This window comes from Callithrix jacchus, chromosome 17 (genome assembly GCF_049354715.1).
Source record: "Callithrix jacchus isolate 240 chromosome 17, calJac240_pri, whole genome shotgun sequence".
In the NCBI taxonomy this organism is placed as follows: domain Eukaryota; kingdom Metazoa; phylum Chordata; class Mammalia; order Primates; family Cebidae; genus Callithrix; species Callithrix jacchus.
Window position 1 is genome coordinate 46215426 of NC_133518.1, and position 144179 is coordinate 46359604.

Genomic DNA, 144179 nt, shown 5'->3' on the forward strand with positions numbered 1-144179 from the left:
ACCATCACTACCATCCATCTCTGGAACTTTTTCTTTTTTTTTTTGAGGTGGAGTTTTGCTCTTGTTACCCAGGCTGGAGTGCAATGGTTCGATCTCGGCTTACCGCAACCTCCGCCTCCTGGGTTCAGGCAATTCTCCTGCCTCAGCCTCCTGAGTAGCTGGGATTACAGGCACGCACCACTGTGCCCAGCTAATTTTTTGTATTTTTAGTAGAGACGGGGTTTCACCATGTTGACCAGGATGGTCTCGATCTCTTGACCTCATGATCCACCCGCCTCAGCCTCCCAAAATGCTGGGATTACAGGCGTGAGCCACCGTGCCCGGCCTCTGGAACTTTTTCATCATTCCCAACCTGAGATTCTGTACTCATGAATCAATAACTATTCATTTCCCCTCCTCCACCCACTGGTAACCACCATTCTACTTTCTGCCTCTGTGAATGGACTATTCTAGGTACAAGTGGAATTGTACATTTCTAGGTATAAGTGGAATAATACAATACTTGTCCTTTTGTGTCTGGCTTATTTCATTTAGTATAATGTTTTTGCCTTGATCTGCATGTTTGTATCTCTGCAAAATGGGGGTGAAATCCTGACCCCCAAGGTGATGGTATTGGGAGGTGGGGCCTTTGGGAGATAGTTAGGTCATGAAGGTAGAGTCCTCATAATTGGGATTAGTGCCCTTATGAAAGAAACCCCAGAGAGGCAGCTAGCCCCTTCTACTAAGTGAGGGCGCAGTGACATGATGACAGTTTATCAACTAGGAAATGGGCCCTCACCAGGCACTGAATCTGCCAATGTCTTGAGTTTGGATTTCCCAGCCCCCAGAACTGTGAGAAAAAAACTTCTATTGTTTATATGCTATGCACTCAATGGTATTTTGTTATAGCAGCCTGAATAGACTAAGGCAGTTTTCAAGGTTCATTCATATATCAGGATTTCCTTCCCTTTTAAAGTTAATATTACAGCGTATGCATATACCATATTTTGTTTATCCGTTTGTCTGTTTATAAACATTTGAATTGTTTCCACTTTTTGGCTATTGTGAATAATGCTATTATGAACATGAGTATATGGATATTTTTTTGAATCCCTGCTTTCAGTTCTTGGGGTATATACCCAGAAATGGAATTGCTGGATCTTTTGGCAATTCCGTGTTTAATTTTTTGAGGAACTACCCTTCTGTTTCCACACTAACAGTAGCATTTTAACATTCCCACCAGCAATGCACAGGAGTTCCAGTTTCTCTGCATGTCCTTGCCAACGCTTGTTCCTATACACATTTGCTTTGGCTGCCTCAAAACGTAGAGCTTGGCAGATTGAGACACTGGTGGGAAGAAAGCCTTTGAAATGGATAAAAAGGAAAGCCGGAGGGAAGGTGAAGAGTTGGGGGGTGGGGGAGAGAGAGAGACACGGAGATGGAGACTTCCCACAAAACAGAATCTCAGCAAAACAACTACTGGCTATGGGAAGAGATCAGGGACTAACATTAGTCCTGAGTTTCCCAGTTGGCATCCCCCGGGCAAACCAGCACGTTGGGAGGGTGGGGGGTTGTGGGTGGGGGCTACGGAGGGAAGGTGGCTGCCATCTGTCTGACCAGACCTGGGGCACACCCAAAAAACTCTCCTAGCTTGGGGTTCGGTCAGGAAGAAACCAGGACGGTCCCTTTAGTTTAGGAGGGGTGGGTAGGGCTAGCTGCCGGGGTGGCTGCGGCCGCCCCTGCACAGCAGGCCAGCGATTGCAGCGGAGGCAGGGTGTGGAGAGACCGGAGCAAGTCCAGCCTCTCAGCAAGGCCAGGAAACCACTCACTTGGATCCTGGATTTTGCTAACGGATTAAACGTGGCATTCCCTCCTTCTCCCTCAGTTGCAGACCTAAAAATAGCTCATCCCAGAGGGGCCGGGAGAGGCTCCGCCTCTTCTTGAAGTGGGGCGGGGCGGCTGTAGTAGGAGCGGGAGGCGCCGGGGACCCCAGCCGCGAGCTGCCAGCGCACTGAGGCGCTCTCTGCCCCGCAGGTTGGCGGCACTGGGGTGGGCCGGGCAGGCTTCGCGTCCGCCGCAGGGAGCGCCTGGGCTGCCTGGGGCTGGGGATGCATCCCGGGGCCGGCGGGCGGTAAGCATTCCGGGAACCGTCTCTGGGCTGTCTGGGGCGGTGGAGCAAGTCTGGAAGCAGGACGCGGGGCGAGGAGGGGAGCCGGTACCTCGAGACGTCTTCCCGCCGTCCCCGGCTCCAGGCGACCCCGTGGTGAGCTGGCCGCGCGGATAAACTATGTTAGGAATTCGTCCCGGGAGCTGGGCGGGTGGGTAGCGTGGGTAGCGTGGCTGCAGTCGGAGCGGTCAGGGTTGCGGGCTGTTAAACATTAGTGGCTGCGGACGCCCTGCCAGGGTGCAGCTGTGCGCGGGAGGAGCCGGCTGCGTGCGTCTGCGCTGCCCAGGGCGCGCCCTTCCGGCCCCGGCGCCGCCCTGCACCCGGGACCCTTCGGCCTGCTCCGAAACGCCGCCCTACGGGAGGGAAGGACCCGCGCGCGGGGGCGATGAAGGCGGGAGCAGGAATGACTGATGCCCCAAGACTCGGCTTCACTGGGAAGAAGGCCTTGGGTTTTTACTTTTTGAAAAAAGAAAAGTGATTGGGGAGGGTTTGGTGATCGGAGTGCCACAGGTAAAGGAGCATCTTTCTTTTAGTAATGAAGTGATTTAAAAACAAACATATTGACTTTTTTCGTTCCCCCTCTTCCTCTCCTGGGCTGGACTTCAGCAGGAGGAGGCAGACGTGGTATTTTCATCCTGAGGTGGCTGCGAATAAAGTTCACAGAAGACCTGGTCAGTGCAGGGCAGAGGTCCAGGAGGGGGCCTGGGCAGGGCCTAGTTCACGGAGCACATCTTAGGGGCCCAGGGCCTAGGCCGCCCTGCCTGGTCTCCTGGAATTCGATTTCTAACAGGACTTTGGAGAGAGGCCTGGGAAGTATGGGTGTTCTGACTTGGCCTCTCACACCCTCATCTGCAGACAGGGTGGGTGATCTCTCCGTTCTCAGCCGCAGCCCCTAACACCTCTCCCTACCCCTCCCGGATGTGAGGACTGGCCAGTGAGAACAACCCTGCTTAGGGAAGGCTGATCCTCCAGTCCAGTGGCTAAGGGGCGTTTTGTCATCTCGGTTAGCACCAAGGGTCTGGAGACATCTTCATCTGGAAATATTTTTTGATAGTATCTAACTTGATAAAATGGCCTCAAGAGATTGTATGCTTCAGGTTGGGAACAGAAACCTGAATTCATGTGGGCACCATAACTGTGGGTTGTGCCACGGAGCTGATATTTGATCAAAAGATTTGTTGCTCAACTCAAATTGATGGGGACAGGGAAGGGCTGCGCTGAGCCTTCGTGTGGACTCCCTGCAGAGATGGTCAGTCCTGGCCAGCCTGGCTAGGCACTCGTAGTGTCTCCTGTCCCTAGGTCTGGCACCTCTAGTAGTTGTGGCGGAGTCACTGAAGGTGAACTCTTTCCTTCATGGCAAAGAAGATGCTAATATGTTCTAAACCAGTTTTCTTTTACATGTGTTTGTTTTACAATTCTGCATCTGGGAAGATAGGTCATGCCAGCACTGCTTTCTCTTCTCTAAAGCACTCCCAAGGGACATCAGTCAAATACCTACCCCTATTTTTATTTTAAAGAAAATCCTTTTGTGGCAAAAACTTAATAGGCGTTTGATAAAATCATGGCCACTTAAAAATATCTCCTTAAAATTGCTGGGAATAGGAGGCCAGCTGTAAAGAGAGCCCTGTGCCTTGTGGAGGGGACCTCTGTCTTGTTGCTTGAAGGTTCTAGGAGTGGGTGCAGCCCTCATGAGGGTCAGGCAGGAGTGGAAAGGGAACTTTTTTTTTTTTTAAATAACAGAATCTGACAATAAGTTTAGGGTATGCAGTGGAAGTACTCCAGGAGATCCCCCAGGTCCCCGTCATCTCCATTGAGGTCTCTGGAGCTCCCTTGTGTACTGTGTGTGCATAGCCTGTTTGCAAACTGTGCAAAGGTTTCCTTGGCAGCCACAACAATAAGCATTAATGACACGCCTGAGCTCCCTCAGCGGGCACTGCTGAAGTTAGCTGAAGCCAGGGCAGGTTTGTCAATGATTGCCTGGCAGCCACCTTGGAAACTTGGCTGCCTCAAGTCCTCCTCTTGACTGCATTCTTGAGGAAGCAGAAGAGACAATGAGGTGGCAGTGTTTATCGTTGTCTAGCTGTCAGTTTATGTTAAAAAAATGAGGTGTTTGGCCAATTTTGAGGAAGTTATCTTTGACAGATTATTGATGAGCAGGTTTTAGAAGAACCATAAAGTCTCCAGGGACTGTTTCGCAGTGGGATGGCTGCCTTGTGAGGTGGTGAACAACCTGTCACTGGAGTGTGCAAAGCAAGGGTAGTAGATGGGTTTTCTATATGCTAGATGGGTGCGGGATTGTCCCAGGCAGAAACCAACTCTTAACAATGAAGCGACTTTGAATGTTAGCACAAATACTCTTTTGGTTTAATTCATAATATCGGTCTAGGATTGGGAAATTTTCCAAGACCCTGTCAATATATTTAAAGGTGATTAAACAGCTTCAGTTTTCTTAATGATAGTGAATCTTTTTTTGTTGTTGTTTTTTTGAGACAAAGTCTCACTCTGTCACCCAGGCTGGAGTGCAATGGCGTGATCTCAGCTCTTTGCAACCTCTGCCTCCCGGGTTGAAGCGATTCTCCTGCCTCAGCCTCCTGAGTAGCTGGGACTACAGGTGTGTGCCACCATGCCCAGCTGATTTTTGTATTTTTAGTAGAGATGGGGTTTCACCATGTTAGCCAGGCTGATTTTGAGCTCCTGACCTCAGGCGATCCATCTGCCACAGCCTCCCAAAGCACTGGGACTATAGGCGTGAGCCACGGTGCCCGGCCAACAGCAAGACATTTCTACCTTGTGTTTCTATTCCCAGATGTAGAAAAAGCAGTCTGCTCACAATTCAGTCTGGAGAAAGCACGATGTCCTTGCCCCTGGGGTGTATGTTTCCAGGTAACGTGCAACACTCTCATTTGGCTCTTTGTTCTGCCTATCCCAATCAGGATGAAAGCTGTGGAGCTGAGTCAGGTTCAGACAAGCCCTGCTGAAATACACGGAGAATTTAGAATCTGCAGCACTAACCCTGTCGTGATTTGCTGTAATCTCTGTCAGTGCTTACACTTTGGTCAAGAAAACTCAGGTATTGTAATTTCCATAATGGGAAATAATTTGTATATCATCATTATCATTATCATACCTATTAAGAGTTTAGCATAATTCAAAAGCTCTGGAGTCTGATAGAACTTGGTTTGAATCTTGACTTCATTATTTAGTAGCTGAGTGAGCAGGGCCCTTAGCTTCTCTGAGCCCCAGTTTCTACATCTGTGAGATGAGACAAACCATAGCCATCTACAAGGCTTTATGAGTTTAGAATTAGTACTTTTAAAGGCTGGCACAGTGCTTGGCATATAGATGTTTGATAAATGTTAACTTTTATACTATCATCATGTCATTATAATCATCTTCAAGTTCCCACAATTCTGCTCCATCTTTTTTTTTTTTTTGAGATGGAATTTTGCTCTTGTTGCCCAGGCTAGAGTGCAGTGGTGTAGTCTGGGCTCATGGCTCACTGCAACCTCCACCTCTTAGGTTCAAGCTGTTCTCCTGCTTCAGCCTTCCAAGTAGCTGGGATTATAGGCACCTGCTGCCATGCCCAGGTAATTTCTGTATTTTTAGTAGAGATGGGTTTCACCATGTTGGCCAGGCTGGCCTTGAACTCCTGACCTCAGGTGATCTGTCTGCCTCAGCCTCTTTAAGTGCTGACATTACAGGTGTGAGCTACCCCACCAGGCCCTGCTCCATTTTATAATGCCAGAGCTCTAGGAAATCTAGTAATTGGACCCTGAGGGTTCTAGAAAAAGACATGAGTTATATTTTTGAGGCACATCAAAACCTTATGAACTCAGACTCCTAATTCTGTGTGGCTGGGAGTGGGGCTGTCACCCTCTGTGTTTATGGAGTATGTGCAGAGTGTAAGTATGAAGGTTTCAGGGCTGTTCAGGATGCAAGCTCCAACACCAACGCAATATCTTGACAGTCAGCGTGGGCACTGCGACTTCTCACCAGTATGCCTGAGTCCACCTGCAAGGGCTCTTGCACTCTAAGCTCTTATTAGTAGCCCATGGGATTAATTGCCAGATGCAGAGGGTCAACAAATCAAGCATTTACTAAGTCTGAATGGCATTTCCCTCCAATGAGGGATCCCTAACTCAGCTTTTACTCTTTATCCTAACTCTTGGTGGTTGATAGCCCCATTTCTTCAAGACCCCAAGAATATAGAATTTTAAGTCAGATATTTTGAGATTTCAACAATTTTGCTCAGTTTAGTAGCAATCTGGGTGCCAGGCAACGGGCTAGGGGCTGGGATACAGCAGATATGAATAAGCCATGGTCTCAGCCCCTGTAAAGTTCATAGCTAGGGGAGTGGGAGAGGAAGGAGACAGAAGTGTCCTGGGTTCCCAGAGGACCCTTTCCCAGCTCTTATCTTGATACTTACCACTCTGGCGGAGTAATTTCTGTGTATTTTTCTGTCTTTCTGGAAAAGAAAAACAACTTTGGAGCCAGATACTATCACTTACTAGTTGTGTGATTGTGGGAAAATCATTTCCCCTGGTTCTTTCCTCTCTCTGTTTCCTCTCTTTGTTCACTCTCTGTTTCTTCGTCTGTATAGTAGATTGTTCTGAGAATTAAATGAGATAATACGTGTAAAGCCTTAGCACTGTGTGTGGAAAATAATAGAATTCCAGAAATGTGAACTATTTTTATTAACAATGGCAGGGATAGTTGCCCAGGTCATCATTGATCCCGAGTGCTAGTCATGATGCCTGGCACTTAGTAGGGCCTCGGGAATCATTTGTTGATGGGATGGAGATATGAATGTTGCAGAGCCACCCTAACAGGCCAAAGTATGTGCTGTCCTCTAGAAGGCCAGGAGAGGGGCAGGGAATTTTGACTGTGAGCCTAGCAGGGATATATGATGGTAATCATTAATTAATTAATTAATTAATTTTTAATTTTACTTTAAGTTCTGGGGTATGTGTGCAGAACGTGCAGGTTTGTTATATAGGTATACATGTGCCATGGTGGTTTGCTACACCTATCAACCCATCATTTAGGTTTTAAGCCCCGCATGCATTAAATATTTGTCCTAAAGCTCTCCCTTCCCTTGTTCCCCAACCCCCGACAGGCCTCAGTGTGTGATGTTCCCCTCCTGGTGTCCGTGTATTCTCATTGTTCAACTCCCACTTATGAGTGAGAACATGCGGTGTTTGGTTTTCTGTTGCTGTGTTAGTTTGCCGAGAATGACGGTTTCCAGCTTCATCCATGTCCCTGCAAAGGACATGAACTCATCCTTTTTTTTTTTTGAGACAGAGTTTCGCTCTTGTTACCCAGACTGGAGTGCAATGGCACGATCTCGGCTCACCGCAACCTCTGCCTCCTGGGTTCAGGCAATTCTCCTGCCTCAGCCTCCTGAGTAGCTGGGATTACAGGCACGCGCCACCATGCCCAGCTAATATTTTGTATTTTTAGTAGAGACAGGGTTTCACCACGTTGACCAGGATGGTCTCGATCTCTTGAACTCGTGATCCACCCGCCTCGGCCTCCCAAAGTGCTGGGATTACAGGCTTGAGCCACTGCGCCCAGTGACCTCATCCTTTTTAATGGCTGCATAGTATTCCATGGTGTATATGTGCCACATTTTCTTTATCCAGTCTGTCACTGATGGGCATTTGGGTTGGTTCCCAGTCTTTGCTGTTGTAAATAGTGCTGCAGTAAACATATATGTGTATATGTCTTTATAGTAGAATGATTTATAATCCTTTAGGCATATATCCAGTAATGGGATTGCTAGGTCAAATGGTATTTCTGGTTCGAGATCCTTGAGGAGTTGCCACACTGTCTTCCACAATGGTTGAACTAATTTACACTCCCATATGGTGGTAATCATTTATAAGCAGGGCCTTGAAAAATGCACTGACCTTTAGTTGGAGCAGAAGGAGGTGGCAAAGGGCCATCTATACCAAGAGGCAGTATGGAATAGAGGATAGGAGGCCAGACTGGAGCCAGGCTGCCTCAGTGTGAATCTTGCCTCTGGACCTTGGGCAAGCGTCTTTATTTCTCTGTGGCTTAGATGATAATAGTACTTCCTCAAGGGCTTGTCCTGAGAAATATATAAGTGATTCTTTGTAAAGCATTTAAAAACAGTGCCTATGAACACTGGTTAAATAAACAACCCAGAGGTATTAAAGTGTGGAAGGCAAGTAATATGGAAAATGGGAGATGCAGCTAGAAAGGTAGGTTTGGAAACAGTTAATCAAAGTCTTTGAATATCACTCAGTGTATTTGGAATTAGCCAATAAGGAACATAAAATCCATTCCCCTATGGCTGGAGCTCAATAGTGGTTTCCCACTTTAAACGGGGCCTGCACTCTTAGTTTAGCCACAATTTCTAATGTTCAGTAAGTAGCCCAATACTCCACAGATTAGTGGTTCTAAGTCAGTACGTCTGGGGATCTGTATTTCTAACAAATTCCCAGGTGATGTTGATGATGCTGCTGGTCCACAGACCACACTTTGGGAACTACTGCCTTATTGTATCTTGGACACTAAGACGGGGAATGAGTTGCCATTTATCATCAAGCATGCACTGCGTTTTTTTTCATACCTGCTACATTTTGTGCATTAATGTTACTTTTCTGGCCCTAATGGAACTTGGGTTTACAGTTCCTGGCATAACCAGTATGGAAGGGTTGGATATGATATCACAAGAGACTGGAGGGGCTAGAGAGAAAGAGATTTGGGAATGACTGAGGCTCAGCCTAGGCTGAGCCTGTGGTAGCTGAAGCTGTTAGCTCATTCCTAGGGATAGTGTGCAGGGAGAAATGGGGTGCAGGTGGACAGCAGAGTATCAAGCGGGCACTGGCACATCCTGTCATAAAAGAAAGGGGAAAGAATAGTCACTGTTTAAGGAAGAGGATTCAAAGAGGTAGGAGGAGAGATGAGAGAGAGAGTGGCTGATGGAGAGTTATTGACTTACTATAGAGGGAGGACTGTTGGCAAACATCTGAGGCCAAGCTTAAATAGTTAAACAGTAAAGTTCTCAGGTGAGCTCACTTGAGAGCTGGGACATCAGGAAGCAGGTGTCCTGTTACCCTTGCCCACGGCATGCCTGGTAACCTGCTGTTGCTCCGAGGCAGAGCTTGTTGTGAGCAATTGTCTCTGAGGCTCTGGTGGTGCATTTGCAGCTTTGGAGCTAAGCATGGTGAGTATCATGTCGCCCAACTCCTTTTTTTTCCCCATAACATGGCACATTAGGTAGAAATGTGCTAGTCTTCTCATGGCCATGGTGGGGTTGCTTATGTCTGGCTGGTTTTCTTTTTGGAGTACTTGTTGGGCAAGGGTATCTGAGAAAGGGAAGGATGGAGCTGAAACTGAAAAGGTGGGCCAGTGGCATCCTGTAGGCAATCTCAAGACCAGGCTAAGAGGTTTGCATTTGGTACAGTGGGAATAGGGAGCCCTGCTGAACTCCAGCGTGGGGAGCAGCTGTGTGGTTAATATAGTCTCATAGCCCAGGACCTGATCTTAGAGTGGGCCCACATGGGCATACTATAAATGAGGAGAAGTGAGTAAATGGAAGAAGTGGAAGTTTAAGGGATAAAGGGTGGTCTTCTGTTCAAAGCAAAATTTAGGAGGAATAGCCTCAAGAATCAATGTTGAGTGGTTCAGAGTCCATAAGCTTTGGTGGCAGATGAACTTACAATTACCCTTCAAACCTGGTTTCCTGTTTTTGTCCATTTTGTATTGCTGCAACAGAATAACACAGACTGGGTAATTTAAAAAAAAAAAGAAATTAATTTCTCACAGTTCTGGAAGCTTGAAGTCCAATATCAATGTGCTGGCACTGGGCAAGGGTTTTCTTGCTGTTTCATCTCTTGGTGGAGAGCAGAAGGTCAAGAAAGCACAAGAGCAAGGGGGAAGGGGACGGAATTCCTCCATTCCGCAGGAACCTACTCCTGTGATAACTAACCCACCCCTATAATAATGACATTCATCCATTCATGAGGGTAGAGTCTTCATGACTTAATTACCTCTTAAAGGTCCCACCTCTCAACACTGCTGCATTGGGGATGAAGTTTTCAACATATGACCTATGGGGGATGCCACTGAACCACTCCAGAAGCCAGTTTCCTTATTTGTAAAAGGAGAATAATAATACCTGTTTGTGGGTTTGTATTCGGAGTTTGTAGCTAGCACAGAAGGCGGCACTCCCTGCAGACTTGACAATGTTATCACTGAGCACCTTCCCCTCGCATTTTCTCCAAGTCTTATGGCACCCTGTGAGGTAGGCAGGGCTGGCCTGTCACTACCTTTCACAGAAGAAGACAGTGGCTCATTGGGGTCAGGGACTGTTCCTGGAGGCCTTTCTCTCTCTCTCTTTCTCTCTCTCTCTCTTTTTTTTTTTTTTGCCAACCTGCCATTTTTTAAGGCCTTCTTCCTTCATGAAGCTGATGACTTCTCTGACTTTTTATTGCACTTAAAAGTCTGAATCATGCAATCTGGATATAACTTGATTAAATAGGGTAACATGTACCTCTTCTTGCCTTAGTCAGATTCTCACTTCAGCAAGAGCTGAAATTCTATTTTTTCTTTTGAAAAATAATAAAAGTGATAGAAGATGATAAGAACTTTGAATAGTACAGAGAGGTGGAAAGTGAAAAATAAAAGTCCTCTAATCTCCATTTTCACTTCCCAGAGGTAGCCATTGCTTTTTTGTTGTTGTTGTTGAGATGGAGTATTGCTCTGTTGCCCAGGCTGGAGTGCAGTGGCACCATCTTTGCTCACCACAACCTCCGCTTCCTGGGTTCAAGCAATTCTCCTGCCTCAGCCTCCTGACTAGCTGGGATTACAGGCGAGTGCCACCATGCCCAGCTAATTTTTGTATTTTTAGTAGAGACAGGCTTTCCCCATGTTGGTCAGGCTGGTCTCAAACTCCTGAGCTTGTGATCTGCCTGTCTCGCCTCCCAAAGTGCTGGGATTATAGGCGGGAGCCACTGCACCTGGCTGGTAGCCATTGCTAATAGCTTCTTGTTTATCTTTCCAGAAACAGTCTATGCTTATGAAATATACCTAAGTAAATCATATATATGAATCATAAAGAGCATATTTTATTCATTATAAAACAAATTATAACAAATATGAGTCTTTCGTGTGTGTGTGTGTGTGTGTGTGTGTGTGTGTGTATATATATGTATGTTGACTCTCCTTATCTGTGGGTTCTACATCTATAGATTGAACAAACTGCAGATCAAAAATATTTGAAAAGAAAAGGATAGTTTCTTCTGTACTGAACATGTACAGACTTTTTTGTTGTCATTATTCCTAAATAATTACATAAAACAGCTATTTTTAAAGCATTTACATTGTATTGGGTATTATAAATAATCTGGAAATGATTTCAGATGTATGGGAGAATATGCATAGGTTATATGCAAATACTTCACCATTTTATAAAAGCAATTTGAGCATCTGTAGATTTTGGTATCTGAGGAGGGTCCTGGATACTGAGGGAAGACTGAATATGTATATATGATTATCATCACTGGTCTGTGAAGGCCTATCCACCTGTCTATTTGACCATCACTACCCACACACCATCTGTCTATTCATTTATCCTCATTCCACACTCCCATTTCCCTCCCTCCTCTTGTAGACAACTATCCTAAATGATGTATATCTTTCATTTTTGTGAGTTATTAAATATGATTATATTAATATGTCATTAAAACAGAAATAGAGGTATAAATGCCTACTTTGTTTACATATATATCTACATATGTATTTTGGAGATTATAATTTCATATCAGTACATGTAAATCTGCCTTATACCAATCAATAACTGCATATTTCATTGCATAGAGATACATTGTACTTTGCTTTCTTCTACCTTTTCTTGTATTTTGCTTTTATAAAGGATACTACAATGACAGTTTTTTCACAAGTACCTTTGTATATATGAGTGTGTAGCATAAATTGTAATTCTTACTAGTGGAATATTCAAAATTCCTGTTGATACTGTCAAGTTACTCTTCAGAGAGAACAGTTCGTATGTTCACCAAGAGTTTGGAGAGTACAAACTGAGTCTTGGCAAACAAACTGGAGCTCTTTTTGCTTAACTGTTAAGTTAAAAAAAAAAGCCCATCAGGGATTCAGCATCATGTGGCAGAGACTCCATGGCTCTCTTAAGCCCCTTCTAACAGAGGTGGACATCACGTCACTGATATTCCAGGAGAGAGAACTTAGTCCTGTGATCACATGTTATTGCTGGAGAAGCTGGGAAAGGTAATCCACTCATGTTCCACTAGAATCCTGTGGTTACAGGAGAAAGAGAGGACAGGGTAGACATTAGGTAGCTTGGTCACTCACATCAAGTTGTACTTTATCCTGAGATAAAAATAGGGTTGTGGAAGGACCCATTTCTAAATTGGACAGCCACCTGCTAACAAAGGCCTTTGCCAGGCACTCCTGCAGTGGAGGTGGGCTTTGCAGAGGGGGCTCACTGAGGACCTACTATGTGCCAGGAACTAGGCTGGGTACTTCACCTGCCTCATTCCTCACCACAGGCCTGCACAGTGGGCCTCATGTTCCTTCTTAGACATAGGAGGCTTAAACATGTGCAGGGACTTGTCCAAGGCAGAGCATTTGAATCCACATCTGTGTGATTGCAAAGCCTACCTTTTCTTTCCACAGCTCTGGCCATGACAGCACACACCATGCATGCTGAAGCTACTGCACAATCACCTGACTTTGCCCCACTTAGTGGCTTGCTGGCCAGATATACAGTTTGTGCAGCCACACACACCTTACCTAACTTGTACTCTCTTCTCATTTTCCAGGCCTTCTATCAGCTACTTGGCCTGCTGCCGTGGCCTTGGTGCCACCTTTCTCCAGTGGTCAGCTCAGGGATTCCCCTGCCCATGCAGTCCCCAGCTGCCACTGCTGAGGGCCTAAGCGGCCCCCTCTTTGGGGCTTACACGTTTCCCACCTTCAAGTTCCAGCCTCGCCGTGATAGCATGGACTGGAGGCGCATTAGCACTCTGGATGTAGACCGCGTGGCCCGGGAGCTGGATGTGGCCACTCTGCAGGAGAACATTGCTGGCATCACCTTCTGCAACTTGGAGCAGGAGGTATGCAGCCGCTGTGGGCAGCCTGTGGACCCAGCACTGCTCAAGATGCTGCGCCTGGCGCAGCTCATCATCGAGTACCTGCTGCACTGCCAGGACTGCCTGAGTGCCAGCATTGCCCAGCTGGAGGCACGGCTGCAGACCAGCCTGGGCCAGCAGCAGCGCAGTCAGCAGGAGCTGGGCCGCCAGGCTGATGAGCTCAAGGGTGTGCGGGAGGAGAGCCGCCGGCGTCGCAAGATGATCAGCACCCTGCAGCAGCTGCTAATGCAGACAGGCACCCACAGCTACCACATGGTAAGGAATCTCTACTGGGCGGGGATAGTGGGAGGGCTGTGCGCCCCAGCCTCTGAGTAATTGGGGCAGCACTGCTGGTGGGGGTGCACAAGGCTGCTGGGGGCCATTCTCTGAGTGGTTAGGAGCAGATTTCAGGGATGCTGCTCTTGGCCAGAGAGCTTGGGGGTGTCTCAGGTTCTACTGTGTGTGTGTGTGTAGACTGTACAAGTGTGGGAGGTGTGTGTATGAAGTGTTTATGTGTTTATGGAGAGGGTGCATATATATTCATGAATGTATGGAGAGAGCGTGTGTTTGTAAATGGTGTGAATATGTGTGTGTGTGTTTAATGTGTGTGTATGAATACTTGAAGGGTATCTGTGTATACTGGGTGTGTAGTGTGTAATGTGTGCTTATACTATTTTATTATAAAGGATGCAACTCTGGAGCATGTATAAAAAGGTGTATTTATAGTGTTTGTGTGTGAATGAATGAAGGGCACATGTGTGTAAGAGTGTGTGTTTGTACTTATGGAGAGTGTGGGTAAGGATGTGTTTGTAAAAGAAGGATGTGTATGTGTCTGAGGGTGTATTCATGGAGGGTGTGAGGGCATGCATATATATGTATGATGGAGGATTTGTGTGAGTATGTAGAGGAGTGTTTTGTGTAAAGGTGTGTGTGAGGGGTGTGTGTATGTGTATGTGTTGAATTTATGTGTGACAAGGGATTGGTGGAGCCAGGCCAATTCTGGAATGCTGAATGTGTCTCCATGGAAGTATGGACGTTTGCCCTTTAATAAAAATTGTCATGATGGCTAGTCCTGTGCCAGGCTCTGTGGATGTGGGCACAAATCATGCTGGTTCAGGCTTTTAAGACATTCATAGTTTGTAGATGGGTGGGTTACCTATTTCTGCTCGTAACACTTCTGACACCAAATGTGTGTTTTTTTTCCCCTCACACCAACCAATTCTCCAGTGCCAACTGGGTGCCCTGCAATTCAATTCTGACATTATCTAATGGAGTTAGCATCAGATTCCATGAGTTAAGGGATCAGTCCCACAAGACTGGCCCCACTTCAGATACTTGAGCCTCCTATACTTCTGACTAACTGGCTACAAATTGGGGGTTTCCACAATTCCATCCTGAGGTTCAATAATTTGCTAGAATGGCTCACAGAACTCAGGAAGAAGACACTGTATTACCAGTTTATGATAAAGGGTAGAAGTCAGAATAATCAAATGGAAGAGATGCACTTGGGGATAAGAGTACAAGGTATGGGAGAAGGGACTTCCCTGCCCTTTCTGTGTGTGCCACCTCCTAGCACCTCAGTATTTACCAATCTGGAAACTCTTTAAATCCCATCTTTTAGGGATTTTATGAAGACTCCACCAAGCATGTGTAATTGATTAAATCATTGGCCCTTGCTTATTAGTCCAGCCCTTCTTGCTTCCCTGGAAGCTGGACGGTGGGGCTGAAAGTTCCAACTCTCTACCCATGCCTAGGTCTTTCTGTTGACCAACCCCCCATCCTGGGAGGATTACCTGAGCCCTGCATCCTCATCGTAATGTTAGCTGATGAGCAAAAACAAAACAAAACAGGATGGGGGTTGGTTACCAGAAAGTCATTGGTGGGTGAGACAGAAGGTGTCAGCCACCAGTTATTTCATTAGCATACATTCAAAACACACTGTCTTCGTAAGTTTAGTGTTGCTACAAAGGAATACCCGAGGCTGGATAAGTTATAAAGAAAAGAGGTTATTTAACTCACAGTTCTGCTGGCTGGAAGGTTCAAGACTGGGCATCTAGTGAGGACCTCAGGCTGCTTTTGCTCCTGGTTAAAGGTGAAGGGGACCTGGCCTGTGCTGATCTCACGGCAAGAGAGGAAGTAAGGGGAGAGGGTGGTGCCAGGCTCTTTGTAACAACCAGCTCTGATCAACTTATGAGAATGAGAACTCCCTCACCCCCAAGGGAGGGCATTAATCTATATTTGAGGGATCTGCCCCCATGATCCAAATACTTCCCACTCTCTCAACACTGCTGCACTAGAGATTAAATTTCAACATGAGGTTTGGAAGGGACAAACAAACTATAGCAGATCGCAAGGATCTCAGAAGCTTTTGTGTTATCAACTGGGGACTGAGACTAAATATTATTACAAAAGATGCTTGATTACCCTTATCACTCTGAAGATTGTAAGTCATGGGTGTCCAATCTTTTGGCTTCCCTGGACCACAATGGAAGAACTGTCTTCAGCCACACATAAAATACGGTAACATTAGTGATAGCTGATGAGCTTAAAAAAAATTCCTAAAAAAATCTCAATGCTTTAGGAAAGTTTACAAATTTGTGTATTCAAAGCTGTTCTGGGCCATTTGTGGCCCATGGGCTGCAGGTTGGACAAGGTTGTTGTAAGTGTTTTAGGAGCTCCCTGCCATTCTTTCTTTTTTTTTTTTTTTTTGAGACGGGATCTCTGTCACCGAGGCTGCTGTGTGATCATGGCTCACCACACTCTTAACCTCCCAAGCTCAGGTGATCCTTCCACTTCAGCCTTCTGAGTAGTTAGGACTACAGACACCACCACATTTGGCTAATTTTTTGTGTTTTTTGTAGAGACAGGGTTTCTCTAAGTTGCCCAGTCTGGTCTCGAACTTCTGGGCTCAAGTGATCTGCCCACCTCAGTCTCCCAAAGTTCTAGGATTGTAGGTGTGAGCCACTGTGCCCAGCCTACATTCTTATTACATCACAATATCACAGTAGGACAGAAGGAATCATTTTGATATATTATTAATTTATAACAAACTGATATAATTGATATGATATTTATGATTAAAAGGGTCAGAACCCTTTTTAGTATTAAGTCCTATTGACACACCTGGTTCCTAGGAAGGCTGGGACATAGAGTGTTTATTCTCATTGACCACAGGACTATTACCAAGGAAGAAAGGGAAAGTGGGTATTGGGGGACAACTGGCAATTCCTGTCACAATTGTCTGCAAAGATAGCAAATAATCTGCCTATAACTGATTAACTAGCAAGGCAGCCTCCAAAGCTGTGTTGAGAAGAATCCTGAAATTTTACAGTGAGAAGACAGTATGATAGATTGGTCATGTCTGAAATGTCTTAGGCGAGGGATGTGGAAGTGCAGGTACTGTTTATTTGCTAACCTTTGCCTCGGTGATTCTCCACCCTTGGGTGGAACCTAGACATTGGCATTTTAAAACAATTTTTTATTATAAAAGATTTCAAACATATGCAATAGTAGAGAGAATAGTGTAATGAACCCTAGGCACTAACAGTTATCAACCTATAGCCAGTGTTATTGCACCTGTCCCTCTGCCTACTTTCCCCCACTTCTGGATTATTTTGAAGCATATTAGTAATATGATTTTATTTGTAATATTTCAATATCTCTATTTGTATCTCTAAAAGGGAAAGACTCTGACTTTTAAACATAGACAGACACCATCATCACACTCTGAAAAAGCAACAGAAATTCCTGAGCATCATCAAATATCTAGTCAGTGTTCACAGTTTCCCGGGGCAGTGGAAGTATTTTAAAGCTCCCCAGGTGATTCTAGTGGGCAGCATGGGCTGACATCATTCCCTTGCTCAGTAAATTAAATTCTTTATTTCTGAAGCAGCTCACGGGTCCCAAGGGGATGGGGGCTTTGATATAGGGAAAATCCAAGGCTGACTCAGTTGACCTAATCCAGTTCCCCATTCCTTCCTCTCTGTATAGTGCCACCTGTGTGACAAGACATTCATGAATGCCACCTTTCTCCGGGGCCACATCCAGCGTAGGCATGCAGGACTGGACTCAGAAGGTGAGTCCAGACAGCAGCCTGGGCCCCTTCAGGGACTGTGGAAGGGCCTGGGGCTGGTATTAAGTGGGTGACAACTACCTATACCACCCAAAACTGCTCTCAGAATCTCACTTTCCAATTGGGGATGGGATGATCCCACCATCCACCACCCGGAGAGTCCACATGGGTTGGAAGGGTTTCTCACCCCATGTGTAAAGAAGGGCTGGGAGTCAGACAGGTAGATGTCACTCTTAGCTTTTTCTGTATTTATTGTGTGACTTTGGTCAATGCTTTCCCCTCTGTGTCTCAGTGGCCTTCACTGTAAGTGGCACAGTCAGATGAAGTGACTTTGAAGGGCTCTTACCTTCCAGCCTTCTGCAAATCTGCAATTCTCTGATGCCAGCCATGAATAAGCTTAAATGGGGCGAATGGGCAGTCAGACCAGTTCTTTGACTTTTCTACATACCTGAGCTTATCATGACTTAATCACTTTAATTTTACAAACTCCAAAATGAGGAGCAAGGCTGTATGTTTTCCCCACAAAGAGATTTGCATATTTTACATTCACTTTTTTTTTTTTTTGAGACAGTGTCTCACTCTTTCACTCAGGCTCAAGTGTAGCGGCTTGATCTTGGCTCCACTGCAGCCTCCACTTCCTGGGCTCAAGCAATCCCCCTACTTCAGCCTCCTGAGTAGCTGGGACTACAGGCACATACCACCATGCCTGGCTAATTTTAAAAATTTTTCCTAGAGATGAGGTCTCACTATGTTGGCCAGGCCAGTCTCCAGGGCTCAAGTGATCTACCTGCTTCGGCCTCCCAAAGTGCTAGGATTACAGGCATGAGCCACTGCACTCAACCTATATTCACTTTTCGAGGTTCAGTAAGAAGTATCTGTTAAAACCTAAAATAAATATAAATATAAAAATGCCATTAAGTAAAATTTTTTCTCCTATTTTTTGTCATTCAAATTCCCTTTTCATAGAACAGATTGAGTTTTAAAACAGTACCACTTACCTGATTATTATGCATTTAGTGCATATCTAATTCTTCTTAGTTCTGCATTGGAGGATAAGGATAAATAAATTTTCTACACCTTAAATTTTTTTTGGAATAAAAATATGTCTCTGACTTAGAAAATTTAAATACAGGAAAGTAGAAAAGAGAATATAAAAACCATGGACAATATCACCAGCAGTTAATATTTTGGTGTATTCTCTGTAGACATATATAATAAAATAGTGTGCACTTTGACTACTGCTTATTTTCATTTAAGAATATGTCGCATTTTCCAGTGTCATTAAATTACCTTTGAAAATGTGATTTTTAATGCCTGAATAGTATTTCATCAAGTGGTTTTCATAATTTATTTCACAATTTCTTCCTGTTGAATATATGCTTACCCCAACATTTCTTTATTATAAATCACATGATGGTTGATATTCTTCCATGTAGATCTTTGCGTGTATCTCTTATTTCCTTAATGTAAAGTGCTGTAAGGAGAGAGAAATGTGTTCTTAAGGTCACTTTTGCTATATCATGGCCTCTTTACTTGCAGGCAGCTGACTTCCCAGATGCCCAGGTCTCCTATTCCACAGTCACCTCAAATCATGTCATTAAGGCAAATTAATTTCTACTGCAACTAAAAATTGCTTGTTTGTAAAATGTCCACCCTGAGAGAAAAGTCACATCCCTTTTCAAAGAAAAGGCTTAGAACTTTAATAACAGTACTATTTATCTAGTAATCACTAAGTATGCTTTAAGAAGTTAAAAGATGTTCAAGAAAAATTGGCTTCTTTTTTGACTCTTAGCCCTTGCTTTATCATCAATATGTGGTTTAGTTAGGATGTTTCTATAATTCATCCTGAATCCTTTTCTTCACTTAAATAATTTAAAGTATGCACTTAAAAGTAGCTTTGGTTCTTTATAATACATGCTGCTTTTTTTTTTTCATTTGAAATTTAAACTATACACTTATTGAAAAAAGTGAACTTAAAACTACAATGATTTTTATTACTTTAAAATTATCTCTGATTACTGTCAGGATATATGGATATGTTTTTGTACTGATAATTGGTGTACACACTATTTGGTATTCTGCTTCTGTTACTGTAGTAATTTTAAATTTCTATTTCCATGCATCAGTACTGTCAAAATACTTATTTTAAGTGACAGTATAATAATAATTCACATTTTTTGAGCTGTCGTGCCAGGCACTATGCTAAGCACTTTGCATTCTCACATTTCATCCTCACAGCAGCCCTCTGAGTTAGGTGCTATTGTTATCTCTATTTTTGAGTTTGGGGAAACAGAGGGACAGGGAGGTTACGTTCTTTGTCCAAAGTCAGTGTACTAAGTAGCAAAGCTGGTTTCAGGCCGAGGTGTGGCTGATTGACGAGGTGAGAAACTACACTCCCTTGATTTTTGGACTTAAACTGGTCACCCTGTCTTTGCATGGACCCCACAGGAAAACAGAAGAAGCAAGAACAGCCAGTGGAAGAGGTGTTAGAAGAGCTACGGGCCAAGCTAAAGTGGACCCAAGGGGAGCTGGAAGCCCAGAGGGAGGCGGAGAGGCAGCGGCAGCTCCAGGTGGGCAGGGAGAAAAAACTACAGGGAGATGTGGGGCATCCCAGGAGGCCCCTGATGCACATGAATCCCACAGGGCAAAATTTCCATCTGGTTTCCCAGAGCTGGGAATCAGAGCTGGGACAGATAATGCCTTCTTGGACACAGCAAATGATTTTAGGTAGTCTGGAAAGGAAAATTGAATTTTTTTTTGCCAGACTTTTATGGACGAAAGTAGAGCAGAGAGATGCAGTTTCCTGCATTAGTCAGCAGCCTCTGAGGATGTTTGAACCTGAAGTTTAGCTTTGTACACAACACTGTTAGTTAACTTTTTGAGGACAAAGACTGGGTTTGATTCTGAAAGCTCCAGAACCCAGCCCAGATAAAATGCTCAGTAAATGTTTGTAGAATGAAAATATGTGAAGCTGCCCTGCTCATTCCTTCATTATTCATTCCCTCAGCATGCATTTATTGAGCACCAGCTGCATAGTTGGTATTGTGACCAATACAGGCATACCTCATTTTTTGTGTGTTTCACATTGTATTGTTTGCACATTGAAGGTTTGTGACAACCCTGTGTTGAGCAAATTTATCAGCATCATTTTCCAACAGCATGTGCTCACTTCATGTGTCTGTGTCACATTTTGGTAATTCTCACAATATTTCAAACTTCTTGATTATTATTATATCTGTTATGGGGATCTGTGATCAGTGATCTTTGATGTTACTATTGTAATTGTTTTGGGGTGCTACAAACTGTCCATATAAGATAGCAAACTTAATCAAACATCTCTTACTTTAAATCAAAAGGTAGGGCTGGGTGTGGTGGCTCATGCCTGTAATCCCAGCACTTTGGGAGACTGCAGTGGGTGGTTCATGAGGTCAGGAGTTTGAGACTAGCCTGGCCAACATGATGAAACCCCATCTCTACTAAAAATACGAAAATTAGCTGAGTGTGGTGGCATACACCTGTAATCCCAGCTACTCGGGAGGCTGAGGCAGGAGAATTGTTTGAACCCGGGAGGCGGAGGTTGCAGCAAGCCGAGATCATGCCATTGCACTCCATCCTGGATGACAGGGCAAGACTCTGTCTCAAAAAAAAAAAAAAAAAAAAAAATTGAAAGGTAGAAATAATTAAGTTTAGTGATGAAGGCATGTTGAGAGCTGAGATGGGCTGAGAGGTAGTCCTCTTGTGCCAAATAGCCAGGTTATAAATACAGAGTTAAGAATTTCAAAGTTGTGCCTTGAAAGAAATTCAAAGCACTACTCCACTGAATGCACAAATGACAAGAAAGTGAAACAGCCTTATTACTGAGATGGAGAAGTTTTAATGGTCTGTATAGAATATCAAATCAGTCAAAAAATTCCCTTGAGACAAAGCCTAATCCAGAGCAAGGTCCTAACTCTATTCATTTCTATGAAGGCTGAGAGAAGCAAAGAAGCTGCAGAAGAAAAGTTGGAAGCTAATAGGGGTTGGCTCATAGGTTTAAGGAAAGAAACCATCTCCATAACAATGAAAGTGCAAGGTAAAGCAGCAAGTGCTAATGTAGAAGCTGTAGCAAGTTATCTAGAAGATCTAACTAAGATATTTGATCAAGGTGACTATACTAAACAGATTTTCAGTGTAGGAAAAACAACCTTCTATTGGAAGAAGCCATCTAGAACTTTTGTAGTTAGAGATAAGTCAATGCCTGGCTTCACAAGTTCAAAGAACAGGATAATTCTCTTGTTAGGGTCTAATACAGCTGGTGACTTTAAGTTGAAGCCAATGTTTATTTGCCAGTGTGAAAATTCTAAGCCCCTTGAGAGTTATGCTAGCTCTCTCTACCTGTGCTCTAACAATGGAACAAGAAAGTCTGGATGACAACACAGCTGTTTGCAGCATGGTTTACTGAATATTTTAAGCCCACTGTTGAGATCTACTGCTAACAAAAAGATTCCTTTCAGAATAATTGCTGCTCATTGACAATGTTCCTGGTTATCTAAGAGCTCTGATGGAGATGTACAAGATTTGTATTGTTTTCAAGCCTGCTAACACAATATCCATTCTGAAGCCCATAAATCAAGGAGTAATTTTGACTTCCAAGTCTTATTATTTGAGAAATACATCTTATAAGGTTATAGCTGTCATAGACAGTGATTCTGAGCAAAGTAAATTGAAAACCTTTTGGAAAGGATTTGCCATTCTGGATGCTATTAAAAAAATGTGTGATTCTTTGGGGGAGGTCAAAATAGTAACATTAACAGGAGTTTGGGTGAAATTGATTCAAGCCATTGTGGATGACTTTGAGGGATTCAAGACCTCAGTGGAGGAAGTAACTGCAAATGTGGTAGAAATAGCAAGAGAACTAGACTTAGAAGTGGAGCCTGAGGATGAGACTGAATTGCTGTGACTTCATGATAAAACTTTAATAGTTGAAGAGTTGTTTTTTATGGATAAGCAAATAAAATAGTTCTTTTTTCCCCCAAATCTCTGTTATTGGGGGGAATGGGCCTCTTGGGGGTCCTCACTGCACAGCTTGTTCATTGGCACTGCTTCCCAAGTCCTGGGGCTGCATCACATTGGGCAGCTTGGGTGGGCTGTAGAACAGCTCGATGCACAGGGCCCCAAAGGTGTCATCCACCCGGAAGGCCAGCCCTGCTGTGGCTGGGGCCTGTGGCCATGCTGTTTGGCTGGTGAAGTCACATTCACCCAGTGTCTTGCCATCATCCAAGAGTTGGTCATCTTTGTATAGCGCTGCTCTTCGGGCAGCCACTTGAGGATGCCCTCGACGTTGCGCTTCAGCTTGAACATCCTGCTGGATTCCTTGGCGTCTGTGAAGATGGTGGTCTTATGGCGCCAGATCACGAGGAAAACGTCCTGGGGCTGGTGGGCCAGTGTGAGGGTGAAGCCCAGGCCCCCTGTGTGGCCCAGTTGCTCCCCACTGCCCCCCAGATAGTTTCTTGAGATGGAATCTACTACTGTTGAAGATGCTGTGAACATTGTTGAAATAATAAGAAAGGATTTAAAATATTACATAAACTTAGTTGAGAAAGCAGCAGGAAAGTTTAAGAGAATTGACTCTGATTTTGAAAGAAATTCTACTGTGTGTCAAATGCTACCAAACAGCATCTCATGCTATGGAGAGATCTTTCATGAAAGGAGGAACCAATTGATGTGGCAAACTTCATTGGTGTCTTTTTTTTTTTTTTGACAGAGTCTTGCTCTGTCATCCAGGCTGGAGTGCAGTGGCATGATCTCAGCTCACTGCAACCTTCGCCTACTGGGTTCAAGTGATTCTCCTGCCTCAGCCTCCCTAGTAACTGGAATTACAGGCACGTGCCAGTCACCTGACTAATTTTTTGTAGTTTTAGTAGACAGGGGTTTTGCTCTGTTGGCCATGTTGGTCTTGAACTCCTGACTTTAAGTGATCCACCCGCCTCTGCCTCCTAAAGTGTTGGGATTACAGGTGTGAGCCACCATGCCTGGCCTGTTGTTGTCTTAAGAAATTGCCACAGCACCCCAACCCTGATCAGTCAGCAGCCATCAATATCAAGGCAAGACCCAGCACCGGCAAAAAGATTATGACTCACTAAGGGATCACACGGTTGTTGGCATTTTTTAGCGATATTTAAAAAAAATTGTATTATCATTATTTTTTATTTTCTATAAGTTATTGGGGTACAGGTGGTATTTGGTCACATGAGTAAGTTCTTTAGTGGTGACTTGTGAGATTGTGGTGTACGCATCACTGAACAGTATACACTGCACCGTATTTGTTATCTTTTCCCCCTCACGCCCCTCCCACTCTTCCCCTCAAGTCCCCAAAGTCCTCAAAGTCTATCATTCTTTTGCCTTTGCATCCTCATAGCTTAGCTCCCACATATCAGTGAGAACATACGATGTTTGGTTTTCTGTTCCTGAGTTATTCCACTTAAAATAATAGTCTCTAATCTCATCCAGATCCCTGCAAATGAGCAAATGTTGTTAATTTATTTCTTTTTATGGCTAAGTAGTATTCCATCGTGTGTGTCTATCTATCTATCTATCATCTATCTATCTATCTATCTATCTATCTATCATCTATACACCACAGTTTCTTTATCTACATGGGCATTTGGATTGGTTCCACGATTTTGCACTTGTCAATTGTGCTCCTATAAACATGTGTGCAGGTATCTTTTCCAACAATGACTTTTCCTCTGGGTAGATACCCAGTAGTGGGATTGGTAGATCAAATGGTAGTTCTAGTTTTAGTTCTTTACGGAATCTCCATACTGTTTTCCATAGTGGCTGTACTAGTTTACATTCCCACCAGCAGTGTAGAAGTGTTCCCTGATCACCTCATCCACACTAACATCTACTGTGTTTCGATTTTTTGATTATGGCCATTCTTGCATGTGTAAGGTGGTATCGCATTGTAGTTTCGATTTGCATTTCCCTGATCATTAGTGATCTTGAGCAGTTTTTCATACATAGTTGGCCATTTGTATATCCCTTTTGAGAATGGTCTATTCATGTCCTTAGCCTGCTTTTTGATGGGATTGTTTGTTTTTTTCTTACTGATTTGTTCGAGTTCGTTGTAGATTCTGGATATTGGTCCTTTGTCAGATGAATAGATTGTGAAGATTTTCTCCCACTCTATGGGTTGTCTGTTTATTCTGCTGACTGTTCCTTTTGCTGTGCAAAGGCTCTTTAGTTTCATTAGGTCCTAGCTATTTCTCTTTGTTTTTAAGCAATAAAGTAGTTTTAAGTTATGTACATTGTTTTTATACATAAACCTATGGAACACTTAATAGGTTACAGTCTAGTGTAAACATAACATTTATATACACTGAAGAACAAAAATATTTATATGACATTCTTGCTTTATTGTGATACTTGCTTTGTTATGGTACTCACTTTATTGTGGTGGTCTGGAACTGAACCTGTAATATCTCAGATGTATGCCTGCATAGAGAAAAAGGAACAAGTCCCTATCCTCAGTGGACTTTACAGTTCAGGTAAGACTGGCTTAGACTGGTCCTTCCAGCTCCAAACTATAGGAACTATGGGATGAATGTTCTTTGGGTCTCCATAGTGACTTGCACAGATAAGGAGGCCTAAGCAGATTCTTAGTAAATATTTGTTGTAATGTGGAATTAATCATCTTATTGTTCTTGCTCTTCTTTGTAGGAAGCAGAGATCATTCATCAGAGAGAAATAGAAGCTAAGAAAGAATTTGATGAATGGAAACAACAAGAGTGGACCAAACTTTACGGGGAAATAGACAAACTAAAAAAAATATTTTGGGATGAATTTAAAAATGTCGCCAACCAGAACTCTTCACTAGAAGAGGTACCCAATAGAAAAGGCTTTTGAAAGTTCCTTTGTTGGATATCTGCTTATTCTCAAAATTTATTTCTTTGTTTGTACTAGTTTTATTTCACTGCTGCTGGAAGCTAAAATACTGTGAGGCCAGTTATCAGAGGCCTGATATTAAAGACCCAGATATCAGGCCTGGGATTCAATCACTGCTCTGTCACATACTGATTGTGAGACCTTGAATGAATTAGTTAACCTCCTCATCCCTCAGTTTTATTTCTATAAGATTGGCTGCCGAAAGGGTTAAATTAGTACATAAACAGTATGTAACATAATCTGGCATATAGTAATATATCAGTAGTATATCCGGTATATAGTAATATCTCTAGATATTATCCTTATTTTTGCAAAGGGCTTTCATCACTGGACAAGAAATGGGGTGAAATTTAAATGAATGCATTTTTCTTCCAACAAATATTCCCTGAATCCTGGTTACATGCCAGACACTCTGTTGAGGTCTTCAGAGATCACGCATAATACCTAACATTTATGGACTGTGTTTGCTATTTTCCAGCTCCTGTGCAGTATACTTTATATACACTAACTTTTAATCTTCTTAGCAATCAACCATACCATTCTCAAAATAGTTGCATCACTAGTTTATTACTTTTATATATATATATATATATATTTTTTTTATTGCACGTTAGGTTCTGGGGTACATGTGCAGAACATGCAGGATTGTTTCATAGGTACATACATGGCAGTGTGGTTTGCTGCCTCCATCCCCCCATCACCAATATCTGGCATTTCTCCCCATGTTATCCCTCCCCAACCTCCCTTCCTGCCACGGTCCCTCCCCTGTTCCCCCCCAACAGACCCCTATTACTTTCTTTTTAAAAGTTTTTTTAAAAGCTATTTGCTGATGTTAGGAAGGCCAATGAAAACTAAATATATGTATATATATATATATTTTTTTTTAATTTATTTTTATTATTTTTCTTTTGCTTCCCCCCCCCGAAAACTATATATATTTTGAAAATATTTTTTTCCTCAAAACTTTTCCCCTGATACAGAAGTATGGAACTTACTTTGGCTAAGTTACCAGACTAAAGAGAGAACTTTAGGTTAGACCTAGGGTAAATTGAAATGCCAAAGGAGTTTCTAGCTAAATCAAAATACCATGAGGATTTGTAATGCCAAGAAAGTCAGCTCTGTGGTGTGTCATAAGCTGCATCAGAACTTGGGAATTGTGCATACATCTGATCAAACTTCAAGGCGTTTAGAAATGGTTAATGTTTGGAACCAGTATTGCTTAGCAATAGTTAAGAAATGTTAGCAAGAATGATACCAAGTTAAACTTAGGTGTTTGCCATTCTTTAAAGCCTTAATAGGGCTTATGAGTTTTGTTGTTGTTGTTGTTGTTGTTGTTGTTGAGATGGAGTCTTGCTCTGTCACCGAGGCTGGAGTGCAGTGGTATGATCTTGGCTCACTGTAACCTCCACCTCCCAGATGGGTTCAACTGATTCTCCTGCCTCAGCCTCTGGAGTAACTGGGACTACAGGCGCATGCTACCATGCCCAGCTAGTTTTTTGTATTTTTAGTAGAGACAGGGTTTTACCATGTTGGCCAGGCTGGTCTCAATCTCCTGACCTCAGGTGATCTGCCTGCCTCAGCCTCCCAAAGTGCTGGGATTACAGGTGTGAACCACCATGCCCGGCAGGGCTTATGAGTTTTATACAGTCATACAGATGGAAATATGTTGCTTTTGTTACTTCAACAGTCATATATTTTAAGAAATAATCATACGTGGGTGGAAAGGCATCCTCTCTTTGATCCAGTTTTCTGTGCCTTTTCCTTCAGGCACACACTGCTAGCCCAGGAATCAACAGGTGTTGATGACTCTACTCCAAGTTGTACAAATTCCTTTCTGGAGACAGCCAGGATGTTTTATAGGGAGAGAGGGAGGAGTCCTCAGGGAGTGGCCTGGGGTACCTGAGATCCTCCCACAGGCTCTAAGAGTCTGATTCTCATCAGTTTATTCCAGACTGAGGAAGAAATGGGGCAGCAGTCGGAAGATCTTGGGATTTTGAGTATACTAGAATTTAAGTGAAAAGGAAACTACACTCTTTAATTTATTCTTCCATGCAACTTGCTTTTTCTGTGCTAGGGCTGATCCCCCAGGAGAGCCTTCATGAAGGGGGCTGATTTGTATGAATATTTGTTGGTGTGTAAGTATCCAGTGAGAATGAATTGGGAGGATGAGTTGGGTAAGGCATGCACCCTGACACTGTCTGTATAACAGACAACATCATGATTAGATCTTCATCTGAATAAAACTATGCCCTGGCCTTTTCAGAAACTGCGGGCGCTGCAGTCCCACAGTGTGATGGAATCCAACCTGGGATCACTGCGAAATGAGGAGTCTGAGGAGTGGCTCCATCAGGCACGGGAGCTTCAGGCCCTGAGAGAGAAGACAGAAATTCAGGTGACCTGATGCTCCATGCCCTTCTTCTCACAGGAAGCCAAGAGCTATCTTAATTTCCAATATATTCTTTCATTTGTATTCTATGAATGTAGAGAAGTTGAAGGACATCAAAGTTCTATATTTTTAGATCTTCTGCCGATACATGGGAATAGGGTTTGCAGGTGAGGCTGGTGGTATGTGTGCAATGTTAGATTTGCCTAAGATCTTTTGAAAAATACATACAGCTCTGTCTCTTATTTGATACCTTTGCCCCATTCTGATTGCAACTCAGTTGAAAACAACTCTTAGAAAGTGTGACAGTCTCTTGGATTGGAAGATATTTGGGATACATTCAGTGTTGTGACGATAGTTGTTTAGCAGCCAGCTCTCTGGAACTAAAAAGCTTTAATTTGTAGCATTTGCCAATTTCCATGGTGTAAATATTTCCACCGTGGCCAATTTCATGCTATGTGTGAGGTCACCAAATGGAGCTGGGAGGACTTGTGCACAGTCTGCTTTCACAGGTTGGTAGGAGGTGGCTCTGGCCGACCCTGGATGAATTTTACTGCAGTCTGCTTGTAAAATGATCTATATCACTGATAATTCCATGGCAAAGAAGGGGAATCAGTATAGTTGTTAAATCATGTTGTGCTTCTCTTTCTGCTCTCCAAGATTCTTGGGGAAAAAAAAAAACCATGAAGTCTAGCTAACAATCAGCAGAATTGCTGATTGATGTTTTACAGGTTTCATGTTATAAAGAAGCCATTCTTGGGAACGATCCATGATGGCTGATCGCTAACATCTCAGGATTGCAGCTCCCAGTGAAAGCACAGAGAACAAGAGGATGCCACACTTTCAGACAAATTTTGGTCGCTCACGGAGCAGAAGATTCCCAGTGGAGGAGCGCATGGGTCGCCAGTGCGACTCTTGTGGCCAGCGCAGCAGTTTTGCCGGCACCTTGGTGAGGCAGCTCTTGGTGCAGAGTAAACGGGACTGGTTCCCCTTCTGACTGAGGTTTGGAGCTCCGGGAAGGCAGAGTAGCCTATTACAGACTCAAGAAGGAAGCCAGACTGGAGATTCCCGGGCAGAAAAGCACCGTTAGTCTTAACGCCACTGTTTTGGCCAGTGCAGTGGGTTGCTCGTATTTTGGCCCTGGGAATTAACAACTTGGAAGTCCACTCAGAGACCTAATTTGAAAGTTGGTAATTACAAAGATGACAGATGGATAAATTTACAATGATGGGAAGAAACCAGCTTAAAAAGGCTGAGAATACTCAAAATCAGAATGCCTCTCCACATTTCCTCATTAACAAGGGAACAAGGGTTGATGGAGAATGAGCGCATCCCATTAACAAAATCAGGCTTCAGAAGATGGATAATAAGAAACTTCTGTGAGTTAAAAGAACATGTTGTAGCCCAATGTAAAGAAACTAAGAACTTTGAAAAAAGGTTTGATGAAATCCTAATGAGAATAGACAACTTAGAGAGGAATATAAGTGAATTAATGGAAATGAAGAATACAATACAGGAACTCCGAGAAGTATGCACAGGTTTAAACACTCGAATTGTTCAAGCAGAAGAAAGGATATCAGAGGTTGAAGTCCAACTTAATGAAATAAAATGAGAAGACAAGATTAGAGAAAAAAGGATAAAAAGGAATGAGCAAAGTCTCCAAGAAATGTGGGACTATGTGAAAAGACCAAATTTACGTTTGATAGGTGTACCTGAATGTGACGGAGATAATGAATCCAAGCTGGAAAATATTCTTCAGGATATTATTCAGGAAAATTTTCCTAAACTAGCAAAGCAGGACAAGATTCAACCCCAGGTAATACAGAGAACACCACAAAGATATTCCTCAAGAAGAGCAACCCCAAGGCACATAATCGTTAGATTCACCAGGGTTGAAATGAAGGAGAAAAATACTAAGGGCAGCCAGAGAGAAAGGTCAGGTTACCCGCAAAGGGAAGCCTATCAGACTCACAGCAGATCTTTCAGCAGAAACTCTACAAGCCAGAAGAGAGTGGGGCCCGATATTCAACATCCTTAAAGAACAGAACTTTCAGTCCAGAATTTCATATCCAGCCAAACTAAGCTTCACAACTGAAGGAAAAATAAAATCTTTTATGAACAAGCAAGTACTCAGAGATTTTATTACCACCAGGCCTGCTTTACAAGAGCTTCTGAAAGAAGCATTACACATAGAAAGAAACAACCAGTATTAGCCTTTCTAAAAATATACCAAAAAGTAAAGAGCATCAACATAAAGAAGAATTTACATCAACAAATGGATAAAACAGCCAGTTAACATCAAATGGCAGTAATCCTAAATTTAAATCAACTAAATCCCCCAATCAAAAGACACAACCAAAACCCAACGGTATGCTACATCCAGACCTGTTTCACATGCAAGGATACACAAAGACTCAAAACAAAGGGATGGAGAAAGATTTACCAACCAAATGGAGAGCAAAAATAAACAAATAAATAAAAAGCAGTTGCAATTCTCGTAGCTGATAAAATAGATTTTAAAGCAACAAAGATACAGTGGTAAAAGGATCAATGCAACAACAAGAGCTAATGATCCTAACACCCAGATACATAGAGACTTAGACTCAATGAGGCAGAAAATTAATAAGGATATCAAGGACTTGAACTCAGATCCGGAACAAGTAAACTTAATAAATATTTATAGAGCTCTCCACTTTAAATACACAAAATATACATTCTTGTCAATACCACGTCACACCTACTCATAGGTTTAAATGAAATATTGATTGGCCATTATTAATACCCATTTTTTTAAGAATAAAGCAACATTTCCATTCCCTTCCTCTTCTTCTTCTTTATTCCTCTCCTTCACTCCTTTTTTTTCTTTCCTTCTCTCAAAAAAAGAAAAAAAGAAATCAACTTGTAGACCTCTAGATCCAGGTCGGCAATGTCTCTCTCATTGCCTGATTTCCTTCCTTCCCTTCTGTCCCTCCCTCCCTCCCTTCCTTCCTCCCTCCCTCCCTTCCTCCTTTCCTCCCTTCCTGCCTTCCTCCCTTCCTCCCTTCCTAAAACAAAACAAAACAAAAAAAATAAAGAAGCCATTCTTTTCCCAAGAGTTTTGTTCACATTCTTTCCCTGTTTTTCTATTAATTGACAAATTTGTGAGTTTGTTTAATGTATAGAAATTAACTCAGCCCTTTGTTTTTCTATTTGTGGTTATTTTCCCCAGTATTCTGTTGGTCTTTCAATTTTGTTGATTCTGGCTTGGCCATACAACAATGAATTATGTTTATGTAGTAAAAATTATCCAATTATTAATCTTTCTTTACGGTCTTCCTCACTCTGAGATTGAAAAAGACAACATTCCTGTGGTTTTTTTTTAGTCCTTTTATGGCCTTATTTTTTGTGTTAAATCTTTGACCCACCTAGAATTTATTTTGGTTTAAGATGTGAAATAAGGATCCAGCTTCCTATTTTCTTCCAGGCAGGTAGCCATTTGTTCCAACGCCATAAGTCAATAATCCATCTCCTTCCCCTTAGTTTCCGTTTATTTCCATCTTTAGTCTGGATTTTCTATTCTATTTCACTACTCTGTCTGCTTACCCATGAGCCAGTACTTTTAACTTCCTATAGCTTTATAACATGTTTTAATACCTGTAAGGGCCCAATTGATAAGCTTTTAATCTTTTTCAGAAAATGGAGTGGAAGAGAAAAATGAAGGAACTGCACGAAGAGCATGTGGCTGAGAAGAGAGAGGTAGTTCTTGTTGGGTGATCTCAGGGAGTTTAGTTTCCTGTGACCTCTCAGAATTCAGTATTCTCCACCCCCGACTCACCCACCATCTCCACTATCTCACCTGGAACTGGATGGCAGATACTCTGCTGCAGATATTGCTCCTGGTTACCATTCCCATCAGGACACAGAAGAGGTTAGCTGCCCATCCAGCAGCTTCCCTGGCCAGGAGCAGGGGCCTCCAGGCCTTCTTCTCTGAACTGAACATATCCTTTATCCTGTGGTCTTCTTTGCAGTGACCCCTTTAGGCCCTCCAGGGAGGGTTGTGCCATAAGCCCCAGATGAATCACCTGGTGGTTTCATGTTTTGGCTCTTCTTTGAAACTTTCCCACCCAGGAGAGAACCAGTGGGCCTCAGTGATAGTTCAGTGGGAGTCCAAAGGGAGTCCTTACTCAAATACTGAGAACGGCAAACAGGGAGCAGTGGGCTTCAGGGCAGAGCGAACAGCTTCTGTAAAAATGCCCTGAGCAGGAGGCAAGTTGAGGAGAAAGCTGGTTCATAAGAGCCCCAGAATTCTGCATGCAAAAAGCTTAGAAGATGAAAAGGCTTAGATCAGTCTGGCCTGTGGTAGACATTCCTCACTCCGGTATAGGGACACATGCTATGGTTTTATTTTATCTGAAGCATTTTCAAATGGGAAATACATTCACATTTGTTCCCAAAACAGGAGAAATAGATTAAGATATATTGAGTAGAGTCTAATTCCCACCTGTAACCATCTACCTGTCCCCAACACCCACTGCTCAGGTGACTTTTATGGCTTTCTTTTGTGTTCTTCTGAAGTTTCTTTATGCAAATATTAATAAATATTTTCATTTTATCTCTGCTCTTACATCAGAAGTAGCATGTTAAATCGTTTTCTTCACCTCTTGTTTTCACCTAAAAGCATCCATTTGATGATTTTCGAATGGTCTTAATTTACCTGACTGTTCCTCAGTGGGTGGCTACATCTCACAGACAGCCCTTTCTCTCCTGGTCTTAAAGGCCTGCATTCTATTCTTACTTCTCCTCAGGCACAGCACAAAAATGTCCCCAGACTGGACGGTACTCTTGTTAGAAAGCCTGTCCTGGTCTCCAAATCCTTTACTGTGCTTGAAGTGAAACCCTTGCCCAGCACATGCCTACAGGTGCTGGCCCTGCGGACACGGGGCACTCAGATGTCCCTGCAGACATTTCAGTGACCGGCCATCCTGTGCCCGCCAGCTACAGGAGGAGAACCAGAGGCTCCAGGCCTCCCTGTCTCAGGATCAGAAGAAGGCAGCTGCCCAGTCCCAGCGCCAGATCAGCGCCCTCCGTGCCCAGCTGCAGGAACAAGCTAGGATCATTGCCTCCCAGGAGGAGATGGTAGGTCTGTCCCTCCTTTCAGCCAGGCCTTGGTGTCCTTGGGCCTCTATCCTGTGAGGATCTCCTTGGATTCTTCTCGGCTCATCAATGCTAGTCTTACTACTCAGCCTTCTTAAGGAGAGAGAAAAGTCCTCTGGCATGAAGGACACAAAATGATAAGGCTGTAACTTCCTCCTTCCAGGCTGAAGATGTGCCACCTCCTTAGGGGCTGCTGGCAGAAGGGGCCACTCTAACAGCAGAGACCATATAAAATGCTCAGTGCCTCACTTATGCTTTGCTTATTACCTCATTTAAGCTTCACTACTATACTTCAAGGTAGGCATCCCCTTCTCCCCATCTTCATTTGACAGATGATGAAATACGCTGGAGAAGGCAAGTCCCTCGCTCAAGTCCTCATGGGGCACTCTGTGATGAGAGTCAACCCTAGCCAGGCAGGAAGAACACAAAGATTGTGTTCTTTGCACAGTGTTCTCAGGCATAATTCCTTAGCCAGTACCTTTTCATAAATGAACAGCATCTGATGAGGTTAGAGATAAAGCGGTGTGATGAAAAGGCACTCACTTAGCGCCTTTTCTCCTCAAGCTGGCCCCTGTGACTCTTTACCTCTTGCTGACAATTCTCTGTCCAGTCCAGGCTTAGCTCTCCCTCCTGAGCCCCAGGTCTGTGGAAAATCTGCGTCTTCCTCTGCTGCCATCCACTTCATGGACTAGGCTCCACACAGCTACCCTGGGCTGAGCACCCACTGTTACTGTCTAGTCCCTGCCTCTTGTTCCTGCACCTGTTGCTATTTGTGCTTCTCTATACTCCCAGCCACATTCCCCCCCAGGCAGCATATCTACCCCACTCGCTTGCTACTTTTCACTGTTACCCCGCCACCTCAAATGCTCAGCTCTGCACTGAGCTCTAGTCTGGAGGTTTCCTAAGGAGGAAACCACAGCAGAGTTTCCACCGTGTTCCCTGCTGGCTGCAATGTCCTGTATGCTACTCAGAACTCTTGTTTGCAAATGATTCAGTTAGGAATCTAATGGCTAAAGATAACAGAATAGGCTAATAGGGACTTATTTTTATTATAACAGCAAGAGAGGTGACAGTTGCTAGCCTTGGTTAGCAGCAGAAGTGTGCCATTTTGAACACAGCCTGTGGTTTTTGTTTTTTTTTTTTTTGACCATCTTCAGTGTGATGACTTTTATTTCCTGCTTCACTTTCATAGTTGCAAGCAGGCTACTGTAGTGCCAGTCCTACAACCATATTTGGTGGAGGAGGTTGATGAAAAGGCCCCTTCCCAAGACTTCTCTTTATCTATATTACTGGGCAAAGCTGTGTCACATGGGCAGCAACAGCTGCAAAGAAGACTGGGAAAGTAAATACTTAGTTTTGCAGTCTGGAGTAGAGGTAGGCAAAGGAGACAACAGTGGAGAATGGACACTGGATGTCAGTATGTACCACTGCAGGTAATAAAAAGCGACCTAAGCTTAAGCAAGAGAGGGAGTTTGCCATAAGGGTAGGTGGTGCATATCATAGAGCTCATGCCAGGGGAGCAGCTGAGTCTGGGAATAAACTGAAACCAGAGACATGGAAGTGGTCATCAGTTTTCCTCTTCTGTGTGTCTCTGTTCCTTTCTCTATAACTGCTTTATTTTTTTTTTCTTTTACCCTGAAGATCAGCTTCTGCTTCTTATCTGTTTCATGTGGTGAAACAAACAAATATACAAACCAAGAAAACCGTTAACAGCTGGCTGCCAGCAGCTCTTGACTTCATTCATTGTCAGTCCAGAGCTCTCTGCTCAAACCTGGATGTTGGCTGCGGCTGTGGTGTGAAGTCTCATTGTTCACCTGTGGCTGTCCTGCCTGCAGCCATGAAGGAGGAAGGAAGAGGAACTTCTTGGAGCAGGGTGGTTGAATAGACAGTTCAGTGCATGTCTACATCTGGCCTCCTGTCCGGGGTCATGTCTGACTCCTTCCTCCCAGGGGTGCTCTGTTCAGAGGCTCACACTGTGGGAGGGGAGCCTCTCCCTTGCCCTGGCTGTTTACCATGAATTATACCAATAGGAACGACTGTGTGCATGTCCCACTCTGTTCCTATGGGACTACTGCCCTTGAGCTATAATTATTTGAAGAGGGGACATTCTTGCTTCCCCATCTTGGAAAATGGAGCATGCTGCCATTCTCTTTCTCACATGGACCCCAGAGATGTGTCAGGGGGCTAGAATGGTGCATCTGAGCTCCTTCCAGTTCCCAGTGGGAGGCATGGAATCAGTAGCCATTCCTTCCTCAATGTGCTAGGCAGACACACTGCTCCAAGCAGAGTTCTCACAACGTTCTCTGCTGGTTGTAACCTCCTCTGTTCCACCTCTTTGCAGATCCAGACCTTGTCCCTCAGGAAGGTGGAGGGTAAGTCTACACAGGGCGGTTTATAGCAGTCTTGGCTGTTGTCTCTGGCTTTTCTCCCTCCTTTTCCCTCTCTCCCAATCAATTCACAGGTAAGGATTGGTGACAGCAGCCTGTGGACATGTGTCAGGCTTCTGGGACACACAGGCTGCAGGTAGCATTTGTGCTGAAGGCTTTCCATGCATCTGGCAGGGCTTCTTGCCTGGCTTGCCCCTGTCTGTAGAGGGATGGAGGCAGTGGGGAGAAGGGTGATTACAGGTGGAGTGGGGTTTCACGAGCAAGCTTTTCTAATGTACCATGCCTGCAGTGAATGAGGAAAATTAGGATTCAGGGTTGCCGGCAACCTTTACCTTGTTCCCAATGTTCAGCAAGTTGACCCCAAACTTATGTGAATGTGTCCTGTTTGGATATATGGCCTCCTCTTGGGTACTGTGGTGTGGAGATGCGTGTGTCTGTGTGTAATGGGGTGTAGGTGCTGGCATCTAAAGTTAGACGGTAACCCACAGGGGACTGCTCCTGTTTAGAGGACCTTGGACAGCCCTTGTGACGCTTGGCCCTTCATCCGCCAACCCCAGCTCCCCTGTCCTATGGCTTAAGCTACACTTCTACCTTTTATTGCAAACTCACATTTTCTCCTATCCCTCGCCTTCCCAGCCATGCAGCCAGTTCAAAGACACCTGACCTCTGTGGCCCTGAACCTCCTGAGGGATGGAGGCAGAACAGAGCCCTTAATAACAGCTGTGTGCCACACCTTTCCCTGGCCACTTCAGATTCATCATCTCATTACATTGGCTTACTATTGAATGTGGGGTGGATATTACTTTCCTCATTTTCTAGGTGGGGAAACTGAGGCCGAGAGGGGTTCAAGGACTTGCCATCTCTTGCACAGATAGCGAGGGGCAGAGATGGTGGTTGGACTCTGATCTTTCTGCCCTCCATGTCTGCTCCATCCCGCCTCTCCCCAGTCAAGACGAGCTGACTGGAGGGTTTTCTTTTTCTGGCTTATAACCAGCTAGAGTCCTGTACTTTTCTCCTAGTCAGGGATGGGGTCCAGGGCACTGGTGCCACTAACCATTCTTTCTCTCTTCAGGGATCCACGAGGTGCCAAAGGCTGCGGACACAGAGGAGGACTCTCCAGAGGAAGGTGAGAACTGACTTTCTTTCCTGGATATCCAGTGCAGAAACAGATTTGCTGCCCTCCTCCTTGTTTAGTTTGTCTCTACTTAACTGTATCTGGACACCTGAAGCTGGAGTGGAGGGAACTAAGGACCTAAGGACATGAAATTATATATATATATATATATTTTTTTTTTTTTGATATGGAGTTTTGCTCTTGGTGCCCAGCATGAAGTGCAATGGCATGATCTCAGCTCACTGCAACTTCTGCCTCTCTGGTTCAAGTGATTCTTCTGCCTCAGCCTCTCAAGTAGCTGAGATTACAGGCCCCCGCCACCATGCCTGGCTAATTTTTGTATTTTTAGTAGAGATGGGGTTTACCATGTTGGCCAGGCTGGTCTTGAACTCCTGTCCTCAGGTGATCCCACTTGCCTCAGCCTCCCAAAGTGCTGGGATTACAGGCATGAGCCACCACAGCCAGCCTGAAATAATACTTCTTAACACCTTCTGTGTGCCAGGTATATGACATGCAGGTACTAACATACAATCTTCTGGGCTTGGTGATGGGGAAGCCCAGGTGCAGAGAGGGTCATTAGCTTGTCCAAAGCCACAAAGCTAGCAAGTAGTGGAGTGACTTCTGATTCACAGCCCATACCACTGACTCTCACTTAAGCCTATGCAGAGCAGTGGAAGATGCTGAGTTGGCTTAAAATGGCCTTTGGTGTTTTCCTCTGTGTTGTGAGTTTCCTGCAGACAGGTCCCACAGGGTGTAACTAATGTGTAGGAATCCACCTCAGCTCCTTTCAGAGCACTGGGTACCTGCTGTTTTTATTCACCCTATTCCATGACTGACTCTGATTCGCAGACCTCTCAACCAGATGCAGCCAAGGGAGGCAAAAGAAAAGTGAAAAAAAAAAATAGAGATGCTCCCTGGCTGCAAGGAGCTCTTAGGATTGTCAGGGAGAGGAAGGACAATTGAGTGAGTGGTGACTGGAAAACTGCTGATCAGGGCCTGTCTGAGCAAGGCAATGATATGACAATTTCAAAGTTTCCCAGCAGACACACCCAGACAAATTGTAATTGTCCCATCAAAGAGCTCATTGTGGGATGTTTTATTTTTTAATGTAAAGTTTTTCTTTATTTTCAAGATGGTAATCTATGCACTTTAGAAAACAAAAGGAATGGTATAAAAGGGTGTGCAATAAGAAATAGGCCTCCCTTCTGCCCAGCTATCCAGTTTTCTCTTCAGAAGTTTTATTGTTAATGGTTTCTCACGTATCCTTCAATTCTACGTGGGAATATGTGCAAATGTAAGCACATGTGTGTACCCATTCTTCTCCTTTTTCCCAAATGGGAACACACTATACACATTGTTCTGCAGTTAGTTATATTGTTAACAACTTATTTGGGAAATGGTTTCATACCCCTTTAGAGAGAACTGCTTCATTATTTTTTTAGGGCTTTGCAGCCTTCTGTTAGATAGATGAACTAAAATTTATTTAACCAGTTAGTCCTCTACTACCTCCCTCTACCCTCCCAGGGCATTTAATCTTGGGGTATAGTTAAAATTAGAATTGCATATCACTTTTGAGGAAGGTATCTGTTGAGTAACACAAGATCCTCAGGTAGGATGAATCACATCTTCAAACAGTGGATGCAGGATACTAGAGAGGAGGAGTCTGAGGTTGATGAGTCACGGGCCGTGCACCTGTTGCTACAGTGGAGGTTTTACTTGCTTATCATAGTGTGTGTATTTGTCTACCTCTTCCCATCCCAGACTGGCAGGCAACAGCATCACTTGGGAATTTGTTAGAAATGCAAAGTTGTAATTCTCAGGCCCTATCCTGGACAAACTGAAGCGGAAACTCTGGGGGTAGGACACAGCAGTCTGTTTTCACACTCTCTCCAGGGCATTCTGATTCTTGCTCAAGTTTGAGAACCACTGTGAGACCAGTGGCTGTCTACAACTGGCTAAACATTAAGAATCACCTATCAAACTTGAACTGTCTGGAGAACCACTTCACACCCCCACGTTACCTAAAGCAGAACATGGAGTGGGTGGGTTCCAGGCATCAGCAGCATTTAAAGCTCCCCAGGTGATTCCAATGTGTAGACAAGGTTGAGGATCATGTCCAGGTGCAAACTTTATTGAGCAGAATCACACAGGGTCAGGGGTGAATGAGTGGCAGGGGAGGGATTATTATAACCCAGATTTCTGGGTCCCACCTGTAGAATTTTTGATTCAGTAGGTTTAGAGTGGGAGCTGAGAATCTGCGTCTCACAAGTTAACAGGTGATGCTGCTGCTTTTGCTCACAGTTAAGGAGCATTGTCCTACAATCACTGTGTCTCAGGCTTTGCTGTTGATTAAAATATCTAGAGAATTTAAAACATAAATATCAAGTGTTGGGGCCCACCTTGAGAGATTCTGATGGCATCAGCCTGAGGTGATTCCAACACGCAGCCAGCAGTGAGATTCACCACCCTTGATTGTGAGTGAGGTCCTTGGGGAATGAGAGATGGGCTTCTGTGTCCTTACCATCCAGCCTCAGCCTTATTACACTCATGCTACTTGTTCAGTTAATGTCTACTGAGTGAGTCAAAGGGCTTGGTCCAGCTCTTACCGCAGAGGCCCCCACATGGAACTTGAAGAAAACTCTGGGAGGCCTTCCTTGACTCGCCTTGGACTGCTCCTTTGTAGCACTTACCACATTTAATTGTTAATTGCTTATTTTGCTAACCTCAGATCAGTATTTCTTAAAGTATAGCCTGTGGCTCACCTCCATCAGAATCATCTCATCATGTTAAAATGCAGATTCTAGGGCCCTTCCCCAGACTTATGGAATCAGACTCTTTGGAGAGGTGAGGGACTATTAATTTTTAACCCATGCCCTGGTGATTCTGATATATGCTGAAGTTAGAGGGAGAATACCCAATCTAGTAAACTTGAGGGAGCAGTGATTTGTCTTTTTGGTTCACCAATTTATCACCTGGACCAGAATTGAGCCTGGCATGGAAATGAGATGAGAGCATCAAGTGGAGCTAGAATTAGGCTGGAACCCATTGCAGAGGGCCTGGAATCTGAGATTAGAAGGGAGCCCAAAGAAGCTTTCAGGGCTCAAGTGCAAGCCCCAAGTCCTGAGTTAACCTGTGGTAGGACTGACTGAGCTCAGGTTTTAGAGATCCAGACTGGCAGGGGATGAGAATGCTGAAGGTGTGTGGAGGGCCCAAGGCAGTGGTACCCAGGAGCAGAAATACCCCAGCTTCTGGCCCAAGGTTGGACACTCAAGAGGGGTCAGTGGCCTTGCGAATCACAGGCCAGAGACCAGGATCCTTGGCAGGATCCTTGGCAGAGTGAGGGCTCGGCAGGTGCAGTGGGGCTCTGGGAATGGAGAGCTCAGGTGCCCAGGCTGATCTGGGTGATTATCTTATGCTACAGAGCCGGAGGACTCCCAGGATGAACAGCAAAAGGTGCTGGCAGCTCTGAGGTGTAACCCCACCTTGCTGAAGCAATTCAGACCAATCCTGGAGGACACCCTGGAAGAGAAGCTGGAGAGCATGGGGATAAGGAAGGTGAGTTTCAAGGCCGCCATTTTAAGGGCTGATACCTATGATTTAGACATGAGGTATTCTCAAACAAATGGTTGATTGGTCTTTGCATTGTGAACTCATTCATCTCACTTGTGCCAGCCTGGGCTCCTTTGGCATCCACACGCCTTTCTCCCTTCACAGCTAGAATTTGGTATCTTTCCTCTGTTTCTCCAGCAGCTTCTCAGGACTGGCCCTATTTGGCTGGTGATGCTACCCTGAGTCCTGACTGCTTAGTGTCCTCCACTCACTGGTTACTTCCTTTTGTGTCTCTAAATTTGTTGCTAGAGGGAATTTAATTGGCACAATCTGGCCTATGGACAGGTCCCCTCCTTGGGTAAATATCCATCTCCAGGCCCATCATCTGTGGTACACATGGTCATGTCCACTCAGCAGGTGGCTGTGTGTGGGCATCACTGAAAGCTGTGCCTGACACCAATTATTATTTTTTTGAGAAATAATAACTTATATTTTCCTATAGTTTTTTTAGCAATCACATATATGTATGTATATACATGTGTGTATGTATATTTTATTTTCAGATTTTTAAATTTTTAAAATTTCAATGGTTTTTTGGGGAACAGGTGGTGTTTGGTGACATGAATAGTTCTTTAGTGGTAATTTCTGAGATTTTGGTGCACCCATCACCTGAGCAGTGTACACTGAACCCAGTGTGTAGTTTTTTTTATCCCTTGCCACCCCTTACCCTTTCCCCCAAATCCACTGAGTCCAATGTATCATTCTTATGTCTTTGCATCCTCATAGCTTAGCTCCCACATATGAGTGAGAACATACGAGTTTGGTTTTCTATTCCTAAGTTACTTCACTTAGTAACTTCTCCAGTTCCATCCAGGTTGCTGCAAATGCCATTATTTCATTCCTTTTTATGGCTGAGTAGTATTCCATGGCATGTAGGTATACCACATTTTCTTTATCTACTTGTTGATTAAAGGGCATTTGGGCTGGTTCCATATTTTTGCAATTCCAAATTGTGCTGTTATAAACGTACATGAGCAAGTATCTTTTTCGTGTAATGATTTCTTTTCCTTGGGGTAGATACCCAGTAGTGGGATTGCTGGATCAAAGGGTAGATCTGCTTTTAGTTCTTTAGGGAATCTCCACACTGTTTTCCGTAGTGGTTGTACTAGCTTACATTCCCACCAACAGTGTAAAAGTGTTCCCTTTTCACCACATCCATGCCAACATCTATTAATTTTTGATTTTTTGTTTATGGCCATTCTTGTAGGAGTGAGGTGGTATCACTTTGTGGTTTTGATTTGCATTTTCCTGATAATTAGTGATGCTGAGCATCCCCACTCTGGGAAACTCCCTCCTCATTTAAGGACATTCTGCAGTCCTTAGGACCTCCAGTGCTCCTACCCAATGCTTCTGAGCCTGCTCCTCAGTCACCTTTCCTGATCCATTGTCTCCTTGGGTTTGGATTATTCTTGTTTTTCCAGTTCCATGAGGAATGACCTAGATTGTCTATTTGTGCTCTTTCTTTGATGTAGGCATTTACTGCTATGAACTTTCTTCTTAGTACTGCTCTTGCTGTATCCCAGAGGTTTTGATAGGTTGTGTCACTATATTGTTCAGTTCAAAGAATTTTTAAATTTCCATCTTGATTTCATTGTTGACCCAATGATCATTCAGGAATGGGTTATTTAATTTTAATGTATTTGATGGTTTCGAGGGTTTCTTTTGGAGTTGATTTCCAATTTTATTCCACTGTGATCTGAGAGAGTACTTGATATAATTTCTATTTTCTTAAATTTACTGAGACTTGTTTTGTGGCCTATCATCTGGTCTGTTTTGGAGAATGCTCCATGAGCTGATAAATAGAATGTATATTCTACCAGTTTTGGGTAGAATGTTCTGTAAGTATCTATTAAGTCTGTTTGTTGTAGGATATAGTTTAAGTCCATTGTTTCTTTGTTGATTTTCTGTCTTGATGCCCTGTCTAGTGCTGTCAGTGCAGTATTAAAATCCCTTACTCTTATTGTGTTTCTGTCTATCTCATTTCTTGGGTCAGTAGTAATTGTATTATAAATTTGGGAGGTCCAGTGTTAGGTAAATATATAGTTAGAATTGTGATATTTTCCTGTTGCATGAGTCCTTTTATCATTATATAATGTCCCTCTTTGTCTTTTTAAACTGCTGTTGCTTTAAGGTTTGTTTTGTCTGTTATAAGAATAGCTATTCCGGCCGGGCGCGGTGGCTCAAGCCTGTAATCCCAGCACTTTGGGAGGCTGAGGCGGGTGGATCACGAGGTCAAGAGATCGAGACCATCCTGGTCAACATGGTGAAACCCTGTCTCTACTAAAAATACAAAAAATTAGCTGGGCATGGTGGCGCGTGCCTGTAATCCCAGCTACTCAGGAGACTGAGGCAGGAGAATTGCCTGAACCCAGGAGGCGGACGTTGCGGTGAGCTGAGATCCGCCATTGCACCCCAGCCTGGGTAACAAGAGCGAAACTCCGTCTCAAAAATAATAAAATAAAATAAAATAAAATAAATAAAATAAAATAAAATAAAATAAAATAAAATAAATAAAATAAAAAAAAAATAAAATAAATAAAATAACACTCCCAAAGTCCCATCTCACTCACACCGTGCCCCACCAACAACACCGAGTCTGTAATCAGGCAGCTGGTGACCAGGGCTGAGAACTTATCCTAGACCACGAGCCTCCCCACTGGGAAAGCAGGCAGACTGATAGGTTTTCACCATCTCAGGAAGCCTGCAGCAGTGATCCAGTTCCTTTAAAGGGTCTGTGGATTCTCTCTCCAACTAGTATTTGAATGCAATTATGCTTAACCAGAACACGTATGTTGTTGTTAAAAGCACCGATTAAATAAAAACACACCTGTTATTAAAGTAGCCACGCATTACATTATTGAAAATACTATTTGTGTAGAGTAAGTTAGAAAAAAAAATGGACAACTAGGGTTATTTTAGTAAGAATGCTCACTACTTTGTTTTCAACTACTGACTTTGGCTCTGTATTGAGACTTAAGACATTCCTTCCTAACCTTGCATGAATCCTCATCTTGGATTCAGATGCCTCCCTAGACCCTCCCATGGGCTCTGGATAGATGTCAAAGCTCGAGCAACTTCCAATAGGTCTTAAAAGGGTACCTGGATTGTGTTTATTGCAGTTTAGTTTTTAAAACATTGTTAGCCATGGACAGTGTGTTTGGCATAATAATAGTAATTGGGGGTTTAAAAATGAGCAAGCCATGGTCTCTTATCCTAGGATTCAGTCAGATGGTAGAAAAGCATGTTCCAGCTAAGTCCCTCATGCTGTGATGTGGTTAGAATTGTAACGCAGTCCTTTTCATTATCCTGCTATTCACATTTTGATGGGGCTCCCAAACTCTTAACCATTGCACTTTCAGCAACTTTGAAGCCACTGCTTACCCTGCTCTGATCCTCATTTCATGCCCCCTCCTCATTCAAGAAAAGCACCCGGCACTGATCATAGACTCCCAGGCCAGCAGCAGCAGCAGCAGCAGCAGCAGGTGTGAGAGGCTTAGGGGAAGGAGGAGAAGCGTAGCCTGTCTGTAAAGGTGAACTCCTGTCTCCTCTAGGATGCAAAGGGAATCTCGGTTCAGACTCTCAGACACCTGGAATCCCTGCTGAGAGTCCAGCGGGAGCAGAAGGCCCGGAAGTTTTCTGAATTTCTGAGCCTGAGGGGAAAGCTCGTCAAGGAAGTCACCAGCAGAGCGAAGGAGAGACAGGAGGATGGCACTATGGTGTCCCAGCCAGACGGGCAGCCTTCAGGTACACTGGGGAGAGGGCTTGCTCAGGGCTGTGACCTGGAAGGGTCCCATTCTTGCCAAGGCTTGTTTGCATATGAGGAGGGTATAGTCTCTGTCCCCATTAGGGGCACTTCTCTGAAGGACTGAGCTGGTTGAGTCCCCACAGATGACTGAGTCCCAAAGTTCTCTGTTGAGGAAACAGGATCTGGGGTGGGGGTGGGGGCACTTATCCAGGGTTACTCAGAGAAGTTGGAGGAGAGCCAGAGCTGGACCCTGTTGTCGACCTGAACTGTCCCTAAGCAGACACGCTGCCTCCCTTAGCACCTTCATTCTGTGTTACTTGGCTTGCTGTGACCACAGTTGAGTGTCTCTTTAACAGAGAGCAGCCTATTCAGTTTCTGGCTCTACACACCAGGCATGCCAGCCTGGGGAGGCAGGCAGAGGCCTGGGAGCATTGAAGCTGCAGGTGGAGGCAAATATCCATCAAATGTAAATTTCCTCAGAGCTCAGCTATCCCCTGCTCTGGCCATGGGAGGTTATGAGAGGCTGGGCCAGTTCTGCACTCAGATGAATTCCCAGAGCTCAGGGTTAGTTCCCTGGGCCAGGTCATAGCTGCCACTTTACCATTTGTCCATGCTCTGGGGGTCATGACAAGAGAAGGCCCTGTGTTTCTGGCGGAACACTGAATTCTGTGGACAAGTTCCCTTGAATCTGTTCTTACAGAGCAAGGTTATTTGTGTTCCCAGGTTTGAGAGGCCCCTGTTTCTAGAGGGTTCCCAGAGGGCCTGGGCTTCTGTAATTGGAGGCTCTGGGGAGGGCTTCAGTGGGGCTGGGTCTGCTCATGCAGGGTGCTGCTCTGCCCCTTTCACTTCGTCTCCTCAGTCAGGGACATATGTGGCCAGAAGGAGGTCAATTCATTATCTCCTGTGTCCAGAAAGAACTGATCTGAGTTCTTCATGCAAAAAAATTTTACAGAGTGGCCCCCACATCTCTGAGGATATGAGAGATGATTTTAGTTGCTACAGGGACCAATCATTTTTTTTTTGTTTTTTGAGACGGAGTTTTGCTCTTGTTACCCAGGCTGGAGTGCAATGGCGCGATCTTGGCTCACCGCAACCTCTGCCTCCTGGGTTCAGGCAATTCTCCTGCCTCAGCCTCCTGAGTAGCTGGGATTACAGGCACTCGCCACCATGCCCAGCTAATTTTTTTGTATTTTTAGTAGAGACGGGGTTTCACCATGTTGACCAGGATGGTCTCGATCTCTTGACCTCGTGATCTACCCGCCTTGGCCTCCCAAAGTGCTGGGATTACAGGTGTGAGCCACCGCGCCCGGCAGGGACCAATCATTTTATAACTTATGTTTTTTTTTTCCTCATGTGAATTAGAAGAAAACAACACTAACATAGCAATCCTGTGAGCTCACGGAAATTACTTGGACAAGTATGAAGCAGGTACTTTGTGTTTAAAAGCATTGTCATTTTGGCAGGAGAATATGGTAAAAAAATTTTTTGATGACCTGGGAAATGATAATATTTAGTTTAAACTTCTGGTCTTAAAGTCTCTAAGGAAAGGACGGTTTTTAGTCTTGCACAGAAATCTCAGACAGATGGGTATTTGTCCTGGTTGCTAATCTGGCTTTCATGCTCCAATTTAAAGGTACATCTTTTTGCTCATTCAGCTGAATGCTCATTCATTCATTAGTCCACTCATTCATTTAGTACAGTACTTGCTGAGGTTGACTCTGTGTCAGGGCCTGCCACCCCTACCTGGGAAACCAGCCAGGACCAGGTGATGTGATGGAGGCAAGCACGGGGGCAGTGGGAGCTCAGAGGAGGGAGGGGACAGGGACTCGGGAAGGATGAATGGAAAAACCCTCAGAATGCTGGCTTCCAAGAAAAAGCAAAGGTATCTTGCTCCGTCTAGGTGCCACACCCCACATACTCCCACACACCTTTGTTCCTGTAGTAAAAAAGCCAAGAGGAAAGGGAAAGGAGCCTTCACCGCCTTTGCCTTTCCCTGGCTGGGGTTCTGCCTTCTCTGGAGATGTTACTGAGGTGTGAGATGAGCGCTGTGTTTTTGTGGCACTTTGTAGACCATTTCTTCCAGCTCTGCACCTTTATTCTCTTGCTGGGTCCCACAAGTGCTGTGTTAATGCTCACCTCCCATCTCTGCTCAGACCCTGCCTCTTCTCTTATCTGGGGCAAGGCTGTGGAGGTAGCGAAGGCAGTGGTGAGGGCCCAAGATTGGGGCAGACAGACAACCTCGGTTTGTATTGACCACTTTCTTCTGTGGAGCTGAGGGCAAGTCTCAATCTCTGGAGGCCTCTGTAGGGAAAATGATAGCCTCTGAAGATGCTCGGGGGCCAAGTGGCTGTACGTAAAGTGCTTTTCTTGGTATCTGGTGCACAGTGATGGGAAGCTATTGCTGTTATCTGCCAGCAGGCTTGTCATTGTCTTCCCCTTCTCTTCAGTTTACTCTTTCCTGGCAGCGCCACTTCTGAGCAGACACATTATCTGAGAGCAGTACACAGCTGGCCCTTGACCGATGCAGGGGTCAGGGACATCAACCCCCCCATGCAGTTTAAAATTTGCGTGTAATTTTTGACTGCCCCAAAACTTAATTACTCATAGTCTACTGTTGATGAGCAGTCTTAATGACAACATGGACTATTTACACATGTTTTGTATGTTAGATGTATTCTATGTTATATTATTACAATAAAGTAAGCTAGAGAAAAGAACTTGTTATTAAGAAAATCGCAAGGAAGAGCAAATATGTTTACCATTTATTAAGGGGAAGTGGATCATCATAAAGGACTTCATCCTTGTCTTTATCTTCACCTTGACCTCATCTTTGTGTTGAGTAGGCTGAGGAGGAGGAGGAAGTGGAAGGGTTGTTCCTGCTGTCTCAGGAGTGGCAGAGTCGGAAGGAAATCCATCTATAAGTGGACCTGTGCTGTTCAAACCCATGTTGTTCAAGGGTCAACTGTATTCAAACATTTTTTGACCTTGAACTACTGTAAGAAACTCATCTTATGTTGTGACTGAATCCACACTTGCCTGACTCCCTGTGATGCACTCTCTCTCTTCTCTTTCCATACAAACTTACTGATCCGGGATCCCTCTTCCCGGCAATGGGTCTTGATGCAATTTGGAAAATTGCATCAATTTTCTGTCTGTCTTGGAACTGCCTTGACCCAGGCTGCGTTTAGGTTTGAGAGGATCTTTGATAGTTCCTGCAGCCCTGCAGCGACCTCTGGTGGCAGGAGGGTCTTCCTGCAGGGCTGCCTTCACTGGAGCGGTTGGAGCGTGAGAGAGGGTAGTGGCCTTGGTGAAGTCCATCTCTAGGACTGCTGAGCCCCTCTTCACACCTGCAGACTCCTGCTGGTCTTCTGTAATGACAGTATGACTCTGGAACACCTGTGCCCAGCTGCTCTCATGGTATCTGAGGAAAGTATGGAACTGTGGTCCCAGCCTTGAATCGAGCCAGCAGCAGAACACCTAATTTGGCAGCAATCATGAAATCTGCTGTGGTTATCACAGCATACTGAGAGGGAGTGATTGTCCATTTCCAGGGTATTGGAGCTGCTTTCTTCCTCCTCTTAGGCTTGAGATCCAGCATGGGTGTACTACAAAAGTCATTCCTTTCTGTGTTTCCAGTCAAAAGCCAGCAGAGCACACTGGTCACCAGAGAGGCCCAGCCAAAGACCAGGACCCTTCAGGTGGCTTTGCCATCCAAGCTGGCAGAGCCACCCCCACCAACTCATCAGAGCCATGGCAGCCATGGCTCCACTCTGACCCAGGTGTCCGCCCCCACTCCACGCCCCAGAGTGCATGGACCCTCCAGCACCCCTCCTTCCTCGGGGCCCGGGATGAGGTGAGCCCCAGACTCTGCCCTCTCACCCCACCTGTGGTGGTGGCTCCTGGCTTCAGGCAGCTCTGTTCTGGGCTCCCTCTGGGCTTCTCTAGATAGGAAAGGGGAAGACACATGTGAATAGAAGGTGCCTCAGGTGGGGTCCAGTCTGAGCTCTGGAGAAGATACTTGAGAACCTGTGCTTCCAGCCAAGACAAACCCACCCTCCCCTTACCCATTCTCTATCCCAAACCCATTCCTACTCCAGAGGGGCTGGATCCTCAGACAGGCAGGGCTCTACTAAGGGAGAAGCTGGTTGGCTGCTGCACTCCAGGGGTCTCCTGGCTGTCTCCTGTGCCTGAGGGAGGGAGCAGGGCTGGCCCTGAGCAAAGCAAACCAGCTTGCAATATGGTGAAGTTTGGCTTTTGAAGTTTTCTTTCTGGCCCATGCATCCCTCATTTCTTCTCCTTGTGGCAGCACCTCCCCATTCAGTTCTGAAGAGGACTCAGAGGGAGACCGTGTACAGCATGTATCTCTACAGCCCCCGAAAGTTCCTTCCAGAATGGTGCCCCAGCCTGAGGTTGACTGGGACTGGTCTGACACAGAGACCTCGGAGGAGAACGCCCAGCCCCCTGGCCAGGGCTCAGGTGAGCTGGCATCCTCGGGTGAGTGGGCTGGGGCCGCCGGTGTAGCCCTTCTCTAACCCAGGTGTTGTTGGGGCTCCAGCAACACCCTGCAGCTTTCTTGAGCCTTTCTGATTTGACATCTCTTTCCCTATTTGATTTGGAGAGGATGGTCCTTCTTCCCCAAAGATATTTTATTGGGATAGTAGAGATATCAGGAGAAAGCTAGAGTTTGAGCAAGGTTTTATTTTATGCCTTGTTTTGTCATTAAATTGTTAACTGTGGGACGTCGAAGGGAGACCACTCACCCCTTTTCTCCTCCAGGTTCTTTCCAGTAGAGAATAAACACTGTGGCCAGCCATGGGTGATCAAAGAGAGGGGAGCATCACACCTGGGGTCCATTGCAGGGGGGCTAGGGGAGGGATAGTGGGAGGGAGGGTGTGGAGGGATAACGTGGGGAGAAATGTCAGATATAGGTGATGGGGGGATGGAGGCAGCAAACCATCTTGCTATGAATGTCCCTATGCAATAATCTTGTATGATCTGCACATGTAGCCCAGAATCTAAAGTGCAATAATAATTAAAAAAAAAAAAGCCTTGCTCTATTTGTGATGACAGGGCCCATGAATGCCTAAGGCATAGGCTTCCTGTTAGGGCTGGATTAGAGGAACAACCAGCACTTGAAAGAAGTTCTTGAAAGAATTGATGAGCCAAGCAAGGGCTGTTGTAGCTCCCAAAGTCTGCTCAGACCTTGATTTAATTTGAATCCTAGAAGGCTGTATTAGCTTCCTGCTTCTTGGTCATTCCTGAGGTTCATACATTACCTTGGTGTGCCAGGCACAAGGGATCTGTTGATGGTCTCTGTCACTGCGTAACTCCTGCTTCCCGCACAGACTTCACAGAAAGTCATTCTTGCCTGAGGTCCTCCCATGCGATCATAAAGATATGATATCAATATCTTTATGATATTTCTTCTTGTCTCTGTGTGAAGACATTGAGGAACTAACTACATGTTAATGATACAGTTCATTCCCCACACTGAGCAGAGGTCCTGCTCAGCCTCTCAGTAGAGGGAAGCACAACTTCCTGAAGCCTCTGTCACCAGCCATGTCATTAAGTTTGCACAGTCACATTTTCAGAATACGCCAAGCCTCTGTCCACTGCGTACCTGTTGGCCTGGCCTTCTTTGTCTCCTTGCCTCTCTTTTTTGTGATTGCTCAGCCTTCCTCCTCCTGGCCCTTTTGCTCGTTCCCTCTATCTACACTGGAGCCTGGACACGAGACACTACCCTCAAGGATGAAATGCTCATTTTCTAGGCTTCTCTCACTGACACAGCCACTTCTTCTCCTTCCAGGAACACTGGTGCAGTCAATGGTTAAACACCTGGAGAAGCAGCTAGAAACTCCGGCAAAGAAGCCTGCTGGAGGGGTCAATCTGTTTTTTACACCCAATGCTGGGCCACAGAGGACTCCCATACCCGGAAGGAAGCCTCAGGTAGGATGTGGGATGCTTAAGAGTTTGTCCTGCAATTCCCTACAGCCAGCTCTGAGTTTGGGAGGCCTGGGATAAAGGTTGGGGAGGGTCCAGCAAGTGTCATCCTTGGCCCTAGTGGGACATTGCAGGTGATGTCCCTCTGCCCCTGTGCGTGTGGCGAGATAGCCGGTTTGTACTTGTATCCAAGTTAACTTTATAAAACCTTTTGGTTCATTATACAAGCAATGCTCAGTAAGTTTGGATTCTCCCATCTCCTGCCTCCAAGAGAGTGTCGGAGCTGACTCTGCATCTGGCTTCCTGCAGTTGCTGCTCTTCCAGCTCCGTCTCATCCCACAGTGGGCTCCTCCCCAGTCCTTTGCTCTGCCACAGACCCTAACACATTTTGTGTGTGGAGCGGACTCCCCCAAGGGCATTACTGGAGTGGCCTCACATAGCACGTCAGAGTCCATAACAGCACAACACAGGAATACTTAGATACCTTTGTTTTAGAAACCTGAGCCTTGCCTCAGACTCTAGCCCACCGTCAGATTTTCTGACTTAGAGCTCGGATGCTGAGCTTCCCCTAGCACCATCAGAGCCTCCTCACTGCCCCGTCTCCTCCATCAGGGAACAACTTGCACGCTGCTGTTATTTTTCAAGCAGAAGACTTTAGCGCTCCCTTTACTTCACATCCTTTCTCACCGTTCTCAATCAAAAAGGTGCATCCTGGGTAATCAGTGCTATTGCTCTAAGATGTGGAAGTAGTGGGCAAGCATTCTTTGGTTTTTGGTAACACTCCCCCCTCTTTACCACATAATGTGTTTGGTTTATCACACAGTTCATGTATGTTTGTGAGTAATGCATCCAAATGATTGAAAAGAAAAACAAAACTTGTTCCTTTTTCCAAATTGTGCAAGAGCACCAACAGTCCCAAACAGATGGAGAGGCACTGCTCAGAGCACGCTTTTGCCCTGCACCCTGCATGGGTTCTGATTGGTTGGCCTTACATGCCTGGAGAAAATGCATAGAATGGCTTGCTTCAAAGCCCAGGTGGCCAGCAGGGGCACTGAGGACTCTGGAAGGGAAGGCCTGGGCTGCTGCGCAAGTGGCTGTGGTCTGGGGGTGGCCTGGCCCCTTGTCCGACTCCGAGCTGTCCTGCTGGCAGCAGCCCAAACCCTTCCAGGCTGGACTCCTGTCGTTCTCGAGCTCCTCTCATGCTCCTGCAGTCAGGATGTTTACCAGGTCAGAGGGAACCCATCTGAGAGGAGGGAAGTTAGCCCACAGTACATTCATCTTGAGAACTTGATTGAGCTTCTAGCTCTGTCAAAGTGGGAGTTACAAATCTGCACAAAGTTTAAGTGAAACAAGAGCAACCTGATCTGCACAGAGGCCTTTCTTTCCAAGGCACTTCCCTGGGTTTGGTTAGTAGAATTTCAGTGGTATTTGAAATCACTCTGACCCCAGGTCACTAAAGCAGATTCTCAAAGGTAGAACGAGGCCTGGGAAGGCAGGAGGAGTAGCATCTCCCTATTGCTTTCTTCCCGATCTGCATTTGTCCCCATTTCCATTCTGCATTCCCATCCTGCAGTGTGCTTAGCTCTCAGCCACCCTCCTCCCTTATCAAAATGCATTTCCTTCTCCCCTTTCCTTCCTACAGCTTTCTGAAGATGAGAGTGACTTAGAGATCTCTTCCTTGGAAGATCTTCCTTTGGGCCTGGACCAGAGAGAGAAACCCAAGCCCTTGTCTCGCTCAAAGCTCCCAGAGAAGTTTGGCACTGGTCCACAGAGCTCTGGCCAACCCAGGGTTCCTGCCTGGTGATTCACCCCAGAGGCTGACCGGCCAGAGGGTTAGCTTGGCTGGGGCCAGCTCAGCTCCTCTCCAACGGAAGAGGCTTCTGGGCGTCTCGTCTTCACAAACAGCCAAGAGATGGTCCTCTTGGAGAGAAGCAGTGCAGGGAGTAGATAGGGTCTCATCCCTTCTGCCCTGTGAGAGAGAGGCCTTGCCGTAGAGGGCCACAGGTACCTGACTAGGATCCCCTGGGTCCCAAGGCTTGAGAAAGGGTTATAACAGGACCTCCAGGTAGTCTACCTCCATGTTTCCCCCAGACCGAAAAGAGTCAACTGGCTCTCTTTTCCCAAGCCTTTTATAAAGCTGCAGGAGGCCAGGCATGGCTCACACCTGTAATCCCAGCACTTTGGGAGACTGAGGTGGGTAGTTTATGAGGTCAGGAGTTCCAGACCAGCCTAGCCAAGATGGTGAAACCCCATCTCTACTAAAAATACAAAAATTAGCCGGGTGTGGTGACAGGCACCTGTAATCCCAGCTACTTGGGAGGCTGAGGCAGGAAAATCGCTTGAACCCAGGCGGCAGGGATTGCAGTGAGCTGAGATTGTGCCACTGCACTCTCAGCCTGAGCGACAGAGTGAGACTCTGTCTCAAAAACAAACAAACAAATAAAAACCACAGGAACATTGTGGGGATGGGTCCTATCTGGGGTCATTTTGGGGACATATGCCTCAGTCAGTCATTCAGGGATTGATCCAAAATTATTTACTGAGTGACTGTCTACTCTGCACCAGGGTCTCCAGCCTCTCACTGCTGAGTTGGGGTGCAGGCAGAGGCTGGGGCAGAATGTCTACAGCCAGTGCCAGCATAGGGTAGTAATCTAGTGATAGAGAACAGGGTGTTATGGGAGCATATGCGAGACCATCCAACCCAGCCTGGGTGATCCTGGAGAGTTTCCGAGGGTTGTGACATGTGGCAGGCCTACTCATGGGTGGGAAGGGAGAAGGGCCACTTGGCTGGACTTCATGTCCCCAAAGGATCACACATGTAATTTTTGATATTATTTCCAAAATCAGGTTTTATACATAGCCATTTTATATTTTTAGTATGAAAAACATTAATATATTATATGTAAACATTTAAATATAGCACCATGTTTTTAACTCTGGTATGCATTTCATTATTTTTGGAGCTTTCAGGGCGTTGGGAGGGAAGGAAGCAACTGCATCTTAATTGTGTCAGTTTAGGTCTTTGGGACACAGTTTTGAAGATGGAGTTATTGAGGAGCTGCACATGGAAAAGAGGAGATGGAGGCAGGATCTGGCGGGGAAAGGCCGCAGAGTGCAATGCTCATCTGACCATGTCAACAGAAAAAGAGAAGGAAGCCAGAGGAGTCAGGAGAGCTCAGGGCATCGATGTGCAGTTGACAAGGTCTCCACTGACCCAGTGGGGAGCTCCTAAGCAAGAACTGCCCACTTGGGAGTCCCCATTGTGCAGAAATGGCCAGGCCCTGTGCCTGCACCACACTTGGCCATTGGCTGGGGCAACCCAGACTGAATGAGACCTCGACTTGAAAGCTGGAGTGAACCTGTCTGCCAACTTCATTTCTCCTGGTTGAATGGCATTTTTTTTTTCCTGAAAGGGAGGCTCAGCAAAGAACCTCCATCCCTGCCATAGCAAAAATCTATTTTTAACTTTTTGCTATGGAAAATTTCGAACACATATATAAATAAAGGGAATAGTGTGATGAGCCCATGTGCTTATCACTGGACTTCAAATATTATCAACTCAACTCAAGGTCAGTCTTGTTTCATCTATTACCACCTCTACCTCACCCAGACTTCTTTTGACCTCTGGATGGTGCTGACACCTGGCGAGGCCTTGAAGTTCTCATAGGAAGGTGATGGAAGAAATGCGCTGCAGGGAGCAAAAAGGGTCTGGTGGTGGAGTAGGGCGGCTAGGGGAGGGAACGGGCTGGGGGGTATTGTGGTATAAAGGAAGCAGCTCAGTGAGGAAGTTCAGGAGAGCTGATGCTACCAGATCAGCCCCCAACCTGGTGGGATGGGAGTTGATGAGTAATTGTTCCAGGCTTCCTGTGCTTCCGTGCGGCACCTCTGAGGTTTATTCTGCACGGTTTCTCAGAGTCCCTCATGGGACTGAGTGCTAGTTCTCGCTAGTATGCATTTACTATTATGAATGCATAGTTCATCGACCTTCCTCCTTTCTGTTTCATTTTTCTCTCTCCTTCACTTCTTTCTCTTATGAGCACCTCTGAGATAAATTAATCTGCACCCAAGTCCTTGTCTCTAGCTCCAACTTTGGGGGAACCAAAATGAAAACAGTAAATGTGTTAGTACGTGTGTATGCACACACTGGTGATGATTACCAGTGAGAATGTCCCTATTCTGGAATGTTTATCATTATGTCACGTTTCCAAATGGGTTTTTCTATCTACTTTGGAGGCTTTGACTTAACATATTACTTTGGTTTTTCTATGCTGTGTGTATATATATATATATGCATAAAGTATAAAGTATATATACACACATAAGTATCTATACATATATATACAAATAAGTATACATATATACATATGTATATATGTATATGTATCTACTCATAAGTATGTATATATATGTATAGATACTTATGTATATATATGTATATATGTATAGATAATTATGTGTATATATGTATATATATGTATAGATACTTATGTGTATACATATATATGTATTCTTATGTGTGTGTGTGTATATATATATGTATAGATACTTTATTAGCCAATTTCTCCAGTAAATGACAGGATTTATTAAGGGAATCAGCTCACATGATTATGGAGGCTGAGAAGTCACAGCACAGACCATCTGTACACTGGAGCATGAGGAAAGCTGGTAGAGTGGCTCAGTCTAAATCCAAAAGCCCGAGAACCTGGGACTACTCATACAGGTCCTGGGGTGCAAAGACCAGAAAACCTGGAGTTCTGACATCGAAGGACAGAAGCTGGGTGTCCCAACTCCAGAGAGAGAGCCTTTCTATCTAGGCCCACAGCAGGTTGGATGGTGCCCACCCACAATGGGTGAGGGCAGATTTTCCTCACTCAGTTTACTGATTGAAATGCTAATCTCTTCTGGAAACACCTTCTCAGACCCACTCAGAAATAATGCTTTACAGCTGTCCAGGTATCTCTTGATCTCATCAAATTGAACCTAAAATTAATCAGCATAAGATTTACCAGAACCGTGGAACATATGAGCAGATCTTTTAAAAATTAGAAAAATAAGATTGATACAGAAAAATTAGAAAATATAGATAATCAAAAAGAAAAATAAATTTGAATAACGACAAATTCAGAGTCAATTATTGTTAACGTCTAGATGTACGTGCAGTGATGAAAAAAATCTTCCTAGGGTTCAGTTCTTCTCTAGCTTGATTTTCCTCCTGGGAAACAGACTACAAATGTCTTTATATCAGTAAACATGTACATGTCTGAACGCATAAATGTAAGATAGTTATATTTAATGGCCACCTAGTATTCCAGGCAAAGATTGCAAAAAATTTTTAAACCAGCCATTTCTACTTTTTGTGTTATGTAAATCATGAAGTGATTTAAAAACGTATATAGGTCTTTGTGCACTTGATTAAGATTTCCTTAAATTCTTAGAAGTGAGGTTGCTGGGCCAAAATAATAATGAAAGCCAGCACTATATGCCAGGCACTAGTCCAAGTTTGATACGAATATTGTGATTTAGCCTCACAGCATCCTTTGAGGTGGATGCCACTATTACAGTGCATGCATTTTATGGGCTAGGAATTGAGGCACACAGCTGCTAAGGTACTTGCTTTGGGTCCTGCCACCAGTGAGTGGCGTGACTGCAATCTGACTTCGGCAGCCTGGCCCTGGAACTCTAGCTCCTTTCCCCATGTACCTTTGTTACATATTGCCAAATACGTTCCAGAAAACTTGAGCCCATTTAGTCTACTAGTGTTTGGAGCACACAAGAAAGCGAGTTTTTGGATTCCCTTGCTACCAGGGGTATCATTCATCTTTCAATGTTTTGGCCATGTGATACTTGAAAAATGAAACCTCACCTTTTAAGAAACTTGCATTTTTAAGATTTTTTTTCTAGAGTAAAATTCTTTTTTATTTCTTTTCATACTTGTTGTTGCTATTTTTCTTTTATGAGTTGCCTGTAGTTAATTTTTCTTGTTGCTGTTTTATCTTTTTGTTATGAAAAATTTCAAGCATATATAAAAATAGAACTGTATAATGACCTTGGTGTTCCTGTTACTCACTTTTAACGATTACCAACACATAGTGAATCTTGTTTCCTGTAAATATTTCACCAAATAATATTGTATATTTTAATATCATACTGCATATTATTCCAAGTAATATACATGTAATACTATATATTATTCTAAATAATATTATCTCTACAAACATTTCTGTATGTGTCTCTAAAGATACTTTCTTTTCAAAAATAACCATTGTACCACCATCACACTACAACAAAAATCAATACTTTTTTTCTAAATGTCATCAAGTATCTATTCAGTATCCACAATTCCTCTATTTTACTACACATATTTGTCTTTTTTAATTTATAGATTCCAATTCCACTTTTCCCTCTTTCCTTTCTTTCCTTCTTCCCTCCTTTCCTCTCTTCCTTCCCCATGATTTGTATTATTTTTACTCTTGATGAATAAATCAGATTGTTTGTCTTAATTCCCCACAGTCTGGATTTTGCTAATTGATTACTGTGGTGGTATTTGTATTCCTCTTTCTCCTGAACTATCTGTAAATTTGCAGTTAGAGCTAAATACTTGATCAGATTCAGCTTTGACTGTTTTGTGTTTTGGCCTTCAAGGACCCTTCATCAGTGGTGGTGTGCATCTCCACCAGGAGACACAGAATCTTTTTCTCCTTTCTTGTGATGATGATGGCATGATGATAGACATTGATGACCATTGTCTAAATCCATCTGTTAATTAGAGATCTCTTAAATTTTGATAGTCTAAGTCTGTGATTCCTTTGACATTTGCTAGCTGGAAAACTTCTGTAAAGAGGAATTCTCCACATCAAACTCTATGCTTGCCCTGAGGTACAATTCATACAGGTAAAGCAGCTAAAGGCTCAAGTCTTTCTTTTTTTCAGAATAATGAGTTAATTTCCTAGTATCTTTAATAGGTGCCATACAACCTTATGTATTTAAATGTATTTGATTTGTTTAAATCCTCTGTAGCTGTTGTTTTTTATTAATGCTGAGATTGTCCTGTCTTTGAGTGCCTCTTTAATTTGAATCTTGAATGATTTTGAAATGACGTTAGTAGTCTGATAGCTTCCTACCAGGCCCATTGCATACATTTCTTGTCCCAGACCTAAAATTAGTAATTTATCTGGGGGAATCCTGGTTTTTTTTTTTTTTGAGAAGGAAATTATATTTATAGAAATAATCTGGGTGTTAGGAGTGCCTATTACTTCTGGACTTACTGTTTCTAAGATCTTTCAGTGTACAGAGATAGGAAATACAATAAAAATATTGTGAGTTAATATTGATACTCACTATTCAAATTCCTGACTACAGAATTTTTACTTTATCTTGTTGATCCAATATATCTGTATTGCTTTTCTTCCATACCAAAAATCCTGGCTGTTAACATCACAATCATAGTCTTAGAAATGGCAATACTCACCCTATTGCTTATGGTATGAATACTGAAAACAATTTAAAATTTGTTGTTAACTTTTTGGAGTTGTTTTTGTCCTTAAGGTAGATCCCACTTGGGACGGCCTGTGAAATTGCTGTGTTTTAAAGTCACTTGTAGTTCCTCTGTAGTGATGCTACTGGATGCCTTATTTTACTTTTGATTTTTAGAGACTGCATTTTTATTATGTAATTTGTGTCTTATTGCTCTTAAGAGTTTTTAATATATTGAAAATATTAATCCTTTGCTATATATGTTACTTTTTCTCCTTTCTAGTCAATCACTTGTCTTTTAATTATGTTCATGGAGTTTTTTTTGCTATAGAGAGATTTTAAGTTGTAGTTGTCTAATCAGTGTTTACTTTGTAATTTCTACTTTTGGTGTCATAATTAGGAAGGTCTTCTTCATTCTAAGACTTCTACATGTTCATCTATGTTTTCTTTTACTAGTTTAAAAAGTCTTGAAATTTTGAATATGTACTATATCTGGATTTTTTTGAGGGGTATTAGCAGTAAGTTAGGGATCTATTTTATTTTTACAATTAGTCATCTCAGCAGCATCATTTCTTCACTTAAAAAATGCCTGCACCATCAAATGTAAATTATTGTATGTAGTTAGTCATTCCTGGACTTTATATTCCATTAATCTGACTATTCTGGTGCTATTCTGATATTGCACAGTTTTTTAAAATTCATTTTTAATTGTAAAATAACACATAAAATTTACTATCTTAACCACTTCTAATTGTATTGTTTGATGGTGTTGAGTGTATTAACACTGTTGTGCAAGCAATCTCCAGAACTTTTTCGTCTTCCCCAACAGAAACTTTATACCCATTAAACAATTCCCTATCTCCCACCAACCTCATCGCAGGCAACCACCGTTCTACCTTCTATGATTTTGATTACCGTAGGTGCCTTATATGGTAGTATCATACAATATTTGTCTTTTCGTGACTATCTTATTTCACTTAGCATAATGTCATCAGGGTTTATCCATGTTGTAGCTTGTGTCACAATTTTCTTCCTTTTAAAGATTGAATAATATTCCATTATATGAATATATCTCATTTAAAAAAATCCATTTGTCTGTCAACACTTGGGTTGCTTCCACATCTTGACTATTATGAATAGCGCTGCTATAAACATAGCTGTGCAAATATTTTTCCAAGATCCTACTTTTAACTTTTTTTGGATCTATACCCAGAGTGGAATTACTGGATCATATAGTAATCATATAGTCTATTTTTTGTTTTTCAGGAACCTGTATACTGTTTTCTATTTTATATTCCCACCGACAATGGTCACGTGTTCCTATTTCTCCCCATCTTTGCTGACACTTGTTATTTTCTGTTTTTTTTTAAATATTAGCCATCCTAATGGATGTGAGATAACATCTCATTGCAGTTGTGATTTGCTTATCCCTAATGATTAGTGATGTTGAGCATCTTTTTATATGCTTGTTGGCCTATCTTCTTTGGATAGATGTTTATCCAAGTCCTTTGCTTATTTTTAAATTGGGTTATTTGTTGCTGCTGTTGTTGAGTTATAGGATCTTTATATATTGTGAAATTAGATATGATTTGCCAATGTTTTCTTCTGTTTTATAGGTTGTCTTTTACTCTGTTCATTGTGTGTTTTGATGCACAAGAATTTTCATTTTTTATGTAGTCAAATTTATTTTTACTTTTATTGCCTGTGTTTTGGTGTTATTTCCAAGAAATCCTTGCCAAATCCAATGTCGTGAATATTTTTCCCATCTTTTCTTCTAAGAGTTTATAGCGTTAGGTCTTACATTTAGATCTTTGATCCAGTTTGAGTTAAATTTTGTATATGTTGTAAGGCAGAGAAGAGGAAGGTCAAACTTCACTATTCTGCACATGGGTATCAAGTGTTCCTAACACCATGTGTTGAAGAGACTGTCCTTTTCCCATTGAATGTCTTAACATGCTTGTTGAATCTTGTGTTACCATATATGCAAGTGTTTATTTCTGGGGTCTCTGTTCTACACCATGGGTCTACATGTCTGTCTTTATACTAGTACTTCACTATTTTGATTATTACAGCTTTGTCATAAATTTTGAAATCAGGAAGCATGAGACCTTCAAGTTTGTTTTTCTTTTTCAAGATTGTTTTGACTATTCAGGGTTTCTTGAGATTCCATATGAATTTTAGGGTAGGTTTTGCTATTCCTGCAAAAAATGTTGGGATTTTGATAGAGATTGCATCACATTTATAGATGATTTTGGGTAGTATTTACATCTTAACTGTACTAAATCCTCCAATCCATGATCACAGGATGCATTTCCATTTATTGGTATCTTCTTTAATTTCTTTCAACAATGTTTTGAAGTTTTTAGTGTACAAATCTTTTGTTTCCCTGGGGGTTTGGTGTATTATTTTATTTTTGATGTTATTGTAAGTGGAATTGTCTTCTTAATTTCTTTTTCATTATTAATTATTAATGTATAGAATTATTAATGTATAGAAATGCAACTGATTTTTGTGTGTTGATTTTGTGTCCTGTAACTTTGCTGAATTCATTTAGTCCTGACAGTGTGCTATTTTTAATCATGGATATTGTATCATTTATTTTACCACCTTGCAAGACACAGATACCCTGGTTATTTTTCTCTTTTAGAATTTTATATTGGCTATTTTTCAAGTTTGAAATTATATCACATTTTTGTGAGGCCATCCCAATCTCCACATATGGATGAAGTCATGGAATGCCTTGACAGGTAGGTGCCTTCATGAATTCTACTTAGAAATCTTTTTTAAAGTTGAGTCTTGACCCTTAGTTGTAGGCGTCTTCTGAATACTTCTAAGTAGAAAGCCTTATTTCTCACAATTCTTCCTGTTCTAGATTCTTACCAGGCTAGTTCTCTGTAATGCAGGACTATAATCCCTGGTATGGGGTAGCAGTGTGCTATAGGCTGTTAACAAAAAGTTTTGCAGTTGACTCAAGGTTGCTAACTTTTAATTTGCCAAGTCAGCCCATGAAATGAAGTATTTAACAAGCACCATAATTTTATAAAGGACATTTTAATACCAGAAGAGTAAGAAGATAGGACTGTGCAAGAGTGGACAATTGGTCCCACATTTTGTCTTAGACAAATGAAAATGTAGTAATGGACCAGCTCTGGTCCGCAGCCTAGCACTTGGGAGCTGCTGCACTGGTTTCTGTCTTTGGACCATACCAGCTCTTCCGTTCCATGACTGTGTAATTCAATATAAAAAAAGAAAATTTAATTAGCCGTATTTTCTGAGATAAACTGAAGAATGTCCTTAACTTATACATATAGGAGTGACATTGATTGGAAATTTATAATAGGTTTATAGTTACAACCTGAAAAAGATTTTTATCACCTGAAAACCTGAGCCCGCAATTTAGGAAGTAGAAGATGCTTTGGTCTCATGGTTGGAACCTAGCAGTGGTATGTAACTGACATAAAGATGAAGATCATTTTCAGCTTTAGAAAATCCAAAGTGAATTATATATCTACAATAAGCTGACTCACATATTATAACCAAAATCTAGGCTTATAGGGAATCTAAGTAAAGTAAGCTTTAAAATCAACAGAGCAACAAGCATTCTACACTTTCTTCTCTGCCCCATGTCTCTCATTGCCAATTTTTTTCTTTTTTTGAGATGGAGTCTTGCTCTGTTGCCCAGGCTGGAGTACAGTGGCCCAATCTCGGCTGACTGCAACCTCTGCCTCCTGGATTCAAGCGATTCTCCTGCCTCAGCCTCCTGAGTAGCTAGGATTACAGGCATGTGCCACCATGCTTGGCTAATTTTTGTATTTTTAGTAGAGATGGGGTTTCACTATGTTGGCCAGGCTGGTCTCAAATTCCTGACTTCAGGTGATCTGCCTGCCTCGGCCTCCCAAAGTGGTGGGATTACAGGTGTGAGCCATTGCACCTGGCCTCACTACCAGTTTCTGAGGGGAGCTGCAAAGATCCGCTAAGTTCTCTCCAGGCTCAGGTGGAAAGGATGTGGAAGGAATTGTTCTGCACCTGTATGGCCTTCTCTACATCTGTGTTCATGCCTGTGTCTGTTACAAAAGGTTGCAAGCCTGTCTCCCTGCTGGATATAATGATGCAGGCTCAATGTTTAGAATAGTAGACAGAAAACAGAGGTGCCAGTGGAGACACCAACATTTGTTAAGTTTGTTAGGGAGGAGGTGTCTGTGATGCTTGTATCACTTGTATCTGCCCATGGCAGACACTCATCATTTGATAAGCTGAACTGGGCCAAATCTGAGGCCGTAATTGTGCCAGGGGTGTCTTCATGCATTATCCCACCTAATGACAAGACAAGTGAGAAGGACTAACCTGAGCAAGGAGCTGGAAAGAAAAATGTTTCAAAGGGTTATAGAGGACTTTAACTAAAGCTCAGAGGGTGGTGAATATAAGAACCTAATCCAGAAAAGATGCGGTGAGCTGATTTGTTCTTCTGTTGGCAATAGCTGACCATTGTTAGGCTTTTGTGGAAGAGAAATCTTCATTTTTTACTCAATAAACTGTATCAGTGCAATGGATCCAATGATTGGTATGAAAGAATAGAGAGGTGCCCATCGATTCTAGGATTCTGATCACAGTCAGGGATCTTAGACAGGAGATCAATGAGAACTTAGGCCACGTAGCTGATCACTAAGCGTTCATTGAACCCACAGATTCAACAGCCTTTTCTTTGCTAAACTGAGCGTAATAGTCACATGGAGGGAGTGCTTTGGGTTCCCTGAGTGAAGGTGATGGGTTGGTTTGAAAGCTGCAACTGCTTCAATTTTATTTTGTGTCTGTCCAGCCAACAGGTACCTTCCACATGGTGGCACTGTGGGCCACAAAGTGAATGGCTACACAGGTACTTTTAAATGACAGGCAAACTTCACTGTAAGAAGCTGGGCTCCTCCAGCCTGTACCACCGCTCACGGTTTGGCAGGATTTGTCAAATTGTCTTATTCAGCTAGGCAACTCTTTCATGATTAAAAAACAAAATGAAACACAAAACCCCCAACATTTGAAGATAGGAAATGGAGCAGAACAGGGTGTGGCCTCTCTTGCTTTCTGCGTACCCTTGTGTTGCCAAGGCCCAGCTGAGGTCCTTGCACAGAAAAGGCAATCAACTAATGCTGTTGGGTTTCACAACCTGTACCTGCACCCCAGGAGCCTGACTATTAGGAGCTTTTCCCCAGCCTGGAAATATCCAACATGCATGGCAATCCCACACTGAAAGATCTGTATGACCCTGTTGCTTCCTCAGCTGCTGTACCACTTCTGTCATGTTTATAGATACATCTAACTGAATTCTCCATACCTGCTGAATCCCTTTCCTCATTCCACCAATTTCTTATATATATATTCATTCTTTACTGAATTTCAGCTTTGGCTGACATGCCCTTGAACTGTCCCTTACTCCTCAACTTCCCAGCACATATGCAGACCACCACTACTTTCTTTCTTTTTGAAACAGGGTCTTGCTCTATCACCCAGGCTAGAGTGCAGTAGTGCAATCACAGCTCACTGCAGTCTCAACCTCCCAGGCTCAAGAGATCCTCCTGCCTCAGTCTCCTGAGTAGCTGGGACCATAGATGTGTGCCACCATGCCCAGCTAATTTTTTATTTTTTATAGAAATGGGTTCTCCCTATGTTGCCCAGGCTGATCTTTAACTCCTGGGCTCAGGTAATCCTCCCATCTGAGCTTCCTAAGATGCTAGGATTATAGATGTGCACCACTGTTCCCAGCCTCACCACTATTTTCATTATTTCCACCATCATCACTACCACCTCCAGCTCTACCACCATCACCACCATCACCTTCACTACCTCATCCACCTTCACATCCACCACTATCACCACCTCTACTACCACCATCACCACCTCTACTGCCACCATTACCTCCACTACCACCCCCACTACCACTACCACCACCATCACTACCATCATTCCACTACCACCATCACCACCTCTACTACCACCATCACCTCCACTACCACCCCCACTACCACTACCACCACCATCACTACCATCATTCCACTACCACCTTCACCACCTCTACTACCACCATCACCTCCACTACCACCACCATCACTGCCATCATTCCGCTACCACCTTCACCACCTCTACTGCCACCATCACCTCCACTACCACCTCCACCACCCCTACTACCACCATCACTGCCATCATTCCACTACCACCATCACCACCTCTACTGCTACCATCACCTCCACTACCACCTCCACCACCACTACTACCACCATCACTACCATCATTCCACTACCACCTTCACCACCTCTTCTGCCCCCATCACCTCCACTACCACCTCCACCACCACTATCATCACTCCACCACCACCATCACCTCCACTACCACCACTACCACCACCATCACTGCCATCATTCCACTACCACCATCACCACCTCTACCGCCACCATCACCTCCACCACCACTACCATCACCACCATCACCTCCACTACCACCTCCACCACCACCATCACCACCTCTACCGCCATTACCTCCACTACCACCTCCACCACCACTACTACCACCATCACTACCATCATTCCACTACCACCTTCACCACCTCTACCACCACCATCACCTCCACTACCACCATCACTACCATCATTCCACTACCACCTTCACCACCTCTACCACCACCATCACTACCATCACCTGCACTGCCTCCTCCACCTCGACATCTACCACATCACTACCATCACTCCATTACCACCATCACCACCTCTATCACCACCACAACCACCATCTCCACCACTACCACTTCCACCTTTATCACCATGGCTATTACCACCTCCTCTACTACCTCTATTACTATTATTACTACCCTCTTACAACCACATCACTATCACCACCTCCATAAACACCATCTCCATATATTTATCCAAGTAATCTTCAGATTACTTGGATGATGTCCTGGTTTTGTTTGGAATTTCATAATGTAAATGTAGCTTGCCACAGGTACCAAACATGTTCCCTATTTGTGAAAGTAGCTTCCATTGTAGAATGGGTGAAAGAAACTGAAGATGGAGGTCAGGAGCTCCAGTTAAAATCCTGGCAGCCACAGACTTGTTTTATGACCTTGGGAAAGTCATGGAACCTTTTGTTTTCTCATCTGTGAAGTGAGGAGGCTGGCAGAGTCAGTCCCCTAGACTTACAGTATATATAATTCCATGAATGCTGCAGGCTTTAGAAATTCACTTTTACCTTTAAAAAGGTTAGTCAATTTACTAATTATAACCTGAAAGTCTTTTTGATATTTAAAAAATCCTCTTGCTTTTTCTTTGTTCTTTGAAAATTTAGAGCTGCCTCATTTCATAATGCCTGAAGCCTGTATTTATAATCAGCATCTATTTCATGGTTCTGAGCCATTTTTCACATAATTGTCTTTTTTTTTTTTTTTTTTTTGCTTTAGAATTAGTTCTTTTGTGACTAATGTATAGCAGAAACAAAATGACTTTTGAAAAAGCCCTTCAGGAATTATGGGGTTCACAGCTATATTATTAGGGGCCCACACAGCTGTGTGACAGAACTGGGTCTCAGAAGGGGAAGACAGCCCTGTTCTGGGAGACAGAGGCAGGTGGTGTGTGCAGGTCTGTAGTGGGTATAGATGGTGGTTTGAGGGTGGCCTGGAAGAAGCCAGAAAAATGGTAGTCTGGACTTCGGAGACTAGAGGGAGGCTGGCAGGGGGCTGTAGACCACAGAGCATAGCGGGGATGAGTGCAGAGGGAAAAGGTGACCGCTCTGTTGCTGTGAGGGCCACTCTGGGCCCTCCAGCGGGGAACATGAGCTTACCTAGAACCCACAGATTAGTAGATCTAGGTGTCTTTGGGCTTCACTTGTCATGCTGGTGACATCATTGCTTACTTGCCATGCTGAGTCACATGTCAGCCTACTGTGAATGCTGGCTTCCAACAACTCCCTCAGATCTCGTTGCTGTGCTTTGTTGTTGAGAACAAATACACATTCTACCCAGAGTATGCAGAGAATCTGAATGATAATGTTCTGGTCTTGTTAAATTTACCATTTGGAATTTTATAATGTAAATGTAGCTTGACACATCTACCAACCATGTCTTCACGTCTTTTCTTTGACTTTTAAGGCGGTAACCTCCACATTCCTAGAATGTGATTTCTTTCCATGTTGGCATACCCCTGCCTTCCACACACAGCCACCTGCAGGCAGGCTAGGCAAAAGGCCTGTGGGTAGAGTGAGAAGAGCAAGGTATGTCCATTGTGCAAGGCACACACAAACATTTTCCACCTGAAGCTGGAGAGCATGAGGTCACCATGTCAGCAGGAGGCAAGAAAGGACATTGGTTGGAAGAGACCAATGGTGTTGCAGAGCAACAGTCTCGAGGCCTCTTGGAGGATATAGCTGAGACCACCCCCAGAGGCCTGCTTCAGGTGTGGCATGGACCCCACGAGGGGTGGGGAGACTGCCCTGAGTGTCAGAGCTGGGCACACCCAAGGTGAACGATGCCTGCTGCTGTTGGGTGTTATAACCTGAGGCAGCACTGTGAACAAAATGTGGAATGGTGAGAGTGGATGCATGGGTCCACACATGTGACGATGGGCTTTTGATAGCCCAGAGTTCTGAACTTATTCTGTGAAAAATTTGAGAGATTCACCCTAAGTCAGAACTTTAGCACCATTTTAGGCGCCCATACCGTGGGATCCACATGCTGGGATTCATACTCTGGGATCCACGCCTTGGGATCTCACTCTGGTAAGCCCACCTCCCCTTCATGTTTCTCGAGCCACAAGTGAGTGGTGCTGCCACAGGGTTCTCCATCTAAGGTAAGTCTACCTGGGGTATCGATTTTATTTGAATATCTGAGGGGATAAAAGTTAAGCATTTTAACTGGTAAATAACTTTAACCTTAAGCAATTACAACAGATATAGATATATTAAGGAGCAGAGTGCAACATGCAAAAGGCTTCTTCATACTTAGAGCTGTCCACTTGAGTCCTGGCCCTACTGGCCTTGCAAGGACATAGGCTATTTTCTCTTTAAAAAATTTATTATTATTAACATATAATTCACATACTGTAATGTCAGCATGTTAAGGTATACAATTCAGTAGTTCTCAGTATATTTATAGTATTGTGCAACTATCCCCACTGTTACCTGTGTTTAAGGGGTCCTTTCCTGGAAAGGTTCAGGGCCTGTGCCGTTCTGCCTCCAGAGTAGAATTTGCAACATCGGTGACAGGAGATAGGGAGACACCTTTATTAGGGGAGGACTGGGTGTCATGGGGCTGCATTTTCAGTTCCTATCAAGTCCGTCCACTTAGGCAGCTCTCCTCCTTTCTATTTGAGAGGCAGGGCTTGAGTTTCATGCTGTGCTATGTGGATTATCACCCGAAGAACCAAGGTTGGAGTTTTCCTGCCATGACATCACTGAATCACAAAGGACAGCTTAGAAACTGCGAAGACTCCTGAGAGACTAGAAGGGATTGGTCTTGCTTTTAATCAGGTTTCAATGCAGAGACAGCTGTCCTGCCAATTCCCTTATTCAGAGACACATTTGTTGTGGCATTAATACACAAAGTCCCTAGAGACCAACAAAAGCCTGATCCAATGTGAGTTTGTGCCTTTCTGTAAAGATTTGTGGTGGGATTCCAGGAAGTAAAAATAATGGTCTACTCACTGCAGATACCTTGGCTATCCCTGGGGGCCAGATCTTTGGTTTGTTTTTGTTTTAAATCACATTTTATGCAAACTCACAGGCAGGCTTAAACAATGGTGAGTCTTCTTGTCATTCCTGGCCCGTAGCTCAGCTGAATGAAGATTTGGGAATATGAAAGCAAGTCTGAACTTGGCTCTGCTTTGAGTTTTTTTCTTGCAGACTTTCCTGAGATTTTTCCACAGTCATATACCTTCTCAAAGCCATATAGCAAAATCTTGCTAGCTTAGATCCTGAATTTCATTATACACACCCATTGCAAGTTCCAAGAATTCACTGTTTGAGAAAATAGCTCATGCCTTTTTGAGAAATGGTAATTTACAAAGCTCTGAATAACATAGCTATTCATAGACGACATACTGTGGGCTGGATGCTTTACTCATTATCTTGAATCCTTACGACAACCTTGCAAGGTAGGTATTAGCCTGTGTTGACTGTGCTGCTGAGGCTAAGACAGGTTGGTAACTGGCCTGCTTTCATACACTGGACTAGGAGGTGCTCTGCTCCAAAATTTCCCAAGATACCCTCCCCAGTGTGAACCATACTTCTCAACTGGTCTCATGTCAGGAGAATTGAAATAGGCTTTGAGTCAGACAGACATGATTCAGATCCTAGCTCCAGTAACCACTAGATGAATGACTGGGTAGGTCATGTAACCTCCCCAAGCCTCAGTTTCCTCAGCTGTAACTGTGATAATGATGCTTTGGGAGTAGTTACGGGAATGGAATGAGCTGAATGCTTCCAAGCCGCAAGCATGGCGTTAGCACATCGCATAGCACACCAGAATATCGACAAATGATCCTTCTCTTTTCTTCTTTATTCGTCTTTCTACCTGTTGTGACACCTGGCACAAAATAGGTACTCAAAGAAATATTTGTGGAAGTAAATTCAAAGGCTTCTCCATGACCTTGTTTCATAGGGACATCATGAAGTGGGACCCTCTCCAAAAGCTCCCTGGAAGAACAAAAGAAGTTTTGAAGCATGTCAAAGCTCCTCATAGTTACAATCTTTAGGATGAAGCAGACAGACAAAAATAATGCTGAAAATAACAATAGTACTAAAATTCTGAAGTAAAATTTACTAGGTGGAGTGCTGTTGCTCTTCAAGAAATAGCAGTAGTTGAGGATCGTCAAGTACCCTGAAGCACAAGGGACAATAAATGTGACAAGAACAGCTTCTGGGTTTGGGGGATTGTTCAACAATGATTAGATTGGTTAGAGACAGTAGGCTTTTGTTTGTGTATCCTTGCTTAAGAGTAGAGAAAATAAAATGTAAGATTTTTGAATATGTAACATGGGGTGTTAGAGTGAATGCATCTTCACTGATGCAGGGAGTGTTTGGCTGAGGTCTGTCTCAGAAAGGAATTCAACAGGGCAAACATGTGGCACGTGTACTGCTGCTTCCCAGTCAGTTCTATGACAAGCATTGCCAACTGATCATGACATTCTTCCATTCCTGAGTCCTTCTCAGCATCTTCAGTTGGAATTGGTCTGAGCTGGCATTTAAGATCCAACCATTTGTTGTCCCTGGCTTCAAAAAGGAACACTTTCATGTACATTAAGTACTCAATATTCAAAGACTCCCTTCCTCCTCAGGAAGCTTCCTTTGTCTCCTGACATGGCCAGATCATTCATGGCACCAAAGCTACTAGCACCTTTCAGTATGCCACAGAGATTTTAGTGAAACAGTCATTTATATATATATATATATATATTTTTTTTTTTTTTTTTTTACTATTTTTTGCAATGTGTATGTCCTGGAACTCAGACATGAGTCTATGCACACTAGCTTAGAGAACAATAGAATTATTCCTACTCATCCCTACTCAAACTTGTTCTTTTTCATTTTCTTCTAGATGGGAGTTCCCAGGACGTTGTTCATTCCTCATGTTTTCCAAATATGCAAAACCCACATGACACCGTGGATATTTCTGTGGGAGCTGGACCTACACATGATCTTTGATGGAGGCCTGGCCTGGGTGTCTGTCCATGTTTTGATTAGGAATCAAATTGGCTTTAAGCAATAGTAAATTGTAACTGAAATTGACTTAAGCAGTAAAGAAACTTATCACACATTATAAAAAGTTCAGAGATGGGTGTTGTCAGGCGAGGAATGTAAAGTAGAGCTCTGGCTCCATTTCTCCAGACTTCTTTTGCCTTTATCCATGCTGGCTTCATCTTTGGGCTGCAGTATTTCCCGTGTCTCACATCTAGTCATAAGGATGCTTCTTCCTTAGATGGAGGAAGAAGGTGTGTGTGTGCGCGTGTGTGTGTCCAAGGATGGAGCTGCCTCTTTTGTTGTCTCTTCATTAAGAGTGAAGAAGTTTTCTCTTCAATGAAGAAATGCTGGAATCTTTCCTTCTGAATCATTAGTCAAAACTGGGTCATGTGCTCTTAACAAAACTCACCATACTCTTGCCATATGATGTAACCATCATGCTCCTTGGTATTTACAAAAAGAAACTGAAAGCTTATATCCACACAAAACCCCACACACAGATGTTTACATCAGATTTATTCTTAGTTGCCAAAACTTGGAAGCAATCAAGATGTCCTTCAGTAGGTGAATGGATAAATTGTAGTGCATTCTGACAATGGAATGCTATTCAGTACTAAAGATAAATGAGTTATCAAGCCATGAAAAGACATGAAGAAATCTTAAGTGCATATCACAAACTGGAAGTAGCGAGTCTGAAAAGGCTACATACAGTATGATCCCACCTATATGACATTCTGGAAAAGGCAAAACTATGGAGATCGTAAAAAGGTCAATGGTTGCCAAGGGTTGGGGGAAGGAGGGATGAATAGGCAGAGCACAGAAGATTTTTATGGCAGTGAAGCTACTTTGTATGATACCACAGTGGTGGATATGTGTCATTATACATTTTTCAAAAACCCATAGAATGTACAATGACAAAAGTGAACCTTGTAAACTTTTGGTTATAATCATGTGTCAATGTAGGTTCATCAGTTGTAACAAAGGTATGACTCTGGGGGGATGTTGAAAATGGGGGAGTCTATGCATGTGTGGTTATGCGGGAAATCTCTGTACCTTCCTTTCAATTTTGCTGTGAGCTTAAAACTGCTTTAAAAAAATAAAGACTTAAAAAACAAAAAGAAACTGGGTCATGTGCTCCATCCCCTAAACCAATCACTGGTAAAGGGAATGGTACACCATGACTTAGGCAAATCAGAATATATCCCTTAAGCTGAGGATAGTGCCATAGGAGGGAGGGATTGATTTACAATATTAGTAAGAAAAAGTGATAGTGATGGTGAAATGGATGTTGAGTAGGCAAGCCAACAGTTCTTGCTCCACAGGGGCAGAGCTGATTGAATCAGAGGTGGACTCTTCAGAGAGAGGAGTGGCAAACATTTCATTGGGTAGTGGTCAATCAGATTTTCTCTCTTGAGAGAATTTAAGGGAAACATAGACTCTGCTTAGGCAGTAGTAGATGCTTTAACTAGAAGTTCACACAGAATTGGATCTGGGTGGGGCAACCATTATTAGTTGATGAGTAAGCACTTGGCAGGGAGAGCCAGAATCTTGGAGTTGGGTTTTCTATTCCTTGCATATGAAAAGACTTGACCAGGGTATTCATAGATGTATGCATTTTAGGGTGAGCACAGCTTAGGTTTAATCTGGGCCCTCTGCCCACCCAGTACATGTATTTTTGCAGTTCTCAAATTAATGAAGTGATTTCAGATAGGTAAATGACACTAAAACTTGGATTATAACTGCTATTCAAGGCCCACCTGCTGTTGAGTGTCTGGATGGACTCCTCAGTGACATTTGTATGGGATTCCCCACTTAACAAGGTCAACAGGACCTCCAGTTCCTTAGGTTTGACCCCTTTCCACTAGGAAAATCCTGAGTGGCTTACACATTCTGAGCATGATGACAGCTGGAATTTCCAGTATCTTCTATGCTGGTCCCATGAAGGCTTTGATCACAGTTGCTGTTGCTACTCTTTATCTTGTCCTTACTTTGGAATGATGATTTAGCTGGGTGTAAAATTCTAGCTTGACAGTTGTCTTCCTTCTGACCTTCAAAGAAATGATTACAAAGTCTTCTGCCATTTGTTGGTACTAATGTTAGTCTCATTGCCATAGATATGTAATACACATATTTTTTTCTTATTTTAAGATATTCTTTTTATTGTTGATATTCTCCATTTTCACTAGAATGTAGCTAAGCCTGGTTTAATACTTCTCAGGAGACAGAGTGTTTTCAATACTAGAACATATGTCTTCAAGTTTAGAGGCATTTTTCTCTCCTTATTTGACTATTTTCCTTTCTTGGAACCTGAATTAAATGCATGTTAAAGTTCCCTATTCTATGTCTCCAAAGCCTTTTTAGTCTTCATATCTCTTTCCTTCACACATTGGCTCATTTTTTTGACTTGCTTTCCTCAGTCACTATTGCTGTGTCTAGTCCACTGTTTAACCTGTGTTTCTTGTATCAATGACCATATTTTTATTTGGTTTATTTTAAAATCCTACATGTTCCTCTATTCCCCCACCACACCATTCTTTATTTTTTTGGACACTTAACATGTACTTATTTTACAGTCTCTTTTAGATTATTCTATTAGCTGTAAACACTGAGATGGGAATTCTCTTGGTTATTATATTGGGTGACATTCTCATCATGGTTTGTTTTCTCACATGCTGTCTAGTTCTTGATAGTGAAGCATATCTTTAGTGAGAGGTGTTTTTGTTTGGGGAGCTTATGTGTGTCCTAGAATGTGGATGGATCCATAAGGAGTGCCTACTATGGGACTCAACCGTTTCACCTGCGGCAGGCTAGTTTTTTCCTTTATTTCTTTACTTTTTAAAAAAACTGCTACATGGTTCATAAATATTGTATTTTAATAGCAAAGCTTTTTCATGTTTTTGTAAAACAGAGGTTTAATACATGTTTGTTGACTAGGTAAACACAACTGAATCTTGAAAATATATTAAATGTGTGAAACCCAATTTGGTGAACAATAAATGAGTTGCCAGTTCTGCTGTTCACAGAAAGAAGAGCTAGCTTCCATGAAGAAAAAAAGAGTGTTAAGGGGTTGCATGTAAGTGGAGGTGACCCATGTTCAGCCTGTTTTTGGAGTTTCCATTCCAAGAAACATGAATCAGGGCAGAGCAGAAGAACTGAAGGGCAGTCAGCTGTAGGATCTCACAACAGTGTCTTTACACTCCTTGTCTATCCCATCCTACTCTGCAAACTGTACCCTCACTAGCTGCTCTGGGATTAAACTGTCCACTGCAGGGGCCATAATAATTTCCTTGGGAGAATCTGGCCTAAAGAGAGCTGCTTTGGAAAATATTTTTTTTCACATCCTGGAGGAAAATATGCCTGAAGGGAGAGGAGAGTTGAAATATTTGCCATCAATGATGATGACTAATTGATAACTCTGTAATCCTTTTTAAAAATAGGTTTTAGGTGATTAAGTGCAAACAGAGTAGTCTTGGTTTCATTTCTTTTAAAATCTTATCTCTATACAACTTTCATATATACACACCATTTTCCTGTTACCACCCTAGTGTGAAAAAGTTATTTTAGCAGATATTTTTAATCAAGCAACTCAATGTACTGGGCATAAAATTACATTTTTTTGCTGTTATTCTTCCAGGAGTCTAGAAGTCTCTCATTTTTTTTAGCACATTCTGATTGAGAACCAAGGATTATAAAATTTCCTTTATTCTTACCAATACTCAACTCATCCATAAACATAAAACAAAGAGACACACACATCACACAAAATATTCAGTGTTAGCACACATAAAAAGATAGATTGAACTGTAAAAACAAACCTCTAACAAACTGATAGGTTGGTGAGAAATATGAAGTGAAAGTCATCTTTTTTTTTTTCCTTACATCATACTACCTCCTAGTATGAGGCAAGACATTCAGAGAATGACCATTGATAACTCTTTGTCATTGGTACTGGCTTTGCTTATTATCTGGAGACCCACTAAGCGATGTCTTTGAGATATGGGGATTGTGAGGGAATTCTGATCCTGGAACTTTTCACCTCTACATTAAATATGTACAAAGTAACATTTTCAAAAATATTCTTTCAATTCAGTTTGTAAAGTTAAGATTTTCATGGTTTAGTATTGATTTTAAAGACTGCCAAGATTTACCTATTGTTGTTAGCTGCTGAATTCTACTGTGTTTCCTCTTGGTACATAAGCTAATATGTGCTTTTACACGTGGATTCATACTCCCAGTTATGTGAGGCAGTGTATGAACGCTCATAGCTGGCCAGAATCACTGTGATGCTGGAAGGTGAGGTGAGGGCCTGACTGCCTCAAATTCTCAGGCTTTGAGTCTTGCATTACATCTAGTGATATCCAATGTCCTATTCAACAAGGTCTATTTCTGATGCTCTTTAGGTCTTCCTGAGGATCCTAGTTTTTATCTAGTATTATTTTCCTTCAGAATGAAGAACTCTTTTAGCATTTTTTTTAACAGTGCAGATTTTCTGGCAATGAATCTTCATGGTTTTCTTTTACCTGCAAACTATATTTGCCTCCATTCTTGAAGTGTATTTGTACATTTTTTTTTCCTGTCGGCCCCTAAAAAATACCACTGTCTTCTGGCCTCAATTGTTTGTTTTTTGATATTACCCTACAAATCCCTGAGGACTTGTAAAAAAATTTTTTTGCTAAAACTTTTTTTCTGTATTTTTGAATAACTTCTAATGCTCTATCTTCAAGTTAACTGATAATTTCCTCTGTTATCTCCACTTTGCTAAGATAATACGTTTTAAAATTTCAAATTTTGTATTTTTAGTTTCAGAAGTTCTGTTTTCAAGAATAGTTTTTATTTCTCTGTGAGACTTCTTGTCTTTTTAGTCATTATGAGCATATTTTCTTTTATGTATTTGAGCATAGTTACAATAGCTACTTTAAAAATCCCCATCTGCTAATTCCAGTATCTGGATTATCTTGGGGTGAGGTCTCCATTGATCACTTTTTCTCTTGAAAATAGGTCATGCCATGTGCATGTCAGAGAATTTTGGATTGTGTCCTGGATATTGTGAATATTGTTTCAGAGACTCTAGATGCTATTATAGTCTTCCAAAGAGTATTGATATTTTTGTTTGTTTGCTGGAGAAGACAATTAATTTACTTGTTCTCATACAGCAAACTTTGTTTCTTGGGGACATCTCAAGTTTCCATTCAACTTTTGATCCTAAGCCAGCTGTTTGTAGTCAGCCCTATACTTGCATAACTTAGGGTTTAGCTAGAGACTCAGGGAGGGTTTTTTACAGAAAACTTGGATATTCTCCCCCGGGTCTCTTTTTTCTAAGATTCTCTGCTGTAGTTGTCCTGAACTCTGTCTCATGGTTCTTCATGCTAGAAACACTGCAGATTCTCTTACAGATTTTAGTTACTTCATGCCACCTGACTTTCGCCTGTCCTTGGGCCAGAAGCCTTAAAAACGAAAATTTGCTTTGTACTTTTCCTCTCTTTTAAATGTCAACTATCCTTCAGAATATATCTGTCTTTGTTCACTCCCTAGTGGCTTCAAGTAATTACTTTTTGTATTGTGTCCAGTGTTTGTTATCTACAGGAGGGTTAGCCTGGTAGGAGCTTACTAAGCCATACTGGAAGCTGAGCTCCTCCTGCCTAGTTTTTGTATTAATTTCTGCGGAGTTTTGGTGTGTTACCAAAGAGGCCATGAAGGTCATTTGATGCCAACCCTCCAGTGAATTCCTTATTGGGTTCTCTCTGCTCCACTGGCTATACCCTTCTGCAGATGGATGGGGTATGGCCTGTCTGCACAAAACCTACTGGTGGGTGGGTTCTGCCAGCTGTCATAAGAAGACATAGTCACATTCATTCACTGCTGACTCTTAAAATATCTCTATCTACATTCTGACCTCCACCCCTAGCCCTCAACATTTTTTTTTTTTTGCAGCTGGACATTTTTGTTTTTCTTACTCTCTCTTAATTATGACTTAATTCTTAAGACTTGGGCAAACACTTTCAGTATCATAAGGGGCTTGCTGCCTGGCGGGGCAGCCTGTGCCCCACTGTGATACTTTATTCACCCTTCAGCCAGACCTCATCCTCCTTACCGGAGGCATTGCCATGGCAACCTCCCTCCTTAGGGCAATAAGTATGGGCGGCAAAGTCTTACATGCTTAATATGTTTGATATTTTACCTTTCAAAACATTCTTTGGGGAAATTCAAGTTGGCTTGTTGAACAAAATAAATAAGCTTTTTATTGTCAACAAGGGCTAAGGGCGGCAGCTTTGATAACAGGGAAAGCTTAGACTGGTCAAAAACTTGCAACCAGAGTAAGGAGGTCACATCTAGTTTCACTTGAGATGAGAAAGGAATGGAAACCTTTCCATGCTGATGGAAATGGACTCAGATCCCACATGCTGCTGGGGAAGCTGCAGCTTAAGGTGAACGCTGGGATGAAGTGAGCCCTGGTCCAAACCCAACCTTGTAATGTTTGTGTAGCTGCCACCACTGGAGGGAACAGGTATTTCTCCTACAGACAGTCCGCCTTTGGGATGCTGGGGCTTTTGCCCTTCTGGGTGGCATCATACCAGTGTCCTCTTTAGCCTGGAAGCCTTTAAGAGTGCACACACATCACAGAGCATGCTGAGAGCTTTGCAGAGGCTGAGGGACCAGGTAGCCCAATGTCCTCTCCCATCTCTGCCATCTGTCTATGTGCCAGTTACAGAGATGGGCTCTTATTTGGCATTATTTAAAATTTGAGTGTTAAAAATAAAAAAATCTACAGTAAATTAAGTAGTATGCTTCTTGGCTTCATTGGCAATTTTTTTCTTTAAAGTAGATTTATATGAATTTCTCCCTATCTTTATTTTGCTCATTTGTTTTTTTCTTCTTCCTTGCCTCTCTCTCTCCCTCCCTTTTTTATTTTGAATTTATTTTTCCCATTTAATGAGATTTTCTATTTTTGAAACAGTGAGGTGTGGAATCAGACAAACCCTGGTTGGAATCCATGCTTTTCTATTTATTTGCTATGTAGACTTGGCATAGCTGTCCTGGTTTGTTCAGGGCTGAGAGATTTTCCGGAACACAGGACTTTTAGTGCTGAACCTGGGACAGTCCTGGACAAACTGGGATGGTTGGTCACCTTACTTGGACAAGATACTTAGCCTCCCTGAGCCTTGGCTTCTTTACCTGTCACCTGGGGATAATGATATCTGTCTCCTGGGGGTTGTTTTGAGGGTTGGAAATACTGTAAGAAAAGGGCCTGAAACTATGTCTGGGACCTTGTAGATTCTCAATGATGGTAATGATAATAACAGCAATATTAACATTAATAATCATCTGTATTTTTTAAAGGCTCAGAGTGAGTTTTTTCTGCCATCAGGGCTTTTCTCTTTATTTCTAATGTCTTTTCAAGAAGGAAAAGTTTATTTTGTTTTCTTCATTTTTACGTAAGCCTGGGTATTATGGTTTGAATGTTTGTCCCTTAAAAAACTCATGTTGAAACTTAATTCCCAATGTGGAAGTAATGGGAAAGGGGGCCTTTAAGAGGTGATTGGGTCTTGAGAACTTCACGATTATGAATGGATTAATCCATTGGTGGATTAATAGATTAGCAAGTTAATGGATTAGTGGGTTATCACAGGAATGGTACTGGTGGCTTTATAAGAAGAGGAAGAGAGACTTGAGCTAGCACACTTAGCTCCCTCACCACACGATGTCCTGAACTCCTTTGGGACTCTGCAGAGAGACCCCGTTGGCAAGAAGGGCCTCATCAAATGCAGCCCCTTGACCCTGGACTTCCCAGCTTCCAGAATTGTAAAAAATATATTTCATTTCTTTATAAATTACCCAGTTTCAGGTATTCTATTATAAGCAACAGAAAATTACTAAGAAACTAGGTTTCTGAAGCTTTGCTATGTCCAACTAAAAAACAATAGCTGCTGAATTTTCCCTGACGACTAACATCTCTGAGTAGAATCCAGTGATAACACATGATTGAGATTATCTTTTAGAAACCTTGAAAAACTCAACAAGGACCCAAAAGTCTTCTTCTTTAGAGATAGGCTGTTCTGTGCATAGCTCATACCTCTGTAAGGCCCCTTCCTTATCAGATGGAGGTCTAATGAGTTCCAGGTGATAAATATTTAGGGCCTCAGGGTCTGCTCTGGATATTTCTCCATACAGGTGGATCTGGTTGGCTCAGACCAACATTAGGCCACCCATCCTAAAGAAAGCCCATCCTGCTCTTTCTGGATGGCCCTTCTAGTCAGGAAAAGGAGTTGGGAACTGAGAAGGCCAGTGGATGGAGGATATGAGGTCTGTGTGTCCTGTGGAGCCAGCAAGAGGTTAACCTGATATGGACTCTGGTCTTTGTTCTGATTCCCCTCATATGCCTGTGCAAAGGCCTTGAGCATGTCAGTTCTCCTTTCTGATCCTTGTTCACTACAGAAGTAGGGGCCTCTGCTTTCCCATCTTCAGAGGTGAGTAGAAGTGAGTAAATAGGGAAATGATTGCCAATTGCCAAAGATCTCTAAAGGGGAAGAAAAGCTACAGCAACACAATGTGAGGTCAGTTTATAGGCTCATGACCATCTTAATTTATTGTTTCAGAATAAACAGAGAACTCTACTCAGCCCTGACTTAATAACTTCCTCCTTCCAAGCTGACTGAGACAGTCACGTCTCCAGGTAATAAGCTATAACTGATCCTGTGGACTTCATGTCTGGTGTTGTCTTCTGTTTTTTAATTCTTCGGTTTTTAGCTTTATTTTTCTTCTCTAGATATAAAATATATTCTCATGGAAGAAAATTTGCAAAGTACTGTAAAGTACAAATCAAAAATAAAGGTATCATCATTACATCTCTGATCAGAAGCAACTACTTAAAAATTTTTGGAATATACTTCTTTTTAGGATGCTTTTCAATGCACTGTTTAATAGACAATATTAGAAAAATATTATAATAATTTTAATGACTATATAATAGTTTACTTATATGTAAAGACAATTAAAAATATTCCCCTCATTAGATTTTTAGGTTGATCCAGTTACATTATTTTAAATAATTGATATATATTTTTGAGCATAAGTATTTATGATTATTTCCTTAGGAGAAATTTAAAGAAGGAGCATTGCTGGATTAAAGAAGAAGCATTGCTGGATTCTATCTTTATGTTACCTAAAAATCTAAGTTAAAAGATAGGACAAAATACAATGTTTTCTATGTAAGGAACTTGAATGATCCTTGGTTTCCAAGTAGGACCCACCCACTCTTGAAGTTTCTCTGAAGAAGAGTAAGTCTTTTCTTTTAGCCACCCGCTATGGGAGGGGTGGCTGAGATTTCATCTTATTTGGTCATTAGGGAGTAGCTGCACTTAGTATTGAATATTGTGGTTGTGTGGATATTAAAAACCATCACTGATAGGTATTTTTGGGGTATCTAACTTAAATACCCTTACTCCAGATTAGAATTTGGACACATTTAAAGCATTTTAGTGACATTATGTTTCTATAATATATTATAGTATCTTACATATTGAATATTAAACCACAAGGAAACTTTTTGCTTATCATCAACTCTTAAGGGCCTCACATGCTCATTTCACATTTATTTGGGCTGTTATGAAGAGAATACCCCCTTCTCTTTCTAGCTGTGGGTTGGGAAGTATGAAAAATCAGCTTGACTTTAGCTGAAGGAATGGAATTGTTCAAAAGCATTTCTGAGGCATATGCAAATACTTAAGAGTAGAAAAATCAAAGAAGTGATGGTCCCTGATGAGGCTCTGAAAATGGAACTGGCTGTGTGGTAAATGTGTGTATGTGTGAGTGTGAGTGTGTGTGTGATCCTTGAGTGTTTAGGAGCACTGGGCCACTAGTGGGGTGAGATCAGCGTTGTTGGAGGTTAAAGTATAGAAAGCACTAAGCACAGTGCTGATTATCATGAGGACCCAATACAGAAGTTAGATAATGAAAATATGTTAGTGAATCATTGTAATCAGTCCTGAAGGTCACATAATTGTTGGCAATGCAGTCAAAACCAGAAATCCAGGTTTTTGATTCCAAGTCCAGTTCTCTCTCCAGTGGAACACATCAACTCAGAGCTACCAGGCATTTTGGCAAAAATTGTGGCCGTTGCAGTCAACCCTGGATAATGTCCTGTGGAGGCAGGAGGGGACTGGATACCACCTAAGAAAAAGGTAAAAGAATTGGGCATTCCATCAAAAGACTGATTAAACCCCTTGCTTGTGGACCTTAAGATAGACAAGAGCGAAGCACCCAGTAGTCAGCTACTGGGGACTCCCAGGGATTTTTACGAGTAAGAATGCTTAGTCATTTTTTGTGCCTGTACTCCATGGTTTGGTTCCTCCATTTCTGTCCATACAAGGAGACTTCAAAATGCCCCTAAATTTTAGAAAATCTAAATTTAAATCGCTCAAAATTATATAACTAAGAACAGCTTTCTACTGATGACTTTTTAAATCTCACTTGTTTAAAACTGAATGTAAAGTGTTTTGTTTTTGTCTTTTTTTCCCTTCATTTTTAGGTTTTAATTATCAGCTTTCTTTGAGAACCAGCGTAATCTCTCAGACCCTCCTTTCTGTACTATATACTATTTGGTAACTAGTTAGAGAAGCTTAGAAGTTATATCTCTGAAGTTTTCTCTGGAGTTCAGATTCAACCAAATGAGGCAAAGCAATCAGTTTGCCTGATTTCTAAGGACTCTGGGTCCTTAGAATACAAGTCTTCATGACATATGACAAATCTCCATGTTTTGGCTGGGAGACCCAGGCTTCACCAAACTAGTTACCACTGCTCTGGCTTTAGGAAGAGGTTTAGGGATGGGTCCATTACTCAAATAATCTAATGTATTTTGTTAGAATTTTTCTCCTATGGATAGAAGGAAAGAGATGCCTCCCTTTGGCTAGGTTTTGTATAGCTGAAACATGGCTTTATGGCTGGAAATATAAGCAGCCAACACTGCTACCCTGTAGAAAATCTTCTTGAGAAGCAAACCAACAGAGAGGAAAGCAGAACTGAAATGTAGAGTCTTAATCATAACCCTTGGTTCAGCTGTGCCTAAAGCCAGCCCTGGCCTCAGCTATCCCAGTTACATAAGCATTGCCCTCTTTGTCTTAAATTGTGCAGCTTGGTTTTCTGTCACTTAAGTGGGTCCTTTACTTGTATTATTCCATTATCCTTACCATCCCTATTTTACAGGTAAGGAAACCGAGACTCAGAAAGCCTAAGGGCTTTGCTCAAGCTAACGCATCTGGGAAGTGGTATGCCCTGGATTTGAGGTTGGGCTGTTCTGACTCTACAGCTTATGCTATTTTTGTAGCCTGATGCAGCCTGTTTATTGAACTGGTAAACCCAACCCTTGGCAGCATCAAGAGGGCAGGCATTGGCTTTCTTGTTTTCCTGGCCCACAAATAGACATTGGACACTTTGGGCTGGTGTGCTTAGGGTCTGACAGGCTAAGCTGGATCCCTGAACCCCATGCTGCATGCCTGGTTGCTCTAGGAACTTCTTTTCATTAAGGCTTCCCGACTTGCAGAAACCACAAAACTTGTCTGGACCCACATCTAACTGTCCTCCGGGTAGCTAGGCTGCTGCTGAGCAGAAACGGATTCTGAAAGCAGAAAAACTCCCATGAAGATGCATCCAACATTGAGGTATTGGGGCTTCCCACCTCCACTTCCCAAAAATTACAAAAAAAGAGCAGACGCTATTTAACTGTAAGATAACAGTGTTTTTAATATTTAAGTAACAAAACATGCAGGTTAATACTCAATACATGTATAATAAGATAGATAATTACAAAGCACAATCTAACTATATGGAGGCTTTCAAACAATTAAGTGTTGGATAGAGAATGTGCTAATTAAAAACCCAGGTGAGTCACACTGCACTGCCTGAGACCTGACCAGGGACTTTCCAGTGGTAGGAGGGAGAGCTCATTGTGCCCTGTGGCCTTCAACTCAAATGGATGATCTACTCAAATCCAGAGAACACTTAACAATCTTCGTGCTCTAGATTGCCTAACCCTCCTCCCTGTTTTTCTTTTTTCTTAGTTGACTTGTCTGCTCATCTTCTACCCAACCTGAGGCAGTGAGTTCCACAAATACTTCTGGTTTGGCCTAAATCTTGCTGTCTCAGTGAAAAGGGCCTCTGAGCTCACTGCTCTGATTCTTGATGAACACAACTTGTTATTATCTCATGGGGCATGATCTGGTCTTTCCCCAGTCTGTTCAGCCTGAAGACTCTTAAGAGTATTCACCAATCCCCCTGGAGGTCACTTTCATATGTACTATTGATGTGAGGATTTTTCTCTCAAATAATAACCCAGTGGCCAAGTTCCCCAGCACCAATGCTGCTCTGGGTAGTTTTTAGAGATTGTTCTTACCTCAGTTTCCCAGGGGGCCTATCTGGCTTTGGAACTGGGATGGAATTCTAGTGTCTTAGAAGGAATTTAGACTTTCTGCTCAAAAGGGCAGTGATGTAAGCATAGGGAAGGTGTGTGGTTGCAAAGAGTTTTCAGTTTTGCCTGAACATCTGATGGTCCAACCACTCTAGGTTAACTCAGAGAAGGGAACAGCTCTCGGAGTAACAAACTGACCACAAGCCAGTTGTGATGGCGCACACCTATAGTCCCAGCTACTTGGGCGGCCAGGGTAGGAGAATTGCTTGAGTATAGGAGTTTGAGGCCAGCCTGGAAAGTGAGACCCCATCTCTAAACAAAGCAAAGCAAAACCAAACAAACAAAACCAAGCACAGTGCCAGGAAAGTGCTACTCCCAACTGGCAGTGGCTTGTAACCATGCAAATGTGGATACGTGTCACTTGGAAACGCAACATTAAATTTAGGCTCAAATTTTTTTTTTTTTTAAGAATTGGTTTTAACCTACTTCCCAGGACTTGCTGTGTTCCATTATTTATTTTTTATTTTTTAGACAGGGTCTTACTATGTCACTGGCTGGAGTGCAGTGGCGTGATCATGGCTCACTGCAGCCTCAACCTATCTGGGCTCAAATGATCCTCCCACCTCAGCCTCCCGGGATGCTGGGACTTACAGGTGTATGCCACCATGACTGGCTGATTTTTTTTCTCTGTATTTTGTAGAGACAGGGTTTCTCCATGTTTCCCAGGCTGGTCTTAAACTTCTGGGCTCAAGTGATTCTTCCTCCTCAGCCTCCCAAAGTGCTGGGATTACAGACGTGAGCCACTGTGCCCAGATGTTATTTATTTTTTTACCTGGCTTACACTTATTATCATGTATAATCAGAGCCATAGAGACCTTGAAGGGAAGGAATTATCATCAGTGAGCTTTTCATAGAATTTGTACTTATGCGTGACTTTACAAAGTACCATATAGACAACATCAAAGCAGTTATTTTTTCATTTCCTTCTATCCACATATAGGGGTGAGGCTTCACAGAGATAGTGTATCATTTTACTGAAACATCATTTGTTTTAACTATATTTAGGACTTAGATTACAAAAAAAAATTTTCTTATTCATCTAGGGACAATTGCTGATCCGTGACAGAAAGAAGACTCCAGTGGAGAGCTCAGGAAACCCCTGGCATTCTTGCTGGAACAAGCAGAGGCCAACAGCAACAGAAAGGCTTGGTTTCCTCAATCTGAAAATTGCTTTGGTTTCATAACTTTTAAGATCACAGCGTAAGAAAACTCAGATCATGGGCTGGAGAGATTACAAATAACTTTTTGCCTCTTCTTCCATAAATGTTTATTAGTAGCCAAGTTAGGGGTGGGGAAGCAAACGTCAAATAGCAGAAAATAATGTCTTTTGATCTACTCTTTTTTTTCTTTCAAAAGTTTTCTTGGGGATAAGCTGGGAAATAGATCATCAGTGGGTTTATTGACTTGGAGGAAGAGGGGGAATCTGTCTAAATCATCAAAATGTCTGAGAGAAATTCAAAGCACATTCTCTCATCTAAGTAGAAAGTTGTATTTTAAAAAAAGAAATAGGGGATTGAAAATGTGAGCTATAGCATCTAATTCATAAATGATCGCTGTTTTATGATGAAATATTTAGAGACAGAGATAGGAGGCTAACACCATTTGGCCTCTCCAAAGATGAAATGAAGACTTTTCTTAACTTCCAGCTGTGAGTCAAAAGCAATAAGAAATCAAGATGGAATTCCCTTGTTTTTTGGGTGAGCTCTCTTGGGGAGTTTCTTCTGCTCATGCTGAGAGGTCTTGGAGCATTACACGTAGTCATACTTGGAAGGATGAGATTGTCCCTCGTCCTCTGTGTGGGCACCCCCATCGTATATCTTCTTGCTTTTGGTGTTGGACCCAAAGCCGGTGCTGGCCTTGAAGCCTCCAGGCTTGTAGGCAACATTGTGGCCTGAGGCATGATAAGAAACAGCTTTGTAGCTGAAAGAAAAATAAACATTCCATGATTATAGAGGTCTTTGTTAGGAGGACCGGCCTCCTATTTACCCTAGACTGTCTCAGTCTCGGCACTGAAAGTCCAGTGTCCCTGGAAACCCATCAGTCCTGGGCAGATCAGGATAGTTAGTAACCCTAGTTTTTGGTACATTGGCTTTTCTGCCTCTGCAGTGGAACAGAAGTTCTTGCACTGTTTTAGAGCCTTGCTGAGCTGGGAACAAATCCTCCGAGAATAAGGTAATTGTGATTCCAAATGGACATTTTTGGATGGTGGAGAGAGGTACCCCCAAATCCTCAGTAACGAATGAGTTCCCTCTGTTAATCAGTAAAAATAAAGCTGAACCAGAAACAATGACCAGGGGAAACATTGTTACGTCAAAGGATCATAGAATTTGTGAGCTGGAAGGCACCTATGTTCAGCCCATTGCCTCTAAGCTGCTCATTTCATGGCTGAGGTGATAGAGGCATAGAGAGAGCAAACAACAGCAGCAGAACCACACTGGAATCCAGCTCTCCCCACACCAGTTCAATCTAGGGAGTTAAAGCAGAGTTTCTCAGCAGCAGCAGCAGCAGCACTGTTGACATTTTGGAACAGATGCTTCTTTGTTGTGGGACAGTTCTGTATACTGTAGAGTGTTTAGCAGTCCCTGGCCTCTACCCACCAGAGGCCAGTATCACTTTCCCCCATCCTTCCAAAGCTGTAACAATTAAAAATGTCTTCACGTGTTGCTAAATATCCCCTGGGGGGCAAATTACTCCTAGTTTGGAACCATGGAGTTACGAAACAATCTTAGAGGGAACCAAGATGGATGGAGTTTTCTTTCAAACAGGATCCCATTTAAATCAGTCTAGGCTGAAATAGTCTCGTTCTATTCTTTAGGTTCCCCCTAAAAGAGAAGGTTCAATAATCTTTAAGTCAATAAAGTTCTTCCATATACCTAGACTATTTTTTTTTTTTGGCTGCAAGTTATACATTAAAATAGACCCTGAACAAATAAAACGTCTGGTTGCAGCAGGACAGGGAGACTCACTTGGTTTCTTCTGGTGCCAGACCACGGCAGGCGATGCACATCATCACACCCCCAATTAGTGTGAGGCCTCCAGCGACCCAGCCCACGAACAAAGCTGCACCAAATGTATACCTGGGAGGGGAGATGGTGGCTGTGAATGCTGTTGACTCAACTGTCCAGGCTCCGCCCACTGCACCTGGCCGTGTCTGTTCTTTCTGTCCTCACTGTTGGATTCCACATCCATCCCTGCCCATGCCCCTGAACACTCACTCCTGTGGGTCACAGCCAACCGATCAGGTCTCCTGGAGAGTAGAACTGGGACTAAAGCTAGGGGGCAAAACAGCAGGGGGATTCTAGCATCACTCCGCCAAAACATTATACATCTGATCTCTGTGAAGCATCTAAGGAAAGGAGAGCTCAGCACGGAAAAGAAGTGCCTCCCCTTGGAAGTTTCCCTTTGTGTTCCTCAAAGAGCATGGGGACTGTTTGTAGAACTCTGTGAATTACTAGTATGTTTAAAGTCTATGACACAAACTAAGAACATTATACCAATAGGAAGACAAGTACCATGTGTGCAAACCTCTGCAACCTAAGAAAATGCAATACTTTAGATGTGCTTTAAAAGCACACACACATTGTCCAGGCATGGTGGCTCATGCCTGTAATCCCAGCACTTTGGGAGGCTGAGGTAGGCAGTATCGCCTGAGGTTGGGAGTTTGAGACCAGCCTGGCCAGCATGGTGAAACTCTGTCTCCATTAAAAATACAAAATTAGCTGGGCATGGTGACAGGTGCCTGTAACCCCAGCTACTCCAGAAGCTGAGGCAGGAGAATTGCTGGAACCCAGGAGGTGGAGGTTGCAGTGAACCGAGATCAAGCCATTGTACTCCAGTCTGGACAACAGAGCGAGACTCCATCAAAAAAAAAAAAAAAAAAAAAAAGAAAAGAAAAAGAAAAAGCATACACATTTCAGCAGGATTAAAGTAAACAACATAAGCTTCATGACCAAGTGTAGTATTATTAATATGTAGGGCAAAACTGGTTAACTGAGCTCAGTCCTTGAAAAAGAAGTGGGAGAAAATTTACCTGGGCTATTCTTATTTCCTTTGGACTGGGAAAAAGACAGATACTTGGTTTGAGGGCTTCTGCCTGGGGATGAAGAACCCTGCGCCCTCATCCTACCCAGTGTGGATGGGGGCTGAACAGCAGGTCTTTTCCTGGGGCTCCTCTTAGGGGGTCCCTAGGTTATTTCCTGGTGACAGCCCTGCTCCTTGATATCCCTATAGAGGGTTGAATGATTGGTTAATGCTAATGATGATAACAACAATGCTATATTAAGCCCTTACTGATATTGTGATAAGCACTTTTTTACTATCTTAATTCTCCCAATAGCCACTGTGATAGTATTTGTCACTCGCATTTTACAGATGAAGACATTGAGGCTCAGCAAGGTTAAGTAACTTCTCCAGTGACCCAGGAAGGACATGACATTGTCAGGATTCAAATTCAGGTCACTTTGACTTCAACACTCTCATTGTTCATGCATCTTCTGGGCATGAGAGACAGTTTTCTTCCTCAATTTAGACACTCTGGGTCAAGGTTAGCAAACCTAAATACTTACCTGGGACAGGCAAGAAACTTAAATGAGTGAAGTGAGCTAGATATAAGAACATATTTCATTTTCTCAACTGTAATATATGGGAAAACCCCCTATAAGCAGGAGTTGGGCCATTTGGGAGTAGTGGGGATTGTGGTAAACTGGACAAAGTGAGTCCTAGTCAAAAGGGCAGCTGCCTCTCAGCTGCAGAGATGGAGGCCATATAAGAATGAGGGCCCAGTGCAATGCTGCCAGATCTTCTGATGTTTTACACAAAGTTGGAAAGACAGAGTATGTATATATGTGCGTGTGGGGGTGAAGTCTCTTTGTACTAGGCACTAGCAGTGCTCTACCTTTTAACTGTTTCTGTGTCTCTTCCCTGGCTTGTATGTTCCTTTGCCTTTACCTGCTGGCTCCTGTGGCTGCCTCTGGAATTCTGGCTTTGGTTTAGCCACTGAAGCCACTCTGCCCACAAGGACTGACTGGCACTGAGATATGAAAGCTCAGCTCTTTAGTTTGGAGTCGAGACAACTGTGACATATAATTCATACTGCACAGCACCCCTCAGGATCAGGCTGAGTCCAGGGCTTCACCTGAAATCACTCCCATGCTTGACTTTCCTTCCTTCCTGGCCCTGCTTCCCTCACCCACTAACCAGTCTCCCTTTTCTTAACAAACTCTGGCACTGGGATCCTCTTCTCAGGATCTGTTTCTGAGGAACCCAAACCTAACTCTTCTAATTTTTAAAAGTTGACAATTGGTTCAGATTATAAAATGAAATGTTTTATACAAAACACTTTGCAGACTGTGTACAGTGCAAAGGCAGGCAGTTTGCAGCTCTAGTACAGGGCTTAGGCTCTGTCAATGTGACATGCAACACGGAAATAATAGAGTTGGGGAACAGGAGAAGGAGGGTGTCCGAGGACCAAGTAGGGCACTGGAACCAAAGCTCCATCAAGGTGATTGCCAAGGTCTTTCTTTGCAGCTGGTCTGTCTTGTATGACTTCTGGGTGGAGAAAATGAGAAGACAAAAGAAAGGGAAAGACAGCTGCCCATCCATGGATGGAGAAGTTCAGGAGGCTTTTCAGAATTCTATAGTCTTAATTCCAGGACTGAAGCTGCCTGCCCATGGGACAGGGGCCAATGCCAGGGAGATGGTGTGAGAGAGTGATGGCAGGTATTAGTGCTAAGTGCTAAGTGGCTAGTAGATGACTCCTCTGGGCAACGACAGTGATCCCAGGCACCCAGATACTCTGGGAAAGGTGGGCTCTTCTAAGTAGGGTGAGCAATCATTCTGGTTTGCCCATGATGGAGGAGTTTCCCAGAATGTGGAACTTATAGTGCTAAAACTGGGCAAGTCCCAGGCAGACTGGAATGAGTTGGTCATGGTGCTTCTAAGAGACCTGTAACTAAGAGACCATGAGAGGAACATGGAGTAGGATCAGGGGAACTTTTGGGGGCCACTTCCTTCCCGTTCTTGAAATAAAACAGAAATATGAATGGGGATTGGTGTTCCAGGGAGGCAGTGGTAATGGATTTATCACACCCTCACTCTCTGTCTGTACCCTGTGTTGGTGTGGCTGGAAAAATGTCAAGTGCATGCATCCAGAGATGACGGGTCACTGAGGTCTAATATTTATATTTCTTCCCAAGAACAAGATCTTTCTTTTTCAGGAATTTGTTCCAGCTTCTTGCTATGGGATATGTCCCTTACTTTAAAGGGACTAAATGAATACAGGTGTTGGTATTGCTTTTCTATCTTTTAATAGTTCTACCATCATTCAGACACCAAATTGTGGTGGGGTTTCATCTCCCTCTGCCAGACTGTACCCCCGTGAGAGCGGGGACTTTGTATCTCCAGCGCTGTGAACATGTCTTGGCTTACAGCAGGAGCTCAATACATTTGTAGAATAAATGAATTAATGAATGAGAGAAAGAGGCAGCTGTGCCAGGAAGGAATATTACTTTTCTCAGCCATACTGCACCTTGCTAATTTCTATTCAAATATTTACGTCTTCCTAGCTGGGTTCCTGTGATGGACTGTAGATGTAAGTTGATGTTCATTTACTTGCCTGGGTTAATAGTGCCTGTTTCATTGCTACCACAATGGGGCTTGTGTAAGAGTGTTGGATAAATACTGTGAACTGTCACTGTATTTCAATGCAAATGTCAGATCAGCCTCAAGTCATATCACCAAGGATATTTCACTGAAATGAAGTTTATGAATTTATAGGTGATTGTTGATTTATGATATGGCATGGTTGTCTCTGATAAAGTTTTTGCTATTTCAGGCACTGACAGTCGCATTAGGCACATGTGTTTAATCGGATTCTTATAACAATATTTATCATGGTGAATGCTGATACCCAGATTAGGAGGTTACCTGGTCTGAACAGTCTGCACCATCCCACCCATGCCAGTGTACATGTTAGCGGTGGACATCCAAAAGTTAGTAACCAGCATGTTGGCAAACACAGATACTCCAGCAATTGCACAAAGACCTGTGGGCAAAAGAAAAAGAAAAAGAAAGCTCCAGAGTTAGTTTGAAGGAATTACGATGTTTCTGAGGCAGTTTATGCCTAAATGAGTTTAGATGAGTAGGCTGCAGAATATTGTATCCCTATAACCAAACATTGAGTATTGAATTCTCACTATGTGCTAAATATTGTGATAGGTGCTTATAATGTTTTGTCTCACTAATTGTAGAAGAATATGTGTGTGTACAGAAAGAAATTTTATATGTATCTTGGGACCATAGTTTAATGGTCCAAATATTTTGGGTCTGGTTCTTTGGTAATGTCAAGATGTATTCCCTTAAAATCACTTTCTAAAGCCTTGCCCAGAAAATGCTTTTTAGGGATCAAGTCTCATGACTCTTTTAGGGTCAAAAAACCTCTTTTTTTTTAGCTGAATTTAAGATTCAAAAGCTTACTAAGGTTTTTTTTTTTTTTTTTTTTAAATAAAAATCCATTTTTAAAAATAGAGATGGGGTGTTACTATGCCGCTCAGGCTGGTCCTGAACTCCTGGGCTCAAGTGATCCTCCTGTCTTGCCCTCTCAAAATGCTGACATTATAGGCATGAACCACTGCACCCAGCTAAGGACCTCTTATATTGAGGTTGGAGTGGCAGCTAAAAAGGATCTTAGCACTCATGATACACAATTGGGCCTCCACACTCAGATCATGAATCCCAGTATGAAAAGTTCTGAACCACATTCAGCAGTGGGAAGAGTCATGTTTTCTCTACCCAAATGATTTTGCTTTGGCATTCGCAGAAGTGGGAACTCCAGGCTCTGTGTTTACCTGAGATGATGAACATGATCCCGGAGGTCAGTGTCATGTTGGCTTTGGCAGAGTCCTCCATGCTGCCAATGCGGATGCATTTCAGGGCAAAGATGGATACCAGGAGGCCAATGGCACCCAGGACAATGCCCACAATCATCAGGGCTCGCACCGCCTGCAGCATGGCTGTGGGACAAAGGGCAAGACACAAGCAGACAAATAAGACCAGCTCAATACACTTGATTAGGCTCTGTTTTAATAAAACAAAGCAGGCAAGGCACGGTGGCTAACGCCTGTAATCCCAGCACTTTGGGAGGCTGAGGTGGGCAGACCATGAGGTCATGAGTTCGACACCAGCCTGACCAATATGGTGAAAACCCGTCTCTACTAAAAATACAAAATTAGCTGGGTGGGTGGCACACACCTGTAATCCCAGCTATTCAGGAGGCTGAGGCAGGAGAATCGCTTGAACCCAGGCGGCAGAGGTTGTGGTGAGCCAAGACTGTGCCACTACACTCCAGCCTGGGTGACTCCATCTCAAAGATAAATAAATAAATAAAATAAAGCAACGACTAACCAGCACCAAACCTCTGAGAGACAGCAAAGTCCATAAACTGAATCTTGCCATTGTCAAAGGATGTGCAATTGTAGGAAATACAAAATGCATCACTTACAATTATCTGACTGATGAAGGACATACACTCAGATGTCTATGGAATCAGAAAATTATGGATAGGTGGAACTGGGAGGGCCCTTGGATTCTATCTATTTCAGCTTCCTCATTTTTAAAGCTTGATAATCTGAGATCCAGAAAGGGAAAATAGTTTGTCTAAGGTAACAGTTCAAATTACTGTTAGAGCTTATAGCTGTGACTTCTAACCCAAATATTTTTCTTCTCTTTTGCTTCCATATGACCTGAAAATTTCATATAGTTGTGTCCACTTTAGGAAACTCAGAATCCATTTATAGCATATGATGAAGCCAAGGTCGTTAGGTGATATATCAAGGATACTCAATTTTGTCCCTTTCCAAAAGGAACTATTAAGATCTCGGTGAGCTGTAGGTTTCAGATGTATATAAAAAGATCAGCCAGGCATGGTGGCTCACACCGCAGTGCTAGGGAGATGGTGTGAGGGAGTGATGGCTGGTAACCATCACTGGACCATGCCTGTAATCCCAACACTTTGGGAGGCTGAGGTGGGCTGATCACGAGGTCAGGAGTGTGAGACTAGCCTGACCAACATGGTGAAACCCTGTCTCTACTAAAAATATAAAAGTTACCCAGGCATGGTGGTGTGTGCCTGTAATCCCAGCTACTCAGGAGGCTGAGGCAGGAGAATCACTTGAACTCTGGAGGTGGAGGTTGCAGTGAGCTGAGATTACTTCACTGTACTCCAACCTGAGGCAACAGAGTGAGACTGTTTCAAAAACAAACAAACAAACAAAAAACAATATAACAATATTAGGCTTTTCAACTGGACCACAGTTTATCAACAGCTCCCTTTCTAGGAATCAGTCATAGCTATAGGGCCTGCAGGGACTCTTCTGCAGTGCCCTCACCTCCAGATATATCCAAAGTTGTTTCTAGTGCATCCTTAAATTGCAGTGACTCATTGCAACAACTGTTTACTGAGCCCCCCTGACTGGCCATGGGATGACAGTAGTTAACAATAGGTCAGACATGGTCTCTGTTGTCATGGAGCTTATGCCAAAGTGGGGAACAACAGTCACTAAGCATGTCTATTACAAGTATAATTAATTTAACAAGGAAGACAACTAAGTCCTTCATGTGTTCCAGAAGATAAGGCCCCTAGTGTGGGCTGGTCTGGTGGAACTGAACTGCAGAGCTGTGTGGAGATACTTACGTGCTAGACACCAATTGTTTTATCCCTCCAGTATATCCCCCTTTTTCCTCTTAAATCCGTGATTTCCAAAGGTGTTGCCATGTCTTATATCAGTGCTTTTTAAACTACTTAAAAATGTAAATTTCTAATCTGTCACAAATTGATGTCCTGGCAAAATATAAAGTCACATGCTTGAGTGTCACAGACATGTCAAATTGTTACAAATGTTTAGAAATATTTATCCTTGATTTCTGTACCAGAACTGTTCAGGTGGGCAGCAAATAGTTTGTGGGCTAGCTTGATACACAGGCCCTACTTTGAGTAGTAATATTGACCTTGATCTTTCAGGCCCTGACTTTATACCTGGTGCCATGATCATGGCAAATTAATCCAGCATGGGTATCTGAGTCAAACTGGGCAGATGAGAACCTTACACAGAATGTTTGTGCTTTGGACACAGAAAGCATCAGGCCAGTCTCTCTCCAGGGACTGAAAGCCTAAGATGCTGTCCTTGGAGTCCATGGTTTCCTGCAGTGGTAAGCAATTGTATAATGGCAAGCAGACCAAACCCAAGAGAGAGGTAGAGAGCCCTGACAGGTTTTGAGCTCCTGACTCCAGCTTTTCCTATGGTCCACATATATGCTTCCCTTAGGTTTCAGGTGCTATCCCAGCATCATTATTATTTTTAAAAAATCCCTACCTGCTTGAAGTAATTCAGGTTGGGGTTCTGTTACTTGAAATCAAGCGGTTCTAACTTATGCAAGATGGTTTCATCAGTGTCTAGACATGCTAACCTTTAAAGCCTTACTGTTTGCGGAGAGTTTCTACCCTTTCGGGTTCAAGGTCATGATCAGAGAGCTGCTGAAGCCCCTTGCAGATGTGAGGGACCTCTCATGCCAAGTCTTACAGCTGCAAAGAGACTGCATCCCACAATGTGGTGTCAGAGAAGAGGTAAAGGGCATCATTTTTCTTTTGTGGGCAATTGCCCATTTTTTTCCTAGTTATATAAGCAATAACTGCTCATTATAAAAATTTCAGGATGAGGCCAGGCACGGTGGCTCATGCCTGTAATCCCAGCACTTTGGGAGGCCAAGCAGCTAGATCACCTGAGGTCAGGAGTTCAAGACCAGCCTGGCCAACATGGTGACTCCCCACCTCTACTAAAAATACAAAAATACTCGGGACGCTGAGGCAGCAGAATTGCTTGAACCCAGGAGGCAGAGATTGCAGTTAGCCAAGATCATGCCGTTGCACTCCCACCTGGGCAACAAAAGTGAAACTCTGTCTCAAAAAAATAAAAAAATAAATAAATAAATAAAAAATTCAGGGTGTGTCGAAAACTATAAACAGGAAATAAAAAACAGTAACCTGTTATTCCAACTCTTGGAGATAACTACCTTTAGCATTCTGGTGGGTAGTTTTCCAGGAAGGAATTTTTTAAAAGGAGAAGCAAAACCCTGATGAGGCTTCCCCTTCCATCCCACCCCCACCCCCATCACCTAGACCCAAGGGAGCAAGAAGAAGCCAGCTAGAAATGCAGATGGAGACCTTGCAGAGTTTTAACTAGAAGGGGATTGTGGGGTACAATCAAAGGAAATGCCATTCCTACCCTCAGTGAGACCAGTTAGTAGTACCCAGGCAAAACTAAAATTTGGGAATGGAAAAGAAACGAGAGAAATGATTAACACTTTTTCTCTTTGAAGGAGATACTGAGGGAATCTGCCCATACAGCCATAGGCAAAAGGCTCAGAGGAAACTGTAAACAAAACAGAAAGTTCTATCCTGCTCTAGTTTTCATAGGAGTCGCTACTTTTGATTGAAAGCCAGTAAGAAATTTCCAGACATTAAAAAATGTAATCCATGGGGGAAAAACCCTACAATGTAGGTAACATAATTATCACCATTTTATGGTTGAAGAAATGGAGTGTCAGGTGAAGTAACTTGCCCAAGGACACACACCAAGGGAAAGGACGCAGAGCTGGGATCAAATCCAGAACTGCCTTGAAATCAAGGCGGGTGGATCACCTGAGGTCAGGAGTTTAAGACCAGCCTGGCCAATGTGGTGAAACCCTGTCTCTACTAAAAATACAAAAACTTAGCTGGGCCTGGTGGTGGATGCCTGTAATCCCAGCTACTTGGGAGGCTGAGGCAGGAGAATTGCTTGAACCCAGGAGGCAGAGGGTGCAGTGAGCCAAGATTGTGCCACTGCACTCTAGCCTGGGCAACGAAAACAAAACTCTGTTTCAAAAAAACCCCCAAATCATTACTTTTCCATCACAACACATTGCTTTGAGGCACCTTATTCTGGAAAAACAGGTAGAACCCTGGCTTCCATCAAGGTGCAAGGATCTATAAGTGCTTACAGAATGTATCCTCCAAACTTGGAGACTCTGAAATATATGCTAAGAATGTGGAAGGAAACATTCTCCAAATCATCTTAGGGAATAACCTGGCCTGGTAGTTTATTTATAAATGTGACTGTCAGGATAGCAGCATTCCCATCTCCTCCAGCAGTCCTGCAAGAGAACTCTCTCCAGTCACCCTGAAAATATTTCCCTCTCCCATAACAGCCAACATTAGTGGAGCTGTCAGCAGGTGTGTATCATAAAGCAATTTGTCATGCCAGAAAATCGGCAATCAATGAGAAATATTGAAAAAAGTTAGATAATGTAGAACTAGTTAAAGTGCCTTCTGCCTTAGCAGCCTTCTCACCAGATATCTGAAGTATGAATGACAGTGCCCAGCTATTCTAGTTCTATCCCGTCGATCTCCATAAACTTGATTCTGATTCTCTTCTCCCTAAAGAAACTTCTGTTTTAATGTTGCTTCTCTGCTGGGAAGAGAATTCTACAAATAATGATCATCAGTCTTGGTCCTACTAGCAACTCTCATGGGTGCAGGTGCCAGTAAGTGGGAGGAAATGAGCTCTACCACTCATCCAGAAACCCCCATGCATGGAGATGCACGGTGGTAAACTGACCTTCCCTTCCACCTGAATGGTCCTACCCTCTGGGGTCCTAATCTTCTCTGTAGATGAGTAAACAGAGAAAACTTCCCCAAAGCAGGTAGCAGGTAGGTTTCTCTTTTAGCCATTCTGTCTCTTACTCGATATTCTGATCAAGAGGCTTATCAGCTGATAACAGGTGAGTCAACAGGCTCTAAAGGCTGATTCCCTGCACCAAAGGTGTGACTACAGCATTCTTCCCAATGAACAATGAAGTGTTATCAGACCTGAAGGGAGGGCAGGATTCAGGGCTGAAAGAAGCAAACAGAGAAATGGGAACTCAGTGTTCCCTCCCTGTTGCAAAATACCTTAATCCCACAAGTAGCTGTGGACTGACAGGTGAGGTGCCCCTGGGTGTGGTTTTTCAACTCAGGCTGCACCTGAGCATCTTCTGGGGGAACTTTTAAAGAAATATTAATGTTTGTCCTCACTGTGGGAGATTTTCATTTAATTATTCAATAACAAAATTTCAAAGAATAATCTGAGAAAATGACTTTCAAGGAGGGCTCAGCAGAGGTACTCAGAGTGGAGAGCTGAGCCGAAAGGGAGTTCCCAGGGGCTGGCATCACTAAGTGGAAGTGGAAGTGAGGCTGATGAGAAAGCAGTTCACCAGCAGCCAAAGGCCTGGACTGGGGCCAGGGGGGTGGGGGATAGGAGGAGTCATAGCTTCAGGCATAGCTTGGTCCTAGACTGGAGACGACAGGGCTAATGGAGGAGCCCACAGGAGGGGAGCACAGAAGATGGTAGTCTGAGGTCAGACCCCAGAGGAAAGAATAAGATGGGAGAGACTAGATTCTCTAGAGATCCCAGGGAATCAACACAGAGGTCCTTTGTACCTTGTAAAATTCTACAGAACAGCGTGACACCAGGTGAGTGTTATTAGGTAAGTCATTTAAGCTCAGTGAAAATGAGTCCTGGCCGGGCACAGTGGCTCACACCTGTAATCCCAGCACTTTGGGAGGCCGCTGCAGGTGGATCAACTGAGGTCGGAAGCACGAGACCAGTCTGACCAATGTGGAGGAAACCCCGTCTCTACTAAAAATACAAACTTAGCTGGCGGCCATTGCAGGCTCATGTAATCCCGCTTGAATCTGGGAGGTGAGATCACGCCATTGCACTCCAGCCTGGGCAATAAGAGTGAAACTCCGTCAAAAAATAAGAAAATAAGTCCTCCATTCTGAGTGAATCCAAGATATCTCTTGCTTAGATGTATGAGGGTCAGATGCTACTTGGCGCCAGCATAAACCTAAGCCAGGTTCAATAAATAAGTTTCCTCTTCTCTAAAAAGAACGTACCCTTGGCAACTCCAAATGCCTTTCACTTGTACTAACTGTATACAAACCTGAATCCTCCCACATGATGATTAAATATGGTTGAGGATTTGAAACAGCCACGTGTGTGAACTGCTATGGGCAAGAGGGGAAGAAAGTTTGAAAAGAGGAAGAAAAGAAAGACCTGGACCTCACAGCACCTAACTAGTGGGGAAGATCAGGAAAAATGGACACGAGACCTGCCATGAGCAGGGGAGCTAGCTGATGGGAGGCAGCACAGGTGAGTTTCTATCCTCACTGATCTTCCTCTTCACCTCTGTTGTGATTTGAACGTGTGTTTTCCTCCCAAATATATGTGTTAAAACTACGAGGTGAGGTTTGTAGAAGGTACCCTCAGGAAAGACATTAGTGCCCATATAAAAGGCCTTGAGGGAGGCTGTTTGTCTCTTTTGCTCTCTGTCCCTTCTGCCATATGAAGACACAGCAAAAGGCACAATCTCTGAAGAGCGTGAACCCTTACCAGACACGGAATCTGCCGACACCTTGATCTAGGACTTCCCAGCCTCCAAAACTGAGAATAAATTTCTGTTGTTTATATATTGCCCAGGCTAAGGTAATCTTGTTATAGTAGCAGGAACCGTCTAAGACATCCTTTAAGGTGAGATCCAACTATAACTCTGATGTATCTTCCCCACCAAGAAATGATGCTGCACCACTGACTAGGCCATCCTAGGGCATGAAGCTTTGTGGTAGCTGCCCCTGCCATCTATGGGGACGACAACAGCTGCAAGCTGAGCAGGCATTCTGGTTCCTAGCTTTTCTCATTGAGAAATCACAGCAAGCAGCCTCATTTACCTAAGATGCAGGTTCTCTGTTCTCAGCTCCCTGTGGTGTCTTCTTCATATGTACAATGATGTGCAAACATTTAGATGTTTGTCCACATATTTGAAGAGGCATACTGATGCTAAAATATTTTTCTCTTTTGAAGAGAGGGAAAGCAGCTTGACTGAAAACCAATAGACTCCCAACTTTATAACTAATTTATGATCACTTCACCTTCTAGGGCTGATTTCTTCTACCAGAAAATGGGGAAAGGCAAACTGGTTTCACAACCAGTGAAATCATTCAGCCAATAGCAAGAAGAAATAAACAGACAAGCTCCTTTAAAAAGGACACTTATAAGAAGTCTCATTTTTTTCCCCCTTACGGATTTTTGATTTAGATTTTGTGAAACTGTTCTCTGGGTTAAATGTGGTTTGGTTTAAAACCTCATTCCTGTGTGTGTAAATATGATTTACAGGTTGATAGGAAACTCTGTGACTCTCCAGTGGCCATTGTTTTTACACACTGAAGCAGAAAGGGGAAAATGTAGCTAGTCATATAAAAAAATCAAGACCCTCAGTGCCTGCAAAGGGGCTGAGATATGGTGAGGTACTCAGAATATGGGTAGGATGAGGATGGGAAGGGAGAAACCAGGACCCTAAGCAATCTACTTTGGATATTTAAATTCATAAAATGTGCCTGATTTTGGAGGAAAATAAAAGTCTAGAAGATCAAATGTCCTGTTTGAGAGTTCTGAGTGATACAGACATAGCAGTGATGATTTAGTAATGCCAGGAGCTAGATCTAATGGATCACAGAACAGTTTTTTTTTTTTTTTTAAAGACAGAGTCTCACTCAATTGCCAGTCTGGAGTGCAGTGGTGCAGTCTCAGCTCACTGCATCCTCTGCCTCCCGGGTTCAAGCAATTTTCCTGTCTCAGCTTCCCGAGTAGTTGGGACTACAGGTGCCTGCCACCACGCCTGGCTAATTTTTTCATGTTTTTGGTGGAGACTGGTTTTCACCATATTGATCAGGCTGGTCTCGATCACCTTAGGTGATCCACACACCTTGGACTCCCAAAGTGCTCAGATTATAGGTGTGAGCCATCATGCCTGGCCCAGCACTTTCATGTAAATCTTACTGTGAGGCATTTCACAAATACAGAAAGGGAGGTCCAGAGATGTAGGTGGCCAAGCTGTGCCCTTGATTCCAGCTCACTTCCCTCTAACTGTAAGGCTCACCACTGAACCAAATTTAGTTCAAATGTTCACAAATACTTTAGAAAAAGCATTACTTGACTGTGACATCAAGCCAGGGACATGATGGAGCCAGGGACATGAGTTTGCTATATCTTTGCTCCCTCTCCATTCTGCTCATTCTTGGCCCTTTGCTCTTCCCTTCCACTGTTTCCAGGAAAGGCATGTGTGAATGGGGTGCAAGTCATCCATGCTTTAAACTTAGTTAATACTCCTAAGGTCACATTGTTGATTATATTGTTACAAATGGGTCAACGCCCATATACCCTCTGCTCTTACTGTGCTCAAGCCTAGACCAAACTCTTCAATTCTGAAGGCAGCGCATTCCTGCCTTTAGAAACAAGGTCTGGGCAGGGGAAAAGAACACGGACTTGGAAGTCTTTCATCCTTGTGTTCACCTCCTGTTTCTGCCATCTTCTATTCACGGGACTTTGGGCGTGTCCTTCCCTCACCCCCAGCCTCCAAGTTTTTAAACCTAAAGCTAAGACATATTTTCCGGATTTTTGTAAAGATGAAGCTGAAGAGTCAATATGTAGTTCAATAATACATAGTAGTTATTTTTATTTCTGGCACTGTCCTCAGAGCACTGCATGCTGTATTGACTGTGGAATGCAATGAGATTGAATCTTGAGCTACCACTTATACAGAGCTGGTAATATACAAGTATATAGTCCTGTTACCACCACCATTTACCTCACTAATCTCTCTGTAGTTTACATAATACAACTTGTTGCATTGAATTACATTCTTCTATAGCTGTAAGTTCCAAAGAGACATGATACATTTTTGTCAGACAAACGAAAAGTTAAGTGAGAGTTCGCAAGAACAGAGATTGTACTTAGGAAGAATTTAATAACTGGTAATGATTATTATAATTATTTACTATTTTTTCGAGGTGGGATCTTGCTCTGTTGCCCACGTTGGAGTGCAGTGGCATCATCACAGCTCACTGCAGCCTTGAATTCCTGGGCTCAAGTGATCCTTCTGCCTCAGCCTCTTGAGTTGCTAGACTTACAGGTGTAATCTACTGTACCCAGTGATGATTATGATTATTAACTAAAGTATTATAGGTATCTGCCTTGTGTCTTTCTGTAAACACTTTAAGGCTTACTTCTCTGCTAAAGGGTGGTACTTTTCTAGGTTCTAGGTCAAAATTAAACTCTCTGGGAGAATCATTGCAAACTTACATTTCTCCCTCCAAGCATTTCATCCAGCTCATCTGCTTCAGGTCTCTCTTCCCCAGGTCTCTTGTCATGCTCAAGAAAATACTTTAAACAGCTGTTTCTGATGGGAAGTTAGGCATTAGGTCCTGGCTGATGGTTACTCCTTCCAGTCCTTTAGAAGCTGCACAAGTGTCCTCTAGGGCTGTTTTATCTCCTGGCATTGTTACCTTTAGCTTTTGAGTTTCTTTCAAGCTTTTTCCTCCTGGTAATCTTCCTGCCCATTCTTACACTCTTTAAATATTTTTTGTTTGTTTTTGTTTTTTGAGACAGTCTTGCTCTGTCACCCAGGCTGGAGTGCAATGGCACGATCTTGGCTCACTGCAACCTCAGCTTCACGGGTTCAAGCAATTCTCCTGCCTCAGTTTCCCAAGTAGCTGGGATTACATGTGCCCACCACCATGGCTAATTTTTTTTTTGTATTTTTAGTAGAGATGAGGCTTCACCATATTGGCCAGACTGGTCTCAAACTCTTGACCTCAGGTGATCTACTCAACTTGGCCTCCCAAAGTGCTGGGATTACAGGCATGAGCCACTGTGCCTGGCCTAAATATTTTTTAAAAAATATTTTATTTTTAGAGATGGATGGAGTTTCCCTTTGTTGCCCAAGATGGCGTATAGTGGCATGATCACATTTCACTGCAGCTTCTAACTCTAGCTCCAGTGATTTTCCTGACTCAGCCTCCCTAGTAACTGGGATTACAGGCAAACAACACTGCCCAGCTAGTTTTTAAAACATTTACATGTACTATAGAGATGGGTCTCATTTTCTTGCCCAGGTTGGTCTTGAACTCCTGGCCTCAAGCAGTCCTCCCACCTCAGCCTCCCAAAGTGCTGGGATTACAGGTGAAAGCCACCACTCCCAGCTCCTGTCCATTCCTTATCTAAGTCATCAAATAGACATTTGTATTTTGGGGTACCAATTTGTAGTTTAGCCACTCCTGCTGCACAAGGGCTGTCTGCTTCTAAGTCCATACTCTTCTTGAAGGCCACAGATTTTCAGTGATTTAAAGTACCTCATTTCCCGCAAACTCAATCCCAAGAAGTGGTTTTCCTGGCTTTTGGTGGAATCCTCTTTCCTCAACTCAGACAGGCAGAACTGGGGTATGCTTGTGTGGTGGCTGCTGGGAACTGTCCCCCAGTCCCCAAGCTGGCTCAGCCCAGCTTGACTTTTCACAGCACAGCTGGGAGACAGGACACAGAGCAGCATCCACTTCCCCTCCCCAAGGCCTCTGTGCTTGTTGTGGGCCACCCTGGGTTTTGTGGGGTTGCAAGACAGGCACATCAGAGTCCTCTGGCCACAAGCTTACCTACAGAGCTTAGCAACAGATGGTCTTGTGACCGACAGTTTCCAAGAGCCCTCACTGCATTGCTGCTTGTCCTGACATTCACATTTGCTGTCCTCCAGATGGGATTTGAGGAAGTCGTTTCTTCCAGCTTCCCTAAAATCCTTCTCAGAGAGCCAAGGACCTCTCATTTTGTGGGTCTGAAACATCTTAGGGTTCCATGAGTGGCAACTGGGTTTCTTCTCTAAGAGGTCTTTGTCTGGCCTGACATGGAATAACAGTACCTAGCATCACCAACTCTCCCACCTCTCTTCCTCCCTCTCTCCCTCTCTACTTTCTTCTCTCCCTCTCTCCCTCACTCACTGTTCCTTTCTTCCTCCTTACATTGTGAAAAAAATGTGCTTTTTTTCCATGGCCATGTTTACATTCCTCTGATATGAAATGCCAGGGAATTTTTACATTGCAGAAATTTACCTCAAACCCCTCCTCTTTCCCGATTCCAGGCCACCCCCTCCAAAATGTCTAGCTCTGAAATCACACACTATATATTATTTTGTATCAGATGTTAGTTTACACATATAATTCAATCATATTTGTTTGAATATAACTTAATGGTATATCTTTTTTTGCAATCTCATTGGGTTTGACTCTGATGTTCAATTAATTATCTGTCTCGCAGAACTGAACTTAGTGTGGTCGATATGTTGCAGCCCAGGCAGTTACTATTCAAATGCTCCCTGTGGTAGAGACAGTTGGTGCTCACCAAATAGCTATGTGCTCCTACATCTCCCAGCTCCTGGGGCCATATGCCTAGTTCTGGCCAATGCACTGTGAGTGACGTGTTACTTTCAGATTGAAGTAGTTAAGAACTGTTCCTCCTTCAAGCCTTTCTTCTCTTGCCCCAGCAACTTCGAATAGTGTAGCTACAAGGAGGCTGCTCTTCCCACAGTGGACTTTATGTGAGGAGTAAGTAAACTTTTGTTGTGTTAAGCCACTGAGATGTTTAGGTTTGTTTGTTGCAGCAGCAGACATTAACTGGTCTGATTAACAGAGTCCCTGAACTCTAGCCTCTGCCACACAGTAGGCATGCAGGAGATATTTGTTAAATAGATGATTCGATGAACAAATGAATCTGTTCCAGGCAGGAGGAGGACCAGGTCCTTTTCTATACACGGAGCCATAATAGCCAAAAATTTGTAGTACAAAAACAATTTACTGTCCTTTTTGGGGGAAGACCTTGACCTGTTTTTTGTTCAATGGCTTATATAAACACTTAAAATGAACTATTCATATTATTTAATTCAACTTAGCTTATCTATCCTTTGCTGAATACTCACTCTACCAGGCCCTTTTCTGGGAATGGGGGAAATAATTCTTATCTAGCTGAAGGGACCTGCCACATGGAAGCTGAATGAGACAAATGTACAAACAACCAAGTTAATAAGCTGAAGTTCAGACTCAAACAGAACACTCTAGTGAAACTGTCCTCATTCCTCCCCTCCTGACTCTTCCTACTGAATCATCACTTTCTACCTAGTGCTCCAAACACCTGTGTCAAAGCCCCATGACATGTGTTGCCTTTGCTTTGATAATTATGCACATGCCTGTCCCCTCCACTGGAATTTATGGTGCCGTCAAGGCTGGTTTTGTGATGTGTACTCTTTGTAGGTATGCAATAAATGCTTCTCGGATTTGAGAGCAGTGTCACGAGGGGTGAATATGCTGATGCTATGATAATGCTCTGGGTTTGGTACAAAGACTTGTGGAATCTTATTCAATTTGTGGGCTTGAGGAGGTTTTGGGGAAGATTAGTGAGAGGTCAGTTGGGGTGGTGGAGGGAGGCATTCAGGGAAGCAGGAGCAATGGGTGTCCAGGACCAAGTCCAGGGTATGCTGAAAGGACAGAAGAAACAGGATGGGGGAAGAGGATTAGTAAGAGAGCACCAGGGAAGGCAGGTGAGGGGTTAGGAAGGCTTGGTGTTGGGCTGTTATGTGTGCAACTAATTAAGCTTGGAATGGGGAACCATGGAAGGTGCTTGGGTTTTGAAATGTCTAAGGAGATGAGAACTAAGAACTGGGGGTTGGTGATTGAAAGACTCCCCCTCATCCTCTGCCATGTCAAAAAAGCAAACATTCTAAAGAGATGAAGGATAGAAACCAGACTGAGAAAGGTTAAGGGTGAGAAGTAGAAAAATTTAGTCTTTTAATTTGGTTGTCAGTGACTCAGGAGAGAGACAGAACTTGTCAACGATTAGGATTAACAGATTTCCCCAGAAAGGAGGCCATGTGTATAAGTGAGGAGAAGAGATGAAAGAGGCAAGAAGAAAGAGGGGCTGACAAGCAGGGCATGATGTGGCATGAGGCCTTCAGAGCCCTGTGGGAGAGGTTGACCTTAGCAGGAAAGCAGGGAGGGGAATCTTGTTCTGTCAAGGAGGAGAGGAGGAGTTATTCTGAGAGGGGTCTTGGAGATAGGATCCGACGATGGAACAGGAGTGACAAGTCACATTGGAAGCAATGGGGTTTGCCCATTTAGGAGAGTGGGAATATTCAGGAACCCCATATATGCAGACTGTAATACAGAGTGAGCAAGAGATTGATCATATGTCGTGGGGCCCTGAGAAGAGGTTATTGAACGTGAAGTCATAGGATATCATGCCTTAATTTCGAATATGAAGACAATCTTTTATCTCCATATGATAGTTAACATTAGACATAACTATCAACTCAACACTCCATGTTGCATTTCCTGCATCTCGTCTCCCCCCTCCCACTGCAGCATAATCCCTCAGTCTGGTTCTCTTTCTTCTGGCCAGGTTCTACCTCTCTCGCTTCCTAAGCAGGTCTTTCCACGGAGCCAGTGATCCTGTTGATCCTGCAATGAGTGGCTTCCAAAAAATGGAGTAAACAACCCAGTTCTTCTACTCTGACACCCATCTTCTATTTCTTCCTGAAAATGAACTTGGATTAGTTGAATTGCTTTTCACAATTCACTTCAGTTTCAAGGGCTCTGCAGCCTCTTCACAATTTCTTGCAAATGTATTTCCATCTACTTGTTTATAAAGGTATTTGTTTCAGAGAGGCAGAGCCTAACATTGTTCTCCTTTCTCCATCACATGCACATCTGGGTCACCCCTTGGCGCCACTAATTAGCTTGATCTATTATTTTCTTGTTTGCTTTAAAAAAGTACAAATAGAGCTCCCATATTATTCAGAATGCAAAGTTGCTATGATGCATATTTGAAGTAATTATCTGTATTAAAAGCAGGGGTTTAATTTATTACATCTTTGGGGCGAAAGGATGTCACATTGTAATTATATTTTGACATTATTATTTAATTATGTTTTGACATACATTGATTTTCAGGACAGTATACCAGATATTCTTAATACAAATGCAGAAAAAGGATATTTATAATTTAATGGCAATATTCTTTTTGGCACCCACAGAGACTCCGACTTTGAAAATTTTAATTGAATTAGAAAGAAAATTAAATTAAAAAAAATACTCAGCATCCTGCTTCCCTATTCCCATGTACGTGCAGGCAGGAGCAAGCCACGTGTACATGTGTAATGCACACAATTTGTTTTCTCCTTGAGAAACACAAGTTTTTTCCAGGTATCATGAATGTACCCTTAGAATAGATCCATTCTTCTTGAGCCTGCCTCCTTACTAGCGATTCCTTTGCCCTGAGTATGAATCCTCCCATTTTCTCCTGTATGACTGTTGCCCTATTTGATAGGAGCCAACTTCTCTTACTCACACCTTTCATTCTGAGCTAAAGCTGCCAGGGTCCTCATCCAGAGGTGGGAGTGGGGCTCAGCGCAAACAACCACTTCCCTGCACTCACCTGGCTCACCTGGCCCTGCCCCGGGGTGCGTGGTGCCTACCTGGAAGGCCTAGGATGGTGAAATAGGGCCTGCACTCGGTGAACCCTGAGCTCTGCCTCACGCAGCTTCTCCAGAGCCCTTCGTACTGGAACACGGAGGTGACGGGGTTGTCATACAGGTCCTGGGTGCTCCACATGTCCATCCCAGTGGCCGCGATGCAGCCCGCCAGCCCCAGGATGGACAGAAGGAATGCCACCACTTGGCATGTGGTGGTGGACATGGCCCTGGCCCGCCAGCCCTGCCGCCTGCGAGGAGCTGCCGCCCTCCTGCTGCCGCTGGGAGCTCTTCTAATCAGATGGTTTCCCTAGGCGCTCAGTATTTGCTCACAGTGTTTTCCTTAGATAGCTCAGTTTCACTCTTGGTTCAAGGGCATTATTTTTACATTTGTTAGAGAAGCCGCCCAAAGAGGCACTTGTCTGAGCTTCGCAGGCTGGGTGGGTTCAGGCAGAGCCGTGCCAGGGTGCAGGAGGACTCTCTGCTCCAGGCCCGACCGGCCTCTCTCCAGCTCTGGCTCTTCCTGGGAGCGCCACCATCTGGAAAAGGCTGATGTGTCCCTACCACTGGGAATGTGACTGGAGACCACTTTGGCCGACCTCGCTTAAGATGGCCCTGGGACGCACCCACGGTGCTCTGTCTTAAACCAGACTTTTCACATTTTCCCCTCATAACTCACAAACGACTTTTCACTTAGATCTTTCCATTTTGATCTTACAGAAATGGGTAGGGCAGGGATTATTATCCCCATTTTTTCTTTTTTTTTTTTTGTGAGTCAAGAAAAGTACAGATAAGGGACTTGTTCCCAGTGCCTGGAACCACAGATACTCTAAAAACGGCAGGGGTGGGGGTCCCACCTCCGCTTCCAGTCGAGGGCTCTTTCTCTATTTCCATGTATCAGGGGTATCAGGGGCAGGCAAAATTGTCCCCATTTTTGAGAACAGGAAGCCAAGTCCTAGAGCAATGCTCTTGGTCCACATGCCCTGGATCTGGAATGAGAGGAAGCCAGGGGTCCCACTGATTTCGATCTCATGGTTCCACTTGTGCCGCAGGAACCACATGAGGACTCTGTAGCAGACACAGAAGGTCCCACAAAGGCTAGGAACCAGGGCCGGCTAGGCTGAAGTCCTTGGCCTTGTCACTGAGAGGCTTAGGATCTGCTCCTGACACTGTTCCTAACTTGCTGTGTGCTGGGTGGGTTGGGGGCAAACTTCTAAGCCCTTGTAGGAAGTTCTTCATTTACAACAAGTGATATCTAAACTAGAACACTCCAGAAGCTTTTCAGATCTCACAACATTGTCTTCTACATTTTGCAGAAAAGTTTTTTCATAGAATTGGTCAAAACATTAGGAATTGTATAATCACGGTAAAGAGAGACTTGGCTGAAGACATCAGGGGTCGTGTTTTGTCTATACAACTAAATTTTGCTAGAGAATTGGTTGACTGACATGGGGGTCAGGTATGTCTGACCTCTGAACTCAGAGACTTTTTTTTTTGAGATAGAGTCTTGCTGTTGCCCAGACTGGAGTACAGTAATATGACCAGGCTCATTGCAACTTCTGCCTCCCGGGTTCAAGCAATTCTCATGCCTCGGTCTCCAGAGTAGCTGGGACTACACATACACACCACCACAGCCGGCTATGTTTGTATTTTTAGTAGAGTCTGGGTTTCACCATGTTGCCCAGGCTGGTCTTGAATTTCTTAGCTCAAGTGATCTGCTTGTCTCAGCTTCCCAAAGTGTTAAGATTACAGGCATGAACCACCATGCCTGACCTCCAGAGACATTTTATTTTAGGAGAGGGAGTCTCACTCTGTTGCCCAGGCTGGGGTGCAGTGGCATGATATTGGCTCACTGCAACCTCCACCTCCTGGGTTCAAGTGATTCTCCTGCCTCAGCCTCCTGATTAGCTGAGATAACAGGCACCTGCCACCACACCCAACTAATTTTTATATTTTTAGTAGAGATGGGGTTTCACCATGTTAGTCAGACTGGTCTCGAACTCCTGACCTCAAATGATCTGCCCACCTCAGCCTCCAACAATGCCGGGATTGCAGGTGTGAGCCACTGCGCCTGGCCCTCCTGAGACATTTTAATGAGATTCTCCAAAATCTGGATTTCAAAGCCCTGAAACACAGACACAGATACACACACACACACACACGCATGCACACACACATCACATACATACTCCAATCTTTAACCTTTATAGGTCTTTATAGATTCTCCAGGAAACGAGCCTCTGCGTCTGAACATTTTGTTATTTTGGGTGCACCCAGCCACCACTCCCACAGCGTTATTCCCAGCAAACACAGAACGCAAATAGGGAAGAACTACTCCTAATTTGAATGGAGGCAGCACTCCCCTTCACTGCACACCTTACTTTAGGTTCTGTGATCAGTGTTTCTAGAGAGTGGATCATGAGCCAAAAAGCCTAAAATAAGAGGCTAAGCAACAGTTACATGATTTACAGTGTAGTAGTGTTGGTGGCTGTGTATCCCTTGAGTTGAGTTAGAAGGCCAGTTCTAAAAGGAGGGAGGGAGACAACTAGAAGTGATGCTGGTTTCTGCTGGTTGGCATCCATTCACCAATTATGTTGAAAGATGTTGTTGGGGCCAGGCGCGGTGGCTCAAGCCTGTAATCCCAGCACTTTGGGAGGCCGAGACGGGTGGATCACGAGGTCGAGAGATCGAGACCATCCCGGTCAACATGGTGAAACCCCGTCTCTACTAAAAAAATACAAAAAATTAGCTGGGCATGGTGGCGCGTGCCTGTTATCCTAGCTACTCGGGAGGCTGAGGCAGGAGAATTGCCTGAACCCTGGAGGCGGAGATTGCGGTGAGCCGAGATCGCGCCATTGCACTCCAGCCTGGGTAACAAGAGCGAAACTCCATCTCAAAAAAAAAAAAAAAAAAAGAGAAAGATGTTGTTGGAATAATTCAGGAATGCCTCTGCCATTGTTTTTGTGGACAGAGTCTATCTTACTTTTATTTCAACCATCAGGCAGGCTTTTTTATTTTTTATTTTTATTTTTTGGTGACTCTTATGTGATTTGAACATTTTAATTCTTATTTAAAAAATTTATTTCATTAAAAAAATTGTTTTACTTTAAGTTCTGGGATACATATGCAGAACATGCAGATTTGTTACATAGGTATACACGTGCCGTGGTTGTTCACTGTACCTATTGACCTATCATCTAGGTTCTCTCCCTTCACCTCCCCAACCCCTAACAGGCCCCTTTGTGTGTTGTTTCTCTCCCTGTGTCCATGTGTTCTCATTGTTCAACCCCTCTTATGAGTGAGAACATGTGGTGTATGGTTTTCTGTTCCTGTGTTAGTTTGCTGAGGATGATGGCTTCCAGCTTCATCCATGTCCCTGCAAAAGACATGATCTCATTCCTTTTTATGACTGCATGGTATTCTATGATTTACATTTTCTTTATCCAGTCTGTCATTGATGGGCATTTGGGTTGGTTCCATATCTTTGATATTATAAATGGTGCTGCAATAAACAGACATGTGCATGTGTCTTTATAGTAGAATGGTTTATATTCCTTTGGATACATACCCAGTAATGGGATTGCTGGATCAGATGGTATCTTTTTATTCTTAAAAAGCTCTATCGATTTGATTTTCAGATGTTTAATTTATGATATTTGTCTAATCCTCCCCCACAATATATATCCATTTGTTATAATATCACCAAAACAGATTGAAGATGAAAAAATAAAAAAATAGTTGATTAAAGTTATCTATTTTTCATCTATGGCAGTTCCTTCCCCAGTTTCCCTGTGCAAATGTTTCCATGCAGAGTTTCAAAACAGGAAAAAATGTTACTCAGGTAGTAATGAATTAAGCTTTCTTTCTTGGCTGAAATCGTGACAATGACACATTTTTGAAAGTGGAAAAAGTTAATTTTAAAGAATAAACTAAGGCTATCTCTACATAGGCAGAATACTGAATGAGAGGAGGGAAATTGTAAGTCTACACACTTCTTTTGTGTGAAATCAATATTGACATGTTTTAAAACACCTGGAAGATAGGATTTTTCACTTCCTGGTAAGTTCTCTGGGCTCTGAGCAGACTACTATCCTAGCCCTATCTGCCAAAAAATGAATGAATGGGGGTCTGCAGAGGAAAATATGACTTTCTACTTCATGGCAACAGGCTTTATTGAAACATTTCAATGTATCTCTACCAGATAAGTCTGGGTCTGATTCTGCTTAACAATAATGGGGTTGGTACAACTTTGTTTAATCACCTTTAAAATGAGCTGCATTTTTTGCTGACTTTCTAGGGGAAATCATCCATGCATTCAGGTTTAAATACGGCTCTGGCAGTGTCATTTCAGGTTGTAAGTTTCCAGGAGCTTACATTATTTTACTGACATTGGATAAAACATTTCCACCACTTTTAATAATACTGTCTATGGTAATTAGGCAAAAATGGTGGCATAAATAGCAATAGAAAATATTATAGCTAGGAATTAGGAAGAAGCAAAATGAATATACTAGTGAGAAATATAATTGACACATCGACTAATGTTTTCTTCAAAATTATTACCACATTATATGTCCCTAATTTCTAATTTCACCTTTTCGTATTCATAATAGAAAATCTGGAGGGAACTGAACAAATTGCTCACAATTTTAAACCCTAGACAAAATGTTTGGCATACTTCCTTCTTACCAATTCTCTGCATGTATTTTTTACATAATTAAAGGATAATGTAGCTTGATGTTTTGCTCTTTTCACTTAACTGTATTAATTTCACCAGAGCTCTTATAAACATCATTTAATATGAGTGCATTAGTATTTCATTATATAGAAGTGCTATTATTCTCCTATTTTTATATAATTACATTGTACCTCCTCCCATTTTTTTGAATAAATGACAACGTTATGATGAACATCTTACACATAACTCTTTGTCAGCATTTCTGATTACTCTTTTAGGATAGATTCCTAGGAGTGAAATTAAGTTGTCAAATACTGTGAAGTTTTAAAAAATATTTTTTTTTACGCACAACCATATTGCTTTCTATGAATTTTATCCTAATAACAGTGTTTGAGAGTTCTTGTGTCTTTACATTCTAGTCTACATTGTGGATTTGGTAAGTTATATATGTATATGATTGCTTGTTTTAATTTGCATCTCTTTAATTACTGAGTTTGAGCCTTTTTTTTTTTTTTTAAAAATGTGAGTTCATGTCCTTTGTAGGAACATGGATGAAGCTGGAAACCATAATTCTCAGCAAACTAACACAGGAACAGAAAACCAAATACAGCATGTTTTCACTTCTAAGTGGGAGTTGAATAATGAGGACATATGGGCACAGGGAGGGGAACATGACACACTGGGGGCTATCGGGGGGGGTGAGTGAGGGGAGAGATAGCATTAGGAGACATACCTAATGTAGATGACGGGCTGATGGGTGCAGTAAACCACCATGGCACCTGTACACATAACAAACCTGTACATTCTGCACATGTATCCCAGAACTTAAAGTATAATAATAATTTTAAAAACTCATCATCAAAAATAGAAAAGAAAAAAACCCAACAAATATGTATGAAACATTTAGTTCTTTTCTTTTCTTGAATTGTCAGTTTGTATTCCCTCCTCGTTGATTTGCTAGAATTTTAGCACTTTTTCTATCAGTTTATCTGAGACACGAATTTGTTAAGGATTTTAATACATTGCTGTAGTTATAAAAATATCTTTTCCCATTGATTATTTGCTTTTAAATTCCATTCATGATTTAGAAGAAAAATAATGTATTTTATTTTATGTTCTTCCTGGTGCCTGGTACATAAAGTATGCTAATAAATATTCGTTGATTGATATAGTCAAATAAAATTACTTTTTCTTTGTGTTTTCCTCCACTATTTCCATGCTTAGAGAGTTATTTTCCATTTAAAAGATAGTTATTCTATAATTATTTTGTTATTTAAAAATATTGAAAATTATCTTATATTTTAAAATGATTAATTTAGGCTCTATTTTGGTATATTTGTTAGTTATACTGTAATTACTTTTTCCTTCCAAAAACACTACTCAGTAACTTCTGCAGCATTAACTAAATAACCTTCCTTTTCTTCATTGCTTTGTAAAACCTCATCTATCTTATATTAAATTCACATATATGTCTTTCTGATTTTAGATTTTGTTCCATTAATGTTTGTCCATCTTTATGACAAAGCGTACTTTTAATTATCAAAACCTTAAAATTTGGTTAAATATGTGGCAGTGTTAGCCCATCACTTTATTATAAAAAAAAACTTTTGTTTTTCATCTGCTGCTTCTTATACGTATACACTTTGTCAAGTTCACATGGGGAAGCTCTTATTGGTATTTTGCTAAGAATTCTTGTAAAGGAGAAGAGCTCAGGCTCTGAAGAAAGTTCCTATGGCTTGAATCTTCATCTTGCTATTTACTGCTACAGTGGCATTAGGCAAATACTTTACCCTCTTTATGCCTGTTTCCTCATCTATAAAATGGAGATAACACTAGTACTTACCTCATAGGGTGGTGGCAAATATTAAAGTATATATAGGTCATTTATCTAAATTTTCTTTTTGAGGCGGAGTCTCACTCTATCATCCAGGCTGAGTGCAGTGGTACAGCCTCAGCCCACTGCAACCTCCACCTCCTGGGTTCAAGCGATTCTCTTGCCTCAGCCTCCCTGTAGCAGGACTACAGGCATGTGCCACCAAGGCCAGTTTTTTTTTTTTTTGTATTTTTAGTAGAGACGAGGTTTCACCATGTTGGTCAGGCTGGTCTTGAACTCCTGACCTCCAATTAGTCAGGATTAGACACCACATTAACCTTCTTCTCCAGCCAAAGTCATTCTCTCATTGCCCCTGAGTAAGACTTGGGCAGTGGCACCCTCTTGGCTTTGCCCATGCTGTTTTTCCTTTCTGTATTGCTGCTATCTCCATATCTTAACTCCTTTTCACAAGACACTTGTGGTTTTCCACCTTGATGGAGTCTTGGAGTTTCACCCCCCTCTCCTACAGCACTGGCCCTCTATCCCCTCACTTGGCATATTTTCATACCCAGCCTGGTGCAGTCTTATATTTTTGGGAATAGCAGCCCACAGATTCCTGAGGTTATAGGAAGCTCTCCATAAATCGATGTTGAATGTATAAAAGAATAAATCACTGTATGATTCAAGTCTTCTCTTGTTACCTTTTTGTGTGTCTAAGTCTTGACCCTGCAGTCAAATGGCAAATTCCTGGGGGAGAAAGCCCCATATTTTCCATTTCTGATCCTCTTTACATTGTCACCTTAGATAACCTTAGATCAATGCCTCTCTCAAGACTTCCATATGTATTTATGGAAGAAACAAGCAAAAATAAAAATGACAATTTTATTCATTGTCTTACTCTCTTATCTGAGTGAAAGACATTTTTAACATTCTCAGAATATAAATATCTTGTAAAAATCCAAGTATATTACAACTTGATTGTAGACACTAGCTACCTAAATTTTGATATTATAATCCAAATGTGATTCGCATGATCAACCAAGTTATGAACGTAAAACTTTTCTGTAAATTTTTTTTTCATAATAAGAACAAGCAGTGATTCTAGACCAAAAAAAAAAAAAAAAAACCAAACAAACAAACAAACAAAAAAAAACCCAAAACATTCTCTACTCTTGTGACTTGATTTTTTCTTGTAGTTAAAATGACCAATGTATTAAGCAAATAAACACAATCCTTGTATAGTGAATATGCCAATCCGTGGAAGGGGCACAGCAGCCTGCAACGCCTTTCCCTGAATGGCAGTGCTCATTTGCCACAGCAGAAGCCCCTGTGCAGAGAGCACCCTGAGTCTGGTTCCTTATCACCAATGTTTTCTGAAGGTCAGGAACCTGGAGCCCCAGAGCAGGGGCCCATCGACATCCCAGGGAAACACAGCCACCTAGTTCTTTTTCTCTGCCTTTTTCCTCTGCCCCATTTCTATCACTGCTGCTTACTTAGGTGTCCGTGGAGGCTAAGCCCAGGCACAAAGACGCCTCTAGAGGGAACTCTATTCAGGAGGTAGGCAGTCTCCAACTCAGAGAGGGAAATTCTGCGGCTGAAGGAAGAAAGTGCCTGAAGTCTGGGCTTCCGAGTCCTGTTTCTATGGGTGATTGGGACCATGCCATTGCTAGCATAGGAGTTATGAAAAAATATGTTCCTTTGGGATAATTGGCCACCATCCAGTTAGGGGAACAGGAGCTCAGCTCCAGAAAGTTCCTTTCCCTCAGGTTCCTGTCTTCCCATTCCACCCTGGTCTGGTGGCTGTTGCCCCTGTCAAACATGAATCGCAGTTACTCCTTCTCCAGCAGTCCCCGTCATGCTGCCCAGGCAGAGACTGCAGTTTCCTCTCCACCTCCAATCTCTCTCTCCAGCCAGCCAGGCACCTGGCCCTTACCTGGCAGCCCCAGCAGGGTGAAGTAGCCTCGACACTCAGTGAAGCCGGAGCTCTCTCGGACACAGGAGCGCCACAGCCCCTGGTAGTTGAATACAGCTGTCACGGGGTTGTTGTACAAGTCTTGGGTGCTCCACTGGTCCATGCAGGTGGCAGCAATGATGCCCGCAATCCCAATCAGTGAAACCACGAACCCCAAGCCCTGGCAGGCAGTCACGGCCATGGTGGCACACAGTGTCGACACAGAGTCACACGACAAGTGGACAGCGCAGTTCTGAGACTGCTGAGCGTAGGGATGGAGTTTTCTCTGAGAGGCTGGAGCACACGTCAGGAATGGGCCATGTAATGGAGGCGGTTACTCACCAGTGCCACCTGGGCTTGCCCTACTCCTTTATCTATTGAAGCGAGATAATTCCCACAACATGGTACCAAGAGCCATTTGTTTTCCGCCATATGTACACTCTACTCACTGTTTACCTTTTGAGGGAGTTTCTTTCCTGATTAACCAGGCTCCCCTCTGTAGAGGGCAAAGCAAGTACAAGGTGGTTGCCTGGGAGGCACTGCAGATCGGTCAGGCAGGGCTTCAGTAGCTAAGCCACAAGATACTTGGAGATATAAAGGCTTCATCCATGTGGCCCTGGGGACTGAGATACATGTTACCACCTTAGTTAAAAAACTGAGGCAAGGCCGGTTATGAGGCATAATAAAGTATAGTTGAGTCTCATTAATCATGGTAGTTATGTACTATAAAGTCATAAAGAACACTGAATTAGTGAATTCTGAATCGTTGCCCATAGGGGAAATACAGGGTTAGGCTCCTGCAAGCCTCTGGTCTCAACATTTTCATCATCAATAGATAACCTTATTTTATGTGTATTTCTGTTTAAAAACAGCTTCTTTAATATAAATTGTTGGTTCATTAGCATTGAACTCACAGCCAACAGCAGTGAAATTCATGTCTGAATGAAGCTTATCTAACACACATATTTACTCCATAAGGCACAGCACAGCCTCCTTGCGCTTCTAAACAGTAATCAGTGCTTCTGTACTGTGCTTGGGGGCCATTTTAAAGAGTGAAATCAACAAAAAGCACAAAAATGTAGAAAATGTGGTGGTAAACAGACTTCAAAAAGGACGCTTGTTTACAGTATGAGCGCTGAAAAAGGCAGAGATTCACCTTATTGAACCTCAGCTGGGAACATGCAACTTGGGCAATGCAAATTTTTCACCCTTGGCACGCGTCATTATGATTGCAGCAGTGCCATAATTTGCACAGTACTGTACAGCAGTGCAGAGTATTGATTTTGGAGTTAAAATAAGTTTTAGCAAATTCAAAAATATGGTACACATGGTTAATGAGAATCGGCTGTAGTTATTGATGGAACTGACTAGTTAATGCGGTTAAACTGTTTGCAGCTTCTGTGGCGCTGACTGCCTTAATCAATGGAGAAACCATGCAGGAAGGAAGATAGCAGAGGTAAGTAGCAAGAAAGCCTCTGGGCTCTGGAGCTACACAGCTTGGGTTCAAGCCTCACTACACAGCTTGGATTCAAGCCTTACTAGCTGTGGAGGAATAGCTAAATACTTAATCTTTTTGAGCCACAGTGTCTTCTTAAAATGAGGTAATAATAGTGCTTATGTCTCTGGATTGTTTTGTAGATTAAATGTGAAAATACATGTGAAATGTTGGGCATTACATGTGGAGCACTGTACTCAGAAAATGCTAGCAAATATTACTAGGGCAGACTGACAATATAATTGAAAGCTGTAGCAATTGATGATCACTCTCTCATTGTGTTTCTTCACATTGATCAGAAATTAAACTGCAGCCTACTGACACAAAGTGTCTCTAGTTACAAAAAGCCTTAGAGTTTTTCTTTGTCCAAATATTATTCCTACTTATTTTGAACTTGGACTCAAGTCTCAACTTTTTTCACCAACTCACAGAGCTATATTATACGTTGTTAGCCAAGATCTCTGTGTTCTAGCCTCTCTGTTTCTAAAGTTAAGGTTTTGGAATATCTTAGAAAGTTCCTAATTGTAAAAAAGAGGTACCTTTTTCTTTGACTCTGATATTGTCAGGAAGACAAATATATCATTTAGATTAAAAGTGAGTGTATGTGTTCGTGTGTGTCTGCGTGTGTGTGTGTGCATGTATAAGCTTGTGTGGCAGCAGGAGGGCAAGAGGAAGGGCATGCTACTCTGGATTATAGGATGGAGAAACTTTTCTCTTGCTCATGAAGTAGCTTCTAAGATCATTTATTAGAATCCTAGGGCTCCAGGGAACATAATTTGAAAACCATTGGCTTAGATTCCCTAAATAATCTATTAAAAAATGTATACAGTGAAGAAATGAACTAGAAAAATCAGCTCACTGGCCCAGAGAGAAAACAAGGAAACTTGTTAGGCTTTTCCTGGGCTGGTCCATGTGTGAAAAAATAGAAAAAAATCTTCGAAGAGTATATTACCAAAAGCCTCTTTCTTTAATGTGACTGGGGTTTGAAGTTGTACTCTGAACATCATGGGCCTGGAGCTCCTACACTAAGGAGTAGCTTTAAAAGGTGATTCCAAGCTGATAACACATCTAGAATGATTTGCAGAGGCAACTGCAAAACGCTCAATGCAGGTTGCATAAGGTTTTTACTTTTAAAGTCCTGTCAAACTTGAGCTCAAAATCCAAAATTCAAAATCTGTTATAAACAGTTGTGTGCTGGTAAACCCAGTGGTATACTAGTAAACCAACTCTAAGAAGAAGAAATGAATTACTCTGATATGTAGCCTTTGCAAATTCTCATAGTATAGATACTCCCACTATCACTGATTTCAAGCTACTAATGTGAAAAAAAATAGGCAAGTTACTAAATGCAAAGTTGGGAAAAGATGCATGGAATCAACACTTGCAAGCTGACTCTGGCATGTTACTTATGAATAATATCACAAGACTTAACAAATACTTTTAAGAAACCCTTTCTCAAATCACATAGTTAAAGACATAAAAAAAGGAACTAAACCCATAAATAATTAAAAGCCACCATAAAAAAAGAACAGGAAGATTTGACAACTTCCCACTTGAATTTCTAGATATTTAGGATATAGATAATGACACAGAACCTCAATAGATAGTGTGGTAGGCACAATTTTGCCCTCTTGCCCAGTGATCTCTGGCCTTTGTGTTACTCCTATGACTGTAATATATTACGTGGCAAAAAGGATTTTACAGATGTAATTAAAGTTACTAACCAGCTGATCTTAATATAAAGAGATTATTTTAGATTATCCAGAAAAGCCCAGTGTAATCATACAAACCCTAAAAAGCAGCAGAAAATGGTAGAGAATGGAGTAAGAGAGATGTAGCAGAATGTTAAGTTAGAGAGATCTCAAGAATGAGAAGGATTTGAGCCACAATTGTTAGCCTGAAGATGAAAATAGATCACATGACAGGGAAGCAGGAACTTCAGCCCTGCAAATGCAAAGAACTGAATTCGTCCAACCAACAGTGAATTTGGAAGAAGCCCCCAAGTCCTATATGAGAACCACAGGCATGGCAAATACCTTAATTGAAGCTTAGCAATTCCTTAAACAGAATATCCCCAAACTAACTGGGCCCTTACCCCATACACAAAAATCAACATCATGCTAGACATCTGATTTATAGAAACTGTGAGGTAATAAATGGGTGTTTGAAGCTGCTAACTTTCTGGAAATTTGTTACGACAGCAATAGAAAACTAAAAACAGATAACTAACAGATTAAACACAGCTGAAGGTAGCATTCATAAAGTAAAAAATACAACTGAAAAAAATAGGCAAAATGTAGATAGAGAAATAAAGATATGGAAAACATGAAACAGTAGTAACAGAATGGAAGAATGAATAAGAAATTCTAACATACATCTAATAGGGGTACAAGAAGAAGACAATAAATAGAATGAAAAACAGTATTTGATGAGTTACTGGTTAAGGATTTTCAAGAATGAATGAAAAGCATAAATTCCATATTAATGTTGTTAAATAAGTTCCAAGAAAGGCAAATAAAAAGAAATCCACACCTGGATGTATTGTAGTATTGAAAAATAACAGAGTCGGGGGGGGGGGGGGACTCAAGATGGCGCTGTGAGAACAACCCAGGATTGGAGCCCGCGTTGAATTCGCAAACGGTGAGTCAGTGCTGCATTTCCAGACTGATCTTTGTTGCCCACAGAACGGGGAAACTCCCAAGTATAAAAAGACACGGGACGCCAGGCAGTAGGTCTGCCTGGCAAAGCCGGCAGCCGGGGCGGCGGCGGCCGGCCCTACCCAGCAATCCCCACAGGGCGTGCTTGTCCGGGTGCCTTGTTGAACCGGCAACCTGAGACTTGAGAGGGCTGGACTTGAGACTGAACGAGACTTGCACAATAGCCCAGCCCAGGGGATTGCAGGGACAGATCATTTGGGATACCCAGTGGGACGAACAAAACCGCGATTTCAAACTATCCCGGGCAGACGGTCCGAGACACTCTGTGGGGGAGGGGCGTCCACCACTACGGAGGCAACCTGCCCCAACTGATATACACGCCCACTGCTGAGGCAGCCAGCCGTTGCCGAGGCAACCCGCCCCAACTGAGATACACGCCCACTGCTGACGCAGCCAGCCGTTGCCAAGGCAACCCGTCCCTACTGAGATACACGCCCACTGCTGACGCAGCCTGCCGTTGCTGAGGCAACACGCTACAACGAAGAGACTCCGCCGCAGGGCGTGGCGGAGACCACAGCAGAGCCGGCAGGAACAGCGCGAATCACACAACAGCAGGGCGGAGCCTCGGCAGCCAAACAGTGGCTAGTCTGCCTTTGAGCTGGGCAGGACACCTGATCGGACATCCAAAAATAAAGCCCAAACCCCTCAACACAGAGAATTTGAGAAAAAAAAAAAGGGTTGTTTAATGAGCTGTGTTGCAGCAGAATCAAACATAGCAGCCTAACAGCCCTGAATGAACAACAGAGTGCACAGCTCAGCAATTAAACCCCTATAAAGTACAAACTGTCTCCTCAAGCAGCTCCCTGACCCCTCTATATCCAAAAGACTGTCATTAGGCAGGCATCATCCTGGGACAAAGAGAGCAGAAAAAGAAACTGGTAGCATCCCTCGCTGTGCCACGGCTACTAGAGGTGCACCCCAGACAAGCAGGCTCTGGAGCGGACCTCAACAGTCGTACAGCGAAGGGGCTAGACTGGTAGAAGGAAAACCAAGCAACAGAAATACTTCATCATCAACATTCTGGGTGTCCACTCAGAGACCCAAACGAAAAGTCAGCAACTACGCAGACGACCAGCGGACAAATCCACAAAGATGGGAAGAAACCAGCGCAAAAAGGAGGAAAATACCCAAAACCAGAACACATCGCCTCCTAGAAAGGACCAAAACTCCTCACCAGCAAGGGAACAAAGCTGGACGGAGAATGACTGTGACGAAATGACGGAATTAGACTTCAGAAGATGGATAATGAGAAACTTTTGTGAGCTAAAAGATCATGTATTAAATCAATGCAAAGAAACTAAGAACCTTGAAAAAAGATTTGAAAAAAGATTCGAGGAAATGATAACAAGAATGGATACCTTAGAGAGGAATATGAATGAATTAAAGGAGCTGAAAAACACAATACGAGAACTTCGCGAAGCAAACGCAAGTTTCAATAGCCGAATTGACCAAGCAGAAGAAAGAATATCTGAAGTCGAAGACCAACTCAATGAAATAAAACGAGAAACCAAGATCAGAGAAAAAAGCGCAAAAAGGAATGAACAAAGTCTCCAAGAAATGTGGGACTATGTGAAAAGACCTAACCTACGTTTGATAGGTGTACCAGAAGGGGACGAAGAGAATGAATCCCAGCTGGAAAATACTCTTCAGGACATCATCCAGGAAAATTTCCCCCACCTAGCAAGACAAGCCAACACTCAATTGCAGGAAATACAGAGAACACCACAAAGATATTCCGCAAGAAGAGCAACCCCAAGGCACATAATCGTCAGATTCAACAGGGTTGAAATAAAGGAGAGAATACTAAGGGCAGCCAGAGAGAAAGGTCAGGTCACCCACAAAGGGAAGCCCATCAGACTCACAGCAGATCTCTCGGCAGAAACACTACAAGCCAGAAGAGAGTGGGGGCCAATATTCAACATTCTTAAAGAAAAGAACTTTCAACCCAGAATTTCATATCCAGCCAAACTGAGCTTCAGAAGTGAAGGAAGAATAAAATCCTTTGCGAACAAGCAAGTACTCAGAGATTTTGTCACCACCAGGCCTGCTTTACAAGAGCTCCTAAAAGAGGCACTACACATAGAAAGGATCAATCAGTACCAGCCATTCCAAAATCACACTGAATGCTAAAGAGCTTCAACATAATGAAGAATCTACAACAACTAACAGGCAAAGCAGCCACTTAGAATCAAAATGGCAGTATCAAATTCACACATAACAATATTAACCCTAAATGTAAATGGACTAAATGCACCAATCAAAAGACACAGACTGGCAAATTGGATAAAAATCCAAAACCCATCAGTGTGCTGTATCCAGGAAACCCATCTCACATGCAAGGATACACAAAGGCTCAAAATAAAGGGATGGAGGAAGATTTACCAAGCTAATGGAAAGCAAAAAAAAGCAGGAGTTGCAATTCTCATCTCTGATAAAATAGACTTTAAAGCAACAAAGATCAAAAGAGACAAAGAAGGCCATTACATAATGGTAAAAGGATCGATACAACAAGAAGAGCTAACGATCCTAAACATATATGGACCCAACACAGGAGCACCCAGATACATAAGGCAAGTTCTTAATGACTTACAGAAGGACTTAGACTCCCACACAATAATAGTGGGAGACTTTAACACTCCACTGTCAATACTAGACAGATCAACCAGACAGAAAATCAACAAGGATACCCAGGGCTTGAACTCAGACCTGGAGCAAGCAAACCTGGTGGACATTTACAGAACTCTCCACCCCAAATCCACAGAATATACATTCTTCTCAGCACCACATCACACCTACTCTAAAATTGACCACATAATTGGAAGTAAAGCACTGGTCAACAAATGCAAAACAACTGAAATCATAACAAACAGCCTCTCAGACCATAGTGCAATCAAGTTAGAACTCAGAATTCAGAAACCGACCCAGAACCGCACAGCTTCATGGAAACTGAACAACTGGCTCTTGAATGTTGACTGGGTAAACAACGAAATGAAGGCAGAAATAAAGAAGTTCTTCGAAACCAATGAGAATGAAGACACAACGTGCCAGAACCTCTGGGACACATTTAAAGCAGTCTCTAGAGGAAAGTATATAGCAATAAGTGCCCATATGAGGAGAATGGAGAGATCCAAAATTGACACCCTATCGTCAAAATTGAAAGAGCTAGAGGAGCAAAATCAAAAAAACTCAAAACCCAGCAGAAGACAAGAAATTACTAAGATCAGAGCTGAGCTGAAGGAGATTGAGACACGAAAAACCCTTCAAAAAATCAATAAATCCAAGAGCTGGTTTTTTGAAAAGATCAACAAAATAGACAGACCACTAGCCAGATTGATTAAAAATAAAAGAGAGAACAACCAAATAGATGCAATAAAAAATGATAAAGGGGAAATCACCACAGATTCCACAGAAATTCAAACCATCATCAGAGAATATTACAAACAACTCTATGCACATAAACTAGTAAACCTGGAAGAAATGGATAAATTCCTGGACTCCTGTGTCCTCCCAAGCCTAAACCAGGAGGAAGCTGAAACTATGAATAGACCAATAACAAGGTCTGAAGTTGAGGCAGCAATTAAGAGCCTACCTCACAAAAAAAGCCCAGGTCCAGATGGGTTCACAGCCGAATTCTACCAGACACACAAGGAGGAGCTGGTACCATTCCTTCTAAAACTATTTCAAACAATCCAAAAAGAGGGAATCCTTCCCAAATCATTTTATGAGACCAACATCATCCTGATACCAAAACCTGGCAGAGACCCAACGAGAAAAGAAAACTTCAGGCCAATATCCATGATGAACATAGATGCAAAAATCTTCAATAAAATATTGGCAAGCCGATTGCAACAGCAAATCAAAAAACTTATTCATCATGATCAAGTAGGATTCATCCCAGGGATGCAAGGCTGGTTCAACATACGCAAGTCTATCAACGTAATTCACCACATAAACAGAACCAAAAACAAAAACCACATGATTATCTCAATTGACGCAGAGAAGGCATTTGACAAAATTCAACAGCCCTTTATGCTAAAAACCCTCAATAAACTCGGTATCGATGGAACATATCTCAAAGTAATAAAAGCTATTTATGACAAACCAACAGCCAATATCATACTGAATGGGCAAAAACTGGAAGCATTCCCTTTGAAATCTGGTACTAGACAAGGATGCCCTCTCTCACCACTCCTATTCAATATAGTACTGGAAGTTCTAGCCAGAGCAATCAGGCAAGAAAAAGAAATAAAGGGTATTCAAATAGGAAAGGTGGAAGCCAAATTGTCTCTATTTGCAGACGACATGATAGTATACCTAGAAGACCCCATCGCCTCAGCCCAAAAACTCCTGAAACTGATAAACAACTTCAGCAAAGTCTCAGGATATAAAATCAATGTGCAAAAATCACAAGCATTCGTCTACACCAATAACAGACTTAAAGAAAGCCAAATCAAGAGCGAACTGCCATTCGCAATTGCTACAAAAAGAATAAAATACCTTGGAATACAACTCACAAGGAACGTAAGGGACCTCTTCAAGGAGAACTACAAACCACTGCTCAACGAAATCAGAGAGGACACAAACAGATGGAGAAACATTCCATGTTCATGGTTAGGAAGAATTAATATCGTGAAAATGGCTATACTGCCCAAAGTAATTTACAGAATCAATGCTATCCCCATCAAGCTACCATTGACTTTCTTCACAGAACTGGAAAAAACCACCATGAACTTCATATGGAACCAAAAGAGAGCCCGCATAGCCAAGTCAATTCTAAGCAAAAAGAACACAGCGGGGGGCATCACACTACCGGATTTCAAACTATACTACAAGGCTACAGTAATCAAAACAGCATGGTACTGGTACCAAAACAGAGATATAGACCAATGGAACAAAACAGAGGCACCGGAGGCAACACAACATACATACAACTATACAATCTTTGATAAACCTGACAAAAACAAGCAATGGGGCAAGGATTCCATGTTTAACAAATGGTGTTGGGAAAACTGGCTAGCCATGTGCAGAAAGCAGAAACTGGACCCCTTCCTGACACCTTACACTAAAATTAACTCCAGATGGATTAAAGACTTAAACATAAGACCTGGCACCATAAAAACCCTAGAAGGAAATCTAGGCAAAACTATCCAGGACATAGGAGTAGGCAAGGACTTCATGAACAAAACACTAAGAGCATTGGCAACAAAAGCCAAAATAGACAAATGGGACCTAATGAAACTCCACAGCTTCTGCACGGCAAAAGAAACAGTCACTAGAGTGGATCGGCAACCAACAGAATGGGAAAAAATTTTCACAGTCTACCCATCTGACAAAGGGCTGATATCCAGAATTTACAAACAACTCAAGCAGATTTACAGGAAAAAAACAAACAAGCCCATTCAAAAGTGGGCAAAGGATATGAACAGATACTTTACGAAAGAAGACATATATGAGGCCAACAATCATATGAAAAAATGCTCATCGTCACTGGTCATCAGAGAGATGCAAATCAAAACCACATTGAGATACCATCTCACGCCAGTTAGAATGGCGATCATTAAAAAATCTGGAGACAACAGATGCTGGAGAGGATGTGGAGAAAAAGGAACACTTTTACACTGTTGGTGGGAGTGTAAATTAGTTCAACCATTGTGGAAGACAGTGTGGCGATTCCTCAAGGCCTTAGAAATAGAAATTCCATTTGACCCAGCAATCCCATTACTGGGTATATATCCAAAGGACTATAAATCGTTCTACTATAAGGACACATGTACACGAATGTTCATTGCAGCACTGTTTACAATAGCAAAGACCTGGAATCAACCCAAATGCCCATTGATAATAGACTGGATTGGAAAAATGTGGCACATATACACCATGGAATATTATGCAGCAATCAGAAATGATGAGTTCGTGTCGTTTGTAGGGACATGGATGAATCTGGAAAACATCATCCTCAGCAAACTGACACAAGAACAGAAAATGAAACACCGCATATTCTCACTCATAGGTGGGTGATGAAAAATGAGAACACATGGACACAGAAAGGGGAGTACTAAACACTGGGGTCTATTGGGGGGAAAAGGGGAGGGCCAGTGGGAGGGGGAGGTGGGGAGGGATAGCCTGGGGAGAAATGCCAAATGTGGGTGAAGGGGAGAAGAAAAGCAAAGCACACTGCCATGTGTGTACCTACGCAACTGTCTTGCATGCTCTGCTCATGTACCCCAAAACCTATAATCCAATAAAAAATTAAAAAAAAAAAAAAAAAAAAAAAAAAAAAAAAAGAAAAATAACAGAGTCAAAGAGAAAAACCTTTAAAATTAAAACCTGAAAGACAGAAATTACAGCTATTATATCAATTACAACAACTGAAGCCAGAAGGATAGAGTTATAGCTTTAAAGACTGATAATAAAAATTACTACTAACTCAAAACATGGAGAAGACAAGCCACAGACAGAGAAAATATTTGCAAAAGACATCTGATACAAGATTCTTTTCTAAAATACACTAAGAACTCTTAAAACTGAACAATAAAAAAAACCACCCTGATTTTAAAATGGAAGATTTTAAAATTAGCATGAGCAATCAGACAAGGAAAAGAAGCAAAAGATACCCGATTTGGAAAGAAAGAGGTAAAATGATCTGTTTTCAGATGATGTGATCCCATATTATAACAACTTCTTAAGATTCCACAAAAAAAACCCTGTTAAAACTAACGAATGAGTTAAGTAATGTTGCAGGATACAAAAGAAACACAAAAATTAGTTGTGCCTCTTTATACCAATTATCTATCCAAAAAGGAAATCAAGAAAAAATATCATTTATAGTACAATAAAAAACAATAAAATTTTTAGGAATAAATTTAACCAAGGAGGTGAGAGATCTGTAGCCCAAAAACTATAAAACACCAATGAAAGAAATTGAAGACACAAATAAATGGAAAGATGGCTCTTGTTCATGGATTGAAAGAATTAATATTGTTAAAATGTATGTACTACTCAAAGTGATATACAGATTCAGCATAACCCCTATCAAACTCCAGTGGCATTTTTCACAGAAATGAAAAAAATTCTAAAATTTGTGTGGAACCACAGAAGACCCCAAAGAGCCAAAGCAATCTGGAGGGAAAAAAACACAGTTGGAGATATCACACTTCCTGATTTCAAATTATATTACAAAACTATAGTAATCAAAACAATATAGCACTGACATAAAAACAGACACATAGACCAGTGGAACAAAATATAGAGGACAGAAATAATTCCAAGCAATATACAGTTAACTAATTTTCAACAAGGAAGTCAAAAATAGATACACAAAAAAAGACAGTAAATGGTGTTGGGATAACTGGATATCCACATACAAAGAATGGAATTGGGCTCTTACCTTCCACCATACATAAAAATCAATTCAAATTGGATTAAAGACTTAAACATAATACCTGAAGCCATAAAACGCCTGAAAGAAAACATTAGGAAAAAGCTTGTTGTCTTTGGGCTTGATAATCGTTTTTTTGTTTGTTTTGTTTCTGAATATGACACCAAAAGCTCAGGCAACAGTAGGAAAAATAGCCTAGAGGGACTACTTCAAGCTAAAAACCTCTGTACAGCAATGCTGACAATTAACAAAATGAAAAGACAATCTAGAGACTAGGGGAAAATATTTCCAGACTATCTAGCTGATAAGGGGTTAACATAAAAGATATATAGGGAACTCACACAACTTAATAGCAAATAAACAAACAAACTGATAAAAAATGGGCAAAGAACCTGAATAAATATTTTCCCAAAGAAGACATACAAATTGACAACAAATATATAAAAACGTGCTTAACATCACTATCAGGGAGATTCAAATCAAAGCAATAATAAAATATCACCTCACGTCTGTTAGAAAGGCTATTTTCAAAAAGACAAAAGATAGCAAGTGTTGGCGAGGGCATGGAGAAAAATAAATTCTTGAATGCTGTTGGTGGGAATGTAAATTGGCACAGTCATTCTGGAAAGTCATTCTGTAGTTTTTCCCCCAAAATTAATAATAGAGCTACCATAAGATCCAGAAGTCCGTCTTCTGGGTATATATGCAAAGGAAATGAAATTAGAACCTCAAAGAAATATCTGTGCACTCATGTTCATTGCAGCATTATTTATAATGGCCAAGATACAGAAACAATCTAAGCATCTGTTGATGGAAGAATGGATAAAGAAATTATGGAAATTTGATAAGAAAGTAGATTTCAGGTGCTCTCACCATACAAAAATGTAACTATGTGAAGAGATGGATGTGTAACTTTGCTTGACAGTAGTCATCATTTCACCAAGTATATGTATATGAAAACATCATGTTTCATACCTTACAAATAATAATAGAAAATGGGTCAAGTATCTTAACTGACACCTTACCAAAGAAAATATGCAGATGGCAAATAAGCATATGAAAAGATGCCCAACATCTTATGTCATTAGGGCAGACTTCAGTAGGGGCAGGGAGTTGGAATCAGAGGTATCCATAAAAAGATAAAGTTCCTGGGTATTCTGAGAAATCTTGGGAAGGGCGGTGGGGTTTCTCCATGTGTGGGTTCAATCCAATCTTGTTTAGATTTTCAGGCACGGGGGAAGAAGCCCTAGGAGAAATCTGTTACATGACAAACCAATAGAATAGGGAACCTGCCTTGGTGAAGTTCTCAGTCATGGACAGGACTGAAGTCAGTGAGCACATTCAAACTCTCAGTAATGGGGCACTTGTGAGGCCTATCCTGGGAAGAGAGAATTGTGATTCACAATCTGGGTCAGTGACTGGGAGGCTGGGTCCTTGTAGCTCTGCCTCTCTGGCTGTCAAGGTCCCATATGACCCTCTAGATGCACACCTTAGCCCGGGGGCCAAGAGAACAGCTTTTTTTTTTTTTTAACCTTTGTCTTGTTTGTCAGTGTTCAAGGATGCTTTAGAAACTTGCAGAAATATTTTTTTGTCAGATCTGGGAATCAGGAGCAAAGCAATCCCGCTAACTACGATCACATGTAGAAAAGTTCACGTGTTAACTCTAATATGTGCTAACTCTAATGGTGCTGAGGGATTTTATTTGCACCATTTTATCAGTCTGGGCCTCTGATTCCCAGGCACATAGGGAATATTTCTCACCTACAGTATAGGAACAGTTTGAAAAATAACAGTATAAATACCACTATGTTCAGAGGTCTCCAGCTCTAAGTGTGGGCTCTGAAAAAACAAATTCAATTTTCCAGAAGAGAGAGCCCATCTGCTCTTTCCAGGAAAAATGCCCATCCCAGATTCTGGAGGAGAAACTCGGTATGTTCTTGTCGTAAGCTCATGCTTGAGGGTCAGATATGACTCAGAAAAATGACCACTGAACCCCAAGTTTCAGCCTAATGTGGGAGTTCCAAGGATAGCATTCAGTGAAGTAGTGACTCATTTCCATTTGGTTTGGCTTGTGGGAGTAACAAGGCATCACTCCCTTGACTGTAGACAGAAGGTATAAATGGCTCAAGCACCCTCCCCCATTTGCAGACTCAAGATTCCATTCCAACGTCAGAAAGGATGGCTAACTCCCAGTATTATTCATTGGCTTCCTAGTCCTGGCTATATTTTTGAGCCCCAGTGTGAGTGACTAACAACATATGGATTTTCAATAAAAAATACACCTAAAAGCAGTTTATAAATTCAAGCACACTTGGAAAGAATTTGAATAGTATATGTTCTCTGAGGCTATACATGAATTGATCTGTGTGTTTGCTAAGCAGAGCTTTGGTTGGCAGACTCAAACCCTGCTTCCATTGACATAAAGCGAGATGCAGCAGAACGGTGAATACCATGTTTTCCTGGTTGCCAGCACATGCCTATATTAAGGTGTACCCTGAAATACAGGAGGCCTTTCTGGGACAAGAATTCTAAGACAGAATCATTAGCCTTTGACAAGGGTGTGATGAAGCCCCACATGATCTTCAGTCTCCCCGACCCTCACCTGTTTGTCTTTTTCTGAGACGTTTTCTCCTCATGGATGCTCATTGCCCCAGGTCTTCTTGTTCCTTCACATTTCTAAAATATGCCAGTAGGAAAGAGATGTGCTAAGGCATGATCTGGAAGGCTTTGTCTGCAACCTCTTCCGAATTATTTACATTTTACCCTGGGAATCAACTTGTCTCTCCATTTTAAAAACTCATCAAACAAAACATTTTCTGTTTGCTAGTGGTTTGGCGATTCCTAGACTTTTGGATTTTATAAATGAGTAAATTTTATATAAAAGATTTCAGAATTCAAAGAGGACTGGCAAATCATTATTTTGTTAAGTAACAATAATAACTAATGACCATATCAAATCATTTATAAGATAAATAATATTTTCATGTGAAATGGTAGAAAACCACAATCTCAGAATAAAGAACAGTCTTCAACAGGTAAGATGTATATATATAGTATGTTTTTATGTTCAACATGGTCCTGATTTTTTATCAGTTTCTTTTCATATGAAGAAATCATCATGATGGACCATCATAGTTCATGAACCAACATGATTGCAGACACTTGGAGCTGGAGGGTTAGTAGCTAACCTGTAGCTGGTGAGAAGCTCGCTGCTAAAGTTTGTTGAAGAGGAGCAATGCCAGGATAAGGGGGCAAGAAATGTGTCTCTTGAGCTGCAGGTGATCTTGAGGAAAGACACACTGAATTTGGGGGAAGATGTAGACAGGCAAAGGTAGAAGATCTTGAGGACTCTAGATGATCTGACTGAGGGGGCAGGGCCTGAGGTGGGTAGAAGTTGGGGCGGAGTGTCTGGTGAAAAGTCATTCATATCAGGGACAGAAGAGAAGAGAGGCAATGAAAAGTCCCTAAAGACCATGACTATGAACTCACAAGGTGCTCATTTAGAATGTTCTGTGGACAAGGATGAAGGAACATTGATTGATTGATTGATTGATTGATTGGTTGATTGATTGATTGCATAAGATTCATTTGATTCATTCATGAATGCATTTGTCTAAAAAGCAATTGTTGAGTTCAGGTAATTCACTGAGGACTGGGGCTATGGAAATTAATAAGGTACAGTTTTTGTCCTCAGATATGTGTAATTATTTATAAATGGTATACAGTCATGCATTGAATAACAATGTTTTGGTTAACAATAGCCTATGATGGTGGACCTTAGAGATTATAATGGAGCTGAAAAACTTTAATTGCCTAGTGACATTGTAGCTATCGTAACATCGTAATATAACGCATTACTCGTGTGTTTATGAGGATACTGGTGTAAATAAACCTACTACACTGCCAGTTGTATAAGAGTATAGCATGTAACAACTGTATACAATACCTTATACTCGATAGTGATAATAAATGACCATGTTACTGCTCTTATGTATTTACTATACTATACTTTTTATTGTTGGGGTATGTTCCTTCTACTTATTAAAAATAGTTAACTGTAAAACAGCCTCAGGCAGATCCCTCAGGAGGAATTCCAGAAGGTGATATTGTTATCACAGGAGATGACAGCTCCGTGTGTGTTATTGCTTCTGAAGACCTTCCAGTGGGACAAGTCGTGGAGGCGAAAGACAATGATATTGATTGTTCTGACCCTATGTAGGCCTATCCTAATTCGTGTGTGTCCTAGTTCTTTGTTTAAATGTTTAAAAAGTAAAAAAAAAAGGAGAAAATTATGATTTAAAGAAAAGGTATTTATGCAGCTGTACAAAATGTGTTTGTGTCTTAACCTAAGTGGCATTACAAAAGAGTCCAAAAGTTACAAATAATTCAAAGGCTTATAATGTAAAAATATTATGGTAAGCTAAGATTAATTTATTATTGAAGAAAAAATTAAAATAATAAATCTAGTGTAGCCTAAGTGTACAGCGTTTGTAAAGTCCATAGTGGTGTACAGTAATGTCCTAGGCCTTCACAGTCACTCACCACTCACTCACTAACTCACCCAGAGCAACTTACAGTCCTGTAAGCTCTGTCCATGGTAAATGCCCTATCCAGGTGTAGCATTAAAAAAAATCTTTTATGCCATATTTTTACTGTACCTCTTTATGTTTAGATATGTTTAGATACATAGATACTTACCATTGTGTTACATTGATTACAGTATTTTTTTTTTGAGATGGAGTCTCGCTCTGTCACCCAGGCTGGAGTGCAGTGGCGTGATCTCAGCTCACCACAACCTCCGCCTCCCGGGTTCAAGTGATTCTCTTGTCTCAGTCTCCTGAGTAGCTGGGACTACAGGTGCGTGCCACCATGCCAAGCTAATTTTTGTATTTTTAGTAGGGACAGAGTTTCACCATGTTGGTCAGGCTGGTCTAGAACTCCTGACATCGTGATCCGCCTGCCTTGGCCTGCCTTGGCCTCCCAATGTGCTGGGATTACAGACGTGAGCCACCGCGCCCGGCCTGATCACAATATTTATTACAGTAACGTACTGTACAGGTTTGTAGCATAGGAGCAATAGGCTATATCATATAGCCTAGGTGTGTAGCAGGTTATACCATGCAGGTCTGTGTAAGTTCACTCTATAATGTTTCCACAACAACAAAGTCACCTAACGATTCCTTTTTTAGAATGTATCCCCATTGTAAAGTGACGCATGACTGTATATATGCTAATATATTTATGTATTATATATATTACAAAGTATACCCTGACATGAAAATTAAATGAGGATAATACAAAAATGATTATAAATAGAAGTTCTGGGATTATCTTCCTGTGGCTGTGTACACTTCCTGTTTGGAGATTGTCGGCCAAATGAGGTGTGAACAAATTGAGAGAGGGATACTGACAAGGAGGAGGGCTGATGGCTCTGGGGAAAGGAATAGTGCCAGGAGGCTCAGGAGTAGACATGGGGCTCAAAGAGAGAGTGGCACGAGTTTCTTAGGACCAAAGAGAAACAAGGGAAAAAATGCAGAGAGCTGAAATGAAGCAAAAAGAAGAGAAGAGAGGAAGAATGTAGCTTGGGGCTGGGGGAGTAAGTAGGGTGATTTAAAAAACGGGTGAGTGCTCATTGAGGTGGAGCTTACTGACAGAAAGGGAGCTAGAAACTCTGGTTGGAGTGGATCTGGCTTATGTGGACCCGGCTTATGTGGACCCAGCTAAGTGAGCAGCATGAGGCTGGCTTGTGATTTACCTACCGTTCATATGAGATACACCCCATCATCATACAATGATGACTGACATATTGTGCTCAGCTGCAGAGCACAGGGTGGGAAGGGCTTATGTGAGACTGGAAAGATGGAAAAACTGTAAATTTCAAGGGAGAAACTTGTGCTGATTCTGGTAGGCTTATAAGTCACAGGGCACTGTGGCTCAGTATTAGCTTTTTGAGTCATTTGATAACAGCACTAGGCTGACCAGTCATCCTGGTTGGCTCAGGCTGGACCTTGTATCGTGACTGAAAGTCCTAGGTCCCAGAAAACCCCTGAATTTCAGGCAGCGGTGCTTAAAAACACTCCCAGTAAAGGTCCTGTAGAGGGACTGTGTTTCCTAAACCAAAGTGTGTGAATGGAGTAGGAGTTTCCCTTCTGACTTCTTAGGTTACATGAAAAAAATTTTTTTAGGCTAGGCGCAGTAGCTCACGCTTGTAATCCTAGCACTTTGGGAGGCCAAAATGAGCTAATTGCTTGAGCTCAGGAGTTTGAGACCAGCCTGGGCAACATGGTGAAACTGTGTCTCTACAAAAGGATACAAAAATAGCTCGCCATGGTGGTGTGTGCCTGTAGTTCTAGCTACTTGGGAGGCTGAGGTGGGAGGATCACTTGAATCCAGGAGGTCGAGGCTGCAATGAACTGTGATATGGCACCACTGCACTCCAGCCAGGACAACAGAGCAAGACCCTGTCTCAAAGAGTTTTTTTTAAAATATAAAATTAAATTACATTTAGTTACTGTATGTGATAAATTAACTTTGTGATGACACTAAGATGGGAAGAAATCCCCATGTGGGAAGTGGTAGGGCTGATGGCCATAGATGTTTTCATTTGCCCACCACACATGCTTTTACCTAAGGCGACTTTCAGTATCAGCAGCGGACTCTGTTTCCTGCTCTCAGGAATCACAAGGAGAGTGAGACAAGAGAGCAAACAAGGTAGGGAGGCCTGGTTTCTGTTTGACTAGCTGTAGGCCTGCTCGCCTTCCTGCCACCTCCCAATGTTCAACACATCAGCTACAGGTTCACCTTTGGGTGTTTTTATTCAGGGGAGCTAAAAACTTACTCAAATAATTTCTGAGTCATGGGGAAAATTAAGATTCCAACCTAAATTTTCTTTCATGAAGGTTTTCTTTAACAATATTTATTCCTTTATTTTTCACAAAAGTAGTATAAACAGTAATATAAAAGTGAAAGAATAAAACAATTCGCAAACAAATCCAAAGGAGGGATGAATAAGTGGGGCACAGGGGGTTTTTAGGGCAGGGAAACCACTCTGTATGATGCTACAATGGTGGATACATCACACATTTGTCATTATACATGTGTCCAAACCCACAGCATGTACAACACCAAGAGTAAATCCTAACAAACTCTAAACTGTGGATGATAATGATGTGTCAATGAAGCTTCATCAATTGCAAGAAATGTGCCACTCTGTGGGGGATGTTGATAACGGGGGAAGTTTTTAATGTGTGGGATATAGGGGCATGGTGTATATGGAAAATATATGTACCTTCCTCTCAGTTTTGCTGTGAACCTAAAACTGCTCTAAAAAAGCAAATTCTAATTAAGAAAAAGGAAAAGAAATCCTCAAGCCAACAAAGCATAGAGAAAAACCTCTGATTCCTGTAAGAGATACCACTGTTAACATTTTGTCTTTATTTACCTCTTGTCTTCTTTCCTTGAATACGTATGTTTTACATATTTGGAATCAGACTGCACATGCACATTTTATTATGTTTTTTCATTTAACTTTGTATTTGTCAAAAATATTTTCTTGCTTTATTAAGAACTCATTGCAAGCATAAATTTTAATATGTCGTGTGGATGTATCGTGTTTATTTAACCATTCTCTCACTGTTCATTTAGGGTGTTACCAGTGTTTACTTTTTGAAAAATCAGAATCTTTGATTTTTGAAATCTTGATGGGAAGAAATAAAAAGAAACCCAGCATTTAAGTTGTAAGTAGTCTTTAATTTCACTAGAGAGATACGCTTGTAATACTCCTTCAGCACTAGCTGCATTTTGTTCTGGTAACACAGTATAATGACACAAATGTAAAGTACATAGCCACTGGCTGTTTTGGGGGAAAATGTGTTGTTACAGCCAACCACAGCGTAGATGCTTGTATACTTATAATCCAAGTGTACTGATGTGTAAGGAATTCTTGCTCTCTCTGGTATACGCTTGAGTCAGAGTTGTGTCTCTGCAGAATATATTTGTTTGGTAAGAAGACGTGATTGGAGTGAAAATTCATTTTCTCAGTTTGAAATGAAACTTCTCTGTGCCTAAAGGCTTGTTGTTCTCCTGAATATGGCTATGCATGCCTCTGTACATACGTGGTTACCCAGAGTACTCGGCCTCTTAAGATCTAGATTAGATAGTTCTATCACTCATTCTATATAGCTCATGGATCTCCAAAATTCCACCCAAGATTTCTGCAATTTCTTGAGCAGCTTGGGATGAGTAGGTGATGAGTGGTTTCTCATCACCTCTGCCTCTGAGATCCTGCTTCCCTGCACCTACACCTGTTACATATCAGGTATACCCAGATCTCACATCCAGCTTCTTCCTCAGTTTCTACAATACAAATTCACACAGAGCATCCGAATGTGAAGAAATAAAAAAATAGTGACCGCTGACATGTATTGAATACTTAACACTGTGCTAGGCATTATTTAAGAACTTCAGAGGCTTGACTGAATCTTCATAACAACCCTATGGATGAGCATTCTAAATATCCCAACTTTACAGGCAAAGAAAGTGAGTTGCCGAGAGATGAGGCACAATTTACATGCAAGTATGTTTACTAAAACATTCACTTATTCAAAATATTAGTAAGCATTGTCATAATTTTGCATAGTGGTGGGGATTCAATGGAGAAAATATAGACATGGTATGGCCATCAGGGAGTTCACAGTTGAGAGGCAGGAAACAGACAAATTATTAGAGGGCACAGAGCAAGATGGTAGAGTAGAAGCCTCCACCAATCATCTCCCAACCCCACAAGGACACCAATTTAACAACTATCTACACACAAAAATCACCTTCATAAGAACAAAAATGAAGGTGAACACCCCAGTACCTGGTTTTAACTTTATACCACTGAAAGAGACATTGAATGAATCGCCAATGCCACCTCTCCTCTAACCCAAGCAGTGGTGGTGTGGTGTGGAGAGTGTTTCTGGGCTCCAGGGGAGGAGACCTCAGCATTTGTGAGGCATTGAACTCAGTGCTGCCCTATGATAACAAAACAAAACTGGACAAAACTCAGCTGACACCTACCCATGGAGGGAGCATTTAAGCCAGCCCTAGGCAGAGGAGAATTGCTGATCCCTGTGGTCCAAACTTGAGTTTCCCCAGGCCTCGCCTCCACAGGCTAATGTACTCCGGGTCTCTGAATAAACTGGAAAGGCAGTCTAGGCCCAGGGACTGCAACTCCTGGGTGAGTCCTGGTGCTGAACTGCAACTCCTGGGTGAGTCCTGGTGCTGAACTGCACCCAGAGCCAGTGGACAGGGGTTGCAGGGGTGTGTCCTCCTGATACACCAGGTGGGGCAGCTAAGGAAGTGCTGGCATCATCTTTCCCCTCATCCAGGCTGAGCAGCTCACAGCTTCAAAAGAGACTTCACCCCTCTGCTTGAGGAGAGAAAAGGGAAGCTTGGGACGACTGTCTTGCATCTTGGATACCAGCTCAGCCACAGCAGGTTCGGGCACTGGTCAGAGTTGCAAGACCCCGTTTTCAGGCCTTAGTCCTTGGACATTTCTAGATACACCTTGGGCCAGAAAGAAACTGCTGTCTTTAAGGGAAGGACCCAGTCCTGGCAAGATTCATCACCTGCTAACTGAAGAGCCTTTGGGCGTTGTATAACCAGCAGCAATCCCCAGGTACTACATTGAGGACCTTGGGTGGATCTCATGAGGCTTGCTGGCTTTAGGCAAAGCTCAGCACATTCCCAGATGTGGTGGCTATGGGTGAGACTCCTTCCACTTGAGAAAAGTTGGGGGGAAAGCAAGGGGATCTTATCTTGCACCTTAAGTGCCAGCTTGGCCACAGGTGGGTAGAGCACAAAGCAGGTCCCCAATTCCAGGACTTGGCTCTTAGATGACATTTCTGGACCTGCCCTGGGCCAGAGGGGAGCCCACTGCCCTGAAGAGCAAGTCCCAGGTCAGGAAACATTCATTACAAACTGACTGAAGAGCCCTTGGGCCTTAAGAGAACACTGATGGTAGTATGATGGTACTCCCTGTGGGCCTGTGGTGGCAGTGGCCATGGGGTGAGGCTCCTCTGCTTTTGGAAAGGGAAGGGAAGAATGGGAAGGACTGCATCTTGTGGTTTGAATGCCAGCTCAGCTGCCGCATAATAGAACATCAGGTAGACTTCTAAAGTTTTTGACTCTAGTCACTGGCTCCCAGACAGCACATCTGGACATGCCTGGGGCCTGGAGGAACTCACCACCCTGAAGTGGTACAAGCCTGGCTGGCTTTGCCACCTGCTGATTGTAGAGTCCCAGGGTCTTGAGTCAACATAGGTCATAGCTAGGGAGTGGATGAAACATAGCAGGCCTTGGGTGAAACTCAGTGATGTGCTGGCTTCATGTCTGGCTCATTACAGTCCTAGTGGTGGTGGCAGCAGAAAAAGAAATAAAAAAAAAAATCCAACTTACAATAGCCACAAATAAAATTACATACCTAGGAATTCACTTACTCAAAGAAGTGAAAGATCTCCATAATACAAACTATAAAACACTGATGAAAGAAGTTGAAGAGAATGCCAAAAAAATAGAAAGCTATTCCAGTTCATAGACTGGAAGAATCAATATTGTTTTTTTTCTTTTTTTGAGACGGAGTTTCACTCTTGTTACCCAGGCTGGAGTGTAATGGTGCGATCTCGGCTCACCGCAGCCTCCACCTCCTGGGTTCAGGCAATTCTCCTGCCTCAGCCTCCTGAGTAGCTGGGATTACAGGCATGCGCCACCATGCCCAGCTAATTTTTTGTATTTTTAGTAGAGACGGGGTTTCACCATGTTGACCAGGATGGTCTCGAACTCTTGACCTTGTGATCCCCCTGCCTCGGCCTCCCAAAGTGCTGGGATTTCAGGCTTGCGCCACCTCACCTGGCAGAATCAATATTGTTAATGTTCAAAAATTTACAGATTTAATGCAATCCCAATCAAAATACCAATGACAGGCCAGGCAAGGTGGCTCATGCCCATAATCCCAGCACTTTGGGAGGCCAAGGCAGGTGGATCACTTGAGGTCAGGGGTTCAAGACCAGCCTGGTTAACATGGTGAAACCCCAGCTTTACTAAAAATACAAAAATTAGCCAGGTGCGGTGGCGTGCACCTGTAATTCCAGCTACTTGGGAGGCTGAGGCAGGAGAATCGTTTGAACCCAGGAGGCGGAGGTTGCAGTGAGCCAAGAACACACAGCATGGACAACAGAGTAAGACTCCAACTAAAAAAAAAAAAATACCAATGACTTTCTTCACAGAAATAGAAAAAAACCATCTTAAAATTTATATGGAATCACAAAGACTCAGAATAGCAAAAACTATCCTAAGCAAAAAGAACGAAACTGGTGGAATCACATTACCTTACTTCAAAGTATACTACAGAGCTATAGTAACCAAACAGCATAGCACTGGCACAAAAGCAGACACATAGAGCAGTGGAAGAGAATAAAGAACCTAGAAACAAATCCACACACCTACAGTGAACTCATTTTTAACAAAGGTGTCAAAACATTCGCTTGGGAAAAGACAGTCTCTTCAACAAATGGTGTTGGGAAAATTGGATATTCATATGCAGAAGAAAGGAGCTAGACTCCTATCACTTGCCATATACAAAAATCAAATCAAAATGGATTAAGGACTTAAATCTAATGCCTCAAACAATGAAACTGCTACAAGAAAAGATTGGGGAAATCTCTAGGACATTGGTCTGGGCAAAACTTTCTTGAGTAGTACCCCACAAACACAGGCAACCAAAGCAAAAATGGACAAACGGGATCACATCAAGTTAAAAAGCTTCTGCACAGCAAAGGAAACATCAACAAAGTGAAGAGTCAACCCACAGAATGGGAGAAAATATTTTCAAACTACTCATCTGACAAGGAATTAATAACCAGAATATATAAGGAGTTCAAACAACTCTATAGGAAAAAAAAAACTAAGAGTCTAATAAAAAAACTGGGCAAAAGATTTCAATAGACATTTCTCAAAAGAAGACATACAAATGGCAAATAGGCATATAAAAAGGTCAATATCACTGGTTGCTACAGAAATGCAAATCAAAACTACAATGAGATAGCATCTCACCCCAGTTAACATGGCTTATATTCAAAAGATAGATAACAACAAATGCTAGTGAGGATGTAGAGAAAAGGGAACCTTCATACACTGTTGGTGGGAATGTATGTTAGTACAACCACCATGGAGAACAGTTTGGAGGTTCCTCAAAAAACTGAAAATAGAGGTATCCTATGATCCAGCAATTCTACTGCTGAGTATATACCCAGAGAAAGGAAATCAGTATATTGAAGAGTTATATGCACTTCCATCTTTGTTGCAGCACCGTTCACAATAGCCAAAACTTGGAAGCAATATCAGTGTCCATCAACAGATGAATGGATAAAGAAAATGTGGTACATATACACAGTGAAATAGTATTCAGCCATAAAAAAGAATGAGAGCCTGTTATTTGCAATAACATGGTTGGAACTGGAGGTCATTATTAAGTAAAATAAGCCAGGCACAAAAAGACAAAAATCACATGTTCTCATTTATTTGTGGGATCTAAAATTTGAAATAACTGAACTCACAGAGATAGAGAGCAGAAAGATGGTTACCAGAACCTGGAAAGGGTAGTGAGAGGGTTGGGGTGGGGAGGTGAGGATAGTTAATGGATACAAAAAAATTGCTCAGAAAGAGTGAATAATGCCTACTATTTGATAGCACAAAAGAGTGCCCATAGTCAATAATAACTTAATTGTACATTTTAAAGTAACCACATTTGGATTGTTGGTAACACAAAGGATAAATACTTGAGGAGATGGATACCTCATTTTACATGATGTAATTGCTACACATTACATACCTGTATCAAAACATCTCATTTACCCCACAAATGTGTGTGTGTGTGTGTGTGTGTGTGTATATATATATATATATCTACTATGTATCCACAAAAATTAAAATTAAAAATTAAAAAAAGAATCAGGTGAGGTACAGAGTGGTACTCCAGATAATTTATTTAATCTTTGTAGTTGTGGAAACTTCTTGAATGAAGGGATATCTAATGGAAACCCAAAAGATGATTGGAAGTGAGCCAGAAAACGGGAGAGGAACCAGAGAGTAGTGGGTGCCAAGGCTGAGAATGAAGGGCATGTGTGATGAGGCCCGGTGGTAAAGCAGGTTGGGGTGACTGCAGCAGACTGAGGCGGGGTGAATGACGAGTGGGAGGAGGGAGTTGGGTAAAAGCCAGAACATGGAGGCAGAGTAGGCCAGGGAGGCTCTGGTGGGCCTGTTAAGAATTTTAGAGGGTAGTGGCAAACCAAAGAAGAGTTTAACCAGAAAAGGGACATGATCATATCTACATCTTAGAAGATTACTTTGGTTGCATACGGAGGATGGAATGGACTAGTGGGAAACTGACTAACAGCAGGAAAGCCGGAAGGCTTCGAATGGGCCAGGCAAGAACTTATGGTGTCCTGGACTCTTAGAGTCTCAATGTCAATGGAGAGAAGTAGATAGATTTGAGATATACTCAGAAGGTTGTATTGGTCAGGGTTCTTAGCTGCAAGAAACAGAATCCATTCCAGGAGAGTTAATCAGGAAGAGTTTTATTACAGGATGATAGGTAGCTCATAAAACATTGAGGAAGGCTCATGCAGTGGACTCTAGTCTGAGCTTTTGGAAAAAACTCTAAAGGGGATAGTAGAGAAATCCTTTTGTCATGATCAAAAAGCTACCCTGTGACTAGATAACCCAGGACCATATGGTCTCTGCTACTATCCATACCAGCAACACGAATGCCCCATGCTCTGCCTAATGCAGTTCTGATAAAAGTGTCACGCATGTTCATCTAATTAGAAGAACCTTAATCTTATACATCCCCCCAGTGACAAAGAAGCAAGAGATATGTGTGACCTTTGTACAGGAAGGAATGCTAGAAAGTAACTGGAATGGTGTTGAATGAACCAGCTTGCAGTACGTGCCCCAGAGCTGGCAGGGTCAATAAATTTTGGTGGTTGAGAATAAAAGAGAAGAGAGTGTTAAGAAAGGTGTCTAACTTCTGGCATGGTATCTGAGGGGATTGTGGTAGATTATAACGAAATAAAATAACATGGCAGAAGGAAAACCACTTTGGAGGTTGGAGAAAGGGGAGGGTTGAGTTCAGTTTGGTATGGGATGACTTTGAGGTATCTTGGTCTGTGTATATACAGGTGTCTCATGAATAGTTAGATTTAGGGATTTGGAGGTATATGTTTCTGAGTCATCAACCTATGAATGACATATATTGAGAGAGGCCAGATGGTTATTAGAGAAATAAAATCATGTAGGAAGAGAGTACAGAATCTGTAGCTTGGTGAGTTCAAGGACAGAACCAACACTTAGAGGACATACAGAGCAAGAGGCATCCACAAAGAGACTGGGAAGCATTGACCAGAGAGGTGGGAGGAGACTGGGGATGTGGTATCGTGGAAGGCAAGATAAAAGAATGCATGGAGGAGAAGTGAGTGTGACAGTGTTGAATTCTGGTAGAGGTCAAGCGGGTGGAGGACTGAGGGGTGTCCAGAGTATTTAATGACAAGGGGGTCACTGGTGACTCTTCAGGGGATAATTTTAATAGTGTGATAAAGAAAAAAGCCAGAATATAGGGAGTGGAGGAGTGAATGGGATGTTGGAAAGGGAAGAGAAGCACAGAAGATGTGTCTATCCATAAGTTTTCCATGAAAGGAGAAATGATGGTGGAAAGGAGTGTGGGGTTGAAGGAATATTGGGGGTAGAGTGGAGAAGGCATGGCTAGAATGTATAAATGGTGATGAGAAGCTAGGAGAGAAGAGAAAGATTCAGAAAAGAGAGGGATAATTGAGAGATTGAAGTCCCAGAGGAAATAGATGGGGTTAAGCCAGAGTTTAGGCAAACAGGAAATTCATACAGACAATTCATTTTAATTCATTCATTCAATTTATTTTCTTTCTGAGCCATATACCTCCTGAAGCTGTTGAGGAATTCAGAATCCACTATACATTTCCTCATTTACTCATCCATTTGCTCCTCCCTCCTTCTCTCCCTTCCTTCTTCTTTTCTTTCCTTTCTCCCATTATTTATTTATTGATAACTTTCTTTAAGCCAGGCCCTGTCCTTGATGCAGAGGATACAATGGTGAATAAAAACCTATAACCCATTTTCATTGAGTTGGTAGAATAATAGGGAGAGAAAGATTAATCACATCACAATTATAAACCTGAAATTATAACAGTGATAAGAAGCATAAGGGAGAGGCTCATGGTGCTGTTATAGCATATAATAGGGTGGTTTGCGCTAGTCTGGGGAGTTCAGAGAAAGCTTCTCTGAGAAAGTGGAAATTGAGCTGAGATGTGAACGATGAGCAGAAATTCACAAGGCAAAGAAGGGTAGGTGGCTGGGAGCGAATAGTATTGCCAATAAAAGGTAATGAACTTAGATACACCAAAATGTCCAACAATAGGGGATATTTTTTCAATAAATTATAGTGTATCCACATGATGAAATAATGTGCAGCCCGGCTGAGCGCGGTGGCTCATGCCTGTAAGCCCACCACTTTGGGAGGCTAAGGCAGGCAGATCACCTGAGGTCAGAAGTTTGAGATCAACCTGGCCAACATGGCAAAACCCCGTCTCTACTAAAAATCCAAAAATTAGCTGGGTGTGGTAGCACGCACCTGTAATTTTAGCTACTGGGGAGGTTGAGGCTGAAGAATTGCTTGAACCTGAGAGGTAGAGGTTGTGGTAAGCTGAGACTGTGCCACTGCACTCCAGCCTGGGCAACAGAGTGAGACTTTCTCAAAAAAAAAGAAAGAAGAAAGAAAGAAAGAAAGGGCAGCCATTTATAAAAGATAGATGTGTATAATTTGGGTGATATGAAAGATATACTGTTTAGTAAATAAGGAAGTCATAGAATAATATGTTTGGCATGACTTCCTTTATGTAAAAATATTTATGTATAGATAGATAAATGTATAAAATGTCCAGAAGTATAGTAGTGGGGCTTGCTTTCTACATGAGCATGTATTACATTTGCAATGCAAATAAAAATCAAGAAAGATATGAACATTTATTAACTAAAATCTGACCCATTTAATATAATTAAGGAAAATCCAAAACATTTCCTGCAACTTTAGATGTGATTTGAGAGAGAACAAGTTGGTGGAAGGTCACTGCAGGGGGCAGAGTGAACCAGGGCCCGGTGAGCAAGGGGATATGCGTTCAGGTCCCACAAGTTCCAAGTCAGCTGGCATGGGTGGGGAAGGAAAGCCCTTCCTATCTGCCTTACCTGGGATGCAGGTGGAGGATCTTGTGCCAGGAGGAGTGCACTTCTTTTTGTGGGCTTGTCCTGAGCCGGGGAAAGGACAGCTCTTTGGCTCACTTTTCCATTTGAGACATCTTCCTTCTGCTGGCCCTTGAGTAGTCCAGAGTTCACTGGGAATTTCTCCATTCAGTTCATTTGCTCTTGAATTTATTCACTATCTCAAACATTCATTCATTTGGCTACTCACTAATTTATTTATTCATTCATTTACTCACCTATTTACAAATAATTCGTTTTCTCAACCAATCTTTTTGTGCTGGGCATTGTGGTGATGAGGAGAGAGGTGGACAGGTTCAGGGTTTGGAGTTCAGGGCTGTCTGCCTTGGCCAAGGGTGCTGGAGAGCTCCATCTTTCTTCTCCACTTAGCTAGTGGCTCTCAAGCTTAGGGCTTCTCAAACTTGATGTCCACATGAATCACCTAAGAATTCTGTTGAACTGCAGGTTGTGGTTCAGTGGCTATGGGTGAAACCTGTGGTTCTGCATTTCTGATAGGCTCCCAATTAAGACCTATGTTGCTGGTCCTCAACACACTCTGAGTAGCAGGAGTCTAATTTGTGATGTCCAGTAGACATATTAGGGTAGCCAGATAAAACACAGGACACACAGTTAAATTTGAATTTTAGATAAACCATGAATTTTGTTTTCAGCATAGGCATATCCCAAGTATTGTATGAAACACATTTATACTGAAAATTTACTAAATATACTAAGAAATGACTTGAGTTTATCTGGAATTCAAATACAACTGAATATCCAGTATTTTTATTTGCTACATCTGGCAATCTTACATATATAGTCCTAGCCATAAATGTGAACCACATATGTAATTCTGTTTTCTAGTATCTGTATTTTAAAAGTAAAAACAGATTAAATAATATATTTAATCCCATTTATTCAAAATATTATTTCAACATATAATTAATATCAAATTATTAGTGAGATAGTCTATATTCTTTTCTTGTACTAAGTCTTTGAAATTTAGCGTGTATTTTACACTTCCATCATATCTCAATTCAAAGTAGCCACGTGGTAAAGAGCACCATGTGGCTAGTGGCTAGTGCATTGGACAGCACAGTTCTAGATCACCCTAGTTATCTGGCTTTCATGGGCCTGGAGAATGGGCACGTTTTAAAAGCTCCTAAGTGTTTCCAACGTGCAGCCAGATTGCCACACTACTTGGCGGGGCTATCTGGTCACAGAGCATTTGGTGATGAGCGGCAGCCACCACAAGAGGGAGCCAGCCCCTTGAATAAGGCGCCTTCTCGAAGTCACGTAAAGTCTCACTGGACAGGGATCAGGAATGCTGGGTGAATCCACATGCCCAGCGCCTGGACCCGTTTCTCAGCTTCCTTCACACTCGCTTTCCCAGCCAACATTTTCCACAGTCTGGCCCACTCCTGTGCATCTTTCTGTAAAATTGCTCCACAATTTTCCCTATTACCTGCAGTATCTTGATCCCTTCCTCCTCCTCCCACTATCATAAGGTCTTCCCCGTTTAGCGGTGTGAGAAGGTGCAAAGACTAGGAACCGGGACTCCCACAGACTGGGGTCTGGATTCCAGCTCTGCTCCTTACTAGCTAAAGTCTTTCAGGGAGTCGCACAACTGTCCTCAGCCTCCTCACTAGTGTGAAGATGATGCCAATTTCACCACCATGTCGAAGAAAAAAATGTGTGATAAAATACTTAGAGCCCTGCCCAGGAGGTGTTTGTAATAAAGCAAAGTAGGTGCTCAGAAAATAGCAGTTCATTTTCCCCCTCCCTACAAATATGTTGGCGGTGATGTGATACCCCTAATACATTAGTCCTCAAACCTGGCTGCACCGCAGGACCACCTAAGGAGCTTATGAATAAATCCTGTTTCCTGATCCTCTCTCCCAGAGTTTCTGATCCAGTAGGACTAGGATGAGGCCAGGGATTATGAACTATGAATTTTAAAGAGGTTCTCCAGGTGATTCTGAGCAGCCAGCCTGATACTGATTTTGTAGGGTATTGTTAGGAAACCATTGAAAGTAGAAGGAACAGGGGATTTGGAATTAAGGGTCCTGGGTTTAACTTCTTGTTTTGTTGTTGACTCAGTTTCTTTGAGCCTCAGTTATGACATTTTTTTTTTTTTTTTTTTTGAGATGGAGTTTCGCTCATGTCGCCCGGGCTGGAGTGCAATGGTGCGATCTCGGCTCACCGCAACCTCCACCTTCTGGGTTCAGGCAATTCTCCTGCCTCAGCCTCCTGAGTAGCTGGGATTACAGGCATGCGCCACCATGCCCAGCTAATTTTTTGTATTTTTAGTAGAGACGGGGTTTCACCATGTAGACCAGGATGGTCTCGATATCTTGACCTCGTGATCCCCCTGCCTCGGCCTCCCAAAGTGCGGGGATTACACGAGTGAACCACCGCGCCTGGCCTAGTTATGATATTTGTTAAAGGAGACTAGTAAGACGCTCTGCTTAGGAAGTGGTAAGACACACAAGGCACCTGGCAGAGGAAGGGCTGCGGAGCCCTGGTCTTCCCTTTCCCTGTCCTCTTCCTCTCCCCTAATTCCCTGTGCTGCTGACTGTTTCTCGCACAGGTTATTCTTTCTCACCTGCCAACAACTGTTCATCACTTTCCTGCCACTTGGCATGTTCTCCCTCGTTTATCAGAGGTGGGCGGCTAAACCAACAGCCTCACTGGCTTCCCTTTGACTTCAGGTTAGATTTTGTCTTTGGTGTCCTATTGTTTCATTCTTGGTTTCTGATTTAATTTCTTTGACCCACAAGGAGTTTTTAGTTCATATGAGGCCTTTCCTATCCCCTCACTAGTCAAAGTCCTACAGGTTTTTGTGGGAAGGGATGGGTTGCATCGGGAAGGGGTAAGTCCAAGTTCTATGTGGAGAAGATTAAAGAACACAACTCCACCCTCCATTTCCATTGTAGGCTTCTGACCTGAAGCAGGTTTCCTATACAGCAAAACATCAAAAACAAAGCCAAAAGACAAATGACAAACTGAGGGAAATAGGCAAAGTGTTACTATCTTAATAGGTCTCATATACAAATAACATTAAATCAGGTTTGGAGTTTTTATTAATATCATGGCCCAACCATCCTGATTCTTGCATTGAGACAGTAATTGTAACTTAAAATGACTGTCGGATTGTGTACTAAGAGTGAGCAGAAAAATCATGGACCTGCTGGAGTTTTCATCTAGTTGCAGAAGAAATTTACACCCACTGAACAAATTTTAAAACGACAAAAAAAGACCCAAAATAAAACTGCATTTTTGTTGTGTCAACAGTGGTGTCTATTCAATGTATTGGTCACACCCAGTGTTCTGTACCCTTTTTATTTCTTTTTTCTTTTTTTTTTGAGATGGAGTTTCGCTCTTGTTACTCAGGCTGGAGTGCAATGGCACGATCTCGGCTCACCGCTACCTCTGCCTCCTGGGTTCAGGCAATTCTCCTGCCTCAGCCTCCTGAGTAGCTGGGATTACAGGCATGCGCCACCATGCCCAGCTAATTTTTTGTATTTTTAGTAGAGATGGGGTTTCACCATGTTGACCAGGATGGTCTCGATGTCTTGACCTTGTGATCCACCTGCCTCGGCCTCCCAACGCTTTTAATTTTTTACTTAACATACCATGGAATTTTTACAATTCAAGTACATCAAGATTTGCCTCAAACTTTTGATTCCTTAAAGAACTAAAAGTAGATCTATTGTTTGATCCAGCAATCCCACTACTGGGTATCTACCCAGAGGAAAAGAAGTCATTATATGAAAAAGATGCTTGCACACTCGTTTATAGCAGCACAATTTGCAACTGCAAAACTATGGAACCAGCCCAAATTCCCATGCATCAACAAGTGGATAAGGAAAATGCGGTATATACACACCATGGAATGCTACTCAGCCATAAAAAGAACAAAATAATGGCATTTGCAGAAACCTGGATGAAATTGGAGACTGTTATTCTAAGTGAAGTAACTCAGGAATGGAAAACCAAACATTGTATGTTCTCACTCATATGTGGGAGCTAAGCTATGAGGACACAAAGGTGTAAGAATGATACATTGGACTTTGGGGACATGGGGGAAAGAATGAGGGATGGTGAGGTATAAAAGACTACACACTGGGTACAGTGTACACTGCTCAGGTGATGAATGCACAGAAGTCTCAGAAATCACCACTAAAG

At 42.6% G+C, this 144179-nt stretch overlaps 2 protein-coding genes and 1 pseudogene across 8 annotated transcripts; 1 reads left to right on the forward strand and 2 right to left on the reverse strand.

The window, feature by feature from the left end:
• Positions 1 to 1951: 1951 nt before the first annotated feature.
• On the forward strand, positions 1952 to 52518 carry DZIP1L (DAZ interacting zinc finger protein 1 like). Of its 6 annotated transcripts, none has more exons than XM_035277906.3 (17): positions 1952 to 4402; positions 5080 to 5216; positions 12970 to 13551; positions 17266 to 17350; positions 19796 to 19917; positions 25049 to 25210; positions 27537 to 27665; positions 31329 to 31391; positions 32631 to 32771; positions 35131 to 35161; positions 36249 to 36302; positions 39712 to 39845; positions 43451 to 43643; positions 47281 to 47497; positions 47951 to 48120; positions 49451 to 49590; positions 51227 to 52518. In XM_035277906.3, exons 3-17 carry the CDS (start codon positions 13051 to 13053, stop codon positions 51386 to 51388), a joined length of 2304 nt encoding a protein of 767 aa, XP_035133797.2. In that variant the 5' UTR covers positions 1952 to 4402; positions 5080 to 5216; positions 12970 to 13050; the 3' UTR covers positions 51389 to 52518. The 6 variants fall into 6 exon arrangements, 4 of the variants coding, with proteins under 4 accessions (XP_035133797.2, XP_035133794.2, XP_035133795.2 ...); XM_035277903.3 differs by having other exon boundaries at positions 1952 to 2242; XM_035277904.3 differs by having other exon boundaries at positions 1952 to 2110.
• LOC118148955 (elongin-B pseudogene) lies at positions 22401 to 24265 on the reverse strand (annotated as a pseudogene).
• Positions 52519 to 80479: 27961 nt separating the features above from the next.
• CLDN18 (claudin 18) lies at positions 80480 to 112333 on the reverse strand. Of its 2 annotated transcripts, none has more exons than XM_002759582.5 (5): positions 112061 to 112333; positions 89074 to 89238; positions 88154 to 88271; positions 84196 to 84306; positions 80480 to 83149 (listed from the first exon to the last, which is right to left on the reverse strand). In XM_002759582.5, the coding sequence occupies exons 1-5, from the start codon at positions 112278 to 112280 to the stop codon at positions 82978 to 82980; spliced, it is 786 nt and encodes a 261-aa protein (XP_002759628.1). In that variant the 5' UTR covers positions 112281 to 112333; the 3' UTR covers positions 80480 to 82977. The 2 variants fall into 2 exon arrangements, with proteins under 2 accessions (XP_002759628.1, XP_008982024.1); XM_008983776.5 differs by lacking the exon at positions 112061 to 112333 and adding an exon at positions 103643 to 103935.
• Between the last annotated feature and the right edge of the window lie 31846 nt (positions 112334 to 144179).

Excerpts from the sequence above, each read along its gene's own strand:
- DZIP1L (XM_035277906.3), top strand. The coding sequence starts at position 13,051 with ATGCAGTCCCCAGCTGCCACTGCTGAGGGCCTAAGCGGCCCCCTCTTT. Across the intron at positions 25,211-27,536 it reads AGAACTCTTCACTAGAAGAG|AAACTGCGGGCGCTGCAGTC; the intron begins GTACCCAATAGA and ends TGGCCTTTTCAG. Across the intron at positions 49,591-51,226 it reads TACCCGGAAGGAAGCCTCAG|CTTTCTGAAGATGAGAGTGA; the intron begins GTAGGATGTGGG and ends TCCTTCCTACAG.
- CLDN18 (XM_002759582.5), bottom strand. The coding sequence starts at position 112,280 with ATGGCCGTGACTGCCTGCCAGGGCTTGGGGTTCGTGGTTTCACTGATT. Across the intron at positions 89,239-112,060 it reads CACCCTGCTGGGGCTGCCAG|CCATGCTGCAGGCGGTGCGA; the intron begins GTAAGGGCCAGG and ends TTTGTCCCACAG. Across the intron at positions 84,307-88,153 it reads GTGCAGACTGTTCAGACCAG|GTATACATTTGGTGCAGCTT; the intron begins GTAACCTCCTAA and ends CTCCCCTCCCAG.